Source organism: Erpetoichthys calabaricus, chromosome 18, assembly GCF_900747795.2.
Source record: "Erpetoichthys calabaricus chromosome 18, fErpCal1.3, whole genome shotgun sequence".
Classification (NCBI taxonomy): Eukaryota; Metazoa; Chordata; class Cladistia; order Polypteriformes; family Polypteridae; genus Erpetoichthys; species Erpetoichthys calabaricus.
The window spans coordinates 24,328,213-24,443,156 of NC_041411.2; the positions used below are offsets into that span (position 1 = coordinate 24,328,213).

The window sequence follows — 114,944 nt, forward strand, 5'->3', positions numbered from 1 at the left end:
TTCCAGCTTTTGGGTAAGCTTGTTCATTTGCTGCTTTGACCTGATGTATCAAGCATGGGGGGTGTGAAGGAAGCAGTCTGACTGGATATATGAACAAAAAAAATATTTGGGCTTTCCTCAAAACTCATGAAGTTGATACATAGTGGGGGGGGGGGTGCAATTCTATGCCACATTTTACTAAACATTGTGGAGTGATGGTTGTTGTCCTAGCAGCAATGAGCCTTGGAATGCAAAAGCACAAGGAAAAATGAAATAGAATGCTAATTTACTGGCCCATTATCCCACCGTGTCAATCCCAATGCTTTTAAGTACTGTTTATCTTAAGTAAAAAAATTCTTCTATACAGAACTAAATGTGGTGGGGGTGTCATCCTAGAGTAGATAACGTGATATTTAGCCCTGAAGCATTATGATTTTATGCAAACTTGCTTCCTTCTTCCATGGTTTTTTCATTAGATTGTAAGAATAGAGCTATGGACCTAACAATGCTTGAAGAAACCTACTGCGTTAGGAGCTCCTTAAAGTTTCAATCCCATACAACTTAATGGTTGTATAAAGGGGGAGGGTGGGGGGCTATCTTCACTGAATAAGCTAATAATTTGTTTAAAACAAGCATTTATATCTCTTTATATGTTACACTTTTGGCTGAAGCTATGGGAAATTACACCTAACAGCTGTGTAGAGAACTAATCACAAATATGAAACTCACTCAGTACAATTTAGAGTCACTGGGTGGTGGTTGGAGCCTATCCTGGCAGCACAGAATGCAAGGTATGAATCGGGCCACATAGAGCCCAAAGCAAAATGTCAATTTAAAAAGGAATAAAATACAGTATATATCACGTTCTGGAATTTGAAGAGCAGGGGCCCTCCATGTATCCATTTTCTGTTTTCTAAACTTGTTTCATACATTTTTTGCATGAAATTGCATTTTAATACCACTAGCTTTTGGTTGCTTGAGATTTTTCTTTAGAGTGTAAGCTGTTTTATACAGTGCCTTTCTGTGCATTACACATCACGTTATCAGAATTCCAGAGTAGGTCAAGTAATCGAGATCTCACAGCATGAACCCTGAGGTTTCCATCTTATGACTGAGGTCACATCTTGTGTCCTTCCCTGGACCAACATCCATTTAAAGGACTGCTGCCTGCAACGTCGCTGATACCATTAGACCAGAATACACTGTCTATGAAGTGCATAAAAAAAAAAAAAAAAGTAAAATACCACTTTTCCCACTTGGTCAGCAACAAGTTCAAAGCAGGAAATTGTGGAACCAGTACATCAAGAGGGGGTACACTCACATAACAATTCATTACATTTATATAGCGCTTTTCTCAGTACTATCCACACTGGGAGGAACTGGGAAGCGAACCCACAATCTTCCAGTCTCCTTACTGCAAAGCAGCAGCACTACCACTGCACCACCTATAAGGTACGTGTAGAGGCACCAGTTAACCTAATTGCAAGTAGAGGAGAGGCCATGAAAATTAACAAAGAGGGTGTCAATTTCATACAGGAAATGTTCAGGTTAAATTTTAGCCTAGAGTCCTGTAAGGCTGCAGCACTCTTCACTATACCACCTGTTTTTATTTTATATTGAAATAGGGTGCAGTTCACACTCGATATTCCATGGACATGTAAGGCAGCAGCTCTAACCACCATGCCACTCCTTTTAATGAAATGTGCTACAGTATGTACATGCAGAATGGCAATGTAGCCTACTGCCCAAAGTGCTAGGCTGCCAAAGCCTGAGAAAATTACTTCATTTGCAAGGGAATTTGGCTTGGTATGTGGAATAAACATCCATTTTCAGAAACAGGATGGTGAGAAGCTGATGTTTAAACCAGTGGCATTGTGTACATGGAAAGACAAGAACCAACACTGATCAGAATGGCAGTGTACAAACATATTCACCAAAGCCCGGCTAATGAACTTGCTCTGAAAATTCTTAGCATGCCAGAGAAAAGAAAGACATATCTACTGCACACAGACAAGGGTCAAACTGGAACTTGAACCCACATCTACAAAGCTGTGAGGCAGTAGCAATAACCACTGTGCTTACCCCTTTCAAAGGCATTTATAGCATATGCATTTTACAGAGATAAACTGTTGAGCCAGCCTTTGTGCAACCCCGCTTTTTCACAGGTGTCCGATATGAAACTGATATCACAAAGACAGAAAGAGCAGAGGTTTAAAAATAGAGGGTTGCTGTAACATATTGAAACTGGATTAGACCGCTGACTTTTCAGGTGGTATAAAGGAATGGCACAATAAATATAGTGTGAAGTACTGATGCAGATAAGCAGGTAGAGAGAACCTCGGAGCTCATGTAATGTACCCTGGCAGCACTTTACCATTACAGTTCACAGGAACATTTGTCCATTTTCCCAGGAGCTCTAGCCAGCAGGCAGCTTTCTCAATCTGAGTACATACTTTCTCTATCATTCATGTGGAATTAGGCACCAGGTTCAAGGCTGGACTACTGAAATAGCTTTAAAAAACATACATGGCTTGAAAAGAAAGATATCTAATATCTTTAAGTTGGAAAAGCTGGAAATCAACACTTTAATTTCTAGTACAAGGATGTGATTAGTGCTATATGTACTATGGAGAAAATAAAATGACCAGTTTCAATTGTAACCATCATTTTTCTGACCCTATTAAAATCAATACTTAAAAGTACAGCCTATTCCTGGCTACAAAGCAGGAATTAACTTTGGACATGCCAGTCTATTGCAGGACACATACATAAAAGCACACTCACTTGTATGGGACAAATTTAGAACTGAAGTTTTGTAATATGGCAGGAACTCCAGAGTGCCCAAATAAAAATGGAAAGTACACACAAAAGTCACACAGAAAGCATCCAAACTGGAATTTGAACTCTGGGCCGAGGTGCTAGCAACAGTTCTACACACTGAGCCACCCAACTCTTGCTTGTTTGGATGTAATCAAAATGCATAACAAATCAATGAGAAGTCCACATGCAAACCTGACAGCAGGGAAGCACAAAACTTACTGTAATTCTGGGCATAACACACTTGAACAAATGTAACCCATTCATCTATTATTACATAGTGCTATTCATATCTCTCTAATATAGTGACTTTCATATTTATCTATTATATAGTGCCCTTCATTTCAATCTGTAATAAATTTAAGTGTTCCTACTGTAAAACACAAGGAACTTAATACTTAAAGTGAAATGCAAATAGGCTTCTATTTAAAGAAAACTATTATTTAAATCACCTTCTTTATGTGCATGCTACACCTTGATATACGATATCCAGCGAGCTCTAATTTTATGTAGCTTTTGCCATTTGCCTGGGTGACTGTTAATTAATTTATAATAAACTCTTGTGAAATTCAGGGTATTTTTTTTCTACCAGCTGTCATGAAATTGAGCCAATGGTGAAAAAGTGGATATGAGAATGAATCATGAAGGCCTGCTTCTAATACAACAGCATGGTGTGCCAGAATGCTGCTCTGATCCTAGAAGATGTTTTGATAGTTGAAGGCTGCAGCTGCGATGAGAACTACCGAAGAGAAAGTAACTCATTAGACCAACTACAGTTACAAAGTGAACACACAAAAAAACACTGACTGCCTGCTTATTTGTATGAAAGATTTATTCTTGTAATGAACATGCCTGCTCCATTACAAGGCTGTGGTGGTCCAAAGCCTGTCCTGGAGCATAAGGGACCATTCCTGGATGGGATGGGACACCAGTGGCTCAATTTAGAGTCACCAGTCAGTCTAATATGCACAATTTAAGATGTGTGAAGACATTGGAGTTTCTGTCCGTCTTTCATATACCTTTCCCATCTATTAATACTGTTGTGATTTACAGATCTTATATAGCACCTTTAACATCTATCTACCTTGAAATACTGTTACTGCATTGATTACAAGTTTCTTTGTATTCATAGATCCATTGGGACCGAAGGTCCTTCCGCCCTTTGTGAACCAACTTATTTTCATTTGTACCTTACTGCTACTTTCCCCTGTTCAGTGCTCCTAAGTGCATAATGCCCATCGACACAAACATCTGGTTTTTTCATTATAGGATTCTGGTAGCACTGGTTTCAGGACCTGAACTGTAAAGGTTCCATTTCAGTAAGGCAATCCTTTAGCCCTGATGCAATTTCCTTTTTAATTTATTAAAGAAAAGATAACAGTTGTTCTGAGTAAGACAAGGGGAGTTCCTCTCACTTCATGGACAGTTTTACCTTATTGTATGGGGAAGTACAGCCCTGAGGCTTAAAAAAAAAAAAAAAAAAAAAAAAAAAAAAAAAAGCACATCCAGAACGGCTTACCAGCGGGCACTTGAGCAACTCTTGCTTGTTCATCTGAAACCCAATTAAATGCACAGACATTTTGAAGGGCAGTTGTTCAGTGTTCACTTTTATTTCTTTGTTTTCAATTTCACTGGAAATTTGTGTGCAACTTCAGGGCCATTATTATATTCACAAAACTTACAAAAAATGTTTGTAGGCAATTGCTGATGTTATCAGCAAAAGACATTACATCCTCCTCTACTGCACAAGGATTTTTCCCCCAGTATTCCTCATCTCAAGATGAATGGGCAAATAAAATAATTCTCATTAGTTACATGGACCTTAAAATGCGAGAGTTAATATCATATTACATCAAAAGAAAGATCCCCCTCCTCCCCCCAAAAAGTGTCAAATTTGCATTAAATATTTAGAAAGCCACTAGAAATGATCCTCTGGTACCATATATAACAAAGTCTCACACACACAAAAATAAAGTTCAATCTAGAAGCCTGTATCACAATATAAAATGATTTATATACAGTACAGTCTATGCATTAAAACCTCTTTAGTACCAAATAACACTCTTTCATACTATACATGTTGTCTGCTTTTGGGATTTAAAGCAAAAACTATTTTTAGTTCTGCCTCCTTGTACTACAGTGTTCCAAGAGTCATGTGAGGAATTGTAGAAGTTGAGAGTGCTCCTTGGAAGAAGACATCTACCATCTCAGACGATATCGCACAAACAAGCACAGGACAAGAATATAAATCGAGAATGACACTAATCCAACGCAGATTGTAGTTGTAATCCACCAGTGAGTGAGGCATAGAAACAAATATACACAGATGACAGCGATTCCTTCTGCATTTTTTTGGCTCCTTTTTCCCCAGCATCCCCTGCACACTCTGAATCTGCTCAATGGTGTAATACTGCCGGGACTGCTGAGAGTTGTATGTGTTTTAAACAATAAAATATAAACATCTAGTGCCAATGCCAGACATTCAGGTCATTGCATAAACCACTTACATGTGCAGCCTGTAAAGGCCAGTGCTGTTTGTAACAAGCTAAATTAAAACATAATTCAGTGTTAACACTTTATTGTTTGCCTATGACAACAACCTTGAACATACAACTGACGAAAAGCACAAAAAATTACTTGCAAGAACAATATAAACAAGTGAAACATATAATCATCTAGTAATAATATATACTCACATTCATAAAATATATACATCACATTATTACTACTCATTACCCATTTCAATTCAATAGAATACAGTTCTAGGTAAAACTGTGTTTGCTAATGACCATCAACAAAAGCCAAGTCATTAGGATAAGCAGAAAATAATCAAATGAAGAAATGTTTTACTCAAGTGCAATTGTGTTCAAGAGTAAGCTGCCCCAATGGCCCAATAATATTTTTAGTTATTATTTGACTGAAACTTTTATCCAAGGTGACTTAAAACCTTTGACATACACTTGGTTATATTTCATTGGTTTAGAGAGAAGTACTTAATCACACAGTAACTCTGATACATCCGATTGTCTTATGAAATTTCCTAAGTAAAGCTGGGTAACACCGCTAGAATAAAAGCAATGACAACATGTACATTAGGGGTTCTTTTTGATAGAGTGAACAAAATGATTAAAACTGTTCAAAAGCGCATCCTTCAAATTGTAGCCACTCTTGAATTCATTATATAAACATGCTGACACAGCTTTGTATATTTACATTTATTTGCTTAGCAGATGTTTTCCTCCAAAGCAACTTACAAGAGAATGAATGAATGAATGAATGTAATGGAGTACATATCAGTCTGGGGGGGACTGTTTGCAGGAACAAGTGTTGCAGGACAAGGTTCCAAAATTATTCATCACAAGTGAAGAGCTCAGAATCACAATGTAACTTGGTTACACAGAAACTCACCAAACAAGAGAGTCTTCAACTGCTTCTTAAACAAACTGAAGGAATCAGACTTCGGAATTAGGCCAGCAGATCGCTCCATCATCAACTACACATGAAGTGTCTTGACTGACATTTGATGCTGTTCACCGGCAGACCTGCGTGAGAGAGAAGGATATTACGTACGGTATATTATGGCTATTGAAAACAGACCTCTAGCTAAATATGAATACTTAGCTAGAGTTCCATGTCACCTGCAGACTTTTGGATGTATTTGCTCATTATAATGTACGAAATAACTTTGTTGCCTCATGCGGTTTACACTGTAAAAAAACTGCTAGCATTTCACAGAAATTAACTGATTTTTCACAATAAAATGCTATACTGAAAAAAGTATTATGTAATCACAGTACGTTAAGCCATTGTTTTTTTACAACAGCAAACTACTGTAAAACTGTATTTGGACTGGTCCATGATGCATTGTGGGACATTTTCAGACCATTTCACTTCCTGCACATGTGTGGTAAGATGACATTTAAAAGTGAAATACTGGCTACAGGGACACTGATGGCAAACGTCTTTGATAATTGTACAAGACAGATAGAGAACCACAGATGCAAGGAATAAATGACCATATACTGAGGTGGAGAGGAGAAGGACTTTAGGGGCCTTCAAAACTCAACTTGACGTGGAGAAAATAGACTGAAAAAGAATCCTGTGAAAATACATGACATAATTACTTTCACAATCAAAAACCTGTAATGCGATAAATGATTAAAACCATGATTTTAAATAAATAAAAAAGTAACTTACATTTTAGCACTGTATTAGCTTTCAATATCAATTAATTGTTTCAGTGTGTAAAACTATTTTATGAATAACTGTTGTATTGCTGTAAAGTCACAATAGCACTGGAAACTGTAAAATTACAATAGCGCAGAAAACTACATTTCCATAAAGTTAGAGCGTTCCTTATATAAATATACTCTTTGTAGCAACACTCTAAATTGTTCCTCAAGACTCCCTCTCACCTTTGCACTGAGAGAAACAAAACCTTAAAGATGGCTAGGGCTAGTAAACTCATTTTTCTGTGTGCGCTGAAGATATTTTTGTGGACATGGAAGCTGATTTATAGTGCTTTTTTTTAATCTAAAATCAGTGAACCTACTAGATACTGAATCACAGCTCTATTACAGTTACTACGTAAAAAGTCCGGACATAACTGTAATTCATCAGCTGCACACTGCTACAACACATTAATTTTGTATCCCAGTTTATTGGGAAGTCACTGTATAATATTTTTGTTGTAATATATAGTAACGTGATACAGTAAACTACTGTGAAAGTAATGCAATTAGTAGCTAGCCATTTACTATGAATTAATTAGTCCTTTTTTCAGGGTACATTACTGTTAATTCAATACAATTGCTACACTTATTTGAAAATACTTCCACGATTCCCAGTAGGAAGTCTTTTGTTAAAAAATGAACCTAATTACTGTATTCAGTCTCTTCACTAGAGCTTGCCAGATGCCAGTCCATCAGATGGCACTATCACTCACACATTAATAAGGTTCAATTTTGTTTGACTAATCTGGTGAAAGTACAAAGTGCCACAATGTATCAGTTTAATATTGTTTCTTCATCATGTTTACAACATTTCCAATAACGAACTGAAGAAAACAAAAAATGATACGCGATGATGCACGAGAGAATCGTCGGTGATTGGGTTGTCGTCATTCACTACTAATTATTTAGTTCGAACTCGAAAGAATCAGAAGGAAAGGGAACGATAATCCGGAGACGGACGAGCGCGCTTGTGAAACGAAACACGCTGACAACAGCACGCATGTGCAACAGAGCCAAGAATCATTCAAAAAGAACGTGTCGTTCGAGAATCGCTCACCGCTACCTCAAAGATGAACTTGCTGGCGGCTACTACGAACTGTCCTGTCAAATGAAGTTCGCTTAGCGCTACATGCAACAGATCGGTGCTGAAATGATCACCGGTGACCTATTGAGTACAGATGATGAAATTCAAGACGCCAGTGGTTCAACTACATAGAACGTGTTATAAAATACACAAATCGCGTCATAAACGTACTCTAGAACGAGGACATTTTCATTTAGCTCATTTCACTGTCTGGACTTGAGGCAGGCACGGCCACTTTAGGGCTAATTTCCGCGCTGTGGTGGAGGTACGTGCAGGCACTCCTGCACAATAACGATAACAAAGAACGCTTCAAAAACGTTAATATAGCAGGAAAATACAATTATAACTAATATTATATTTATTTCAAATAAAAACATCACGTAGCCATATGTTTACAGCAAGCCTTCTTTTTTTTAGGCTCCCCTAACTCTCTGTTATGTTACGGACAATTTTATGTTCTATTTCTGGTGTCTGAGTAAAAACAAACAATACTCTCTGACCTTTATAAATTGTGACATATTGCCATTACCGTGTATTTTAAACTGTGACTACTATCTTTCAATACTCACATCAAAATGGCGTCACGCCAAAAAACACTTCACAATGCTGGTTAAACCCTTACCCAATTTAAAAACAGCTACATACCTCCTTAGTCTTGTTTCCCAGGTTTCTGTCGAATGACAGGGAGGTGTTTTTCATGTTTTAAAGCTCCGTTGCACCTGTTTATTTATTTTTCTTTCTTCTCTTTTAGCTCCTTAGTACGCTAAAGCAGTTCAATTTTCAACGTCAAAAAAGCGCGAAACGCGCCTTTCACAGTCTCGCGAGACCTCGAGCCGAGGCATTTTACACAGAGTGGGAAACCGCGTGTGTCCTTTAGAACGCACAACCACTGCACTGTCAGTTGTGACAGGTGGCAATCACAGTATGCACTAAGATGGTCACGAGGCTTGCATTCATCCATCTTCCAACCCGCTGAATCCGAACAATGCGCTTCAATAATCCTGTTATTGACAGAAACCTGATTTCTAAAATGACACTTATTCAGATTAGAGAAATCAGGTTATTGACCTCTGAAAAAACTTGATTAGCACAGTTGGATTTCTTCGGGAATAACCCGACTATGCAGCCATGTAAGCCCTTACGGGATATGTTAAGGATTTTGGAGTCTGCGTATGTATTTGTTTTGTAAACGCTTTAGGCAGCCGAAGCGTCCACAAAATCAATTCAGGCGATCGCATTATTCCTTCTACTGTCTGAAGTTATCTATCTCAATATATATATATATATATTTATATATATATATATATATATATATATATATATTTATATATATATATATATATATATATATTTATATATATATATTAATATATATATATATATATATTTATATACAGTGGTGTGAAAAACTATTTGCCCCCTTCCTGATTTCTTATTCTTTTGCATGTTTGTCACACAAAATGTTTCTGATCATCAAACACATTTAACCATTAGTCAAATATAACACAAGTAAACACAAAATGCAGTTTGTAAATGGTGGTTTTTATTATTTAGGGAGAAAAAAAAAATCCAAACCTACATGGCCCTGTGTGAAAAAGTAATTGCCCCCTGAACCTAATAACTGGTTGGGCCACCCTTAGCAGCAATAACTGCAATCAAGCGTTTGCGATAACTTGCAATGAGTCTTTTACAGCGCTCTGGAGGAATTTTGGCCCACTCATCTTTGCAAAATTGTTGTAATTCAGCTTTATTTGAGGGTTTTCTAGCATGAACCGCCTTTTTAAGGTCATGCCATAGCATCTCAATTGGATTCAGGTCAGGACTTTGACTAGGCCACTCCAAAGTCTTCATTTTGTTTTTCTTCAGCCATTCAGAGGTGGATTTGCTGGTGTGTTTTGGGTCATTGTCCTGTTGCAGCACCCAAGATCGCTTCAGCTTGAGTTGACGAACAGATGGCCGGACATTCTCCTTCAGGATTTTTTGGTAGACAGTAGAATTCATGGTTCCATCTATCACAGCAAGCCTTCCAGGTCCTGAAGCAGCAAAACAACCCCAGACCATCACACTACCACCACCATATTTTACTGTTGGTATGATGTTCTTTTTCTGAAATGCTGTGTTCCTTTTACGCCAGATGTAACGGGACATTTGCCTTCCAAAAAGTTCAACTTTTGTCTCATCAGTCCACAAGGTATTTTCCCAAAAGTCTTGGCAATCATTGAGATGTTTCTTAGCAAAATTGAGACGAGCCCTAATGTTCTTTTTGCTTAACAGTGGTTTGCGTCTTGGAAATCTGCCATGCAGGCCGTTTTTGCCCAGTCTCTTTCTTATGGTGGAGTCGTGAACACTGACCTTAATTGAGGCAAGTGAGGCCTGCAGTTCTTTAGACGTTGTCCTGGGGTCTTTTGTGACCTCTCGGGTGAGTCGTCTCTGCGCTCTTGGGGTAATTTTGGTCGGCCGGCCACTCCTGGGAAGGTTCACCACTGTTCCATGTTTTTGCAATTTGTGGATAATGGCTCTCACTGTGGTTCGCTGGAGTCCCAAAGCTTTAGAAATGGCTTTATAACCTTTACCAGACTGATAGATCTCAATTACTTCTGTTCTCATTTGTTCCTGAATTTCTTTGGATCTTGGCATGATGTCTAGCTTTTGAGGTGCTTTTGGTCTACTTCTCTGTGTCAGGCAGCTCCTATTTAAGTGATTTCTTGATTGAAACAGGTGTGGCAGTAATCAGGCCTGGGGGTGGCTACGGAAATTGAACTCAGGTGTGATACACCACAGTTAGGTTATTTTTTAACAAAGGGGCAATTACTTTTTCACACAGGGCCATGTAGGTTTGGATTTTTTTTCTCCCTAAATAATAAACACCATCATTTAAAAACTGCATTTTGTGTTTACTTGTGTTATATTTGACTAATGGTTAAATGTGTTTGATGATCAGAAACATTTTGTGTGACAAACATGCAAAAGAATAAGAAATCAGGAAGGGGGCAAATAGTTTTTCACACCACTGTATATATATTATTGAAATAGTTTTACTGTCAAATAATGCAAAGAGTACGCGACACATGTTTCGATAAATACATCTTGCCTGAAGAAGGGGCCTGAGTTGCCTCGAAAGCTTGCATATTGTAATCTTTCTAGTTAGCCAATAAAAGGTGTCATTTTGCTTGGCTTTTCGATAAATACCAAATAAAGCTTGATTTTTGGCAGTACATTTTTAAGTATAAACATTTCAAAAGTAATGAAGCAGAGTTGCTAATCAGTCTTCAAACAAAATCATTAATCAATCAATTCCTTATAGCTGGACTGGCACCCCATCCATGGATTGTTACTGCTTTGCACCTTATGCTTCCTGGGAGAGGCTCCAGTTTCCCCAGGACCCTGCTGTGGATCAGTAGGCTTGTTGCTTCCATAATCTGTTATGAGTCCTCCACTGCGGCGCCTAACCCTTTTAATATATACTGAGGATCAGCAGTGCAGGGGTACCAGGTAAGATGTGGGGTGAACAACCTTGAGAGTTCTCCAGGCTAGTGCTTAGCCTGGAAATGGTTCAGGGCTTTAGCCCAGAAGTGATCCTAGATGGGATGGAGTGTAATGTTGGCCATAATAATAATTGATTAAGTTTATATTATCCTTTTCCAAGTGCTTTATATAGACACTTCAACCACCGCCAATGTGTGGAGTCCACCTGAATGATGCAAAAGGCAGCCATTCTTGTGCCAGTTTGCTCACCATACATTAGCTCTTAGGTAGTGAAAGAGAGAGCCAAATAGGGAGCAAGAATGATGAGGCTGTGTTGGAGGGGCTAATTTAGCCAGGACATCGGGAAACACTTCACTCTTTTCAAAAGATGCCCAGGGATTCCTTATGATGGCAGAGAGTCAGGACCTTGGTATTACATCTCATCCGAAGGGCGTTACCAATGTTTACATCACAGTGTCCCAATCACTGCACTGGGACATTGTGATTCATACACAGACCACACGGTAAGCGCCCCTTGCTGGTGTCACCAACACCACTTCCAGCAGCAACCCAAGCTTTTCCTAGATTGTCTAACACTCAAGTACTGGCCATGGCCTAACATGTTTAGCCTTGGGTGGGTTACCTGTTCTGTTCTGTGCAGGTGGTGTGGCTGCTGGAGGAGGAGGAGGTGAGAAAGAGAAAGGATGTGAGGTTATTTGAAGAAGTGTATCAAGGTACGCATGTTAGACACCCCGCATTGATCGAAAGGGCTGAATACTGTTGAGGGCGGTCTGCCTTTGCTTCATTTCATTTCTGTATCGTGTGATGATGCATGCTATTAATGGAGCTAAGTGTGGACTCAGAGGTAAGGAGAACATCAGGTGATCTGATTTGTGTTTTTTATTGAATAACATGGAGCTCTGAATTTTAACACACTCCTGTTGGCCATGGTGCTGGAGAGCAGCTAGGGCATGATGCAAACATTTCCTCATACTCTATATATATGACAATTCTACTAGCAGACCACTGTGTTTTACTTAACATCCTTAAACCTCTGTTGCATGTTTCTTCTGTAATAAAACCACACTTTTTGGACATTCTTGGGTTCACAGGCGACTGGAAAGCAACCCCCTTATGCCTTACATAGCAAGGATGCTTGTGTGTATTTGTATGTCTATATTATATACTTCATATGCTGATGGAGAAAGAAAGTACAATGCTTGCTGTTTTACCAAAGCTCCAACCTGCATTACCAAAATAACAATACACAATTGCAAACAACAGGAAAGAAAACAGTAAAGAGAATAACAGTACAACAATTCCAGATGTGAACATTCACAACTGTCGTCTTACTGTCCTTCATTATCTCGTATGACCGTCTCTCCCAGGTACCCTCCGAGTCTGCACTTGTAGGATGCTTGCTGTTTAAGAACCTGATGGAGTTGCTGGTCACTGGCAGACGGTCACATCTGTGGAATTTATAATCCAAAACATCCCAATGGTGTTCCATGGTGTTAAGGTTAGGAGAGAAGGCAGGTCAAGGCAACACCAGTATTCATAACTTAGGACAGTTGCGACTACAGGAGCAGTGTGAAGCCTGTAGGGTCACGTCATGTAGGAGGAGTGAGCAGAGGGGTCCTTGCCAGGTCACTTTGCACTGTGATCAACAGCATGGGCCCTGTTTGTCACGGTCTTAGTCAGTCAGCTGTTTCAACAATAGTTATGTATGGCAGATCTGAAATGATACCTTAGACTGACTTGTCCCAAGTGTCGGTCTTGTCCTGTTGAAGACCACCAGATTTTTGACAGTCATGTGTCTTGCCAGTCTGCTAAATGCTTACCTGTATGTGGGACACAGGTTAGTGGCCTGGCAATGCTGGTACATGGCACAACTGCCAACAGCATGTCAATGGCCCTCTCCCTTCCTCCTAGGGATATTTGAGACATTTTGGAATTCACAGAAAACTCACTAAGTGAGGCCTTTATGCTGTTGTGATGTAAAACCTTTTTTTAAAGAACTGATCAGCGTCATTCCATATGGACATTGTTGCGTGCAAGGGTGCTGAATAGGCTTTGGTGAGTTTGGCAAACCACGATGCCTGACTGCACAAGTAATTAATTAATTAGATTTATATAGCACCAGTACGCTTGCCACACATTAGCTATTAGGTGGTGAAGGGGTCAGCGAGAGAGAGAGCCAATTAGAGACAGGGAATGGTTAGGGGGCCAGAATGGATGAAACCATGATGGACAATTTAGCTAAGACACTGGGATAAACCGTACTCTCTTTGACCACCACATAGATTCAGGACCTCCGTTTTACATCTCCTCCAAAGGATGGCACCATATTTACACCACAGTATCCCTGCACTGGAGCATTGGGATCCACACGCAGACTACAGAGTAAACGCCCCCTGCTGGCCTCACCAACACCTCTTCTAGCACCAGCCCAAGCTTTTCTTAGATGGTCCACCATTCAAGTACTGGCAGGGCCTGACCACGCTTAGCTTCAGGTGGATGAGTTGTTGGGTGGATGAAATCCCAGAACATCATTCTGGTAAAGCCATTAATGCAGCACACACTACCACCCAGCAATCTGATCTGCAAGAACTTTTCTCAGTTGCCAGGAGGGGTCTTTGGCTGAACCCACCCATTTTGACATTAAAATATTGAGAGGGACGCACTCCCTTTCCCCACCACAATCTGAATCCCTAATTATACCAATAACTTACATGGAACACATGCTTTTTGATATTGTGCCTTTCTTTAATCAACACCCACATAAACTACATTGTTTACATATATTTGGCATATATTCTGGTTACAACCACTTAAGCCTGAAATGAACCTGCCACCTTGTGCTATAAAGTCTAGGCCACTAGAGGGTAATGCTTGCAACCGAGAGTGGCACATTTACTGAGTGGTGTAGTGGTTAGGGGTCCCTTATCCTGCTTGGTGACTAGGCATGAGGACTTTTGTTTTGCATATGAAAGGCATTAATTGCCCTTCTTGTCTGGAGTAGCATGTTAAAGCTGAGTGCTGAATATGCAGGCCTTGTAGACAGTCACCTTGATGTGGAGAGCCATGTTGTTCTTGACACTCTGAGTCAACCTGGCAAAGACTGAGGCAGCACGGCTAATCGTCTAGTTGATCTCTGCATCCACAGAGAAGGCATTAGTAACTGTGAGGCCAAGGTAGGTGAACTGACGCACTACTTCCAGTATGGGTGGCCTCTCAACAACGTAGCCCATCATGTTGGTCTTCTTAAGACTGATAATGAGGCCAAAGTCCTGAGATGCTCTAGAGAACTCATCCATCAGTCTATGCAATTGCTGTTGTGAATGAGTGGTCAGTGCAGGATCATCAGCATACAGCATGAGAACCTGCCAGACTTTGGTCTCTGCTCTTAGGTGTGAAAGGTTGAACAGCTTGCCATCAGACCTTGTGCAAAGATGTACCCTCTCAGTCGATTCCTCAAAGATGCCAAAAAGAATGGGGGCAAAGACAAAGCCTTGTTTCAAACCACTGCAAATGCTGAAGGTGTTAGATGATGTGCCACTGATCCAGAAAACACCCTTCATACTGTATCTGTGTGGAAGGACTGGATCAGACTGAGGAGCTTTAATGCACATTGTATCTTGCCTGAGGATCCTGACCAGACTATAAGCCTTGGTCGGATAGATCAAGGTGACCTGGAGAGGCATTTATACTAAACAGTTAATACTGAGACTGGCTAAATGGTAGGAAAATCAACACATTTCAAGAACTGCCTTCTACAAAGCCAGACTGAAGTACAGGACAGCCTAAGTTAGCACAGCATGCTAGGATCCTGACGTGTCTGCCTCAGGGTCTCTACACAAGACTTCCACACATCTCCTCCCTGGCCCTCTAGGAGAGCCTGGTAGTAAAATTGCCACTGCTTATTAGAATGACTGTAATCTTCGTCCTCAGCGCCTCTCATCCACCCTAACATTTACTACTTCGGTGCTCTCAAGACACTCCTTAATCATAGCTGCGCTGAATTACAGACTGCCAATGTCTCCGTCTATACCCCTAATGGTGTCTGAGGCTTTTGCCGGGTGATGCCTGCATGTTTGCACTTGTCCTCAAATCCAGGATCTGCACATTAGTCTGCACAAATGCAGCAGCCTTTCCATTCTTTTTCTTTGCATTTTACTTTTAATCTTTCCTTTGACTCCTATTGTGATACTTTTGAGACAATCCTGACCACATCTGGAAACAGACAGCCTCAGTACAGCAAAGCAGATGTGCCCTCCCCCACTAAGTCACCCTGCTGGCTTCTGATGCAATCCAGTTGTAAATTTGAGTAAATGAGATTAGTTAGCTCAGTCTGTCCATGACCACTGGTCCCCAAAGAAACACTTCCTAGGTAGGCCACAGCATGACCTGTAGATTCAAAGAATTAAAAAAAAAAATAAAAAAATAAAAATGAATTGCACCATGCCAACAAGTGTCACTGTCATTAAGTTCAATTTGACTTAAGTGGTTAATGTAGATTTTATATAGAGTGTTCGTAGTCTGCCACATCAGCAGAAATATGATTGCTAAGACTACTTGTATCAAACTCTGTTTAATTAATTAACCTGATTTTTATAGTGCCATTCACACAAAACACTTTCTAAAGTAAATAGGAATGCAATACAAAGCAACAAACGATCCCTACATAGCGTTTCCAGTATGAGAGAATTCGACAGGACACATCAGTGTGTAATGGGCCCCTGCCATATTTTAAGTTCCTTGCTGCCTTGTACCTAATGCTGATTATACCCATGGATATGGAGAAATGGATGGATGAATGAATGATCTGGCACCGCATCCAAAATTGACTCTAAAAGCCCTAAAAATGGACTGCAGATTTTTGAAAAGTGAATGAAAGAAAGAATGGCCATCCTGCCCCAAGTTTACCAGTCCCTCCATTCTTTTTTGCCCTTAACATTGGATTACATGGGTAACTAAAATGAATGGATGATATCTGCATCATGGATCCCACTCACAGCTTCTGATCTTAACATTTAGCTGGGGGCATTTGAAAAGGGAATAAATGACTGGACTGGAGTTCAATTCAGGTGCTGGACTCAATGTTGCCACCAATAATTCCATTCCCACTCAACCCTAATATTGGTTCAAAAATGAATAAGTGAACTGGCACCCTTCACAGGGTTAGAGCCAGTCTTGCACCCCACTGCTGCTGATTTAAGGCCTGGCACCTCCATGATTCTTCATTGGAGTAAGTGGGATCTGAAATTGAATGAATGTGCTACGTGGATCCACCTTGAAGAACACTGTGATAACGCCAATTCATCTCAAAGACTTACAAACAGATGGAATCTGAAGTGGGTACCTCTTGGGTGTTAAAAGGCTTCTCAGAGGACTGGGGGGGCACAAACAGATGAGGTGTCCATGGGATGCATCCATTTGTCTTGAGGACTGAAGAGGTTTGCCTTAGAGACTTGGACAGGGTTATTAGGTAGCCTGGAATACAATATGATCACCCACTGCACAGCAGCCATATCACATACAGACTGAGTGAACTGTTATGTTACTATTGCAGGGAACACTCCACTGTCCCAACTTATACTTACATTTTAGCTGAATTAGTGAATGATGGTTTGGTAAAATTCATAGATGATACCATATCAGATGCAATGGCTGCCTTCTAGAAGGTTCACAGTGATGTTAGCAAGAAAAACCACAAACTATTTCGTCAGAGATCTGTTTTTTTTTCTTTTCAGCCATTGATTTCCTCTGACCACACTGCAGTCCTTCAGATGGTTTACTCTGCTCTTACTTTGCTCACTGCTGGTATCCACATTAAAGCTAGCAAGGATTCAAAAATACAAGCAATGATTCCCAGGCACATCATTCTCTTCATCCTGTGTAAAGCCCCCTGCTGTGCACCAGGTGTGGTCATTGACTTGAGACTGGCAAAACCCTGGACATACTGGGCAGGATCTAAAGTGGGCCCTGATCTTGAAACACACTTGTTGGGTATGTGGCCCGGAGTTCTCACAGCCATCATCACATACAGTACATGACAAAAGGAAATGTCTGCTGGTTGATCAGCTCTAAAAAAATGCTTTTTAGACTCAACATGCATTTTAGATGGTCAAAACCTGTGGAACAGTAAAGTTTCCTCTCTCTTCTAATGGACGTTTGTACTGATAACACCAATCCCCCCATATCACAAAGGTCAAATGCATTAACTTGGAATAAGAGCTCCTTCCTTGGGTTTGTCTCATTTTTCCTGTTTCTTTCTTTCTCGATTATTTCTACTTTTGTGCTTTGGTATTTTAAACTTGTTGATTATTTTTTCATTGGTGTTTGTTTATTGTGCCGATTTAATTAATTCTCTCCTGTTTCATTGTAATAAGGATACAGGTGCTGCAGTTGTCTGAGGACTATTTAAGACACAGCCTTTTCAGCTCCATTTTGTGCTCAACTCTTTGTAGTTTTGGTAGTTTTCTGATCATTTTGGTTTGTGAATTCTTTCAGCTTTGACGTTTGGCTCTTAATATGGTCCATCACGGTATCATCCCTGGCTCAAACATTTTCTCTTTATATATTACTCTTCTGTTGTTTTTTTGTAAACTTTGTTATTAATTATGTTTTTATTTGCTTATTTTTGTAATGAATAGTTAGTTCAGTTTAAACTATTGTTTTATGTTATTATTTATTCTTCTGGTAATGTGCCCTTTATACTGTGTGTGGTGAGCCCAGGGTGGTGGAGCCCCGATGTTGCAGCATAAGACCACCCCCAGAGCTATTTAAGAGCTTAGCAGACTTAAGATGGATTTAAACTGAAATGACACCATTTTAAAGATCACATAACTACAATGATGTAACAAAAGTTATACTATAAATACATTGGTGATCACATAATGTATTATCTCCTAGTGTATAAACTTTTTCTCAATGTTGGTTTGTTGTAGCACTACATGAAAATGACTTCAATTCCCAGCTGCCTCAGTGTCGAGAACTAAGAGTCCCAAAAGCACTTCCAAAAATGCCCACTAGATGTGGGAAAATGATCAAAAACCCCAACTAGATACAAAAAGGGTCCTTGTGGAATCTTCATAAAATAAAAGATTTATTCTTCACAAAAAATTTTCTCCAATAATAATGAAGCTCTATGGAGCACAAAGGCAAAACGGAATGGCCTGTAACAAGAAGGCAAGCCAAATCAAACAAGTCACAATACAGATTCAAATAGCAAGGTCAAAACATAGAGCAGAAGGTCAAAAACAGCTAGAAAATCACAAAACACATCGAATTTACAAAAAGCACAAGAACTCACCACTCCTAAGTGCATTAAAAATGAACCACCAGGGACTGTGAGAGACCCTCTGGATATATAGGGTAGAGGGCAGTTCCTGACAGCGATTGGCAGGTGTCCCCACCTCTTTGGGGGACCTCCCACATATCACAGACAAAGAAAATATAGCAGATAATTAAAAAAAGTAACATTAACATAAATAAACGGCACAACAAAGAACAAAAGGTGCATAAAAGAAGGCTATTAACTCCAGTCAGGGGAGGAAATCTGGCTGAGACATAACACTCAGGAACAGCATATTTAAACTGTCAGAATCTGAGTGCCCTGCCACTACTATAAGTTTGCTTACTTTTATAGTAGGACCTAACGGTAGGATTGTGTGTTTTGGTTTGTTGGCTACACTTTGTCCCGACTTTCCTTTTTCCGTTGTGTTCCTGGTTTCCTGGTCTAGCTTTATCTTATGGTTTCCACCATTTTTCTTTCTCTTACTCTTAGATTCTGTTTCCCCACAATGCTATACTTGTTGTTCTTCTCTTATTCTATCCCTTTGATTTGTCCTCAAGGTTTAAGTGGGAGTAGAGTTCCACAGGTGCAAGAAGAGGAATGTTGCTAACATGAGATAGGTGATTACTCAACATGGCCAGGTTAGTAACCAACTAAACAAGAATAAAAGGTGAGACTGTAGTCAAGGACTGACAAAAACATGTAAATATGGAAGGAAGAATTAACAAATTGTGAGCAAAAGAAAAAGGAAAGTTACAAAAACCTATAGGGTTTGACTACTTGAATGAGTATGGGCCAAAAGCAAGGAACCTGTTTCTAGTTAATAACATCTGTTCATTATTGAAACAGATGCTGCAGGCTAATGCTTACCAAAGAAATAAGAGCTATAAAAGCAACTGTTGCTGCCAGACAACAGCAATTGTGTAGTGTGACGAAGGCATTGTCAGATGGGAGACATGAAACCTGGTGCTGGCTGACCCTCTAGAATCTTGCGTACTACACCTCTGTGAGCAAGTACAGGCTAAGTGCAAGATGTCTTTTATATAAGTGATTACTAATAGACTAGATGAAAGGCCATGGCAGGAGATCAGTAATTATTGTGGAAGGTCTGACTAAGACACTGTCAAATGTGAGACATGAAACCTGGTGGGTAACCAGGGCATCTTACAACAATAAAATTCCTGTTTATATTTTGGGCTTGCAGATTCATTTTGAAAGGTTTGGGTGTATTTGGTATTCATTTTAGTGTTTTGTCCATTTTTATATTGATGTCATTGCAAAGCCATTTTGTATTTTGCTTTTCCTGCAGTTGTTCGCAGCATGTTGCTATTATGAATGACATCTTGTTGCAGCCAAGTGATCAGCAGTAGCATCACGCTGTTGATATTTAAGATGGTGTCTGAAAAAAACATTTGACTGCTTGGTGCAGTTAGGGAAAAGCTAGTAGGATCAATGTAAGGGGGACTATTTGCTTGTTCTTTCAACTTTGACTACTGGCTGTCTGTTGATAGTTCTTAATAATCAGTACCTTGATCTCTGCATTAATTAGTCAGCTAATGCCACTCCAAGGAACGATAGCAATCAGATGGTTTGCATAGAGCGCTTCAGATCAAACTCTATGGGTTTTGAAACAAATCATAACGGGTTCCTTGTATTTTCCAGTTTTTTTTTTACGTTATCACTGTATTTTCAATGACTGCTATTTTTTGCCTCGCTTTGCCTAGACTCGTACTACTAACTTTGGTCTATATTTTGAAAGTGACTTCATTTGTTCCCTGTTTTATATCTTTAGTACAGTTTATTTCCATGTTCTCCTTTTGCCTGATTAATGTTTCTTATCTGCCCTTAGGTAACTCTGCGATAGTTCCCATTTGTTCATGCAGACTTAAATCTAAGTAAAGTTAAAAAGTGAGTGACTGGGAGGTGTGGTGACCGGGCAGAGCAGGCTGGGCTGAACGATATACTTTGTTACAGGTTCCCTAACTATGGTAGATCTTGGATGACCCCTTGTTACAATCAACCTTAAGCGAGGTCCTCCACAGTAACTGAATGAGCATGTCCATATGATTGTAGTTGATTGGTTGTTTATAAGCTAGTTTGGAATGGTGATTATTGCTATTCCTGTGTTGAACGTTTGTGTCAATATTGTATATGTATCAAATTCTCTGCAGATTTCATTGTTGAGGCAATAAAGGAAATTATACTGTCATATCATTTGTTCTTTGCTGAGTTAATGGAGAAGTCCCCAAGTTTGCACGTTGCAATGAAGCTCTGATGTTGCTACTTTATTTTCTGCATATCCATTGTGATATAGTGGTTAGTGCTAAAGTCTCTTGGCTCCATAGCCTGGGTTCAAATCCCAAAATGGTCAATGTCTTTGTGGAGTTTGTATGTTCTCGCCCCATCTGTGTTGGTTTTCCCTCGACACTTCATTCTCTCTCTCCCTCCCCAAAGGTAATTAGTGACTCAATGATGGCCTTGGCATGAGTGAGTGAAGGTGTGTGGCACCAAATGTACGGATGGATTCTGCCTTGTGCCTGTGACTCCTGAGTAGTTTGGAATAAATGGGTTGGGATAGTGGACAGAAGGACAGATAATGGGTTATGTAAGCAGGCGTTTGCATACACAGTGACACCAAGGTGGTTTTGCTCTTAAATATTTGCTGCCATTGACTTTATTAATTTAGACGCAAACACTTTGGGAATGAGAAAAAAGTAAAGAGACTGCTGTAAATAAAAAAGCACAAATCTTCCAAAATTTGTTATAAAGTAATTCTCACACCTCGGTGTACATCCGACTATAGAAAGAAACCAGAAGGCAGCCAACTGGAATTTATGTGAAGGTAGGACTGGGCCACTTATTTTCATCCATCCATCCATCCATTTTCCAACCCGCTGAATCCGAACACAGGGTCACGGGGGTCTGCTGAAGCCAATCCCAGCCAACACAGGGCGGGAACCAATCCTGGGCAGGGTGCCAAGCCACCCGCAGGACACACACAAACACACCCACACACCAAGCACACACTAGGGCCAATTTAGAATCGCCAATCCACCTAACCTGCATGTCTTTGGACTGTGGGAGGAAACCGGAGCGCCCGGAGGAAACCCACGCAGACACGGGGAGAACATGCAAACTCCACACAGGGAGGACCCGGGAAGCGAACCCAGGTCCCCAGGTCTCCCAACTGCGAGGCAGCAGCGCTACCCACTGCGCCACCGTGCCGCCACTTATTTTCATAATGGAGTAAAAACCAAGTGACCTAGAAATGACTAAGGGAGTGTACAGGTAAAGAGACAGATGTGCACCAGAACCTTAATTTCTGAGGGAATCTAATAACCAGAACTCTGTCTCAAACTCTACCTGGGGCTGTCTACCAGTACCGGTATCCTCTCCCTTAAGTGTATGTATGCTTCACATGCTTAAGGAAATCCACCAACAAGAACTAAGGAATAAATGCTGTCATCCAGGATCAGGATTCATGCTGCCGGTCGAAATTAAAGGTCCGCAGGTATCTGAAAGAGAGAAAGACAAAGAGAAAAGAAAAAAATGCATTCTGTAACTGAGGGTGTACTATATATTGGAAAATGCCTTAGCTAAGTGTCCTCTATTAAAGGGGCAGGTGGATGAGTGATCTTGTCTCCGTTGGGTGGTAGTGATTGCAATGCCCCAAATTCAGTAGCAGACCTGAGCAAAGATGGATTGTACCCCATAAATAATGGGCATCTCCTAAGTTGGCATTCATTTTCAGAGCCCAAAAACATTGCAGAGGCCATTATTCACTCATTCATTCTTTATTGTATTTGGCACCTTTCACAGTGATAATTTACAAACCATACAAGATGAAAATAGTCCAAGCTACCAAGGCAGACTACAGGAGAATTAAAAACAAGCTAAATCCCAGGGGGATGCAACAACACTGGCAAAAGCCTACAAAGCATCTTATCATAATCAAAGTCATTAAATGAACAAAGTGGACAGTAAAAGTGTGGAGTCGCTTGTGCACTGCAGTTACAACACAATCGGCCATCAAAGCACTAAATCCAGGCAAAAGGGAAGAGGTGGCACAACAGGCCCAATTTGAATGCTATGAATCCATGGAGAAGGAGCTCCCTAAAGAGGCAACCACAAGGAGAGAAAACTGAAGATATACTTTTACCACTTTGTGAAGGCAAACCTGTGAAATGCAATACAAGGAAATTTTCTTTAACAAACAACACTTATGCAGCTTGTTAGGGATGGTTACAGGCATCTAGGGTTAAACAATTGCAAGTAGGTTTGGACTCATCTCATTCCCAAATTCAAATACCTGCAAAGCTAATTGGTTTCATTCATATTTATATAGCACCCTTCCCTGAGAACAGACTCAGAGCACTTGTCCAGTTTTCCTGCCGTAATGTAGTGACAGAAATAACTAAACCATATGTCATTTACATGAATGAACACACAGCAAATGGAGCAAACTTCAACTTAATTATATGGTGGCCTGGATAATGGACTACCTATTGGGCAAACCAGAGTTTGTGAGGCTCAAGGAGTGTGTGGCCAACAGAGGAGCACCACAAGGCACAGTCCTGTCTCCTTTTATTCCAATAGCATTATTTCTGCATAAAGCTTCAATGTGACTATGGATGCCAAGTTTTTTTTCTTTTCAGTCATTCCGGCATATATGTGAGAAGGGTTTGTTGTTTGTCAATTAGATATATATATAAACAAAAGACCTGTGTAAGTGTGTATGGAGGAGTCTTGTCTGCTCACACTCAACCACTAGATAGTGTATGAATGCACTTTTAAATGTTTTCGGCGCTTGCATGCACCACACTTCTCACCATGAAAGACGTGTGTGCGTGTATGGAGCAGTCCGCTCTGTTCACACTCAACCACAGCCATGGGAATTGGTGTGAATTCTATGGAAGATGTAGAAGTTTATACAGCTCCTCATTCAACCCAAGCAGAAAACTCAGCTTTGTGGTACATGCACGTTGTATTTTCACACAACAAACTAGCCTACACTTGTCTAAGAAAGGTTCCAGACCATCCCGCTCAATTTGTGCCACAGCTGCACTCAACTACATGTCCATCTCGGACAAGATACATCTTGTCCTGGCCCACTTAGCTGATGTCTCTGGAAGTTCACCAATATCGTAAAACTGCTAAGGAAACTTTGGGCTGTTTTTTGTCCTGAAGACCAAACACAGCTAGTATATAATAATGCTATTCATTGTTTTGTTAATAGAATTTCTCTACAAGCCAAATTTCTCCCTGGGAACAAATAAAGTAAGCAGGTATGTACGTATGTTAGTTAGAACAAAATATCTATCTATCTATCTATCTATCTATCTATCTATCTATCTATCTATCTATCTATCTATCTATCTATCTATCTATCTATCTATCTATCTATCTATCTATCTATCTATCTATCTATCTATCTATCATGACAATATCAACAATATAATTGTGACAGGGCCAGATGAGAATTTATTAGAGAAAAATAATAAAGGTTTGGGGTTTCTTTTTACAGAAAAAGTCACTGTCAAAGTCAAACATTTCAATTAAACTTTTGTCTATTTTTCTACAGATAACCTCGTTGAATATGGAGAGTCTTGTATTGGAAAGAGACCTGCTGATTTGAAGGTAAAAACTGCCTTTCTATTTGGAGATAAGGTGCCCTCCTCGTTCAGGAAACTCTGCTAAGCTATCAGATGTAGATAAGTGGCAAGGTCACTGTTAGCTCTCAGAATCATTGTGTGCTGTGAGTGTCAGGCCAGCTGGGCTTCGAAGGGACCAATGGTGACATGACCTTGGCCTTTACCAATGGAACCTAATCAAGCAAGGAGAGTGGTCAGATATTTTAATGGTTGAATTATTCCTGATAAATACAAGCCAACACTCATGGCACAAAGATATGGGACATTTGGTATATAGCTTAACCACTGACGTGCATTATTATTATTATTAATTCCAATCCGCCCCAACATACATTGCATAACAGAAAATGAAAGCAAACAATAAATCTTTTGGCACTAGAAAAGGTTTAGTTAAAGATGACATTCACTGAAGTCAGCTTTTTTGGATTCATCATCTTTTCCCCAGAATGGGAATACATTCATGCCATATACAGAAAAGAGCCAATCAATTTAATTTAATACCCACTACATTACATGTCAAAAACAGGTAACAGAATACATTGAAATGTGTACCCTCAGCATTCCTCCTGTGCCATTCCTTTGTATCCCTGTGTCTCTCGACCTCCCTTGCCTGGCACTTCCTCTCTCGACTGTGCTCAACATAAAGCCTGCTTCTCTAACTGAGCGTATTGCTCACCACCTGTCTGCTTTTTGACTACAGCCAATGGTAGATGGGCCTCATTATCTGCTGTGAAAAAATAATTTGTATTCTTGCAAATACTTCCTGTCTTTGATGATGACTTGAGTTACGCTTCATTAGTATTTAGAGACCCAGCATCGCTTGGTACATAATTTGCGTTGTCATTAAAATGCTCCATTTAAGTCCATTTTTGTAAAATTAAAAAAAAAAAGTTCTCATCATCAGGAACTGAATATTGCTCCCCAAACATATCATGTCATCATCTCTACTACTGATCCACCAAAGCTAAAATGACTAATCAGACCAAACCCAAGCTGGGCAATCAGATTGCTTAGACGGATGTGACAAATACACATACACAGATAGTAGCATTTTATTATATAGAAGAAGATAGCACCTTTCATGTGTGCATACAAGCACATCTTCATGCACAATCACACACTACTAGAGATATTTATATCCATATACACATGTGGTGGGCAGACACATGATGAAACACACTGTACACTGACACACATGAAAACATGTCAAGGCGTGTAGTAATATAAGAACAAGTACTGGCGAACACACACTGGCAGGCACAGGAATGCTCCTGTAGTAACCCAGGTTGATAGAGACACACATCTGCAAACATATACACATGTGTTTATCTACAGACACATACCAAAACTTCCCTTTGATGTTAGCATGAAACCCACTGAAACATACACATGTCCACCTGTGCAGGCACACAGACCTTCACGCGAGTGCTGAGGCACCTTTATGTGCATGTCATATATGTACATTTAAAGTCACACAAATTTAATAATGCGCGTAAACACATGTGCACTCACCTGTATGCTTGTTTTTACTGATTTTTTATGAATAATCAGGGGGCACAGGACATAGTAAGTCCTAATACAACTGTGAGGCTGTATTAATAATATCATAAACAATAAGAATGAACTGAAACAAGACCCTCCTCACCCACTCATATAAAAAGAATAAGAATAAGACCTGAAAATGATGATGGATGCCAGAGTGGAAGTGAGAAGAGGGGTGCGCCCTGCACAGCCAGTGCCACACGCCCAGTGAGTACAAATCAAAGGAGTGGCGCTGACTGCTTGCCACTAGTCAGACCAGCTGCACCTATTTTGCTTTCTGGCAATACCACAGAACTCAAAGAATGGTTAGTTTTAACCACTGACGGTTTAAGAAGATTTCCAAACATTAACTGACAAAGAATTTGGAAAATTTCCAGCAGAGTCTGCTGGGAGTCACTGAAAGAAAGAAAACAATGAGGTGGAAGAGCATTTACAGAAAGTACACAAGACAGAAACGTGGAACCAGCAGGCACTGGTGTACTTATATCGACATATGAAGCAACACACATGAGTGAAAATAGCCAAACAGGCATGATAAATAAAGAAATCTACACTCACACACACAATAATACACAAATGCATATGGATACATGCAGAACACACACACTTATGTATAGATATGTACTGGTACACATGTATACACTCCTGTACATATGCACAAATGTAATCTTTGAAATATGTATATAACGCTTCATGTACATGTACTGACCCACACACACACACACACACACACACACACACACACACACACACACACAAAATGCCTACATAGAGGCACAGGCTCACTCACAGAGATATACAAAGACACACGCAGCTACACAAATTCTTATGGAGAAGTGCACGCTCACACGCATGTATATTTTCTGATGTACTGGCACATCTGTACACACCCCTGCACACCTGTATAGAAAATTAAAGTGACACACATGATTGAACTATAGGTATGTACTCACACACACACACACAAATACAAATGACACCCAAACACGCACCCAGTTACTCTATGAAAATATATGTACTGGCACATACTTTATGTACATACTATATGCCTGCACACTTAGAATACACATAGAAAACACACACAAACATTTTTAGCACTTTCATAGTGCACAGAAACACACACATGCCCACTTATTTAAACATACACTGACACATGCACACAAATATACTCTGTGCTTCACTTGACAGTGATGAACGCACCGGTGCCACAGTCAGACCTCACAGTGCCCACTCTAAATTGCTGCTCTTGGAAAAAACAGTTTGGCTGCCAAGTGAAAGTAAATATTTGACTTTGCTGGGAACAGGAGGGCTTTGCTATCAAAACAGAAAGCCGGACATAAGCCCAGCACTTTCCACTTGGCTCACATTGTTTGTTATCTTGGTCTCAGTCTCATTCTCAGGCTGTTCAACTATTAAAGGCCTCACTCTTTGCCTAGCTTTCCTGATGTTTTCCATGGCTGTTCCTCCTCTCGAAGACGGTTTAACCAAGGCTGTTGGTAGTTTATTTGTTCTAAATTGCCTCTGAAAGCATCACTTCTGATGCTATGTCACTCTCCGGCATGCTGCAGGGCTATCACATTCTGTACTGGCATGGCAGAGCACTCAAGGCTTTCCTGGAAAGGCAAACACAAGCTGGCAGGCTCTATGCGCTTTCATCAGGAGGTCATATTGTTCCATTTGGTCCGTTCACTGATAGCCACTGTTTACTAAGGGAAAAAACAAATGGAACAGTAGGCGTGAGCCTTAAGGAACGTATCAGGACACAATAGCATGCACTATAGTGCCCTCGCCCCGGCTTCACAATGTTAGTCCTCACACCACAGCACTGTGCCTCCTCTTCATGGAGCTTCCCCATTGTAACACTGTGTGGTTTCCCTCTCAGTGGTACTGCCAATGAATTTCCTTACATCCCAACCTGCCTCAACTTCACTCACACTTAGGGAGTATCACACGGCCCTGCATCCCACATAACCTCCATATCAGAATGGTGCTCCACTCCTCAGTGTGCTTCTCCCCACACCCAGAAATGGCACTTGAGGCAGTTACCACATCATATGAGCCTGGGGCCCTTTTGACAGGGTCTGTGGAGTGGCACTTCAAGGTGTAGGCTGTAAGGGACTCTGTTCTGAAGTGGAAGATACAGAGTGCTATTCACTGCATCCTGTAACACTACCCTTTTATCAGCCTAACCTTTCAATGTTCTTTAACACAAGTACAAAGCATTCAGGCTGCAATACACGATTTGTTACAGTTGAGCATAGCACCCCCGTCTGGCCACCCCACAGCATGAAGCTCTCATGACGCACTGCCCTTTCACAAATAATAGACAGCAGATTCTGGTCACATCTGGGTGTTGAGTCAATTCAGTTCACTTTCAGAATCATTTTCATTTGTCAGAAATACACATGATTAGAATCTGAAACCATACATCTGGTGTTTTATATGAAAATGGAGTTCAGTACACCTAAAGGCTTAGTAGGGGCTCAACTCTCTGTTTTTACAGTGAGTAACAGTTGGAGAAACACAACAATACCATGAAATGCTGCAAAGTATCTCACAAGCTCATGACATGGCTATGCTCTTCTCCACAGAAGATCCAATAAATGGTGAATGCATAATCCCACCTGCTCTTGGCATTCATTCATTTAGCCAGCCTTTACTGGGCAGCTCAATCCAATTCAGGGTTCTGGAAAACTGAAGCCTATCCTGGCTGCACTGGGTGCAAGGTAAGAGCAAACTCACTGGTGTGTTGCGGGGTTTTACTTCTTTCTCTATCTAGGAATTTGCTCGGGGAAACACCACTTTCTCTGTTGCTCTTCTTTCCTAAGACGGCAGTAGTGGAGCTAAAATTTGGGCCACTGGATTATACAGCGAGAAATCAATTGGCCCAACTGCGAATTGGGCTACTAATGTCAAGGACACCTGGGCCTCCACTGCACATCCGTCCTACTACATTTGTCCTTTCTTAAGTGGGAACCACAATAACAATTTTCTCTTCTCAGGAATTCATTCAGTGTGACATCTCCCCCTCACTTAATTGGCTACCCTCAGGCAGCAGCAGCAGAATGTGAACTCAAGCCTTTTTTTGATTACAGAGCAGAAGAATCCACCAGGGACATAGGATTTGATTAAGCAAATTTTGGACTGTCATCCTATGCTATTGGCTGGGCACCACAGCTCTGAAAAATGAATGGATACATAGAATGTTAGGGCTTGGCATGTGTCTGTCTCTGTGGCACCACATACTACAATACAGTTCACTCACCTTACTGGGGGGCACTCTGTGGCCTTGTGGGCAAAGCCCCTCTTGACTTCAGCCAGGTCTCATAATCTTCTTTAGGCATCTGCACTACGTGCTCCCGGACTATCTGAAAGGAATTTAAATTTTATTTCATCAAACAGACATAAAATATGTAGATCACCTATGAATGTCCCTGACGTCTACCTAATAAGTCACAGCTGGGACGCTTCACTGCAAGAGGCACAGGAGAAAAGTTATTCTGTGGGAGTCTGGAAAATGTACAAGTAATAAAGAAAGTCAAAAGAGACAAACTACATAGAGCCAGTTCACGCACTGGAATGACAGACAGACAGACAGATAGACAGATAGATACTTTATATATCTCAAGGTGAAATTCACATACTCCAGCAGCAGCATACTGATAAAAAACAATATTAAATTAAAGAGACAGTAAATTTGTATAATGTTTACCCCCCCCCCCCGGTTGTATAGTGTGGGGGAGGAACGATCTCCTCAGTCTGTCAGTGGAGCAGGACAGTGACAGCAGTCTGTTGCTGAAGCTGCTCCTCTGTCTGGAGATGATCCTGTTCAGTGGATGCAGTGGATTCTCCATGATTGACAGGAGCCTGTTCAGTGCCCGTCGCTCTGCCACAGATGTCAAACTGTCCAGCTCTGTGCCTTCAATAGAGCCTGCCTTCCTCACCAGTTTGTCCAGGTGTGAGGCGTCCCTCTTGTTTATGCTGCCTCCCCAGCACACCACCGCATAGAAGAGGGCGCTGGCCATAACCGTCTGATAGAACATCTACAGCATCTTATTGCAGATGTTGAAGGACGCCAGCCTTCTAAGGAAGTAGAGTCGGCTCTGTTCTCTCTTGCATAGAGCATCAGTATTGGCAGTCCAGTCCAGTTTATCACTGCACTACCAGGTATTTATAGGTCTGCACCCTCTGCACACAGTCACCTCTGATAATTACGGGGTCCATGAGGTGCCGGGGCCTGGTCCTCCTAAAATCCACCACCAGCTCTTTGGTTTTGCTGGTGTTCAGTTGTAGGTGGTTTGAGTCACACCATTTAACAAAGTCCTTGATTAGGTTCCTATACTCCACCTGCCCACTCCTGATGCAGAGTTAAAGCAGCTGTGTGTTGCTACCTAGTGTTGGGCATGTCAGTCTGACAGCCTCTTACAGCAGCTCTGGACACACAGACCAGGATGGGGTGCCAGGTCATTGCAGGGTCCACACCTACATGTGTCCAAATTAAAACAGATAATCAATCCAACCTGTAGATCACTGGGATCTGAGAGGAAAATCGCAAAAGTGGCATAAATGTTGTAGTAGGAATGATGAGCGGAACAAAGGCTGAAACAGAACATTTTTGTTGCAAATTTGTTTTGTTCTTTAATTTTGAATGATCTTATATATGGATGTTTTGCCTTTTTGACTGTGATTTTGGAGGTTTTGTTACTCCAGGATACTTGTTCAATAGTTATTTTTTTTAAATTTAACGGTACTAAATTCATGTTTACTGTTTGTTCTCACACCAGTTTGTGTTCTTGTCATCATCATGACGCTAGTCGAGTCATCAGAGGTTTTCAAGTCAAAGTCAAAGCGAACTTTATTTTCATCTCAACCATATACAAGTGTACAGACAGACAAAATTGTGAAGCTCAGGGTCCACAGTGTAACAACATGAAGTGCAAATAATAAATTAAAAATAGAATTAAAATTTAAATTTAAAATTAAAACACAAACAAGACAAGACATTGTGCAAAGACAAGACAAAGAAGTAGCAGCAATATTGACGTGTAGTAAGCAACATGGACATTGAAGCAATGTATGGTATTTGCAATCTAGATACATAAATATAGTCAATAGATATATAATAAATAAATAAATAATAGATATAGATAATACAGAAATTATCACTGTATGATAATAGTTGTTTAAGATGTGTAAACAATGACAGGTCAGAATGTTTCACAGCAGAAGGATATCAAGAATGTCAAAATACTTAAAGGTCAGTATGAGATTTTCAGTTCTTCTCTACATGCACACCCATCTTTGCAGAAAAGTGCCTCACATGTATAAAAGTTCTGTTTTTAGAGGTGGTTGAGGCCGTGTGGAAGATCCCAGGGGGCAGCCTGGTGTTAAGGAGTCTGACAGCTTAGGGGTAAAAACTATCCTGCAGCCTGGCAGATCTGCCTCTGATGCTGCAGTATCTTCTCTTGGATGGAAGAAGTGTGAAAAGTCCATGTGAGGGGTGTAAGGTGTCCTGTACAATGCTGCAGGCCTTGCGGACACTGCGTTTGTAAAATATGTCCTGCAGTGAAGGGAGAGACACCCTAATAATGTTCTCTGCTGTCTTCACTATCCTTTGCAGGCGCTTGCGGTCGGATATGTTGCAGTTGCCATACCAGACAGTGATGCAGCTGGTCAGAACACTCTCCATGGTGCCACTGTAGAACATGGTGAGGATGGAAGGGGGAAGACTTGCTCGCTTCAGTCGCCTCAGGAAGTGTAGTCTCTGCTGGGCTTTCTTGATTAGTGATGAGGTGTTATGCATCCATGTAAGTTCCTTGGTTATGTGCACACCGAGGAACTTGGTACTCCTAACAGTCTCCACATCTAAACCATTGATGCTGAGTGGGATGTGGGCAGGATGTCCACGATTATCTCTTTTGTCTTGTCGACATTGAGAGATAGATTCTTCACACCATGCAGACAGCTGTTCCAGCTCATCTCTGTATGCTGTTTCATCATCCCTGCTTATCAGTCCCAGCACCGTCAACCTCCTGCAAACTTGATGATGTAGTTGGGGTTGTGCGTGGCTGTGCAGTCGTGAGTGCTCCAGTGCTCAGTGTGATGATGCTGGAAGTGTTGCAGCCCACCTGAACTGACTAGGGCCTCTCTGTCAAGAAGTCCAGGATCCAATTGCAGAGGGTGGTGTTCAGGCCCAACCTACTCATTTTGACAACCAGCTTTTGAGGTTGTCACATGGGCGTCATCCTCAAAATCAATTACTAAAAAAGGTTAAAAAGGTCATCTTGGCAGCCATTTTTTATCCAAGTTTGATTATATATTACCTAAAGATTCTGTCACATTTACTTTGCTTTTCTAAAATATTTTTGATAATGACTTTCTGGCTAGGGCTTCTGGCTGAAATTTGTGCTTTCTGCATTAGACCATTTTGATTTTCTGGTTACAGTCTTCGTGTGTCAAGCTACATCATGTTTTCTGGTTGTTTCTGATAAAAAGTCTTCAGTAAATAAATGTCTATTAAAATATTGTTCCTTCAAAGAGTAGCAATCGTTAAAAGTGTTCTTTTTGTACTCAGTGTGTAAACAGAGCCCCGTTGCATCCCTTGCCACTACACCAATGAGGAAGCCTAGTAACTACATGCTCGCTCCATATACATATTCATTCCACCTGTCCACAGTTCCCCTTGGACAAGCACTGTATCAATTCTGCGTCCACTCTGCAGTATCAATTCTGCGTCCACTCTGCAGTTATGCCCTTCGCCCTGGACTCAGACACTTAAGCTCTTCATCTGCCACCTTATTTCAGTATCTGCAGAAAGATTCCAAGCCCATGGTATCTCCCATACTTCTTACTGCAGTGAGGCAGGGTTGGCCCCACTCTCCTTGAAGGTATACTTTTACTCCAAACAGACGTCCTTACTCATAGTTTGGCCAGTTCTCTTGTTCTCCTTCTGTCCCATTTCTATAACAATTTTCAAAATCATTTTCAGGTTAATTAAGGCTTCTGAGCCAAAGCACCTTAGTAAATTCACAGTTAACAGGAGATAGCCTGGTGGGTGTGGAACGTTTTAACAAATACATTTGTTTGATCTTACTTTGCACAATAATCACCGCCCTTCTTACTTTGAATGGTGTGAAGGTAAATGATCAATTATGGCGAGGGTCACCACCCAAAAGTCATATTAAATATACAAACTAAGAAGTTAGGTGCTTGTGTGCCCAGGGGCACTACTTAAAAAAGGATGAGCGGTGTTAACACACTGGTTATTGCTGCTGTCACATAGCTAGAGTCCTGATATGCATGCAAACACCACAAATGGTAACAAAAAGTCACACTATGTCGCTTATGTCCCTATGTGATTACTGGCCATAAAGCAAATTATTTTTGTACCATAAGTCTATAATACTATTTTAACTTTACTTTTCCTTTACAAAAATATTTTAATTTTGAAAAGCTATAAACTGTGCACTCATATAATTAAGTTGATAATGAGCTGCTGTTCATCCCGTACTTTGGACTGAAGAAATTCACTTCATTAGGCCGATCAGAGCAGAGATCTACCACACACCTGGAGATTTGCATATGGAAACCTGTTCAGATGGAGCTCTTTGGCTATTAGGAGTTGGAACTGATAGTTTGTCATGCATTAAGGATACGGAGATGACATGATATCTTCCATGGCACCCTGGATGACTGGTTTGTAATTTTTATTTTATGGCAACATGCTTGTACAACTGTATCCAAACTGCAGTTTTATTCGCACAACAGCAAACTTTTCCATATGTTCACAGCTGGATCCTGCATGGCAGAACACCATTTGTGAGCATCTGCCACAGTTGTGGAGCATTTCATACCATGGAAAGAACTGTACCACTGGACAGGTATCAGTATACTAATATCAATTGATTGGTATGCTTTATAGTGCTTTTGGATAATAAGTATAGTCACAAAACCCTGATATTCACTCACCTGTGAACTATTTGCTATTAAAAGCAAGTAGTATCATACGGTAAACGGAGAGCAGCTGACACAACACAACACGTTCATGGTGGCTTATAGGTAGTCTGAATAGGCACATTGCAGTAATATAACAAATGCATAACGACATTACTTATAATACAAAATGCAATATTTTATACCAGACTCGTTGTTACCGAGTGTGTCTAAGTGACACCCATACTGGCATCTTTTATTCAAATGGTATGAATCTACTCCTTTAAACTTTGTGCAAACCCCTTATAATTCCCACACAATTAAAAACATTTTAAAAAGTGGCAAAAATTACCTCAATGGCAACACAAAGGTCTGGAGAGCACAGCTCCCATGTGCGGATTGCGCTCAGAACGTTCACAAAATGCTGTGGCTCAATTCTTAGGCTCTGCCTGTCGCCAAAGCGGGATAACTTGTCCAAAATTTTGTGGATATTGTGATTGTCCAGTGCTTGGCGAGGAATCAAGGATAGCAGATGAGAAAGCCTGAGACAAAGAAAAGCCGACAGAAGATGTGAGACTCGGGCTGACTTTGTTCTTGCTCTTTTGTCAGCCACTCATAGATCCCTCCAGAGTTTATTATGTTGTTAGAGGCTCAATGCACATGTCAAAGTGAAATCACCCTAAGCGTTCTTTGAAATGGGTCACAAATAAATGACAGCAAGTTTTCACCCCTTCAGCTCTAGATCTGTATTTGGTAGGGGCAGAAATTTCACTCTGTTAAGGTCAATCTCTTCCAGCTTTGACATCCATTCTTGGAAAATCAATCAATCCTGCCCCCACCAAAGTAGGACTGGTGAGATTTGACCCCAGCAATCTTCCACTCCTGAACCCCAAGCCCACTCAATCTCCCATATTCTGAAATTTGTGCATCTGCCCAGTTCTCACCAGCTTGTCTCCATTAGCTGATTCTGCTCGTCCCTGCAACCTGCCACCTTGCTGCATGCCCTAATGCTCTCCATACCCTGGTGGACATCTTTCAGCTTATCCAGTGACTGAAATATGTGGACACATTTCTCCCGGCGCTTCCTGCAACAGAAAAATAAAAAAGAGATGGGATTTGGATGTAATCCTGAATTTCAGGAATCTTGAAGTAGAAAAAAGGTCAGTATTGTTCATTATCCGTTTGGTTTGAAAGCAGAATTTGCACAAATTGGCTTATCATCCTATGGCACTGATGCCATAGTGGGAAGAACAGCACCAACAGAGTTCTTACTGGTTGATAAAATTCATTTATGACTTAAATGATTTGCTGTTATTGTAATGTCATCAGATCTGACGAGAGCAAGCGGTTATGATTTCAAGTCCCAAAGGTGCAACAGAAAGTACACAAAATGCATAAAATGTTGAAACTTTTGTATTTATAAAACATGTAAAGCTATCCTGTTGCCAAATGTGTCAAGGCATGGAAGGAATAAATACCAATGTGGGCCAGCAGAGAGCAGTATACCCTGTTTCTTTGTAGGTGACTATTAGAGAGAAACCACGGCAACCGTTCTGACCTCATATTGTTATTACTATTATTTTTGATTCCGTCTTAGTTTAAATTGAAGCTGCCCTGTGCAATCAGTACAGCAACCATAAACAATATGGTCACACACATGCAGAGCTAGTCTCAAAGCAAAGAATGAACCAGCCAAATGAACATCAAAACAATAAAAATGATAAACTATACTAAAAGTACTTTTAAAATTTTGCTAAATACACAGATAGGATCCCAACATGGTAAATCATTAATTCATCACATTGTACTTACTTGGAAATCATGTCCAAGGTTGAGTTGAGATCTGACGATGCTTCCCTCATTGACTGTAAGAATCTTTGCCTCATCTCTGACGACAGCTCCTGTTTACTTTCTATGAATTTGCTAGTAACTGTTGATTGATTTACTGGGCAGCTGGAGAAGAAACATGTAAAAAACATTTTAGTTTTATGTTGAGGACATTTCCAGGGTGAACACCATTCCCAAGCTCTTTGCAGCTCCTATACACCTGATGGTGAATTAATTGTGGTCATCAGACAAGCAGCCCAATACTTCAGCCACCAGCCTGCCTGGTTTCTACCTTGTGTCTGTTGCTGCCAGGCCTTGTGTACTCCTCAATGGTGATGGACCAGAGCATGTCTCGCTAAGTACTCCTATCTTAAGAACAAGCACTAAAAAGGCTGTCATGAGGGGGTGTTGTTCATACAGCTCCTCCAACCTGCCAACAAAATCCCATTTAAGTTTGACATATTCCCAGCCGCAGCTTGGGGATGTTCTTTTGGAGTCCTCAAACATTTTGTCAGAACCTCTTTGAAGGAATCTGATAATTTAGCTATAACTCCCGAGATTTATTGGCCCACTAGTTCTAATCAGTTACATCAAAAGACCCTCTGGCAATATTGTATGCAAAGTGTCTCCTTTATTGAAGGTAACAACTTGCCTTCCTGCTGCCATGACAAACACCAAAACACTTTCTTTCTAAGGCTAACTGCAGCTCTTCTAAGCTGACTGTATGTTCTTGTTCTCTCCTGAGATGTGTTAGTGAGCTACAAAGCATTCCAAGGACTCACTTCCTACTTGGCCTCCTGAACCTGCCCACCACCACATACTGATGAACTCTTCATTCTTCTCAAACTACTGGAGCAAAAGACTTCAAACCAGATTACATAATTACAAACTCGAAGACTGGCCTTTGACCTAGAAACCCTTGTACCGGGTGGGTGGTAGACCTACTCTCTTAAGTTGATGGACAAGCTTTAAGAAATGCTGCTGGCCTGTGGACTAGAGATGGGACAAGGGAGCCCCAAAAAGAAATAATAAGTTCCTTCATGTGTACTGTAGTTTCATCTCTCTATTTGGTTGAGGTTTATACAGTCTACCATTACATTTATGAGAAGAACCCTAGGAACACTTCTGAGAGCCTTGGTCTTCAATTTAGAAACCCAAAAGTAAGCATGAAAGCAAGTCAGGGGTATGTTGGATATGCTGGGTCCAGGGGTGCCTGTAAGTAAATGCTACAAAAGAGCAAACTAATGGTGGAAAGTGTGTGAGCTCAGAACAGAAGATCTATCTATCTATCTATCTATCTATCTATCTATCTATCTATCTATCTATCTATCTATCTATCTATCTATCTATCTATCTATCTATCTATCTATCTATCTATCTATCTATCTATCAGCAAAATAATCAAAATCTTGTAGGCATTTGGTTCTGGTGTATTTGTGGTAATGCCGGCTAATAGATATTTTTGAAATTGACAGGTAATTTCCGTGTATAGCTTCAGCCTTAGTGCAAATACTCAAGCTCTGTCCAGTTAGACTATTACATGCTGTTTGCAATGAAACCGACTGTCCCAAAGCACCTGTGGCTTTTACAAATTTCAGTTTGTTTTTCCTTTGCAGATCCCAGTATTTAACAATGGTGTCCCTGTAGAAACTGCTCATGTATTTAGATTTGTTTTTAACCTAAAGTGAAAGCTCCACTGTACCTCTGAGGCCTCTGTTGAGGGGTATCCTCTTCTTTTCTGTCTCTATTTTTTTCACAAGCAGGATCATTTGTTAAATAGCTTTAAATAAAATAAGAATGAATTATCACATACATGTTAGAATTGATAACTTCTCTTTAATTTGAAAATACAATCTTTGCTTAAATTGGCACAGCTTAGCTCATGTTGAAAATCTACTCTATGGAAATCCACAATCCAACTGCTGACCAACATCTATTAACCAATTTGGCACCATCATGAAAAGTTAAAGGGGTGGAAGGTGCAGATCTTCTCATTAGCTAGCATGATAACACTGAGTTTTTCATAGGGCACCGGTTTCCAGAGTGAGATCAAGGAATGCTGCTGGTTTGATTTTTTTTTGTGTCCTGACAAGTATAAACTTTAAAGTGGTACTAAGAGTAGGATATAACATTTTAGCAATTTAATACAAATATGAGGTGAAATGAATTTGAAAGTTTGAACTAATCACAATACTTTTCCAAGATATACATATATATGTACGTACATACTCTATACTGTTGATATGTACTGTGCCTATTCTTATTTTGTCATTATCTCTAGGCTTCAAGCATTTAACAATATTAACAAATATGTCAAACTTCATATATATATATATATATATGTATGTATAGATATGTGTACATACATGGACTGGCATCCCCACTGGAATGGAGAATGCCCTTTTTTCTAGCCTAGCCAGGACACCATTATGGAAGGGGAGTGTGGATGGGTGCACATCTTGGCAAAGATGGTTCCTATTTCCTTTCCCATTCACTATGAAGAAATAATAGATGGACTTGGGGAGAATTCTTGCCAAGAACAGTTGTTCCACCTGTATAACAGGTGGCAGTACTCATCTGTCATGGCTACAGTTTGGACACCCACTGGGCAGCATGGGATGTGTTGCTCTGAAGTACAGCCCTGTCGGGTTCCCCAAGTTTGATCTGGATAAAAACCTGTAAAGGTATTGTTTTGAATCCGGGGCTGGTGTTTGTGTAGTTGTGTCTGAAGTTCATATATATATGTGTATAAATATATATATGCAACCTCCTTATAAAGACTGTGGAGACCATAAGTCCAAAAGTGATTATTAAGAGTCTCGCTGGTCTCACTACAATATTTGCATGCTTAATTTAAACAAAATGAACAGACCCGTCCAACTTGATTTTTCCAGTCTCCATGTTGCACTGCAGCTCTTTTTCAGCACTCTGGTGTGCATATTCTAGAAGCTTCTGGAGATCTAAAGCAAAACATAAAAAGTACAGACTCACTTATCCTCGGATTTGTTTGTCCTTTTGTGTCTCTAATGTTTTGCAGAATAACACAAACACAGCCAATAGTGTCATAGAGTGGAAACCAACTGTGGAACATCCATCCATCCATCCATTTACCAACCCGTTGAATCCGAACACTGGGTCACGGGGGTCTGCTGGAGCCAATCCCAGCCAACACAGTGCACAAGACAGGAACCAATCCCGGGCAGGGTGCCAACCCACCGCAGACTGTGGAACATTTTTTCCTGAATTTGTTTTTTTCTTGCAAGGTTGGTTCTTTTGTGTTTTCAATAAAACAACACAACACTGAACTAAGATGTGGGCAACAGCCAAGAGACACTATAGCAGATAAAACATTTAGCCACCTACAAAATTAAATACTCATTTGGCAAGTTTGGCTACTTCAAATGCCACATGAGTGTGTCAGAGCAAAATAATTGAATTTTAGCAGTTGCAGACAGTTTTCTTCATTTATACATGTTCTTTCCATAACTTTGTGACATGTCCCGTATTATTTTTGCTGACACTAGATTCACTCTTAATAAAAAATGACACTACCATACCTTAAATTTAACATATCTAAGACACTACTGAGAAAACAGGAAAAGGAGAAGGTGGGTTCAGACCCAGCAATAGGCCTCAGAGGTCAGGCTTCACGGTCTGACTGGTAGGCCATTGTACTCACAAGGAGAGAGCGGCACCTCCTGCTTGTCCTGTCGGTTGGGGATCCCGGATCCATTGGCCAGTGACTCGCTATCTTCTGCTTCGCACACCTCCTCCAGCAAGTGGTTGGACAGGTCTTCAGAACCCAGGACCAGAGACGACATACTGCCAATGTTGGCAGTAAGGGTTGACGACATGCTCATTCGTGAAGAACTGGGAAAGTATGACCTCCTGGGCTTCAAAGACTGCCGCCTCAGTGCCCTGTAGTTTTTTTTTACCTGAAAATAACGCACAGTTATAGTGCCATTGGTAAAACAACAAGGCATCAATTGAACATGCAGCTCAGAAGCAGGTGTTTTAAGATTCAATCCTCTAGGTTTGCATTTAATAAATGAATTTTGGGCAATCTGAAAATGGAGTAGGTGACTCTCACAGTGCAGTGTAATGATGGCAGACGGCAAGTAGCTGGCACTCTATTTCCTGTTTTACATTGAACGGCTAAGCCATCTTAACCCAAATCAAAGAAATGGGGAGCAAAGGCCTATATCGATAGCATTAGGTCAAGGCAAGAATCAACTCTAGACGGAATGTGAGACCATCAGAGAATAAGCAACAATGAAAATCTTTGGGAGTAGAACCCACAATGACACATGAAGAGTGTAAAAACTCCATACAGGCCGTGGCCAGGACAGGTATGAATCTGGTATTCATAAAAAAATAATCATTAAGAGTCTGGATGTCCTGCTGCAGGAGGGCAGTAGAAGTACTGCACTATAGCAACAAATTCTCATTGGCGAACTGGGGTCTATCACAGTGATACTGGGATTTAAGTTGTTAAAGGGCAGTACTTACCAAAAATAATATTTATATATTTATTTGTATTATTAGAAATGTCAAAGAAATTTACTAACATGACAAGCCCTTCTTCATAGTAGCAGTGTGACAATGCTATACAGTAAGCTGTAATGACACCAGGCAGTCAGTAGATGGTGCCACTTATACATATAATTTCTAAGCTCTAAAATAGTTTTAATATGGTTGGTGGCAGATCTGAACAGGAGGGCTCCTGTGTAACAGGTTATTGGTTGCCAACAATGCTTTTACATGAATGGAGGTGGGCAACTAAATGATTGTAGGGAATTCCACCCTAGTAAATATCCTAGACTGTACAGGGTAGCAAAGTGAATTTTCTACTTTTTTAATGCCCTTCAGTGCAAAATGCATTCACAGTTTCATATGACAAGAGGTTCAAACAGAATGCCTGATTGTAAGATTCAATGCAAATACTAAATTGGTTGATCCTGATCAACAAGTGAATGAGATTTGCATATTATCAATCTTTAATTTAATATTGTTTTTTGTATCAGTAAGGTGCTGCTGGAGTATATGAATTTCCCCTTGGGATTAATAAAGTATCTATCTATCTATCTATCTATCTATCTATCTATCTATCTATCTATCTATCTATCCTATCTATCTATCTATCTATCTATCTATCTATCTATCTATCAAAGACAATTGCAAAAAAAAAACAAAACATGGGGAAGTGATACTGATGGGAATGCTTCCTGTTTGCTTTCAGAGAACTGGCTCTGGTTTACTGTCACCTTCCAAAGTATAAAATTTTGAAGACCACATTTCACTATTGAATGGCCTGAAAACAGCGCATTCCTTTAGTAACGAGGGTCCTGTTGTCAAAGAGCTTGAAGGCTGGATCAGGATTGGCCTTACTTTGGGCGGGGATAGAAAGTGGTCCCATCTGAGTTCGATGTTCTTCTCTTTAAACGTTCGTCTCGTCATCAATCTGCTTCCTCCTGGGTCTCTAAAAAGTAAAGAACACATAAAAACAGAATCGGGTTTTAACATCTATCCATTTTTAAATTTACTTGGCTTCAGTAAATTTAAAATTTTGATCTCAGGAAATAAATATCACTTGTATCCTGTCTCCTGAAAGTGGAGATAGCTGATATGGGGGTATATGATTATGAATTAATATTATGATAAAATGGAGTGTTGGTTTGCTGTTTCATATGTCCAGGGAGCCAAGTTTCTCTCTTGCTTAACTTAAAATTTCATACTGTCTTTCACAAAGAATTATGGAAAATAAAAGATGTGTATCATGGCAATAGGTGATTTTGAACTGAGGCTGGCGTGAGTGATGGTAGATGTGTGTGTGTGAGTCTGCTCTCAGATGGATTAGCGTCTCTTCCAAAGTTGGTTCTTGGACCTGACACTGCCAGGATGAGCTCTCAATGATCATGAAATGAATAAAATACTGATAGACAGATGAATGTGAAAGAGTCTATATAAAACTTGTGCTCATAGTAAAAGGAGATATATACTGTATTGTCACACAAGCCTGCATTGTGGAAATACTTAAGAGTACATTTCATGAAATCCACAGCTTACAAAACTCTTGAGCAATATACTGTATATACACTGGAGCAGGGATCCATCAAAATTGATTGTGACAATATTTACTCTTCTTTTATTTAGGGAACTCTAACGAAAAGCTAACCCATTCTGATTTCCTGACCACAGATTTGTTGTAAAGATATTGAAGAACTAAATGTTTTGCAATTTTTGATTTAAAAGCAACACAACAGCAAGCAACTTGCAGAGGCATGATTGCCTTGCAGTCACACTCGGTTCACCTGCAGCAAAAGCCACATCAGTTCCTTTGTATTTATGTATTAATCACATCTCTCCTTTGACTTTTGGTTGTTTTCAAGTGACTTCATAAAGTGTAGCTGTGCCAGTCTCCTTTTGTTGTTGGTGTCTCTAGGGCTATACCCAGTGGTCAATTAGGTAATTGCACTTCAGTACCTGAACAAAGCTCTTAGTGTCCAGACTGACATTGCTTTAGCTTGATTGCCGAATGCAGAGAAGCTGCAGGAGGAGCACAGCTGAATAATTTCCAGATGAAGAACTCTGATTTTGTGCCGAGGATCTGACACTTGCTGTTAACCGATGAAGGACAATTGTAGTCCACCAAGCGGTAAACCAACGTTCCAAGAAGAAGATATCATGCCCCACTCCTCCAAATGGTAATGGACCATTGAGATAAGTTACTGCAGATTCTGGTCACAGATCTTTGAGCTTTACTCAATTTGTGTGGCTAACTTTATAAAGCAGAGCTGTGCTGATGTCCATTCATTGTAAGTGTCTCTAGGGCTACATCTAGTGGCCATTTAAGGAATTACACTGCAGTACATAAATTGAGACAGGATGCGTTTCTTAAAGGGTAACAAGGTTGTGCAGTGATTAGTGCTGCAGCTTTACAGATCTAATGTTTTGGGATTGAATCCTGTTGTATCTGTGGAGTACTCGACGCCTCCAAAGATATGCAGGTTCAGTTAAATGATGTCCTAGTGGACATTTAAGTGATTGTAGTACCACATTTGAGACAGAATGTTTCTCCTAATGGGTAGCAGTGGCTAGTGCTGCTGTTTCACATATCTAGTGTCCAGGCTTTGAACCCCATGGCTGTATTTTTTTTCCTCCTGCTTTTGTTAATTAGTAATAAATAAATTAGTTAAGTTCATTGTGATTCTAAAATGGCCCATTTTGGAAGGAAGTGGACTATTGGATTTGAGAACATTTGGATTTCACAATGGACAGAATGAGATGAGATGAGTGTTCCAAGTGTCAAAAGATTTATAAAGAACAACTGCTGAGCTGTACCTGGTGAAAAAACACAGGAGCATTATGGTGGCACACTGCTCGGTTGATTCAAAGATTCAGCGTCCTGAGTTTGAATCCTGCACCTGATTGATGTCTGTGTGATATTTGCCTGTTCTTTCAATGTTTGTGTAGATTTTTCTCAGGGTATGACATGCATGTCAGTGTGTATTCATCAGTGGTCCCCACTGTTCGGCACACATTTGATTCCCACCTGCACCCACTGCTCTCCAAGCCTCCCGTGACCCTAAGCTGGACTAAGCAGGTTTGAGAATATGTATGTATGAATGAACAGGTGGGATCATGCCATCCTGACTGACACTGCTCAACCATGAAAGCCGAATGCATTGCATGGGTGCCACAAGAATTACTCATCAAGAATTCTGATCTTGTACCACTGGTAACAAGCAAGGCCAATCACAATCCACCAAGGAATCAACCTGAATTACAACAACAGATGGAATATGGTGGGTGGTCCAGTAAGGGATGGACTGGTGAGATAAGTGGCTTCAGGTTCAAGTCTTAGGCATCACTGTCAGGAGTTGGGAGCTTTCTCCTAAGCACTCTTTTATTTATTTTTAACCCGTTATTTAAAAAAAATACCTTATATCCCAGCAGGAAGACACTGGGCCAATACCCCCGGTGGATTCTGTGGTCAGAACATCTAAGAGCCAGTATAAAGAACACAGCTGACGGAAGATCACCTCACTGGAAGAGAAGAGAATACGATAAAGGGAAATGAGATGATGGTCACAGACAGGACATCATAGCACCCCCACAACACTTGAAATATACATTTAGAAATGCTGCAGTCTTAAGCAGACCTTAGTGTCACAACTGTGTTTACTGCCTTCTTAACTGGGTCCTCCATTGACCATCTATTAAATTCTACTGCCCCTCTGGATTGCCTTGTACTAGCAGATCAGCTTTGCTTCTACTTACAAAATAGACCCACAAAGGTGTGTCTTCTTGCCATTTGAGTGCATTCATCCTCTTTCCCAGCCCTTTTCCGTTTTAATCCCTTGATGACTGTTCCAGCATGGTCCTGAGGTGTCATCTGCTGCACTCAGGTCCCCATTTATAGAGCTTCAGGTTCAATTTTCAGGTCTGTGTGTGTGTATGTGTGTGTGTGTGGAGGTGTTTGCAAGTGGATCAGAATGACTGCTGGCTCTAAATTGTGTGTGTGAGAGTGCCACCCCATCTGCAATTTTAAAATTGGAAGTTTGTTCCAACAGCACAAATATATATGAGATCTAAATTAAACATATGTGGGTGCAGTGCCCTTCAGTGGACTGATATCCCATCCAGGGTGGATTCCTGCTTTAATGTCAAAGCCAGCATATTAAATTCCAGCTCTCTGGATCCATAGGATGGTAATGGATTTGTGACATTTAAAAATAAGACATACTGCTCAGTCTTATACACGATATTTGTGCGGCTATACAGCGTGAATTTCCCCTTGGGATTAAAAAAGTATCTATCTATCTATCTATCTATCTATCTATCTATCTATCTATCTATCTATCTATCTATCTATCTATCTATCTATCTATCTATCTATCTATCTATCTATCTATCTATCTATCTATCTATCTATCTATCTATCTATCTATACTACCAGTGCACGCTTCCAACCTCTGTTTAAACTACATTAGCACTGCTGCCCTCTAGTGGCTGTAAACTGCACTATACAAATAATTCCATGTGGTTAAAGCGTCTTGGAATATTGGAAAAAAATGTTCCCTTTTTCTTCTTTTCCTCTGCCTTCTTTCAAAATGAGCAATGAAAGTAAAAAAGCAGGCACGCTGGTTGAACAAGTGTACTCCTTAGCCACAAATCTAACACAACATAACACTCGCACATTCAGCCGTTGAGCAAAGACGCAACTAGAAAGCAGACTGCATCTACAGGAAGCACTGAATGACCGATGAGCTGACCTGCAAGGCCTGGGTAATTCTTCTCTGGCGCTGAAAGACTAATTAAATAGAACATCTTATGCGATTAAAAGAATGATTGTAATGGTGTTGGGTCAAGGCGACAACTAGAAGAAGGCTAACAGACCTTGACGAAAATGGGCTGCTTTAAACAAACCCAATTACACTTTGGCTTGATTGATGCTGGCTTTTTTGGCCATCAGTCTTTAAAGCGAAGTTAGAGAAAGGCACCCAGTGGCAGATCAGAAAATAAATGTCGGATCAATCAGTTTGTTTCTGCATGGAGTTCATTCAGATGTCTTTTCTTGTAAAATACCTTTTAAAAGTTCACTGTTCAGACTTCACATACACCTCATTTGTTATTGGGCCCCTCACACTCAATCCCTTCAGTTTTGTTTCTGTACAGTTTGTCATAAATCTTTTTTCTTTTTTAGCATTTTCTGTTGTATTATGTGGTGGCACACTGATTACTGTTACTCCCTCACAGCTCCAGCATCCTAGGACTGAACCTGAACCCACCTGTCATCTGTGTGTCCTTATGTAGTGTGTTAAGATAATTAGCAAATGCAGACTGGCCTGAGAATGGAGGGGCCCCGCAATAAACTAGCCTCCTGGCCAGGGTTGGTTCCTGCACTGAGTCCAATGATGCCTGGGGGTAAGCAGGTTTCATAGGGTTGCCTCTTGTGACCAATTAGCACATTTGTTTTTTAATGGCTGTGCCCAATATTTGACAGAAAGGAATCATAACGCTGGGCAGATTCTGGAGCAAAGGGAAACTGACAGAAAGAGGGTGAATGGCAAGGGGAAGCGATGAGGTTGGAGATAGAAGGAAGAAAACCTGGGAAAGGGGTGGAGATGAAACAGAAAAGGGGTAGACACAAAGGTTACTGGGTCAAATGGGTGGAGGTATAGTATAACTGGAAGGAGCTGGGGAAGGGCAAAGGGTGGAGACAGAGGGCAGCTGACAGGAGCTGGGGAAGAGAAAAATGGCGGCCACCAAGGACAGTGGCAGGAAAGTGGGAACAGAGATATGGACTGAGATAGGAGAAAGCTGGGAGAAGCTGCAAAAAGGGCAAGGGGCAGAGAAACTAGGAGGTGGGTTGTGATTAAAAGGAAAAGGGGCATAGAAAGAGTGAAGCTAGGAGTTGTGGAAGGGAAAAGGGGTGGAGACAAATGGCAGCTGGGAAGAGCTGGAGAAGGATAATAGGTGGAGACAGAGGGAAGCTGGAACAAGTTGGGGAGGGAGAAGGGGGGAGGTACACAGCAGCTGGGAGGAGATGGTGAAGGAACAAGGGGGAAAGAAAGATGGCAACTGGGAGTAGCTGGGGTAAGGGGCAAATAAAGAAGGCAATTGGGAAGAGATGTGGAAGGGGCATAGGCTGAATATAGAGGCACAGAGAAGGGTCAAGACAGTGGTAGAATAGGAGCCAGACACAGGGTGAAATAGAAGGGATCGGTTTGGGGGAAGGAACAGAGAGTGGTAGGAAGCAAATGGGTCAGGCAACAATGAGACTATGGCCTACGGCATCTTGAAAACCAATCAGGGAGCTAAAGTATAGATTACAGAAGTGGCAGTGTACTCTTTATCTCACTGGGGGCAAGTGCTTGATGAAGAGAATCCCTATGGATGTGCTGTGATAATTCTCCTCTCCTTTCCTTTTCAAGATTACAAGGGAAACTAGGTTTACAGTGACGCCATAGAAAAAGTGTCTTGTCTTGTGCAGACTATAATGCTGTGGCAGGCCTTAATAGATGAACTCTATGCTGCTAGCCCAAAGAGTGGTTAGCACCAGTGTGATGAACAGAAGGTTCTACACCAGTCCTGCTTCACCTGTGTGGGTGTAGTATGCACATGTTCATGCTCAGCAGATATCCCATAATCGTTCTCCTTATGTGTGAGACAGTGGGTCCAACAAGGACCACAGTTGGAGACTACATTGGACTTTAGCTGGGCTGTATGATGTGCTCTGCTCTGGCAGAGGTGCACCGTTGCTAGTAGCAGAAGGCCATCAACAGAGGGTGCCACGCCTCAAAGTAATGCTTGGTGGTTATGGTGAACTGATTTCTAGCATACAGCATATAAGATGATAAATATTTGTAAGTCTTTATCTGTACAGTAGACAAAGCAAATGTAATATTAGACAAGTGTTTCAGGAGACATGTTTTACTTCATTGAATAGAACAGCGGTGCTTTGTTGCTGACCATGCCCATGGGCCTTTAGGACTGACTCAGGATGAGGAATGTATGGTGAAGGGGATGGAGTATCAGACCAGCTAGGCAATGGTGACTGTGTGTGGTCCTTAGAGTCTATAAGCCATCACCTGCAGGAGGACAACTAGGGGATGAGGTGTACCTGAATTCTACTGGTCTAAAGTATGGCTTTGAAACACGATGCACCACTGGTTTGTGATTTGTTGTAAGACTGGTATAAAGTTGGTCACCCCGCATTTACCTCTCTCTCTCTCTCTCTCACCATATGGCCAAGAGAAGACCATGATGAAGACAACTCTGTCTTGGCAGCCATATTGAAACAGATGTATGGCCTGTTTCAATACTCCATTTAAAAGCCATGTGGTAGCAAAGCAGGCTGGACTGAAGATAAGCTGAGAGCCGCCTATGGATGCATGATGCACTGCTGCTTCCTTAACATTTTTGGCCATTTTTATTAATAATATATAATTAATGTGAAGCTTAACTCCTGCCTGTTTCTTTACTTGCTCTAACTGCCTGGGGTTACAGATGTAGAAGAAAAGGGTGGAGGTAAGTGTTAAAGTACCTGATCACAAAGTTAAGTGTATCGAGCTTTAGACATTTTATGAACGTCTATAGAATAAAGAGTATAAAGGGAAAAAGAGGGTCACCATAGGACATTACATAATAAAATAGTGGTCCTTCAACAGAATGGATAGAGGACAGTGGGGGGCCACAGAAGAGAGTTCAGGAGCTCTCAGAGCCTACAGGTGGCTCCCTAATACCCACAGAGGCCAAGTCTTCTAGAAAAGGTTTAGCCTTTAAAGTGGAATGCCGGGGAACTTGGAGCCTCTGGGGTAATTCTGAAAGACAAGCCACAGGAGTTCCTATGGCCATTCTTGCTTCAGTAAGTATGTGGTAGGGCTAACTAGCTGGGACGTCAAAGCCACTTCTGGTCACCAGTCAGCATGGACTTGGGAGAATATATTTTGGCAAAGGTTCAGTCAGCATAAGGAAGGAGAAAAGGCATAGCAAATAATCAGGAGGTGCTACCTAAAGGTATCAGGCTTGTGGGACAACACTTGTGGTGATCTACACAGATACAAAGATCAGAAAATAAGGTCTTTGTCAATGTACAGGATATCACAATACAAATGGGAGCAAACAATAAAAGGACAAAAACGTCAGAAAATACTAACTAACATATGGGCAAAGATGCTGGACATTAGTGTCATCTGGGAAACAAGTCAATTCCAGCAGTAAGTGCAATACCAATGCCTTAACTTACACCGGGGTGTCTGACAGCTGCGGGGAAGTCAGGGATGAGTGGACTGGAGTGAAAGGTCTCATGGCTGCATTCTTGTTCACAGTTGCAGATGTCTTTGGTGAGCGGCCTGCAGGGACTTCAGTCTTGAAAAATCTGAGGGAGATAAGAATAAGGCATAAAGATAAAATCTATAATACCATCTTTCACTCATAACATAACAGCATCAATGTAAAACTTTACACTGATCTGAGACACAAGTCAATACAATGGTACCGGGCCAACAAGCTTCTGGGACAGCACTGTTCTAGATCTTGACTCTTCCACTCCTTATTATTTAATACTTCCATCTATCTAGCCATCCATTTACTAAACTCGCTTCATTCTGAGCAGGGTCACGGGGAAAATGGAACCTATCTCTGCAAGGTTTGGACACAAGACAGGGTAACAGTCCAGCCCAGGGTGAGCATACTCACACAAGGGCCAATTTAGCATTGCCAGTGCCCCTAAAACTTCAGTTAAAATGCCTGAGGAATTCTCAAAGTTAGGGGTCTGTTTTTTTGAGAGTTTTCCAGGGTTTGCTTTGGTTGTTTTGTAATAAAGCTTCATTTTTCTGTATGGGAAGTACAGGAATAGAGTTTGTGTTTTACATATGATTGCCCTAAAAGGCTGCTTTAAGAGTGCAGCATCTATCTAGTTTCTATGAGTCACCAGTGTTAAATAAACGAGTGTGAAAAATGCATTGTTGTTCTCAAATACTTTCATAAATAATCATGTGATGATGCTGTTTGGGAGAGGCACTGTATAAAACCAACTTGGCATACAAAGTGGGTAGACAGCTCTGTTGAAAGTGATGTTCCTTGTGATGGCTGGCACTCTCAAATTTAAATGAGAGCATTGTATTTTTTACTGCTCTTAGTAGAATTGGCATATTTACAAAATGATCTATAATAATATAAATTACAGTAACAGTGATTTTAACTTTATAAAATATAGAGGAGTTTAAGTGGAGTGAGACAAAACAAAAGCCCTATTTGTCGTTTGAGCCCATGGGGTTTGGCTCGAATGCTAAGATTCTTGTTATCCACGTGGTTGACCGGTGTTTGCATCCCAGCTGCCTCATAGAACGGTGCTCGACTGTACTGAAGAGAACTAGATACACAAGTATAATTGACCTGAGACTTTCTCCCTACTTAAAAAACCTTAAATTAATTTATGCTACGCCATTCATATTTTATTGTTACCCATAGACTTGAAATCATTACCTAGGTAGTGGAATGAATGAATGAAGTTGTTGTAAAATGCAGCAAACAAAGCTGCTGAGATCCTGAGTATGTTAATCATTCATTAAATCTCTGCAATAAATGAACCTGTAGTAGTAGAAGTAGTTGTAGTGATGTTGTCATGTGTACAGAGTACATTAAATTCTCCCTTGTGTGTCTGACCAACATGCAACACATCGCCACTCTACAGCACCATGATAACCAAGAATGTGGTGCGGGCATCAACTCACCAATTTGTATGGATCTGAAAAGAAACGATAATGTATATTCTATTCATCTAATTGCATATACACAGTCAATTGTTATTTTATATACTCCATTCAATAGCAATCACCATCACAAGAAAATGTGAATGCAATCAAAAATAGATATAATTATAGCACAGGTACAAAAAAATCAATAATCAATAATGGGAGTGGTCCATTTCTATGGACAATAGCCTAAATGTGCACCAGAACCATAGATAGGTTATGCAACTGCCATACTGGGCATGTGCCCTCGGGGACCTAAAAGTTTTCAGAGTTCTTCATTCATGTTTATTACATTTTTAACAAATCATCAATTCAATTACAATATGGACAGACCAGAACCCGACAGAACTCATGGTCCAAGTCTGAATGATTATGAGAACCCTACCTATGCACTCCACTAGCCTCTGTCTTTGAGGATCAGTTGGCCATGTAGTAAATTAGTGCTTGAGATTTTTGCTGCGAGTAAATACAGAAATAATTGAAAGCTACTGGAAAAAATAAAAGCTTCTGGTAACAGCTGGTGTTGATTGGTAGGGGTCATGGAATGATCAGGCTCAAGAACTCTCAGAGGTCAAGATCAGACTATGACCAGGGCTGAAAACTGAATTGACAGAATGTTGATTTATCCAGCCATTGTCTTACTTGTGCACCAGTTCAGTGATGTGGGTAGTCAGTACGTATCCAAGCAGGATTCAACACAAGGCAGCAACCAGCCCACAGAGGAATGCCAGTCCAATAAAATGAATGTGCCCTTTGTTTAATTTTATGATATATATAAGAATAGTTGTTTGATGATGAAGATATTTGCTCCAGATAGTAGAAAAGTTAACTGAACAGACAAAAACTGGCAAAAAAGATCATTAAATAACTGAAAAGGAGAAACATGATTTGTCCATTGAAATATCAATTCAGTTCAGTGGGAGTCATATGGTTGCGAAGTACAAGTCTGAATGCAACTTCTATCAGGGTCAAGAAACACTTCTGAACTGTCATGTCTGACCTGCATCATCCAAACAGATGTCAAAAATGACTGACTGGTGTCCTACCCCTCTACTCTACCTACGGTGCTCTGATCTGCAGTATTACCCTCTTTCCCATTATTTGATCGGGATCACACTAAAGTTCACACTAAAGTGGGAGGAGGGGGTCAGACCGTCCTTTGTGGGGGTCTACAGCAGCCTGTTCTGATGCTACACTCTGTGACCTCCCTACAGTGTGTTATCAGAAAGCTCCAAGAAGTCCCTTGTTTAACCATATCATGAGGAATAAAGCTTTATAGTCACTACTGGTAAATGTTTTACAACACCCCCATATTTTCAGTTTTTATTGAAATTTAAGCAGTCCAGTAAATGTCCAACACTGTATACTGTGATAGCCAGCCCGACCACAGACAGACAGACACCTTCTTAACTTCACTACACATTTATTAAACTATTTACAAATGTCCATAAACAGTCCCGCATCGCATACAGTGTTCCAGCACCAATCAACCTTCTCGCTGAGCCTCACAATGCTCCTCTTTGGGCCGCCTTCTCCCACTCTCCAAAGCCTTGTCTTCTGCCACCCGACACCAGTTCCCAACTGTTGGAAGGAGGCCCCTTTTATGCTGCCCTGGATATGCTCCAGGTGCCCCATGACAAACTTCAGCCGGCACTTCCTGGTGTGGCAGAAGTGCTGGCTTCCAGGGCTTCAGGATCCAATACCCGCCCCCTGGCGGTTGTCTCGGGCCCCTATAGGGTTGAGCTTCCCAGCTCGGTTCCCGTGACCCCCATAGCAACCAGGTTGGCTGTCCTCTCATGGCGGTGGCGCTATATAGGCATCCCAGCTGGGTATGGCACCCAGCCGCCCATGACAATATGTAGGGGTCAGGTCACCGGGGGTCACAAGCTCAACTTATCCACCCAGAGCCAAAAGTCTAAAAGAGCCCACAGTGTGACTCTGCCCAGGACAAGCTGAGAAAGTTCTTGCTGTTCTGTTTCCAACCTTGTATTGTGGACTGAAGGGCAGCTGCTGTTGTTGATCTGCTGAAGGAATTCAATCTCTGCATTTTACAACACCCTGATGGAACTCAGAATTTAATTAAATAAAAAATGTCATGCCTGGATGAATTTCACAATGACTCGGAAGATTTTTTTTTGCACAATTAAATTCCTTTTGTATTTTTTTGTGTAGTCAGCTGCAATAACAGTGAGAGCTGACCACATAGAGTGCCTTGCAAAAGTATAAAGCCCTTGACCAGTTTTCATGCTTCATTGGTTAGCAAATCTTGTACTAAAACTTAGTGGGACTAAACACTTTTGCAAACAGCAAAATATATATCTCCTTTTTAACATTTTTTTCCAGGCATAAAACAGTGTTGCAATAACAACCTGATTTTCAATTGGAAGAGATTTGAAATAAATTATCACAGAGAACAATATTTCAGTAAGAATGAGAGAATGGGTATAATGGTCTGAATACTTTTGTAAAGCACTTTTAAAGCCCTGGTCATTGATCCAATAAGTGCACACTCCATGATACACACCAAATCTTCACATATTTGATAAATGGTAAATTTCTGTACTGTATATGGTGTTACACATCAGCGCTTAGGGAACATCTTCAGGGCTGTTGCGAGGTAAGCAGTACCACTAGGAACTGGGAGGCGGCGCTGCCAATGACAACCTCTCTTTTCACACTCACAGCTCAGGCGGATGTCAAGTGGAGGACAAGTGACATCACTTCCACCTTGCCCATCGAAGCCCTGCCCTGAAGCACACTGGATGTAAGCGTTCCCCGAGGACCTGTAACTGAGGAAGACAGAACAGTTGAACTTCTGGTTGAATGAACGCTGGTAGGACTGGTCGCTGGTAAACTTTTAACTTTTTTTTTTTATGATTAGTTTACGACCTAATGGACTGAGCAACTGTTTTCATTTGGGAACTCTTATTCTTCGAGTATTATTTTTCTGTTATTTGTAGCTAGACTGATGATTTCTAGCTCGACTGGTGATTTCGTTGACACTTCAGTGAGGCTGTGTATGGACTATTTTCAGCCTAACCCTGTTTTGAGGCTTGCCTGTTTCAGTTTTCCGGATGTCAGAGTTGCCTGTGTCACCTACAATGTGGATTGATAGGATATTCATTTAGTTTGTGTTTGTTTGGTCCCTCCTGTTGCTCGCTATCCAACCTGCAACAGGACTGCATCAGTACTCGGCTGCGCTTCTACCTGTCCGAGCCTCCACTGACTGCATTTTATCTCTACCCGGACATCATATTCCTCCCCCATCGGAAATACACCTTGCAAATAATAAACTCCATCTGGCTCAACTCTCAACGTCCTCCACATAACATAGCAGGGTTTCTGACCACAGTGTGTTAGCCAGCCTCGCCCAGTCGGCTAACACTGTTGCCAAATGTGATGAAGCCATTGTCAACTTTGGTTTGTTGAACATCCGCTCACTTACGAGCAATACTGTTTTTTGTATCAGTATGCTGCGCCAGGAGTATGTGAATTTCCCCTTGGGATTAATAAAGTATCTATCTATCTATCTATCTATCTATCTATCTATCTATCTATCTACCTACCTACCTACCTACCTACCTACCTACCTACCTACCTACCTACCTACCTACCTACCTACCTACCTACCTACCTACCTACCTACCTACCTACCTATCTATCTATCTATCTATCTATCTATCTATCTATCTATGGAAAATACCAATGTCCCTCTTACTAGAGACTTTACATCCTGCCTTGAGAATTTTGGATTTCAGCAGCACACCGATGTTCCCACTCATTCTAAAGGACATATCTTGGATTTGATCTGCTGCTCTGCAGTTACCCCCCTTGATTGTACTGCAGATGAACTCCCCATAACTGATCATTTTCTTTTATCATTCAATGTTAGACTTGCTCTTTCCATTACTAAGCTTCCCCGTCTCATGTCTTTCCATAATATTAAGAATATTAACTTGGATTTTCTCTCCTCTGGTATTGATTCCCTTATGGACATTTATAATTTATCCACTTCTGAAGAACTGGTCTCACACTATAACACTGGACTCTATGGTATTCTTAACTCTCTCACTCTATTAAAAACTAGATCTGTTTCTTTCTCTTTTCTGCTCCCTGGTCCACACCTGAACTTTGGCTTTTGAAAGCTGAAGGCTGGCAACTTGAACAATTATATAAAAAACTGGACTCTTTGTTCACAAAGAGATGTGTAAAAACCATATATTATATTACAAGGACTGTATTGCTCAAACCAAATCTAACTATTATACTCACATAATTTCTTCCAATAAAGGTAATACCAAGTCATTGCTTTCACCGCTTAAAAAATATCACACAACCCCCGTGTTCTCTACCTTTTCACCTTTATTCAACTGATTTTTCCAATTCCCTTATGTCCTTTTTTAATGAAAAAATCCAGAGGATACACCAGGCTCAGATCTCGTCTGTAAGTCTAAGCCGTCCACCTGTCTACTGGATCCCCTTTCCACCATTTTGGTTAAAGCCTGCCTCCCTTCTTTAATTCTCTTATTTCTGCTATAATTCACTCCTCTCTCACCACTGGAACTGTTCCTTCATCTTTTAAAACTGCTACAATAACCCCAATACTGAAAATACCTGGTGCAGATCCAAGTAATTTCAATAATTTTCGTCCTATTTCTAATCTACCCTTTACTTCCAAAATTCTTGAAAAAAATAGCGGCTATTCAACTTCATTCTCATTTATCTCAAAATAATCTGTATGAACAGTTCCAGTCTGGTTTTCGCCCCCTCCATAGTACAGAAACGGTACTTATCAAAACTACTAACAACCTCCTTATGGCATCTGATTCTGGTTTAATCACTACTCTCATCCTCCTTGACCTGAGTGCAGCCTTTGACACTATTTGTCACAATACTCTTCTCAGTAGATTATCTTCTATTGACATTACCCACACTCCACTAGATTGGTTAAGATCCTACCTCTGAGGCCACACTCAGCTTGTTCATCTTAAAACTATCACATCCCAACCCACCGCTGTTATTTCAGGTGTGCCCCAGGGCTCTGTCCTGGGGCCCCTCCTCTTCATTATATACCTCCTTCCCCTCTGCAATATCTTTTTTAAAGATAACATTAGCTTCCACTGTTACGCTGATGACACCCAGATTTACCTGACTTTTTCCTTTCCACCCTCCTCGCTTATTAACTGCATAGCAGAAATTAAATCTTGGTTTTCTTTAAATCTCTCTACTATAAAAAGAATTCCTGTCCTGGAAAGCAAATGCAAGGCTACGATACGTGATCATCTCGGAAGACATTTTAAAGACCAGTGAGACCAAGGAGACTTGCCACGGTGCGTCTCGTGGGGACCGTAAACATGAGACTTGGTGCCAAGAGATTGTCCCAGGGTCGTAGCAAAATGGATAGTGGCTGTACAAGCTTTAAAAAGATTGAAGGGCAGCGCGACAGCAGCTATCCCCAAACTCCCGAACGCGAGCAGCGTTATACATCCTGCAAGAAAGAATTGAACCACGCGCGGGGCCAGAAATAAAAGACAGGTTTTGCTTTTACAATGTCACACGAGACCAGGCAGTGAGCCATCATTTAAAACAAGTCAACAGACCTCTAAGCTAGCAGTTGTTGGATTGCTTTTGGCAGGCAAGCATCATGTGCTCAGAGCTCTTAAAACAACGACATGCGACAGGCAGAAGAGGCAGCTAGCAAGCAGCAAAAAGACAGCAAATGATCCAAAGGCATATCCTTAGCGTACGTTCAGCCGCAACACCCTTCACAACACAAGCAGTATTATACGTCTGGGAAGAAAAAGATGGAACCTTGCGTGGGGCAGGAAATAAACAAGTATTGTTTTTACAAAAGTTTTTAAAGTAAAAGTGAAAATAATGCATATGTAACAATTCCCAAGAAAATAACAATCTATTTAAATTGTAGATTGCCTGCCTAAGGTAAAGTCATCCCTGATGAATGGGGACGTGGGAATGAGGGGTTCTTTCATCGGATTAGCGCTATTTCAGATGTGGAATGGCAAAATGGGGGAGGCAGCTTGATGAATGAGGTCTCCAGGACTTAAAACAAATCCAAATCATATTATGTGATATCATCTAATGTGAAATTCTACTCCGTACTTCTAGAATTTTAATTTTTATACTGTATTGAGGATTTATTCTGTTCTATGTATTGTACTGCATTATATTGACCCCCTTCTTTTTGACACCCACTGCACGCCCAGCCTACCTGGAAAGGGGTCTCTCTTTGAACTGCCTTTCCCTAGGTTTCTTCCATTTTTTCCCTACAAGGGTTTTTTTGGGGAGTTTTTTCTGGTCTTCTTAGAGGGTCAAGGCTGGGGGCTGTCAAGAGGCAGGGGCTGTTAAAGCCCATTGCGGCACTTCTTGTGTGATTTGGGCTATACAAAAAATAAATTGTATTGTATTGTATATCCGGTAAACCAAACATGGGGGTTGGTGAGCGAAGTGAGCAGGGGGCGGAGCCCCCTAATTTTTAAAAATTAAATAGTGACAAAACTGAGGTTCTCCTCAATGGTATAAAATCAACATTATCCAAAACTGATAATTTCTCATTTGTTATTGATAATTCCAGTTTCCCCTTCCTCACAAGTTAAAAGTCTGGGTGTCATTCTTGACAGTACTCTGTCTTTTAAGTCCCACATCAATAATATCTCCTAGTCTGCATATTTCCATCTGCGTAACATTAATTGCATTCACCCCTCCCTCACTCCCCACACCACTGCTATCCTTGTTCATAGGCTTGTCACCTCTCGTTTGGATTATTTCAGTTCCCTTTTCTTTGGTTTTTCTCGCAAATCTTTTTATAAGCTTCAACTGGTCCAGAATTCAGCTGCCGGCATCATTAATAGAACCCCCTCTATTCACCATATCACTCTCGTCTTGCGGCAGCTTCACTGGCTTCTGGTTAAGTTCCGTATTGACTTCAAAATTCTCACTCTTAACATTTAAGGCTCTCCACAACCTTGCCCCTCCATAGCTGTCTGACCTCCTCCATGTTGCTATTCACCCCCTGTACCCTTAGATCATCTTCTTCCATCCACTTGACTGTCCCCTTCGTCCATCTTTCCACCATAGGGAGCAGAACTTTCAGTTGCTCTGTTCCCCAGCTTTGGAACTCATTACCATTCGAGCTTAGAAATATTGATTCATTCTCAATTTTCAAATCTAAACTTAAAACTCATCTGTTTTTCTCTTTTATTATAATTGCTCTGATTTTAATTTTTGTATTTTTAGGTGTGTTTATAATGTGTGCCTTATTTATTGTTTGGTGTCCTTGAGTATTTAGAAAGGCACCTACGAATAAATAAAATGTATTATTAACGGCAACTCAAAAGCGACATTCAATCATTTTTGTTTATTCATGACAGAAGCTCCTATTTTACGGTCACGACTGCATTTTTCTATTCCTTTTTGCCAACAACTATCATTAAATGGGGTTACCAAGGTGGTACCCAAACTATTTGTTTTCACTTCTCTTCCTATTTATCATAATGGAAACACTCTTTCCATGCACTTTATTCACTTTTAGGGTTATCGTAAAACAATAAGAGTTCATTATACACTGATGATTTTGCTGTGTATCTGCTGCTTGGTGTGTGTCTGCTTATTTCTAATTACATCGTAAGGTATGTATTTTCTGAACCTACTTATGCTGTATTAATTCAGGATTGTGGGGAACGGAGTTTGTAAATCAGGAGCAAACAACCTTGAGTGAGTGAGAGCACACTAAGTCTCCAATCAACCGGACATGCAGGTATATGAGGTGTGGAGGGGAAGCTGCACATTTTATGTTACATACCATATAATTACTATATACTGTACATCCACAGATGCTGAATGATTTTAAAATGATCTCTAGCAACCCAATACTTTACAAGCAGCATGACCAAAACAGCAAAGAGAGAAACACTGCTTTCATTCTGTAAAAGCAACTGGAAATTTTTAAGAAGCTGGGGTACCTCTCAGGACTATCTGGCGAATCTGAGTCATCATCCGACAGTCGCGAAGGAGGACGCATCTCATTTCTCTTCTCTTCAGCAAGTTGCTGCATCTTTAAGATCTGAGCGCTTGCCATCCTGTGCTCTTCGTTCTGCAGGAGCTGTAAGTATCCTCTGCCTTGTTTCACTGCTGACATCATCTTCCTGTGTGGTAAACACATAAGTTAGTTGTGTTGACCTCCCCGAAGCACTAACAATGTCTTGCATTTTAAAAAGGTCTGATGATTAAAGCTTGTATGGATATGAGTGAAGAATGAAGAAAAAGAATAACCTTTGATATCCATTCTGCTTTCTACGTGTTTGACATAATGTATGTGTTTATGTATACACTATATGGCCAAAAGTATATGGACATCCTGCCACATTGCTGAGTTTAGGTGTTTCAGCCACAGCCATTGCTGACAGATGCATAACATCAAACACATACTGTAGCCATTCCCAGGAAAAATGTACTAGATACTTAATACATTTTTAAAGTTTCTAACTGGTAACACTGGGAAGCCATCCATAGGCCAACAACAATGAAGAGTTTATAGTCAACATTTTTAGGTATCTGCAATGGCAGGGATGTTGTCATAAACCCTGGCCCAGGGGATGAGGATCGTCTTTCCTTTATACTGAATTCTTTTATGGCTCTACTATGTTGGGGCTGAGGTCTGCCGAGGTGGCTGAAAGAGATTGTATTGATTTATTTGTATTCTTTGTGATGGCTTAACATTGATGTGTTTAAAGATGTATTATGGTTCCATCTATTCACTGTTGGTGATCAGGGCTGTGGAGACCCTGGAATAAAGAGACCTTGGTGACGTCCATAGTCTATTATGCCAGCCCCATTCTGTAAGACTAGGACTGTTACAAATTGAGCATTGCTTACAAGCACTGCTCTGAATTCTTCAAGGTGACCTTCATAATTTGCTTGGTGCCCTGCTTTGACTTACTTCAAACAAAATGTTCATTATTAGGTAACCTGCGGTGACAGTGAAATCTAAAATAATGAGTTTAAAATAGCGATTTAGCGCTACTGGGAGATAATGGGGGAAAACGCTGACAGTTGGAACTGCCTGTTTAGGTTCAGTATGCAAATTGTTTGTGCCAACATCAATAAGAGAATGAAAACACTTGGCACCAGAAGCTTTCAGACAAGTATGTGCTTGACTTGAAGGAAAAAAAAAAGAGAAAGAAAATCACGGCTGCTTCAGAACCTTAATGGATTGTGTATATGTTAAAAATATTTCTACTAAGAAAAAATTAGCTAGAAATCACATAAACAGCTTTTTTATAGTACAGCACGTCCCACAATCTGAAATAGCAAAGTGATAAGCACTACTGTGAGCTCTTTTTCATTTTTATGTGCGAGTAGCTGAGTCCTCTTGCATCATGATGTTGTAACATTAAGGATCTGTCCATATCTTACTGTCTGAGAAGGAAAGATTAAAGCACATTAAATGTTACATGCAAACAGCTGCTGCCTCAAAGCTCCATAGACTTGTGTTCAAACCGTGGCACAGGCATGACATGTCTTGAGTTTACCTGTTCTCCCTGTGTCAATAAGCCACAGGCGCGTGTTAAGTGAATTGGTTAATCTTAAATGGTCCACTTACTCATCCAGACTTGGATTAACAATTAAAGAAAATAATCACGTGTTTAAGGCACAAAGGGAAGGGGGGCACCACTGAGTTTTTTCCACCTAACTATAATGCACTTAACTCTTTCACTGTTACACTCAACTTTGGTCAGTTTTGTGTAATTGTCCTTATCTGAAATGTTTAAAAAAAATTCTTTGGCATGGTGAGTGACTGAAATACTAGAGTTTAAAAGTTTGGTTTGAAGGTGTTGTCATATATCACATTTGTTTCAGTTTCATGATGCAAGAGTTTCATTATTGCTGAGTGTGAACACAGCTGGCTTGGTCACGCCAGCATTCAAATCCTCAACTGATGTGTATAGCAGACAGTTAAATTCTTCATTTTATTATTTTTACTGATTTTTAACTTAAACAAGGTGAGCATATTTTACTTTCCATACTAATGTCTGAATGTGTTGTCAGTTAAGCTAAGTGCCAATGAGCACCATTATTGAGCTGTACTTAGGGCATCAGTTGACAATTAAGACCAATGCTGCACATCCTCTCTCAGACACACTAACACTGAGCACTTTTAGCTGATGATTTTCAACAGAAGTGTTTCAAGAAACTCTAATGGGACTCCTTTATACTTACAGCAACACATCTGTATGATGCCTCACTGCAACATGTCCCGGAATGTAAAACAGTCATATTCTGAATTCATAGACTGCTTATATTAAGGTTTTATTTTTGCTCAAACCAACTAGGATGAACTGAATGTATAGGACTTTTAAAGCAATTTAAATACAGGGGCAATTAATATTGAAAGCATCCTTTCTTGTACATTCTTACACATTGAACCAGTTTTAGGCGCTTTATAACTTAATGGTAGAGAAATTAAAACACAAGTTGGGGCTCCACAGGGTTAGAAGCTGTATCAATTAGTTTACAGCTTGGGAAAGAAAAGCCGTATACAGGTGAGTGGAAAGATCAAAGACTTTGAGCAGAGTCTTCTGTCACAAGGACAACCAGCCTATCAAATGTGTGCAATGTCACATGTCTCAAAGTCCCTTGTGAAATTTAAAACATAAATATGGCTTGTTCAATGGACCATAGGAGGTGACAAAAAGTGGAACGTCATAAGAAGAGACATCAGAGATCGAGACACAAGATCATCTGATCAGGACGTCAAAAAAAAAGTATAATGCTGATTATTAAATCAAAAAGCTGTCAAGGACAACATTTACCTTTGACAATGCTGATTTTTAGTAAGCTTTTCTAAGAGTATATCTTGAGTTTTGCTCTCGATTTTATTTTCTATTACACTTTTCTTCTATTGGTATAACTATAAAATAATTCATTATATTTATATAGTGCTTTTCTCAGATGTTAACAAATGCCACCTTGCTTTTACATTGGTATACTTTTACAGACTTGGTATAAATGACACATAAAGGAATGGTCCTGAGCCTTTGTGTTTCACGAGGACATCCATATGTTTGTTAGCGCTGGTGATAATGAGTCCCTAGGTAGAGTACTAAGAGTGACAGGCATCAAATCCCAAGATAATACAGAAGTGCCAGTATTTATTTATTTATTTTATATGAGCCCCTGAAGGGCGGCATGGTGGCGCAGTGGGTAGCGCTGCTGCCTCGCAGTTAGGAGACCCGGTTTGCTTCCCGGGTCCTCCCTGTGTGGAGTTTGCTTGTTCTCCCCATGTCTGCGTTGGTTTCCTCCCACAGTCTAGAGACATGCAGGTTAGGTGCATTGGCGATCCTAAATTGTCCCTAGTGTGTGCTTGGTGTGTGTGTGTGTGTGCCCTGTGGTGGACTGGCGCCCTGCCCGGGGTTTGTTTCCTGCCTTGTGCCCTGTGTTGGCTGGGATTGGCTCCGGCAGACCCCCGTGACCCTGTAGTTAGGATATAGCGGGTTGGATAATGGATGGATGGATGTGCCCCTGATAAAGTGCTATCAAACAATCAGTGTCTTTCATATCTATCTATCTGTTTATTACATATACTAAATTATGCCTTACATCTGATCCTACTAGGATAGGCTCACTCTGCCCATAAACCTGTATTATGTGTGTTACATTCGCAATTGCTGTTAAATATACAACAAAATGCAAAGTGAGAAATATTCAACTGTAGTCACTAGAGGGCAGCAAACCTCCAGCCAAGTTTCTCAGGCTATTTACACCTTTCAAAGGCGTATCAGGTTCTGGAATAAATAAATGGTCACTCTATGACCCAGCTCTCTAAATGATGGCCAGCATACCTAATAATATTGATGTGACTTGTACTGAGTACTACACATTTGGAGGCAGCTGGGTAAAGCTTCTACCTAAAAGACCATGTTTTTTAGTTTAACCTATACTAGCAGAAATATACCTGCTATCAGCACAGCACTGCATTGATTTAAAATTTGTGGTTCTGTTATTTAAAGCCATTAAATATGTTGGTCTTTTGTATCAGGGCTATGCTGTTAAGAAGTCCCTCTGGGAACCCTCTGAATTTCTGCTTTAGTTACATTGGCTGCTCCAAGGTTAAAGTCTTTTTTCATAAAAAGGCCTTTCACAAATTATTATAACCAGGTGGAAAAGTCCAGTACAAGTACTGTTATTAGAATAGGACAAGAAAACAATGCCTTTCTTTTTGGACATAACAGATGGGATTGGTAATAAGTAGAAAGTTGTTGAGTAAAAACTCAAAAAGCATTAAAAACTCAAGCCAAAAACGAATACCACTTAGTCAAAACCCCTTACTTCTGAAAACACATTATTTTAACATGGCCTTCTCATAACTTCACTGTAATTTAATCCTGATACTCTGTATATCCAATTCATTATAATAACTATTCATTCAAAATCTGTACTAACCCCTACTCTCTCTTCTGTTTCCTTTTCTGGTGTCCTGTTGGTGGTGGCATGCGCCACCACCATCTACCCAAAGCACCATGATGATCCAACAATGATGGATGGATTAAAAGCCAGAAGTCTGTATGACCATCAGCAGCAAGTGACTCTGTGAAAACCCGAACTACAAAGAGGACTATTTCATTTATGTTAGGTAGAATGCCCAGAGGGGACTGGGCGGTCTCGTGGCCTGGAACCCCTGCAGATTTTATTTTTTTCTCCAGCCTTCTGGAGTTTTTTTTTGTTTTTTCTGTCCGCCCTGGCCATCGGACCTTACTCCTTTCTATGTTAACTAATGTTGTCTTATTTTAATTTCTTATTTGTCTTTTATTTTTCTTTTCTTCATTATGTAAAGCACTTTGAGCTACTTTTTGTATGAAAATGTTTTATATAAATAAATGTTGTTATTGTTAGCCCTCACAACACTCTGGAGTCACTGGCTGCTGTTATTGTATGACTGTTACATTTTGTTAATTTTTTGTGCCTTTCTCTTGGTAGTTTTTGGTGATCTTTTAGCTAAACTGGGGGTTTTATGCCTAAGGATCCGGTATTTTGTCAAAAGATGACAATATCAGAGGGTACCACAATGATGTAATGCTAACTGAGACAGACCTGGCACCCAAATCTCGTTATTTTATCTTTTCTGACACAGACGGTGCGTGAACTTGCATGCAAGTCATTATTATTAGATGTTTAAGTTAATATTAATGTTGGGGAAATCTGCACACATTAGTAAATCAATGGTATGGCTCCCACCACAATTTTCATTCCAAAAAACTCCACTGCTCATCATTCCCCAATGCCACTAAAGCAAATAATTTAATAACAACACAATTGACAGAGTTATCAGACTTTAACAGGAGGCTATTTAGATCAGAATGCTCTTTTTATTTATTATAATTATCTTTCTGAATTTTGTAAGCAGCCTGTAACATTTGGTCATGAAGGCCACCAATGGGGGTACATGGGGAGAACACATCCTTTCCCCACAGAAATTGTTCTATCATGCAGTCTAACAGTCAGTGGGTATGGTCTCTTAGCTAGTGACCACTCAAGGGCCAATTTTCCCTCTGATTCCAGAGCTTAAGCTTGTAAATAATACGGGGGATTGGGTTGTAATTATTCTGATTGGCAGCAAGCAGGTCTTTGAAAAATTTCCCTTTGCTGCAGACCAAGAAAGAGCATTGCTAATTGGCTGTGCTTGTCAGAATGATAAAACTAAATTTAGAACTTGCCATCTCTAACGTGCCGCTGATCCACCGAGCCAAACCCCTCATTATAAAAGAAGCAGCAGGACACATCTTATAAATGTCCAGGAATGGGAAAATAGCCGAGGGCTGCCAGTTACTATTGAAGAGACCCGGACGAACTGCTTCACTGCTGCCAGAAGATGTACTCAAGCAAATATCAAGGAAATTTTGGACACTTGAGTGTTACGCAAATTGCTAAGAAAAATGGATGTTTTATCTGTCTAATGTGTAGGTGCCACTTGGGACGCTGACTGTCAGCACTGTCATGCAGGGTCACAGAGAGAATTGCAGATAGTCACAATACAATAAAAAATAAAATAAAGCTTTTGTGTGGGCTCAGGTTTGTTCATCACATTTGAGAATTTCTGACAGACTTAGTCAGTAAGTTGACTTAAGGTAGACTCGCACACACATAGCCACTGCCAGCATCTTGCTAATAAATAAAACTGTCAATCACACTGTGCTATAGCCATGCACATCATAAAAATCAATTTTGCTTTAAAAGATAAGCACAAGTAAATATGATATGCTGCCCGTGTTTCTGACAGGGCTAACAGATTCGACCCTTTCTCAAGGACCCACTGTGGCCATCCAGCCTTCTAAAAACAGAGACTAACAGTTTGAGTGCAGTCCTCCATCCCATTTTAAAAAGCAGGGCCAGGAATGTCAGGCCAAGCATGAGTCCAACAGTTGATTGTTCTGCCACAGATGAGAGAATCTGCAGACAAAAACAGACAGACTACAGCAGAACAGGAGATGAGAAACTAGTCAACACAAACCGGCTTGGTCAAAGCCGGGAAATTGTTATAAATCAAACCCTCGTAGCTCGAAAATCCAAGATGTGTACCAAAAATATTGGTCAAAATAAAATTAGAATCATGGGCAGTGATCTATCCTTGAACCACCAAACTATCATGACATCATTAACAAGCAGCACTCAGCAACGAGACCCCACATCATGGAAACTGACACCACAAAACTGTGGCACCCAATGAAAACAAAATGGCGTCTCAGAAACTGCAAAAAATGACATTAACAATGAATTAACTTTCACAGAAAAATATACAACAAAGGTAACTATAATACATGAATTGCTGATATTTAAATCTTTAGAGAATCACATTTTAAAACATTTATAAAAAGAGTAAAAACATTTTTAAAGTTTCCAAAATTTTAACACTGACTATCTTCTTTTGGGAAATTTCACCCAGAAGCCAACAGTATGGTGATCCTGAAATGCAGGTGGTAGAAAATTGACAGATGTGATGCGCACAATCAAATGAGGTAATGCAACAGGTGAATGTGGTGGAGTGTACCATCAAATGAGATGATGCACACAAGTCAACGCTCCATCTCTGAATTCTCTACCGCCTGCACTTCAGGACCACCAAACATCAGACTTCCAATGGTTTATTTTGTTACAATTCAAATTAAGCATATAGCAATGAATGAAAATGAAAAATGTAAGTTAACTAACAGGGAAAAAAAATGAAAGCAAATAATTTTAAAACAGAAAATAAAAAGGAAGAAATAACTGAAAACAAGAAAAAAGAATAACGGTATGATCCAAAATCAAAAAGAGTAATTAGAAAAGTGAAGTCAGAGATTCCTGTTCAAAAAGAAAACCTAAAATCCTAACCAATAATTAACAAAAGGAAATTAAAATGACTATTAACATGAAAATATTAAAAACTGGAAAAAACCCAGCAGCTAAGTTTCATGGCAGGCAGGGGGAGGTCTTAAATAGACCTCTCAGGTGACGGGCTGCAGAACCTGAGTCTTAATTTATAATGAAGCCCATAATGAAACTGTTATGGATGTTTTGTACAAAAGAAATTGATGGCCAGTCAAAAGGTAATTAAAGGAGAGGGAAAGTAACTGTCGGGAACCAAAGCCTGGAAAGCACAGCGAAGGTCCGAAGACTAAAGGAAGTATTTTTTTACTCTCCCTCTAATGTTAGCAAAAGAAATAGTATGATTTTTGTTGTTGTCAGTTTTTCAGTCTGAGCAGTTCTTAGGATAATAAGGACTACATGACAGTGTTAAGTGTTACAATGCTGCATACACGTGATCAGCAACTATAGATAGATAAATAGATAGATAGATAGATAGATAGATAGATAGATAGATAGATAGATAGATAGATAGATAGATAGATAGATAGATAGATACTTTATTAATCCCAAGGGGAAATTCACATACTCCAGCAGCAGCATACTGATAAAGAAAATATTAAAGAGTGATAACAATGCAGGTATACAGACAGACAATAACTTTGAATAATGTTAACGTTTAGCCCCCCGGGTGGAATTGAAGGTGGTATCGCATAGTGTAGGGGAGGAACGATCTCCTCAGTCTGTCAGTGGAGCAGGAAAGTGACAGCAGTCTGTCGCTGAAGCTGCTCCTCTGTCTGGAGATGATACCGTTTAGTGGATGCAGTGGATTCTCCATGATTGACAGGAGCCTGCTCAATACTATATAAAAATGCCCATGGTCATCAGAAGTTAATATAAAATAGTCCTACCCATAGAAAATGACAATCCAAGATAGGGCCATGGAAATGTTACAAATTAACCACCAGAAGCAGATGTCAAAACTGCACAGAAATGAAACAAACAGTATCCAAAGATGCCAAAATCTGAATGCAAATCATAATCCCAGAGCGTAATTTAGGGTAACAGCATACATAAGGACATAAGACATCTGGCAAACAAAAGACCACCAATCAGTCCATCAAAGCTTGTTTCTTTAGCTAACAAACAAAATAAAATATAAATATGATAAGGAGTCTGGTAAAAATAAAAAATAAGAGAGCAAGACTCTACTGTAATCCTAACAAGCATAGCGTCATGAGTTTAGTGTTCTGAACATGCCTGATTTTCATGTCATGTTTTTTTTTATTTTGCTTTATAAGTATGTGATGTTTCCATCTAGCCATTGTGTGCTTTGTTTTTGCTACCTTCAGTGTTGCTACCAAATGACTGCAGGTAGTGATGACGCATGACATCAGGGCCAGTATGGCATTTAAGATAGCAACACACTGATCCAAGGTTTTGGATATTCAGAGCTTCGAGAATGAATAGTTATTTAGGGAAAGGATTAAGAGGCAGTTAGCAATCTTTTGACCATGTTTTTTGACCTTTGTCTCTTGTCTTGTGCATTGCACATTACATTATCACACAAAATAATTTAACATCACTTTCTCATATCTGATCAATCCAACTCTAGGCCACGGATGGCCAGAGCCTATCCCAGAAGCAATGAGTGCATAGCCATGTTCTCTTTTATGGGAAAAATTGGAATTGCCAATCAACCCAATATAATATTCAGCACCCCTGCAATTCTGCTCAGGATTAAAAAGGCTTAGAAAATGGTATATTATAAGACACATTCAAGATAAGGTAAGGTAAGATAAGATAAGTCTTCTATGTCTGTCTAATGTCAAGCACACTATATTAGAACGAATTACAGTATATCTGAATTGAATTGAATCGTGGGAGCACTATTGGAGTGTTAAAGTCTTGTCTGTGTAAAGTCTGCAAGTTCTTCCTGCACCTATAAAGCTTTTCTCCCACACTTAACTTGCAGATTACGATGTGCACATGAGTATGTCCTATGATGAACTGGCATCTTTTGAAACCTTTATGTAACCTGCAGCAAATCTGGCTGTTAGATTCTATAGAGGAACAGCAGACTTGGAAAATGAATAAGTAAATTAAATAAAAGATCGAGCCCTTTGGATGTATACAGTTGACTTAATAAAATTATGATGTTCCAAAACACCAAAACAGGTACTGTTATCCATCTATATTAAATGCTAAGAGTTGTGTTCATCTGCACATGATTACTTGTGAAACACTTGATCTTGGTCTTATGACATGTACATGCTGGTGAAGCAAAAAAAATTAAGTAGAGGTAACCTCTGTGAAGTTATTGGGATTCATGTCTTTGTTATGGCAAACTGTTTGAGAGGGTGATGTGGCAGAAGGTAAAGAAACAGCGAAGACATCTATTGAGAATGAAGCGTATTCATGAACCCGCTCATCCAGCAGCACCATGCTGAGAGTCAGGTACTGTATGTAGAATGCACATGTGACAAAAACAGCCTTTAGTCTTGTCCTTATGCCAAAAATCACAAAATATATAGCTACACACCATGATGGTGTGAAAAAGAACTCCAGTGGCAACAACTCTTGAGCGTCAAGCCAACACAGAAGAGACATGTATGCCTGAATACAACGCCATTGAGCAACTGGTTAATACGATGGCTCATCAACATGTCAGACATACTCCACGAAAGAGAAGGCAAGATCAACAACAACAGAGGAATGTATGCCAACTAATAAGGACATCGTCAGATAGAAAAGTTCAACATGCTCTGTATGAACTGCCAGACCTAGTAAAAGACATTATAACATTGACAGGAACTGAAAGAAGAAGCTATTTAGAGCACGTAAGAGGTACCAATGGCTCCTTATTTCTGGCATCTAAGGGGGCCTCTGTTGCTAATCCCCCATGACACGGTGCACACCTTTTCACTTTCCTTTTACTCTAGAACCGGAGGTCTGCATATTCCATTAATGCACATAAAAATTGATATTGGCTATGGCCTGCAGTAAAGCCCAGACCTAGATAAGGCTCAGATTGAGGCCAGAATATGCAGTTTGATGAAGATAAGAATTAGGAGGGTCTAGTATAATATATGTGTAACACTGGGACGAAGGAAGTACACGCCACAAATTTGATGATGTTAAGACAGCTGAATGACTGAACAAACTTTTATAGTCAAGTGCACTTCTACATATTAACTAGAAATGACATAGGAAGACATAGTTGCAGGTTATAAAATTATAGAAGAAACAAAAATGAAAAGAGCACATGAAAGACAGTGTTAGCTTTTTACTGGAAACCATTTAGCTAAAGGCGTTTACTATGCAGTAAAAAGGGGGTCTGTTAGATGTCGCTTTAACAGCCTCAGGTAGGCTTTGGCGTTCCCCATGATTCCACTTGTCTATTTAATTGGAAACAATTCCCACATTCACATGACACTGAAAGCTTAACCCTAAGCACCAGCCACGTTAAAGATAGTTTTAAATTATTAACTCCACTGGATGAGGAGAGTATATTAGATAGATCCATCGTATCCAATAATTAGGACAGTTATTAAATTGGAATAACACAGCAGCCCTCAAGCAATGGAATTGAGTGCCTCTGATGTAAATGCTGGCTGATGTGAGATGCAGCTCAAGACTCTCTGTGACATTTTCCTTCCGCTGGCCACCTATATGAATTCTAGTGGAAGTTTAGAGCAGAGAAAAATGTACGTTTATTCAGTAAAGCAGCCAGGCACCCTGCCTTCACCATGCGGACCCAAAACAGACGTCTATTGTAGCGTACTGCTGCTGGCCTTGCAGACGTTCTTTTCATCCGCTCCCTCCTAGGCTGGACAGACGGTACTGTTGGGGCTCACTAATTAGGACAGTGTACGCTAACCTGTCAGCCGTACATGACAATTTACAAAGCTAATGAGGATACTAGCAAAGATGTCTGTCTGATAAAGAATAGACAGATTCCTGTGGCAGTCTCTTACGAGAATAAAAATCAGTCTAAAAAAAACAAAACAAGACAAAACTGAAAATAGATTTTAAATGCTACTGATTTTCTGTTTGCACTGAGCTTCAAAGGGTAGGTGCCTCAAAAGTGGGGTTACAAGGTGGAACCGCTGTGATTAAATTGAGCTCTACAGAGTTTGGAGGCCAGGGTAATTCTGTGAACTCTTCATCATGTTTCTCAAACCATTCTTGAACAATTTACACAGTGTCACAAGGTGTATTATCTTGCTCAATACTGTTGGTATGAAGGGGTGTACATGGAATGCATCGATGTTTAGGTAGGCGGTATGTGACAAAATAATGTCCATATGAATGACTGGGCCCAAGGTTCTTGCAACAGAATATTTCCCAAAGCATCTTATCCACTCCACTGCACTGCCTTGTGTTCTTCCCACAGTGCCTCCTAGTGCCATCTCTTCCCCAGGCAACTCATGCACAGCCCTTCATATAATAAAAATGGGATTCATAAGACAAGTAGACCTTCTTGCACTGATCCAAGCTGCAGTTGTGATGCTTGATTGCCCATTGTAAGAGCTTTTGATGGTGGACAGGGGTTAGCATGGGAATTCTGACTGGCCAACGTGCACACAGCCCAGTACACAGCAGGGTTTGATGCACTGTGCGTCAGGACACATTACTACTGTAAAAAGGCTCATGGGGCTAACAGACTTAAGTGAAATATTCCTGGTGTTCAAAATCTAACTGAAAAATGTTGTATCTCGGTTTAAATGTTTGTTTTGTGTTGTACATTTTTGCTTTTTTTTGGATGTTTTACTATTTCTTTTGATAGATAGATAGATAGATAGATAGATAGATAGATAGATAGATAGATAGATAGATAGATAGATAGATAGATAGATAGATAGATACTTTATTAATCCCAAGGGGAAATTCACATACTCCAGCAGCAGCATACTGATACAAAAAAAACAATATTAAAGAGTAATAAAAATGTAGGTAAAAACAGACAATAACTTTGTATAATTTTAACGTTTACCCCCCAAGGTGGAACTGAAGAGTCACATAGTGTGGGGGAGGAACGATCTCCTCAGTCTGTCAGTGGAGCAGGACAGTGACAGCAGTCTGTCGCTGAAGCTGCTCCTCTGTCTGGAGATGATCCTGTTCAGTGGATGCAGTGGATTCTCCATGATTAATAGATGCCTGCTTAGCGCCCGTCGCTCTGCCACAGATGTCAAACTGTCCAGCTCCATGCCTACAATAGAGCCTGCCTTCCTCACCAGTTTGTCCAGACGTGAGGCGTCCCTCTTCTTAATGCTGCCTCCCCAGCACACCACCACGTAGAAGGAGGCACTCGCCACAACCGTCTGATAGAACATCTGCAGTATCTTACTGCAGATGTTGAAGGATGCCAGCCTTCTAAGGAAGTATAGTCGGCTCTGTCCTATCTTGCAGAGAATCAGTATTGGCAGTCCAGTCCAATTTATCATCCAGCTGCACTCCCAGGTATTTACAGGTCTGTACCCTCTGCACACAGTCACCTCTTATCTATCTGTATATCTAAGCCTGCGTTATATTCCATGTGTTTTGTGTATAAATCCAGAGGGCCTTCCATAATTCCTGGTGGTTCATTTTGAATGTGCATAGGAGTGGTAAGCTCAAGCTCTTCTGCTTTTTGGATGCTTAGTGGTTTACTGGATTCCTGACTTATTTCTCTGTATTTTGAACATACTTGGGATTTCATTTTGGGACTCTTGTTTGCCTTGCTGGAAACCCCTTTATGTCTTTTTGTGCTTCATGGAGTTTCACAATATTACAGAGCATTTTTCTTGTAAAGAATAAAAATTTTTACACAGTGCCAATCTAAGCCCATTTGGCGCTCTAGGTGAGATGGATGGACTTTGACAACTGGGTGGTGCCACTTCAGTAGCACAAACACTGCCCCTTTAATGAGCTGTGGAATTTAAGGAGCGCAAGCCGCTTGGTAAACAGAACGCGCTTTTTTGTATTTTCATAAACAGCGTCCTCTAAGTAACATCAGAGACTGACACATCAAGGTTAGAGCACCACCCTTGGTATCTGAAGTGCAACCCCCCACAATATCGCCTAATGGATTGACTGGCACTGTTTCTATATATAAAGATTTGGTGTTTTCCCTATTTACTACCCAAGCTTGACCTTTTTTGGGACTGCATGCATTTGCCATCTTTAAATGGCTGCTCACTGCCAGAGCACCCACAGATAAGATTTTTAAGGTAAACAGGGAGGTGGCAAAGACAGAGTGCTGGAGGTAAGACAGACTTTACTATTAACATTTATGCCCTGATGTCTCTTCATGTAGGTATATGTTTGTAGTATTCCGTCCTGTGTGTGTGTGCCTACATGCATTACATATAAAATAAAAGAACAGATATCCATGAGTCTAATGAAAGTATTTAGGATGGTGCCTACAGGGGGTGCTATAACAGTATGCAGTATACTGTATAATACTGTAAGGTTAATGAACAGCTCATTTTTAAATCATCATCATGTGCTTCCTTTTTTCCATCTAAGTGTAAGGACACACTAGAACAATAATGGGGGATGAGGGAGTGAAGGCTATAGGCAAGGACATTCAAAGGGCTACTGATCAGCTTGGGCAAACTGCTTTTTTAGGGTCACAGCAAAAGCTAGTTAGCGTTGGTTGTCCCCCACCTTGTTGCTATATGTCTTCACACTAAATGCAATGGATTTGTGACCCTGGTACAAATCTGATTATGACAATATGCTATCCCGTTTAAAGCAGATGCTGTCACAATGGTAATGCTAATAAGTAATTCCCTTGTTCTTGCTACAGGGGATTAGACGGCAGACATGGTCTTGAGTCTTCCAAATTAAATCCTACAAGTTTTCTAATCCCCAGTATTACTGAATACCTTTTAAGGGGCCGCTGTTAAGGTTTCATTAAAGCACTTGTCAGTTTAGCTCCACTGCTTAGGATGCATGTTAATATTACTTAGGATAGCGTCTCTGCTGGATCAAATTAAAATGTATTCTACCATATTTAACCTGTAGAAAAACTCAGGAACTCGGCGTAGTGAATGATGTACACCCTTGGGCTGAGATGCTATCAGGACTGGAAACTGTGAGCTGGTGGGATGCCAAGTTCTGTTCCTTTGGTCGAGACTATGCTTCAGTCCGATTTTCCCAATTATTTTTCTCTGGATACTTGAGTTTCCCCCATAATATAAAATACATGCATGTTAGGTGAATCGGTAATTCTGAATTGGCCCTGCGGGTGTGCGTGAGTGGACATTGTAATTAAATGGTGGTGTATCCAATTAAATAATTGGACAGGCAGCAGAAATATTTCTTTATGCCAACAGAATAATCGTCCCAGTCATGATTTGGGTTTGATACACAGAATTCTTTTTTTCGTCTTTTTAGAAGTCAAAACAAAACATAAAACAAGAATGTTTTCCCCATATGAAGTTGATTTAGCTGTTTAGTCTCTCACGATGGTCTTTCCTTTTCATTGAGATGAGAACTGCCATTTTTACTATCATGGCGGCCATGATGTCAGGGTAATGAAACTAGCAGCTGCATAACATCAGAACCAAAAATTCTGAAATGTCAGCACTTTTGGAATCAAACACACAAAATACCGCCACCTGAAAATATGTTCACGCTGTACAGTATCTCAGCCAGGGGATCCCTGCCAGATCGGGTTCAAAAGTCTCTTTTTTGTTTGTTATGTTGATTTTTTTATTTTAACTTTGTTGTTCATTTAGTTTCTTATTGCCAAAGCATCTTCTGCTATGTTCCTTGTGTTTTCTGGGTGATCACCCAAGAGACAGGATCACCTGCCCATCACTGCAAAGGACTTCCCATGAGTCCTCTTAAATTGTACAAAGCCAGTGCGTTTATTGTGCAAAAGTGCATTAAATTACATGAATAAACTATCTTCTCAAAGAACACACTATTCTACAATATAAATAAATAAAGAAGTGGTTAAAAATAGACCCATACTCATACATCAATGCCCATTCCCCACAGAACTTGCAGAGCGTCTCCTAATACTTCCTCTCTCAGTTTTCCTTTTGTTTTATCACAGCTTGTGTTTTCTCATTCCCCACACCCAGCGGGCACCATAATTCACATAATTAAAGGTTGAACTACAGTCTATGAACAACATCCTGACATATGTATTTTTTTTATCCAAATGTGTTAGCAAGAGGTGGAGAGCAGAAGTTATACCATCCTCAATGGGCCTGTTGGCTTGATATACAAACAGCTAGGAAGACATGGACTTTAAGTGCGGCATGACTAGCCTTTCAAAGCACTTCATGGTAATAAAAGTAAGTGCTGCGGGGTGGAAGTTATTCAGGAACGTCACTGATGTCTTTTTAGGTATCAGGATGATAATATTGGAACTGAAGCACACTGAGATGGTCTACTGGTTTTAAAAATGTATTAAATATGTTTGTCAGAACATCAGCCAGTTCATCAGTGAGCACATAACCGCATGAGCTTGAAATTGGAATAAGTGGGTCCAGTAAATGGATTTACAGATCCACTTTATTACAGGACTCTAATGCTTGATTACATATGGTAACATCATGTTTTGGCGCATGATGAGGCAAGCTGCTGTTCTAAGACAGGCTGATATTTATCACGCCGTTACTTCTGAGCATGTGTGTGCTGGAACTTGGGAACTTTTCTAAATTTGAATATAGCGTGTGTGTGGTACCCCTTCCAGGGTTGGTTCCTGACTTACGCCCAGTGCTGCTGGGATAGGCTTTGGCCTCTCTGAGACACTAACTAGGTTTAAACGGATTTGTAAATGTTTTGTTTATTGCAGAGACACCCAATTAGCCGTCTCCATACACAAGGGTGACACATGAAGGCGCCGCTGTGCATCGTAAAGCAGACAACTGTTTTTGTAAAAGATGGGAGAGGTGGTAAACATTTTAATTGGAAGGAGTCTTCTAAATGACAGAATGCACAGCAAAATAACTAAAAGCACAAACTAACTGTGACCCCCAAATTGCAGCTTTCACACTGAATATCTTTGCAGGCATTCATCCTGTGCTATTTGTGAAGACTAACTCCTTTGCATTTTCAAAATAGCTCTGTCATATTTTGCTTAGTGGGTCAGGCTGATGCCTCACAGCGCCAGAGGCCTGGGTTCAAATCCCTGAATTAGTTTTTACCTGCTGCACACATTCATAAACAATTTTAGCACAGAGATTTAGATTCTGAAACAAAGACAGAAAGATTAAAACGGCCACCCTAACATTCTAGTTGTTGAAAATGGCCTGCAGGCACAGACATTTTGGCATTGTGCATTGCAGAAAGCTCATTCGATTACACTATTTATATTTTATATAGCACCTTTCACACCAAATATCATTTAGAAAGCAAACATACAGAATGTAAGATTGAAGGAAAAAGTTGAAAATGTTCGAAACCAAGCCCTGAAAACCCTATTGGTTTCCTCCTTGCTCAACAGTTTTCTGTCTGCCATTAACAAGTTACTCCTGAACTGAACAGTGTGACAGTGGGCATACAGGCATGCTTTTGTGGCCACATGATACTCTTATAAATTTCATTGGTAGGTTAAACTCCTGATCCTTGAACCCCAACCCAAGTGAAAGACTTACAAATAGTGCAGGACTGAATCTAGCATGTGGTGTCCATGGATCTACTCTGTGAGGATCTCTCTGTTTAGTTTGAAAAGAAACTATATAGTTCAACCACCCTCATTAAGTTTGGCGATGATACAATAGTGGTGGGTCTCATCAGCAATGTAGATAAGTCAGTTTACAGAGTGGAGATATGACGATTGACAGACTGATGCAATGGTGACAATCTCAAGATGAAAGTAATGATGTTAACTTCAGGAACAAACACACATACACACTGCACATCAAGGGGTCAGTGGTGGAATTGGCCAAGAGCACCAAATTATTTGGTGTGCACCTGGCAGCTGAACAATTGACAGAAATTCCCTATCCAGGAAGGCACAGCAGAATCTTCACTTCCTTTAGCGGCTAAAGAAGGCACAAACACCTGCTCACATTCTCGCCACATTCTACAGAGGCACCATCGAGAACGTTCTGGTCAGCTGCGTCACTGTCTGGTTTGGGAAGTACTGTGTCTCTGACTGCAAAGTCCCACAGCGGATAATGAACACAGTAGAAAAGATCAGTGGGACCTCGCTGGCCTCCATTAAAGACATTTTTATAAAGCCATTGAAGCTGCCCCCATCTCCCTCCCAATTGGTATCTTTGCCCCACTTTCGTCTGGTAGTAAGTTCTGTAGTATTCAGACCAATTTTGCCAGGTGCTGCAACATCTTCTACCCCTTGGATGTCTGGACTCAACTTTGGGTTAACCTCAAATTGGCCCCTAGTAGCTTATTCATATGCAGTATATTTATTACACTTGTTACTACTGTTTTTTTATCAGTTCTTATTTATTGATATTTCAAATTATTACTATTTACTTTGCATATTATTTTTTAACTTATTTATCTATTTATAGTGTAGTTCTCTACATGTCTTGCACTTAACCTGTTTATGTATATATTTCACTGCAGTCCTGGGGAACATTATTTCAGGAAGCTGTATGCTGGAATACGGTGCATGGGTGGGATGTCAATAAAGTCATTTTACTTGACTTTGATTATCTGTCTAGTTTGGTGGATGAATTTTAAGGCAATTTTGACTATTTGGCCCCTTTCACTAGTCTGTGCGGGAAGATCACAAATAATATTGAAAGACCCCATTATCTTTGATGGGGCTAAATAAGCTATTGTGTAAATGTTCCTTCGTACACTTGGATTTAAAAAGACATGCAGGACTGGAGAGACACACTCAGTGCAAATGATTATGTTGTGTTCACCATTACAGTCCATTTTTTGTGTCCCCAAACAGCATAAGCAACAACTAGTTAACATGGCTCTGTTTAACAGAGGTTTGAAAGCATCCAGCAATTAATTTCAGGGTGGGATGGGAAGGTGCATAAATCAGTTGGAACTGTCATAATATAAACTTCAGAAGGGGGCCAAACCGAAAATTTTCAATGAAACTCTATTCGTTCCTTGGGTTTCCAGGTTCATTACAGTTTTACCAGAAATCGAATGTGAACTCAAGTAAATTCCATTGTTTCAAGCTTACAGCTGGTGTCACATGAGCAAGAGCTTGGAATGGGAATGTGGTGAGTGATGTTTGCAGGCATGACGTGAGTGGACTGTGGTTGCACTCTATCTGTTTCTATCAGAATTAATCAAACATAATAAGGAATAACCAATGGCTTACTAAGAATGGATGCTACAATGTTCTTGGCCGACACACTGCTGCAGGTCTTCCAGGTTTCTGTCAAAAAATGCCATTTTGGGAACGTCAGTTTTTGTATTTTTTAAATTTTTCACTATTATTAATATTGAAGCAATTATCATTATGTTGCAAAGCTATCTTATTTCTTGTTTAGGTATGGCAATATGTTGCATCTGTGTGGCCAGTTTGCTGTTGGCAATGTTCATTGTCAAAATAGTGACCCTTCATTGCGATATTAGTGTGTGGAGACTATTTAAGATGATGACAACCATCAAGTGATGTCCACATTTTTGGACAGACACAAAAAAAAAATATCAAACATGCACTAGCTTAGGGATGTAATAATACTAGTAACGGTTAGGACCTTTTACTCCATAAATTTTCATCTTGTTTTGATTCTGACGCACTCTATCATTGACTTTCTGGCTTTTAAATTGAGCTTTATTTCACAGTGGCTCTTTTCGTTCATCCCTTTTGTACTATCTTCATTTCTTTTGACCCACTCTATTGTTCATGTTACTGTATAACATTTTCAGTTTGGATTTATTTTGTGGCTAGTATTCAAAAAGTAGGGGAACGTGACAGGCTGTATTTCAGGGTGTATCATGCTAGGGAGGGAAAAACTTCCTTTTAACACCAGTGTGGGTAACTGAAAGTATAGTAAACCTGCATTATTTGAAAAAGTGTCAAAGAAATTGGAAAGAGTCCTGGTCAGTGTACCTTTTAGGATACGGCTGATGACACATCAACACCTTTTTATGGCCTTTTAAATTTATATTTTATGTAGACAAGCATTTCAGCAAGGGTCTGCATTCTAGAAAGTGAGTGTTGTTATGAAAGTAATCATGTTCATTTTCAATATGCCATACTCATAACGTAATAAAAAGGGCCTATATATCTTAGTTTTTTCAAGATTTAATTAGCTGAAGCCATCAGTCACACTTATCCTTTTTAGCTATTTGAAACATTTATTTATTTTTGGAATGTTTACATTTTGGCACTCGCGAAGTTGCGACTTGTTGATTTGCCAAGTGCACTGTAGCTACACACATGGTGTGAAGTCATTCCACACACAAACACTTGGCAAGAAGAGCTTCCTCATCAGAACTCTGCCCACCTAAGGTAATACGGTCTGTCATGACCGCTTCTAGAAAAATTAAACCATCTCCCCAGCATTTTGGATTGCGAGAGGCAGAGACTTCTTTTATGTCATAGTACACATATGTTTCTATAGGTTTTAATGTTTGAAACCCATTTGGGAATTATTTGTAATTATTTTATTTTTCCCCATTTATTATTTATATTATTTATTGCCGCATCTGTAATGTCACTGAAACCAATGACATAAAGATGGCTGTGGTCAAGTCAACAGCAAACAACAATCTCTAGTGTTATTTTATTTCAGTTCTAAGCAGGCCCAGTTCTAGCTTTGTTTCAGCTTCAAACTTTTCTTTATCTTTGACTTTAAGCTGTGGTTTGCGCCAGTGCTCTGGTTCCTCACTCAATACATTTTTGATCTAGCGGTTTTGTCTGTAGCACAGGCTACACTATTATCTCATGACCATTTAGTCACTCATAATAAATCCAGGGACTCTGTCTCACATTTTAAGGGTGAATGTCAGTGTAACGACTGTACCAAAAGAAATTAAGAAACGTAAGATGGAAACTTTACCAAAAACAAGCCAAGGATGTGAACCTGAGATTGAAGTAAGTAAAGACAGAGTGGCAGAGGGTTGAAAGACAGTAACTGTTTAACACAACCAAATCCAAATTGAAAAACATAACCTCTAGATAAGAACATTGTAAATCATAATCAGCAATCTTGAATGAAATGACATACTGATCACTAAGACTTTTGTCACTATCCTCAAATTTAGATCACTGGAAATGTGCGATGCTAACCTTTAAACCCTTGTGGTGATAAGATTACATGTTGCACACTCCCCGTAATCCTGCCAAACAACTGCCCAGCAACCAGACACAACAAAATTATAAAAAATGCAGTACATTATGAAAGAAGATGGTCCTACAGGAGAACAAATTCAGAATTCAACATAAAAACACTTCCGAATAAAGCATAAATAAGACCATTGAATTCATTGGCCTCAAAAACCCCCAAAACAATAGCTTAATGATTTTTTTTTTTTTTAGGAAATGAGAGAATTTTTTTTAAGTCAAATCATGACAGACAGAAGCAGGGTCAGATGAGGGTATGTTTTGTTTCACTGGAAAATCGAAATCACTAAAGTATTATAATTAGTCCCTAGACAAGATGGCTGTCATGATCTTGCAATTTAAATTTTTTCTGTCTGCTCCTGGTGTGCTAAATCTTTAGACATTTTTGTCAGCGTTTTAGAAATCAAGGAATTCACTGGTCATATTTATTTTGTGTTTCAACACATTTTTAAAAAATGAACTGCATTTTCCTTTGAACCAGTTTTTATTTTTTCTATGGGCGCTGTCATTTTCTGGTCCCATTGCCATGAAACAACAGCCAGTTGTTTGGGAGCGTGTCCCATGAGTCGCATTGTATGATGTCATCAGCACAACCATATTTAAACATAATCAGTTCTGGGACACTTCATCCAAGACTGCAGATTCTCCCCAAACCCTTAGTATTTGTTCTGTTGTGTGTTTGGACTTGTATGGTTATTAAATTTACCCATGATTACATTAGCATGTAAAACTGCTACCATTTGTTATATTTCAGCCAGGAGTCCTGCCCTTTGCAGAGGTTCAATGCATTGTTTTATGTCCTTTTTGTTAGTGTTGTGTTTCCACTGTGCGTTTGTGATTTGTGATGTCAATACATTTCTGGATTCTGTATTGGGACTTTGTTTGCCCTTTTCAGGCAATTCACTTTGCCTTTTGTGCTTCACAGAGCTTTCTTTTGTGCATCAGGGCATTTTGGTAAAAGCAAATCTTTTATTGTAAAAAGATCTTGTGTTTGCCTTCTATCTAGCAAGGTTTTGATGGTAACTCCCTCCCCCCAGTTGACATTATGGAGAATTTCAGGGCTCTCTTTGTGCTTTGGAACTAATAATGGCCAAAATTGAAAACTCTTCTCATAATTAAATTATAATGACTCAGGAGAGACAGTAAAAGGAAAATAAAAATGACCAGGAGACAAAAGTCCAAATCAGGAGAGACAAGGAAGTCACCAAAGTCAGAATGCGATTGGAAAATTCAGAGTAAAAAACAATAGCAGGCATTAAAAAAAGAATGACTAAACAATATTAGATGCAGTGAAACAAGGTTTTTCCATCGAGCCCTGATACCCTAGAAAGGCTCTGGGCGGTCTTTGTACCATTGCAAAACTGACGTCACAAATGAGCGCACCCCAAGGAACTCTGGGAAAGATTTCCATGGAGATAAGAGAAACAGAAACCCAACACAGTGGCTGTCAAACAGGAAACAAAACGGCCTTGCGATAAGATTATTAACCTTTTCAGAATAGAGTCTAGACTAAATGAAACCCCAAATTTGAATTTGAAATATGAATCTCAAAACTGTATAATCCATATATAAATTGATAGCATCTCCACAGGAATTTACACAAATCATTTATAAAAATAATAGCTCATAACACAAAAAGCCATCAAAATATTAAATTTAATAAATGAGTTAATTAAAGCAATAATAAAAATTAATCTATGAAAACTACAAACAATAATTAACTAAACATTGATACTTGAATTAAAATCAAGTAAATAAATTAACTGTAAGTCAATAAATTAGCAGGCTAAAGGCAGAAAACTAAAATAAACTAATAAGGAAACTCTATTAAATAAAGCGGAACGTTAAACTTCAAAACACAGGACCCAACGACTGAAGCATTTGAGGATATGGGGCTGGGGAAAAATGAAAATGCAAAAGAAAATGAAAACAAGATAAAGGTCAAGGATCGAAAGAAAATGAAAAAATAAAAAGATTAAGAGGCGTGAGACTATTAAGAAAATTAGACATACAAAGTAGTAACCAGGGCTTTAAATATGAAAGGGTGAGGTAATACTAAGGCCTGAAAACAGGTCAGGCAAAAAAACAAAAAACAAAAAAAACACTAAAGGCTTTCTTAAACACAAAACAAAAAATCAAAATGATAATCAGTAGAAAGAAGTTTAAAATCAGAAAATCCTAAACCTAACTTGAGTTTCTTTAGCCCTAAGTAACACATACTTGGATGGCAGAAGGTGTATGCAGCTATCTAACAGCTGGTTTTGACTTAGTTGTGAGGGCTGCAGAAATGATGCTAGATGTGGAGACACACACCCTTGCATGGTTCACACATGCTGTGCACGTAACTTGATCCTGACTACGTGGCAATGCAGATATGGTGGTATGTATAAAAAATGATGAATTTCAAGGAGAAGATGGTGGCAAAACTGATCCTACCAAGCTTAAGTTGGTGCCATGATGATGAATGAAGGGCAAATATGAAGGAACAGGTCATTCACGCGTAAGGAACACATGCAAAAATACGTGATTTTCATTCATCATGTACAGCACCTACTCACGAGAATATTATACTTTCCTCCCTTTGCTGCTTTTGGCTAATGGGTGCATGCTTGCCCTTCTCATTTTTTCTCTCAATACCAGGAATAATGGGCAATGTCAGTAGTACCAGTCTAAGCTACCTGCCTGCTACCATCGACATCTTTCACTGAACAATTATCTAAACAATTTACTCTTTCTGTTGTGAAATTGTTAGGTATGCAACACCGACTGAACACTGTCAGCTATACACTAGGAGAATATCGATGTGGAGACCAAATGGGCCGCCACAACTATAAATACATTTTGGTTGCTGATTGCGCATGCACTTTGTGTAGGAGGTAAGTATAAACAGGGCTTTATGTAGGTAGGGAGTGATGATTTAGTAAGTCACATGCCAGGAAGCAGTTGTGGAAAAGATGATAATCACCCAAATAAAACAGAACACAAAATGGTGTTGTCAGAGTAATGATAAAAATATTAAGTCAAAAATAAATAATATGTACAAAAAAGGCACAAAAAAAGATTGACAATACAGATCCCACAGCAACCTTAAAATGAAGCCAAACCCTGAAATCCTGTTAAAATAAGCTGCTTTTCTTGCATTGGGCAATTTTATTTTTAAATACAGATCAGACAATCTATCTGACACGCAGCACGATCTAGTAGCACCCCATACACAGTGTCGTACTAAACACTCGCCTGAAAAAGACAGCATCATAGCAAGAACAACATAGATGGGAGAAACCAGTAATGTCATTGGCAATACCACTCAATAAGAGATTTTACATGTAACAGCAATACAAATAAACATTTAAATAGGTGACAAGATAACATTAATTCTACTCAGACTCTGACAAGGGCTAAAAAAGCAAATACCCAGAATTTAGGAGGTTAATCCATAAAAAAATACACTGATCTAGAAATCTACTGTTTAGAAAATTTTTTTTTAATGTTCTGTTAAGTATACATGGAAAAAGGCCGTCTGCAGGCAAAATGATCAGGAAATAAATGGGCATTTGTTAAAATCCAGTTAGACAAAGTATAACAATACCCCCAAAAAGGTCAACCAAAAATTGAGAAGTCAATGCTGAAAGCAGTTTTTTGCCATCTTAAATACCATCTATGTGGTGACAATACAACTTGGAAATTCTGGGTGTTGTGTGACAGCAACAGAAAGTGAACAACAGTATGCCACCATAAAGCAACAGCACCTGCAAGAAACAAAATGGTGGCTAAAATATAAGTAAAAATAACAGTAAAAAAAAAAAGTGTGGTGGAGCATTGCCATGATGAAAGAGGATATCCAGGGACAAGTTTTTGAGATGGTTTTCAGCAATGGCATCCTTCAGCTTGAAAAGCTGGCATGAATTTCAAACAGTCTGGTCTATTTAAGAAAAGAAAATCACATACCTGACATTACTCCTTCATAGTCAGGCTCACTTCTCATCAGACACCCCATGTGTGATCAATGAAACCAAATTCATTACATTTTTAAAAGAAATAAGACTTGTGCATCAGGAACACAAAGTCCCTTGGTGAATGACATTAGGATCTCCTTTTGATTTAGATGGTTACCCCAGAAACATTTTTACTCAACCTTGTGCTTTTCTACCATTTTGGAAGCAAAGTTACTCAAGAAATGAATACCAATAACCATGTAGCAACCATGCAGTTTTTTTTTATTATTCTGCTGACTAGATCATTAGAGCTGATACTTTCATTATAATTATCACTATCTTATTATCAGATCATTTTTAACAGACCCCTAAAGCCAAGCTACACATAGCAGTCGACTGAGAAAAAACAAACACTCTGGATAATCAAACTTTCACACAAAACAACAGTACACAACAGCAGGTTACGCCATTGGTCAATGTCGCATAATGCGTTAATAGTGATTAGAGGGCCGTGCCTTCATTAGCTTATTAACTAACAGTTCATTAGTGGAGAGGGACAGGGGGCTCTAACTATATTCGTATTAAATGGTGGTATAATAAATAACTCAGCAGATGGGGCTTCTTACTGTATATTCTTGAAGAAAGAGCTGAGGTTCCATATGTCTTTTTAGATCATTTTATCTCTTCTTAATTACATGACTGAATGACAATTACCAGTTAGCGGGTTCGTTGGAGAATTATTTCAGAAAAAGGGCTACTTCCTGTCAAACGCTTGACCCAGGCTGACAAAAGAAGCCATCCATATGATATGACTTGGTTTCTGTTTTTTTTTTTTCTTACAGCCTTGTTAATGATGCTGAATAAGTAGTGCTCTGCAGTTTGTGGCAGTCTGGTCTGTCTCTCGGAGTGCCGTCTGTCACAGCAGTGTAATTGTTCTGTGAATATTCAACACAAGTGGATGACTGGTTCCATATTCATTGCATATCAAGTTTGCATAAATTTAAATATAACCAGAAATGATTTAAGTGTTTCAGAGTATGCAAATTGAGGTTAAAATCATTCCATGCCCTGGCAGCATTTTAGGCACTAAAGATATGGGAGATATTGAGGTGTAGTTCACTATATGACATTAATCAATACAAAGCAGTGCATGGGTGAAGGCTGTGTTGGCTCTCTGCCCCAGCAGTTGTATACTATTGTATGACATGTTCTTCCTGCTCTTTATAAAGCCTCCATGGAGCATTCTCAGGATATACTCCGACTATGTACTGATAATGAGATCCTATCATACTCTGTGGATGTAGCAAACAGCAACTAAGCTAAAGGTGAGCCACCTTATGAGTCACTGTGACCTTCATTATCCGTTAAAGCAGATATGGCAAAAACCTGCAAATCCTAAAGGAGGGCTTCAGTGTACTGCCTTTATATATAAAATAGCCACATAGATAGATGTGAAAAGCTTGGTGACATAAGGTGAACTTTCTGTGTTTTACCTTTGAGAACCCTTGTTAAGTTCTTGTGACATCATATGGTTGTGTTTCAGGAAACTTCACCAGTCATTTTACTTAACAGAATATTTCATGAGGATCAGTTGTTTTACAAATAAGGAGCACTTATTAAGTCTAGATTTTGTATTTCTGTATAGGGGAATTTGCATCAGGTGCCTTCTTGTGAGCAATCTTTATTAAATAATCCACATATGAGGAAACTTCATGGAGTCTGAGGATTTCTACAAGTGTGGTTATCCTATTATGAGCCATCAGCAGTTGTAGGTACTGTAGTCTCCAAATGATGAATCTTTAAGAGGTGTAGGCGGTCTTATTATGATTAGTCTTTATGAGGAAATAGTGCTTTCTGCATAAAGAGTCTTTATCGGGTGTAGGTGGCCTTCATATGGATGAGCCTTTATGAAATGTTGATGGCCTCTGTATTGTAAGATTTAATCAGTTTTATGTAGTTTCCATAAGATGAGCCTTTACAAGTTATATATGGTCTCCTAACCTCTGTTTACTTAAACTGAAATCAATCTCTACTCATATCTCATACCTCTTAGTCCAAATCAGTCACTCTTATCTGGACTTTCTCTGGCTCAAATCTTTAAGTCCATAAATCAGCCTAGTCTTTCTCCTCTGGACTTTTTCTAGCACTGCTATGTCTGTTTGTAATATGAAGACCAAAACTGTAGGTAGTACTCCAAGTGAGGCCTCACCAGCGCGTTATAAAGTTTAAGGATAACTGCCTTTGACTTGTACACCACATATCATGGGCACAATATAGCCCAAAATTCTGTTAACCTTTTTAATGGCTTCTGTCCACTGTATGGATTTAGATAGTCCTCTATGACTCCTATGTTCTTCTCATAAGGCATACTTTCCAATTTGAGACCAGTTTCTCATTGTGTATTCAAATCTAATATTTTTACTTAACAGCATATATGCTCACTGATATTTCAAAAGCCTTTAATAAGCTAATAAGCATGTAAGAGAAATACGTATTGTGACGAGTGGCCGGGTCCCATGGCCAGCCAGGATGGCTCCTGCTGCTTATGTTCCAGGGGAGCAACCATGGGCAGCTCAATACCTCCCCCAGGACGCTTGGTGGCAGCCTTCCTGGTGGTCGATGATTCCCCAACCTCCTGCCGGGCTCCATGGGAGATGGAGTCCTCCACAGCCTGGTTGGGACCCGGGGTGGCCGCTAGGGGGTGCTGGCTGGATTCAACAGCCGGGCTGGATGAGTCTTCAGCCCCACCCGGAAGTGCAATTGGGACTAGGTGGTCAAACACCTGGAACACTTCCGGGTGGGCTATAAAAGGGGCCAGCCACCAACACTCGAGAGCCAGAGTCGGGAGGAGGAGGACTAAGCTTGAGGAGGAGTGGTGGTAAAGGAGAAAAAGTTGTGTTGTGGTTCTTGTTGTGCTTTGGGACTGTGTATTGCCTGTGGGTCACGGGGAAGACGTGTGCCCACGGGTGAAGAAAAAATAAAGTAATTTGTTGTTTCATACGTGCCTCTGTGTCTATCTGTGTCGGGTCAAAGTGCCTTTGTTATGTATGTATGAAAAAACATGGAGGACAAATGAGACTTAGACACCCAGAGATATCCAAACTTCTTACTAGGACTGCTCAGGGAATCAAAAATAAAGGACCCGGTCAAAATGTGCCATAATTTAAAAATATAAGCAGACAGACGGACATATTATGAGTAATAACAGACAAACAGACAAGGGGTTACTGACAGACAGACATGAAGTGACAAATTGGCAGATGAACATGTATTTAAAGGTGACAGACACACAGACACAAAATAACAGATGTACAAACATGGAGTTACTAAGGATAGACAGACAGATGGGGAGCAATGAACAGGTAGTGAAACATAAAGTTACAAATAACAGGGACAGGCTGGCAGACATGGGATAACTGATGACAGACAAATATGGTTGGGCACTAAATGGCTTGCTTTGGTTTTTGAAGCCTTGTTGCTCCCAAGGGTCAATAGACTAGTCAGAGAATGGTGTCTGCTTCTTTATGAGCCACATTTCAAGACCCAAGTCAGGACCTCCATTGAAACAGAGATGATAAATAACATTACAAGTCTGTCTCAGCTGGGAGACTTTTAAAAATTCATGAAATCTCCCCTTTTGGCGCATTCCTGTTCACTTTGCCACTTGAATGCCTAAATTATCCTCAGAGAATCGCATGATAAATTATATGTTCTAGCTACTGAAAAAATTCCAGTATTTTTGATTTAATAAATAATTAGGGCTTCGTGGTGTGTGAAGGATTTTTTTTTACTCAAAACGTGCAAATAAAAAAGCTGCCGAGATGAATATGCAAGATTGAGGTGTGTGGAACAAAGATGAAGTGTGATATTCTGAATAACGGCAGACAGGAAAGAAGGGCTTCACACTGATGAGCTGACAGTGAAAGCAGATTGCTGTTTATTTAATTTAAACAACAAAGAAGAAAACAGACACAAGTAAATTTGGGCTGCTAATCCACCTAAGATCAATCATGGCATGGACTGCTGCCCTCTCCCCTTTAACAATTAACAATAATTTTTTGAGTTTACTCAGGTGAGCTGATTGCCCCCAAATTTTTTTCCTCCACTCACCTGACCATGCTTTGATGTGCAACCAATGATAAAATAACTAGGAAACATAAGGACCTGCAGTTCTCCCAAGACCAAGGTTCCAGCTGCAACATTTACGAGCACCACGCTGCTGCCACAATGTACTGAATGTGCTTCACGGGCAGTGGACACTGAGCTCCCATTTTAATTTTTCCTATCACATAATTGGCTTCTGCAATTTGCCTCATGCTCAGCAGATTATGAGGATCTTGTTTTTCTTTCTGCCATGCCACCTACTCAATCACTTTAACTATGCAGTTTGCCAAAAACAAGACATGAGCCCTGATAACTTTACAAAGGTTGCCGCTACCCAAATTTATTGATTCACCAATGTGCATTATGTTGTAAGCTTATGGTTAAGACCAAGATCAAGGTTCTAGCCCCAGTAATTCACAAGTAATTGTGTGACAGACAGACACAAGCCTTAGCATAATATAATATAATCTGTATATATAAAAGCGAAATACCACTGACTCACTCATCATGAAATCTCCTGAACCATGAGGATTTGGGACTTCATATTTCGAATGTAGGTTACCCTTAGCCCATAGGTACTCACTAAGAAACGGTTTTAAAAATTTCGTGGTCCAAGTGCGTTCTGTCTGTATGTCTGTCCGCTTTTCACAAGAGAATTACTTAACGGATTTAGATCTGGTTCCTTTCTAGAATTTGCTTGAACAGTCCGGTTGATTTTGCAACTTCTCTCATTGCTCTAAGTACCATAGTTCGCATGCGGTACTGATGTATTTATGCAAATCCAACAGAGTGGCTGTGGGCCGAGAGCAGGGGGGCGGGGCCTTCCTCATTCACTCGCCAGCCTCTATTCGAGTTAGTCTACGTCTCGCCATGTGTTGCAGTGCACCTTGCCTCCACTTATCTAGCGATACGTCTTTGTTCAACAGACATATTCATCTACAGATTGTTAAGGAGTAACATTTGATGTTTTTGAGAGAGACATCAGAGCTCCATGTGTTTTAGAGGGTAGCTGCTGATTGCCATAGATATCACAACCATGTGCTTTTCTCCCCACGCGGGGAACGCTTTCCCGTCAGAGCTGAACACGATCAGATATAGTGCCAACGTCTATTGATTTTTAAAGTGGGTGAAGCCACGGGGTACAGATAATATAATATAATAAATTTAGGTTAATATTATTTGATACTCTCTCTGCCTTGGTTACAGGTCCCTGCACCACAGACCTGGGAGAAGCAGATTTATGAGATGGATGGACCTTTTAGTCCCCCAGTGGTGTCTCCTTCTGTTCTGATAGATTGGAAATATTCAAATTCCAGCCCTTACCTGTCTAGCTGGCCTTGCTTTCACAAATGCATAAAAAGAAAAATGACACAAGTCAGCTCAAAAGAATAAGCCTTCTATAAGCATCCATTTCAAATCAGTGCAGTACAGGGAAATAACATCAATGATTTCTTTTTTTCCCTGTTTCCTGCACACATCTGTTTCTTTTGCACTTTGATGCCACATTTATCCAAAAGTCTGCTGGTAGTCGTTTATTTGTTTTCACTACAGGAAATAAATCAGGGACAAGGTCATAACAACAAAAGAAGTGGAAGATCAATGAGACTAAGACAAGTACTGATAAGGTGGCCAAGCCTTTTGCTGCTGTATGCCACTGCTCTGCTCTCTCCTTTGTTCCCATGCTCGTGCCTCCTGCACTTCAATCACACATAGGGCAGGAGGTTTAATTTCTTTTCTCTCTGACTGTCCCTTGCCAGTTAAACTTCTTATCTGACTTCGTTCTCTCACAATTCCTGTGTGAAGCCCCCTGGCACTCAATTATTGAAAGACTTGAAGCTGAACCCATGGAGCTTTATGCTAGCTTAAGCTTTGCTTTTTGCATCTTCCACCTTATACTCTGGTTTAAAATGCTTACCAAAACGGACTACAACTCCCACTAGTCTGACCACTGTCCTTAAAGCAGCCCCATGCTCAGGGTAAAGAACGAGTTTTCTGAGAATTGCATTAAACACATTTAAATGTGTCATATCATGCAGACATGCTATGTTGACCACCACTGCTCTTTATAATGTTAACCATTCCCAATGCACATTTTTGTGAAACAGGACATTTAGTAGAGGGTACTCTAAACATCAATTTAATGAGCCACTGCTTTCTTCATTAAAGGGGTGGCTGAAATGGTCCATTTAGTTTTAGACACTATGAATAGGCGATCATCTAAGAACATTTAAGAGGATCCTGCCCTGCACCAACTGCACTGGGCCACCAGGCTGAGCTCCATTTCAAATGGGTTAGGGGAGTTCAGGAGTGGATGGATGGAATATAATGGTGACGTTACTAGTAACCTCAGAGACAAGAACAAACTATGGCTATCGGCAAGTGTGAAATTCAGCCATACATCTAATTCTGAACTCACTTTACTAGTTCAGAGTCATAGGGTGAGTATGAAAAGTGACATCACCTCAGATTGTCAAACATATATACTGATCAGTTACAATATTAAAATCACCTGCCTAATATTTTTGTAGGCCCCACTCATACCGTCAAAACAGCACTGACCCATCGAGGCATGGACCCCACAAGACCTCTGAAGGTATCTTGTAGTATCTGGCACCAAGATGTTAGCAGCAGGTCCTTTAAGTCCTGTAGGTTGCAAGATGGGGCCTCCATGTATTGGACTTTTTTTTCCGAGACATACCACAGATGCTGGATTGGACTGAGATCAGAGGAATCTGTAGGCCAGGCCTTGTACTCTTTGTCATGTTCCTCAGACCATTCCTCAACAATGCTGCAGAGCACATAATCCTGCTGAGGGAGGCCACTTCCATCAGGAAATACTGATGCAATGATGGGGTGTGTGTGGTCTAGAAAAACTTGTAGGGAGATGGTACATGTCAAAGTAACATCCACATGAATGCCAGGATCCATGAGTTCCCAGCAGAACATTATCCAGAGCATCACACTGCCTCCACCGGCTTGCCATCTTCCCAAAGTGCAACCTGCTGCCATTTCTTCACCAGATGAGGCACACGCACACACAGACACCAGACCTTCCACATTATCTCAAAGAAAACGTGATTCATCAGACCAGGCAAGCTTCTTCCATTGCTCCAGGGTCCAGTTCAGGTGCTCATGTGCCCATTGTAGGTGTTTTTGGCGGTGGACAGGAGTCAGCATGGACACTGACTGGTCAAGCTACAAGGAACTGCATGTTCTCACACCTTTCTCTCATGACTAACATTAAATTTTTCAGCAATTTGTGCTACAGTAGCTATTCTGTGGGATCGAAGCAAACAGGCTACCCTTCATTTCCACATGCATCAGTGAGCCATGGGTACCCATGATCCTGTCACTGGTTTCTCCTTTGAAGGATCACTTTTGGTTGGTACTAACCACGGATTACTGTGAACACCCGATAAGAACTGCCCTTTTGGAGATGCTCTGACCCAGTCATCTAGACATCCCAATTTTTTTCTTGTCAAAGTCGCTCAGATCCTTATGCTTGCCTATTTTTCCTGGTTCCGACTAACCTTTAAATACTGAATTTTCACTTACTGTCTAATATATCCCACCCCTGACAGGTACCAAGCAAAAAAATGTGTAAATGCAACCCTTTCTAAGCCACCGTTCAAGCCTGAAATTGACAGCCCTTTAAATCTGAACAGTGTATCAGAAGAAGTGAGCACAACAAAAAAAGAAACAACATCAGGGCAAAGGTCAGCAAAATCATAAAAGTAGTCATTATAGCTTGTTAATGCAACATCTGCCAAACACGTTTTATTCTCATTATGAGCAAAAAACATGAGGTGAACTACTGACCTTGTACTTGATAAGTGTTTCCTCAGAGTTTGCCTCTCATCTTCACTGCTCTTCAGATAAGAAAGGTGGGCTGATAAGCTCTGCAAGAAAGAAATTGGGAGTGCAGATTCAAAATCGAGAGTGTGATTTTACAAAGCCCTTAAAGTCTGCTTTCACTAATAAAATGGCAATTCTTATTAATAAAAAAACAACACTTTAAAGAAATGCTGCAGTACTTAAGTTCATTGGCATGGTGTGGGTGTGCCCCGTGATGGACTGGCATTCCACTTCAAGTCTATCATATGTCAGACCTGATAACTGGATTAAGGAGAGCTGAAGATGGATAGACGGATATTTCAGTATCTACACACACTCTACACACACACATACATTTGCACTTAGAATCCCATGGAGCGCAGCGGGAAGATAGGCCTGCCTAAAAGCTCTCCAGCAGTACTGGCTGCCAATCATATATAATTACTTGTGCAATCAGTGCATTTGAAGGGTTTACTTTACTGGATTTACTGACATTCACTCATCTTTACATAAACCAGATTTAATGTCATTCATTACAGTCTGATATGAGAAGCTCATTTCCAAATGGCTTTCTTTAAATGCATGTCATGATAATCTCTTCACAGAGTGACTGCTGTCAATAACTTAGCAGGCTTCTGTATATGTCAGGGGTCCAGTAGATGTACAGATGGATATACAGTCAAGACACTACAGTCTTGCTCTATTCATTTACGCTTTTTTGGAACAGCACCACAGAGGAATCAATACCATTTTATAATGCATAAGAAATTGATTTTTTATTTGTTGATTCAACCTGTGAAATTTCAGGCTGGCCAAATGGTTCCGAGTGACAGCGTTACAGTACCTGTAATTGATTTAAACCAGTAAGCACACCGGGTCATGACCGAATACATGCCAGGCTTTCATCACTGCCAACAGCATGCAAACAGTTAGTGCAGGTGCAGTTAGAAGAGAGGGCACAGTGCCAACCAGCCTTTTCTTCTGACAAAGGTAAGCTAGGGCACCATCATAGTCATACTTAAGCTTTGTAAAAAAGGGAAAAGAAGGTTAAGAAAATGTTCTTTACAAAAAAAATACACAATTTTGAAAGAGGATGTGAATAATTTTACCACTTGTGGCATGATGCAAGGTGATTGGGCTTGCCATATTCTGCAGCGTTGAGGCAGAAGTCAAGAAAATCTATTGATCTGTCTATGTAAACAGTGATTTGTATCCATCTGTCTAATACAGAGCCTTGTTCTATCTATCATACAGTGTTTAAAATCGATGTAACAGGGTCAAAAAATATAAAGGGTTCAGACACTAGATGGTGTCCTGTTTTTCAGCCACCAGAGTTAAAATAAAATTAAAAAAAGAATTTGTCTTTGAGGGTCAAAAATCGTTTTTCAGTATTTGACTTCTGCACATCTCGTAGTTGTATGCCCATAAAAGAAACTGTGGACTCTTAGTCACAGAATTCGGAAAACGACTGCATGGGGTTTACAGCTGGCTTGAACACTTTCATTTCAATTTAGAATTTGCAGTAAATTCTTTGATATATGCTGATACAAAGTCACCTACACTTATGTCTTGGACACAACAAAGAAGCGCCATCACTTAATCTAATCCACAACACTTTGAGGGTTAAAACAAGATGAGTAGAGACTCTCTTCAGTGTAAAGTTTCAGTCATTCATTTCTCCCACAAATCTGCTGATTACGGGGAAGTGCACTTAAGACTGAAGCTAGGGAGAAAATCTTTATGCAAAGAGTTGTGGGAATTTGGAGCAAACTCCCAAGTCATGGAGTTGAATCAGAAACCTGGATGAAATATTAGGACAGCTTAGCTATTTGCTAAACAAAAAACTTAATGGACTGAATGGTGTACTACTACAGTATAAGCCGATCTATGGATTACATCATTTTCACTGGGAATCTCATCAATCACCATCATACACAGTTCTTTTTGTCTTCTTCTTCTCTTTCGTTCTGCCTCCTCCATTCAACTCCTCTTAAGCGTTGTCCACCTCCTCCCGACTCAGACTCCTGAAAGGAGTGAGGCGGCCTCCTTTATACTGCACCCGGAAGTGCTCCAGGTGTTTCCCGATTGAATTCCAGCAGCACTTCTTGGTGTGGCGGACGTGCTGCAAATAAACTCAGCTCCTCCTCTGGCAGCACCTCTGTGCGTGGCGGAAGTGCTTCATGCCCAGACTCCGGAGCTGTCCAGGCGCCCCCTGGCGGTGACCACGGACCCTTGCCGGGTTGAGCTTTCAAGGCCCCGATGTAAACCAGGAGGGCTGCCTTCTTGTGTCCCGGAGGAGGTACTGCTGGTCATATGTCCCTTCCCCCAGTCTTCTCTTCAAAAGGGTGTCCCGGCCAGGCAAGATCCCCAGCCATCCATCACAATATGTAACCTAAGCATGGAAATACCAGAAACGTCCATATGATTACAGTAAGAAGGGAATGTCTAGTGTGTGTCTACTGCTCTACTGAGGCAGATTTGGTGCACGTTTGTCGTGTGACATGTTTTGAAACAGTCACCTATGCACAGCCCGATGTTGTAATCAGGACCGTAGAAGTGTGTTTCTTTGCACACATATTGCATTTTTTTTGATGCTTGAGCATAATGTCAGTGCCTGATCCACATGATGGACGTGGCCATTTTGTTATTGTAAGCTTCGTCAGCACAAGGCTTAGTGACTTTCACATTTTCTCTGAAATGAACGACAGTTGCTGCATTCTGAATTCACCAGACATATCACAGCGGTTCAGTCATGCAGTACCATATGCATCAGATTCATTATCCGTGTCAGCATTTGATGGCCTATTCAGATTGTCATCACCATCGTGTGATTCAACTAATGGTTCAGTTTCAATTTGTTCTAAACTTGGCTTAATATTTTCTTGTTCACATGCCATTATATTTTGGTTTATTCTTTGCACCACTCATGAATCCGGATGAGTTACTTTGAGGGGCAAAATGCACAGAAATATTTTTGATTTTTTGCAGAATAATGTTACTTCATCCAATGGACGGAAGCAGAATACCATCCTGTGTGAGTGTTGTTTGGGCTTAATACTTAACATTGGATCATAACACGTCACCCTGATTTTGACTCTGGCTTAACTACACTTACACAGAATTCCAAGCACAACTAACGCTCCGAGTTGATGCCACATCTATAGTCTTTATGTTAGTATGGGTCTATGGGTGGGTTTGATGGGTGGGTGTGTTTGCATTATATGATGTGGGAAGTGTGGTTTTATTAAACTAAAGTGTTTTGCAATGAGGCACCATACTGGAGAGGCTTTCCAATTTCATTGTATCTAAATACAGTGACAATAAAGGCATTCTTATTCTTACGAATGGAGTGCATAGAAAGAAGACATAAAAGTAAGATATTTTGGCCTGTGGTGTATCGTTACTTTATGCAAATCTCCCAGGCCATCATGCACAGTGGAACATTGCGGCATATGATTCATGATCTCATATGGGACAAAATGGATTCAGACTAATAGGTGACTCTCAGAAAACAGACTTCTGGAGTAGGACAGAAAAATGGCACTGATCGTTTGCCTATCGGCTTATTAATGTGAAGAAAGACCCAAAACTTTATCTGTACTGCATTCCACCTTGAAAAGAAAGATAAAATGTAATGGGGCATTACCTACTGGGATGATGCTTTATAAAGGAAATCATCATAAACTAGCTGACACTGTTTGGAAGGTTTTACTTCATGGTCCCTCACTAGATTCGTCAAGTTTACAACTTCCATTAATCTGTACTCTGTTAAGACACACAGTCAACAGCACACATTTCAAATCTGTCCCGCCTATGGCTAAAGCAGCCAGGACAATTGCCTGCTCAGCTTTCATTGCAAAAATAAAAACATTCCTGGAAGCTCCATTAGTCACAATAAAAGCTGCATTTGTCTTCTCCTGCCCTAAAGTGGATATCATCCTGCATGGACAGCATGTCTGTGTGTCGGCCTGGTTGAAAACTTCATGTGCAGTGATGCAAAAGCTTCAGGAGAAGCAACAGAAGTGTGAAATCTGTTCATTGTCTGTAATTGATTCCATAAAATAACCTTCATATTTCCTATGTGCACATGCTCAGCATCTCCACTATAATCAGAAAAGTGAGTGTTTTTAAACTTAGATGTACAAAGTCTCCTAACCATATTCCAGCTAGGAAATGATGTAAGCACCCAGCCCAGTAAAGCACCTTATAGGCATCACAACAATATTTGGGCTGAAATATTGCAACACCAGCCAAAGCCTAACTGTGCGTCATTCTGGCCATCATTCAGACAACAGCTGGACACAATTTCAACATGAGTCACTTTGTACAGTATGTCAGCTAGGCAGTGGCACAATTCAACAGTACTGGTGGGAATCTGGAATAAACTAACGAGCCATGTAGTTGAAGGAGAAACCTTAGCAAGCTTTAAGAAGTATCTGGATGGTAGATTGGGATGGCATAGCTATTGGCTAAATAAATGGGCTTGATGGACTCCTCTCATTTGTCAAATTTCTTATGTTCAGTGTTTTCTACCTTACATATAACACAGGTTGTCTAATGGGTTGACGCTGTACAAGTTATATATAATAAACTAGCTGTGTGCGGTCTTCGGGACAAAAAACAACCTTAAGACTCCCAGGTAGTTTTACTCTATTCACAAACTTGGAGAGTCGTCAGCTAACTCTTAAGAATTACCTAGTGAAGAGGACGTGGACCCACCTGTGCTTGCTGCTGCACTGGCTCTCGTAAGAAGACACTGGCGATACCATATCTTAGCCGTATCACTGGCATATGAGTCCTATTAATCTTTGTCTCAAGAAAATACCTCCAGATAGGCAATGTTTTTAGTGAAAACTTCAAGCCTTGCCCTCCATTGCTGAGGCGTTTCACTTGCACATTGTTGAGCCATGATGTTTGATTAGTTTCGACATTGTGTCTCTTAATCTGTGCCATTAGCATGATGTTATTGTTGCATGTCGGCATTTACTGCTCACAGGTTTTTTGTAGTGAGAAGTAAGGTGTAAGGTAAGTGCCGAAAAAATCTCAAAGTGCATGCATGTGTTATTTAGTGGTTGTAGTTGAGCGTAAGCAGACCAGACTTCTCCATACACACATACACAGGTCTTTCATTTATATATGTGCAATTATTTGAGCAATGGATATGTGGTCCAAATAATGAGTGGTATGAATTATTGAGATTAAGGTATATTTTTATGTTGAGTATATTGCAGGTTATCGCCAAAAGTATGTGGAGACCCCCTTCAAATGACCAAGTTCAGGTGTTTCGGCCCATCAAATCAAGGACATAACCATGCAATTTCCATTGTTAAACACTGGTAGTAGAAGGGGTCGTTGCTGAACAGATCAGTGACATTAAATGTGGCACTGTCATAGGATGCCACCCTTGCCATAAGTCAGTACATTAACATTATGCTCTGCTGGATCTGCCCTGGTCAACTGTACTGTATGTAAGTGCTTCTATGTGAATTTTCCCTTGGGATTAATAAAGTATCTATCTATCTATCTATCTATCTATCTATCTATCTATCTATCTATCTATCTATCTATCTATCTATCTATCTATCTATCTATCTATCTATCTATCTATCGTGAAGTGGAAGCATTGAGAAACAACCCATTAAGTGGTAAACCATACAAACTCATAGTGTTGAACAACACACTCATAAAAATCGCCTACCCTCTGTGGCATCACTCACAACAGAGTTCCAAACTGCAACATCAGCACAAGAACTGTGCATCAGGAGCTTCATGAATTGAGCTTCCATGGCCGAGCAGCTCCATCTAAGCCTAAGGTCACTATGAGTGATACCAAGTATTGGTTGAAGTGGTGTAAAGCATGCCACCATTGTACTCTGCAGCAGTACAATGGCAGTCTGATGGATGAATCTGCGTTTGGAGGATGCCAGGACCTTCTGGTCCACATGGTGCCCACTGTTAAGTTTGGTGGAGGAGGAAAAAAGACTTGAGCTTGGCCCCTTGGTTCTAGTGAAGGGTACACTTAATCCAACAGCATATAAAAACATTTTAGATGATTGCATGCTTCGAACTTTGTGGGAACGGTTTCAGAAGGCCCTTTTCTCTTCCAAAATGACTGTGCCCCAGATCCTCAAAGACATGTTTGACAAGTTTGTTGTGGAGGAACTCGAGTGACCTGCACAAAGTCATGACCTCAAACCTACTGAATCGGAACACCAATTGTGAGCTAGGTCTTTTCATCTGACATCAGCACCTGACCTCTCATATACTCTTTTTGATGAATGGGCACAAATTCCAACAGACATACTCAAAAATCTTGTGGAAAGAGGAATGGAGGCTTTTATAGCCACAAAATGGGAGCCAATTCAATATTAATGCCCCTAGATTTAGAATGGGATGTCCAACAATCTCATATAAGTGTAAAGATTAAGTAAGCAAAAACTTGTGGCCATACAGTGTATGAAACACTATGGATGGAATTATATACTCTATGTTTTTATATTACATGTGATACAGTGTATTATATATTAAATTGGTTAAATAAGATACACCATTTTAAATAATAATTCATAATCATATAGTAAAGAGTGGTATGAATTACTGATATGGATGTTTTGTTTTAAATTATGTAAGAAGTAAGTTAAGATATGGTTATATATCAATCATAAGAGTATAGTGTAATTATATAGGAGTGTAATATTGCTGCCTATCACACTGCAGTATTTAATGCCTCTAACAAAAAAGGGCATGCATTGCTTAGACAGCTATATATTTTATGTTATGGTTGATGAAGGTCACATATGGGTATATTATTAAAGAAGTTATACATCTTCAAGGCAATGATCCAGTTATTAAATGGTGTGCTTTGTATGGGTATATTTTTTAAATTCCATATAATTACAAAGCAGACACTAATTATACATATACATGCAACATACAGTAGATAGGATGCATGATCTTAGTAATGAATGGTACCAATGATTTAGATGGATGTATGTTTTTATATTAAAATACGGTACAGACTATTATATATTGACCCCACGGTTACACTGTGGATGACAGAGGCCTATCTATGATATATCACTCCAATAACGCTGCATGATCCTCATTCTAAATTGCCATGGATTACTGAGACAAGCGTATATTTTAATAGTGGATCTTGATATTATTTAGGATACAGGTTATTCAATTCATCCAAGAAACATCCCAGAGTCAAAACCACAGCAAAGTCCTAACACTAAGATCTTCTAAGAAGTACCCTTTAGCTTTCACAACATTGAAGATAAAAGTCTGCAATTTAAAGGATTTGAATGATTAAATCTCAGAAGCTTAAAGAGGTAGGATAAGATCACATAACACGTCAGATGACTTCTGAGTCACCACTGAGCTAGGGCTGGAATAGTCTGGTCCTCTATTTACAGTATTGTTAAAAAGTTACTATTTATATACAAACTATTTAGGTTTCTAATTCAGTACCCAGTAGGTGTATGTTTGACATCTTTCCTTCTTAAGTCAACGCTCCTAACAGAGCAATAAAGTATTCATTCTAGAAGAGTTACTTCATTTCGAGAGAATAGCATGGTTCAAATAACAAATGGCCGCTGAGCCCATATGATTCTGCTTAAACAGCACCCTGAATTGACTGCTACTTCAGCATCTGAATCTCCATGGTGTCTTTCTCGTACGGCCAGTGCTTTGCCAAACACTCCTACTTTGTATGCCAGTCTAGCTTTCTGCCTGCTTGTCTAAGACAAAACGAGGTGCCATATTATCCCCTTGTGCTCCTCAACAGCTGCATTCCTGCCTGGAACCACATCATCGGAGTATTATGACATTGTTAAAGCAGCTGCATGTAATTCAAATGCCATTGTCTCGTTCCTGAACACTGAAATAATGCAGGCTGCACCGCCTTGTTCAATCTGTATTACACCATTCGAGCAGCGTGGCCTTGGTGAGTCAGAATTACCTCATTCTTCACACTCCTCTGAGATGTTGCTGCTGCGCTCTCTTGTGCCAAAGGCTCTCTTTGAAGAGAAGGGTCTTCATTTCTCACCTGTTATCAGAAAAATGGGAAAAGCTTTTTTTATAAGACTGTCTCCCAGCCAAGATTAGTTTGAGAACAAGGGGGCTGCTGGATTGAAACCCAACCAATTTCATACCTGAAGTCTCTAGCTAGCTGTTCACACAGTTTCATTTCTTTACTCTATTAACTACTGTGATAAAATTTTTATTAATAAAATGAAAAAGGAGTAAAGGATGCCAAAATTATTTATTTACTGTACGTATATACAAACAAAAAACTCACCCATAGGTGTCCAAAGAGAGAACAAAAAAAAAACAAAAAAACAAAGCAAATATAAAGCTGATAGAAGAGTGAACTCTTTCCTGAACTCCTCCATCATTTTGTAAGTCTACTTATTCTTTTACAAGGTCATGGGGAGAAGGAGCCAGTTTACTGCAAGGTACACTCATTAAAATGCACAATCATAGGATGTTGCAAGATTACATGAATGAAACCCACACAAGCAAAACAAGAATGTGCAGACAGCTGAAACTGAACCCATGTCCCTATTGCTGTGAGGCAGCATTATGCTGAGAAAAAGTGGAGCCTTTATACAGTATTATATTATCAATCCAAATTTCAGGACCAATACTCTGGTTACAGGGCTGCAAGAAGCAAGAGGATCATTCTGACAGCACTGGATACTAGAAAAGATCTAGGATGGATCTGATGGCAATCCTACACAGGCAAACCTTAACGCACACCCAGACTCCCTCACATCTGACTGGCTTTAGAGTCAACAATCAACCTACATGTCTTGAAAAAGTTGAAACTCTTAAGCATACCTGGAGAAGGCCGACATGGGCACTTTGAGGGTTGGGAGATGTGCAGATTTTATACATGAAGCATTTCGATGTAAACCTCTACTGGATCCAAATCTCTGGAACCATGAAATGGTAGAGCACCACTATCCCCCCTAGTTCTGCAAATTCTGCAATATTCCACTATATGAATTTCTCTCTTTTTATATTAATTTAAAAGAGTGTGTGACATATGATAGAGCTGATTCCCTCTTCCAGGCCGAACCATAAACATTATTTTTCTCTCAGTATTGTAGCTGCTACTGGCAGAGCGGGATGACAGCTATAATGCTAGCTCTTCTAATGTTAGGCTAGGAGGGTTCGATGATGCTTGAGCAGCTGTAGCCAATCCGGCGGTGGGGTGGGATGGGTACTTTGACAAGCCCTACCAGGAATCAAAAGAAGAAGTGCCACAGCCATTGCCAATACACACTGCCGGGAATTAGCATGAGTGTGGCCATGCCATGATCTCAGTTTGCATTTGTTGTCTGGCAGGTATTTCCAACAATGGCAAAGTAAACTGGTCAGTTTTAATATCATTTTAAATTAGGGTGTTGCCATTAGTTTCTGTTTGCTATTGCATGAATCATTATTTAGATTGTACCTCAATCTGTTACAGCACCTTTGTAAAGGTTAGGGTTACAAAGGTCTTAACTGAGAACCTCCTAAATGACATCTACAGCTGGAATTGTCACCCAGACCTAAGTGGAAACCTCACTTGTAACATCCACCAATGGATAATAAAAAGGCAGAGACCCATCCAACTCCCTGCCCTAGAAGTCAAAATGAATTATTATTCTACCTCCTTGGAGATCAGAGTAGAGGGTCCTGTAGAGATATACACTTGGTGCATCTCAGTCCGTTAGAGCACATTGTAATGTCCAGGCCTAATTGAGAAGCACCCAAATAACATCTGCAGACAGAATTGTGACCCGGACCTGAGAGGAAACCTCACATGTAATATCTGTCGACATATAATAAAGTTGCAAAGGAATGAGAGACTTGCACAGAACGCTTTGGAGGTCTGGACTAGACAGACATGCTTAGTTTATGTGCTGCTGTCTCAGCGAGGCTGGATTCTGATTTAATGCCCAGTTTTCTGCATATATTTGCTGCTTTCCTCATTTTATATGATTTTCCTACACGGACATCAGTTTCTTTATACAATTCAAAGACACACACAACATGTGATTCCAGCAAACTCTGTGTGTGTGTGTCTGTGTGTATGTGCTTGTTAACTGGTAGTGCTGGGATAGACCACAACTACCAACAATCCTGTCGTGTAAAAAACAGATGAACCTGAAAAGTAAAGCGATAGATGCTTTATTATTAAAAGATGTAATGTCAAAACATAATTTCATAATTAATTAGACAATAACTATATATTACAAATAACTAAAAATAACATTTTTTATGTAATTGATATATATAGTATTTTGAGGTTGTTACATTCTTTTGGGTTCTTATATAGGAAATGCAAGTAAATGAACATGTAAAAGTTTAAGTTCAAATTTACTGTCACAATTGAAATTCTTATTTTTGTGTCTATGATTGTGACTTCTTTTTTTTCTTTTTCCAGGTCATTTTAGTGTGTATTTGAGAAAGGGGTTGTTGCTTGCCATAATATAATATTTCTTTATTGGGCTTTTGTAAAAAGCCAAATTTCCTACAATTAAAGTGCTTTCTGTCTTTCTAACGGATGAAATGTTCCAAATTGACAGATTAAATTAGGACAAGAAAAAAATGGTTTTAACCTCAGACTGGGCAACTACTAGAAGAAAGTATAGGAATATGGCTCCCACCGTCATCCCTACCCACAGAAACTGATTGTTGTAAGGTGTAATGTTTAGTTTCCTCTAATGCTGATCTGACACCTTACAGTAGTCACTATAGACAGTGCAGTATAAAGACTAAATGATTCATGACCTTTTTTTCACAGGCTTTTTCTATGCTTGATTTTTTTGGACATTGTAGATGTTCTGTTTACCGATCCCGTTTCACTTTGGGAGCCTACAGCTCATCCACCCAGTATGCGGAAGCAGCAATTGCCTTCTGTTTCCAGTAATTCCCTTCACACGTATTGTGCACACCTGCCATCTTCATAATACCCAGTGCTTATGCATAGGGGCTGACTGAGGGGTTTATTGTCCAGCTAGTCTGCCTTAGACACACTTTATAATTATCAGTAACAGTGGAATGTGCAAAGTAGTTGTCACTGCTTAAACAGGCAACCTCCCCCTGCACACATGACAAAAACACACATTGTGTTACCTTGACTGCAGACTTCAAATAGAAAACATAATATAACATAACACTTCATCTAATTCTAGGTTATTGGGGGCTGGTGCCTATCCCCTCAGCACTTGCTACATGGCCATTGTAGGGCCTACTACACTCTCATGGAGCCAGGGTCAGGAATCATCAATAAACTTAACTAGTGCATATTTAGGAGTGTGGGAGAAAAAAACCCACACACACAGGGAGATCATGCAAACTCATACATTCATCTTGTGTGCAGTCATTGTTGGGCTGCAGTAGGTCAAGTCAAGGTCACTTTAAGGTCATCAGTGACTGTGTACACATACACAGTGAGATGAGAAAACGTATCTCCATGAGCCCCAGTGCAACATATAGCAACATACAACAAGGTGCGACACAAACAATACCATAAATAGACAATACAACAATGTAACAGTATAGTGTGAAAGGGATTTAAACCTTCCAGAATAAGGAAATACTGCACTATAACTACTGGCAGCACTGAATCACACTGAGTGAGTGATGAGTATAAGGTTATGCCTGTTGTGACAGTAAAAAAAAGATAAAGTACAGGTGCTGATAAAAAAAAAGTCCAAAGTTATATATTATAATAAATATATAAAGCATAAAATGAGGTAGTATACTGGAATGACACTGGGTAAACAGGAAGTAGACATTTTTGTGCATTGAGATTTCTGATGGCCTATGGTATGAAAGTATTATTCAGTTTTGCAGAAACAGAGTGGAAACTTTCATAACATTTGCCAGATGATAGAAGAGACAAGAGTCAACATAATGGGTGGGGATGGTCCTAACCATTATGGTTCATGAGCTCCTACCAGTGTGAGTGTCTACACTGGAGCCCAGGTTTCACCATGTTATCATGAAGTGTCTGCAGCCTCCACCAGGATAGGGACAGTGAGGTACATGCATGGAACAGAAGAGCCTAAAGTAAGCAGCATGAGCATACTGTAGCAGCATGAGCTCATGGTAATGAGCCTAAAAATTAATATGACATGTTTTAGGACCAGTTAGCCTACAATCTAGGGCTAATTGTAGTTAAGGTGGATGGATCTATTTATTATATTGTGCCTTTCATATCCAATTGCTAGAAAAAGCCTTTCATATATATTAATCTGTATATCTATCACATAACACATTCATATCTATCCGTCTATTTGTTGTATAGTGCCTTTTATACACACACACATATATATATATATATATATACACACACACACACACACACACACACACATTCATAAATAAATCAAAACATATCCATGTAGCTGTATAACATACTGTAACAGGACCAGCAATGGCCTGTGCCCCATCCATGGTTGGCTGCAGCTTCGCACCCAGAACCACCTGAATGAACTATGCAGGTTTGAAACGGCTATGGGAGGGGCTGAAGCCTCACTCAGCAGTGGGCGCAAGGTGGAAAGTAATCCTGGACAGATTGGACAAGGCACACTTTTATCTGCACTCACTAATTCCATGGCTATTTAAAGTCTCCAGTTGACCTAATGTAGACAGTGTGGGATGTTGAAGGAATGGCCACAGGAAAACCCAGTGAGACACAAATGAAACTCCCCATAGGCAGTCCTTTTCCTATTACGCAGTGCTACTAGACCTCAAATGCATGACAAACATCTTTGCGCCATCAGTGAATGGAAAAACCACTAGGAGCTTTTGTAAATGAGTCAAACCATATCGTGTTACCAGACCCCAAAGACTTTAAAGGCACTTTGTACATTCATTTTCAGTTTCTAAAATTTGAAATTACATCAATCTATCTATGATAAAGTGCCTTTAACATCTATCTATCTATCTATCTATCTATCTATCTATCTATCTATCTATCTATCTATCTATCTATCTATCTATCTATCTATCTATCTATCTATCTATCTATCTATCTATCTATGATATTGTGCCATTCATACCTGTCTATTTCTTTCTCTCTCCCCCAACAGCCCACTAGCCTTGTGCAGATTGCGCTCTCCCCACTATAAAAGGCTGAAATGCTCCTACTGTTTATGCCTACTTGTTATCAAATTGCTCACACTCCACACATAAACTACAGTACATTGTCTTTTTGCCATCTCTACCCAACTTACGTGACAGGAATGTGGTTTTATGAAAAGAGCTACCTGAATCTCACTTCTTCCACACATATTTGATATCCTGCACGAGACATATCAGGTACTGGAAACTAACGTGTAAGCTTGCTAAGGCACATTACCGCGGGGGTCTTAAGTACAGTTGTTAGAGATGTTTGGAAGGAAACGCCCATCTACTGTTACTTTGCACAGACACAGCTAGCTTCCAGTGATCACCTTTGACTCCTAAACTCTCACCACTTCCATCACTGCAAATGCATTTCAACAGGTAGATGTCACTTTGGGCCGAGGCAGAGGAAAGTGAAAGGCCATTGGATCTGTATGGATATCAAATCTCAGTCACGAGTACTGCTTGCATCCCCTTCCTCCATATTAACTCTTCATTTCCATGAACCACACAGAATATTTGTCCCACTTTACATGCCAGTTTTAAGGCTTAGGCCAGAGTCGGCCTAAGTTTGCTGCAGGAGCAAAGAAGCAGAGAGTGCAGAAAAACTGCAGCAGACTGTGAAACTGAACAGGAGAAAAGCTACCAGCAAAAGCTGGGCATGCATTGGTGAGGCTACTGCAGAGAGTCATGCAGATCAATGGGTGTCAACTTTGTGCACACTGGTGCTGGCACCAGCCACCTGCTTGAGGCATTCATTTGGAGGAAGTGCTGCTGCCTCACAGCTTTAGAGTCCTGGGTTCAAGGACACTCATGTCTGTGTGTCGTTTTAAGCTCTCCCAATGTACATGTGGGATTTTCTTCAGGGTTACACCAGTTCCCAGAGGCGTGCTGGTTAGGTGAATTGGGTCTGGATGAGTCCAGGGTTGGTTTCTGCCTTTTAGCTGATGCTGCTGACATAGACTCTGGACCCCCACAATTTTCTTATGGAAAAAGGGGGTCTCAGAAAATGGATAGGCAATTAAAACATGAAAGAACTAGTCCAGCTGTTCCTGTGGTACACCACCCGCTGCAGCACAGAGATGTACTTTTCTATTATACCAATATTGTACAGAACAAGATATGCTATCATCGGCACCGAACGTTGACCAAAAAAAAAAAAAAACATCATCACTTCTGTTTTCATGACCGCCTCGGGGAATTGAATTGGAAGAAAATCATTCTGGCGTCGAAATGAGGTTTTCTAAGACTTCCGTGATGAGGCCAGAATGGAGCGCACTGGCAGCCATACAAGAACAATATGAAATCCGTTTGAGCGATATATCAAACTGGATGAATTTAACCTCTTCTTCACAGAGCTGACGTCTTGGCGTCTGAATACAGGGGTCCTTTCCTTTAGATGGCTGACCCCCATCACCACACTCCAATTGTGAATGTCTGCTTGTTCTGATGAAGTTGGGACTTTGTGCAGCTCACTGAGCGAGAAATGACCTTATGGAATGTTAACATTAATTAATATTAAAAAATACAAAATAAGGCTCAAAGTACCCCCCTCTAAGGCAGCTCATTGAAAGCGATGGGCACTTTACGGTACCCACCTGCTCCCCATCTTCTTGCTCTTCTGTCTGCCAGTTGTCTGGTTATCTGTCAAACTAAGAAATCAATTTTTTTATTGAAATTGATGGCAGCTGTTGATTTTGCATCTTTTCCCATGTCCACGTTGATGGAATCTTCACCTCTTGTTAAGCTCAAGCTTGAGCGTCTGCAGTTGGCTCCTACCTTGTGCCCAGTTCTGAAAATGGATGGAATTTGGAGGGAAAAAGATTGGCATGTCATTCAGGGTGGGTCCCTGCTTTATGCACAATACTGCTGGAATAGGCTTTGGGCTCCTCTGACCCAGACTAGCTGGGAACAGATAACTGATAAATGGATGGAAGGGGACCCTTTATAAAAGAAAGTGTGCTACAAGGAGCTGCCAATCCCCTCCAAGGTCGGTCCCTACCTGTGCCTAGTTCTGAGCTACTGGGATAGGTCCTGCTTCAATTCAAACCTCACTAACTGGGTTCAGAAAAGTGATCAAAGACTAAATGGATGGATGGCTGGAATTTAACCCTGGTAGAATCAGAGTATGCTGCAAACAGTTAGAATCCCATCCTGGGTTAGTTCTTGTCTTGCACCTATTGCCACTAAGACAGTCCAAAAAACTGATCTCTGAGTGAGCAACTGAGTGTTGCCAGCATTCCATCCAAGGCTTGTTAATAACCTATGCCTACTGCTTGGTTTCTAGAAAAGGCTGTGATTTCCCATTCTTGGCTGTTAAGGATGAGAACACTCATGGATGAATGCTTAGATGGACAGATGGAAGTTGAGACCTTGCACTCGGTTAGTTCCTACCCTGTACCCAAGGGTTACCCAAAAGTGAAATTTAAAAATGAATGATGTCTTCTACATGTCTATAGTACTCCAGAGATGTATACTCTAAAGAAGAGCAGCAGCCTGTATGTTCACTGAAATATATCAGATAAAGTGAAGCCATGTCAGACTCTCAATGAAAACCAGCCGTGGAGGAGAAATGTGGACCAGAATGCCAGACACGACTCTCGTGTTACTATCTATGTTGTTAAATGTTTTCTTGCTATGCTCACTATGTGAGTTCATTTCTTAAACCCAGCTGGCCATGACCAAGTTTGCAGGAGAATATTTATTGATTGATAAAATGTAATCAATAATGAACTAGGAAAAGGTGTAAAACTCGTAATCAAAGCTGTTTACTTAAACATGTGGTCACTGAAGCCTCATGGCTATTCGTTTTACAAATAAAGTCATTCATTAGCATTCAGTGAGGGAATACAATAAAAAAGATCTTTGAAGATCAGAATTCACAGCCAGCAACGCAGCAACTTACAGCATCGAAACCGTGTGCTAAGAGGGAAGTGCTAGGATCAGCCTTATTGTGGACCCAATAATGATGATAAATGCAATGGCCGCAGAAACTATCTGCACATTCAGCAGCAAATCTTCTACGAGCTGCTTGAAATGCATAAATAAATTGAAGGTACAGGCACACGCTGCAAAACAGCAATGGCTTTGATTGTGTACATGTGGTGTATGCACTTACAGATATACAGGTGTGCTTAAAATGATTATATTATAATACATGGTGGTACATGGCTAATGTAGAGTTTGTATGTTCTTCCTGTGTACACGTGGGCTTTCTTTGGGTGCTCCAGTTTCCTTCCACAGTCCAAAGACAAACATGTCAGGTGGATTGGCAATGTTAAATCAGCCTCTGCTGTATGTGAGTTCACCCTGCCATACACTGGTGCACTGTCCAGGGATTGTTCATTCCTTGTACCCAGTGCTTGCTAGGATAGGCTGCAGCTGACCCATGACCCTGCTCTAGGTAAGTGGGTTAGGAAAGTGGATGGACATATTGTCCAAGCATTCTTCCTGCCTTTAGCCTGAATCTGCCAGGATAGGTAGACTTTGATAACGAACGGATTATTATACTGAAGCATAAACATAACACTCAAGCCTGCTTAATACCAGTAAGAATCATGGGGTGCCAGAGCTTATTGCAGTAGCACAGAATGCAAAGCAGGGAACAGCCCTGAGCTGGATGCCAGTCCATAGCAGGGTACACCAACCACACTAAGAGCAGTTTAGAGTTGCCATTTAATCTAACAAGGAGGTCTTGGGGAATGGAGGAGAAAAGCCATAGTAAGTGGTGGAAAGCATACTGTGACTTGTACTCTACTAGCTATACCACCTGCCGAAAGCACATAATATACTGCAATACATTTAAAAATATTTGTTGTTTCTTGCCCTTCATGTAACCTTGAGTGCCATCTTTCGTAACCTTGTTTGTCTGAACCTCTCTTGACTGGTGCTCCCTCTGTCAAGCAAATTCTTGTAAAGCCTGCATCTCAAACTTTGCCATTTCAAGGAGCCTTGCTCTTCTCCCATCCCCTTTTATACTTCTTGATTTTGAAGGAGACTCTCAGAGTACTTCCTATGGCTTTACTTCTCCTTATGCGTCTCAGCCTTTGGCACTTCCTCCGTCGGTTGCATCACCAAAGTCAAACTGACCAATCAAATTGCATGGAGGGACTGGACACGCACACACACACACACACACACACAGAACACAGCGTTTAATTATACAGCAATTATATAGGACATGAATGTAAGAATTTGATAGTCCTCTGTACATGCAATAATACCGCTATTACTACTATATTTTATTATAACACATTCTGATAAAATATTCTGATTTTGACTAGATCAGATGCTTCTGTAGAGTGACATGTTGGTGCAGTGGTTTGCACCGCTGCTCCCTGTTCCAGTATCTTGGGTGAACATCCTGCAATTGCTCCTAAACCGTATGGGGGTCTCACACATCCCCTGTGTATAGAGGAGTTTTTCTCTATGAACTCTGGTTTTTCTACCCTAATGACATGAAGTTTAAATTAAATGTCAAGTTAAAATTAGCCCTAGGTGAGTGAAAGTGGTGGTGTATGTGTCGGTGTGCCCTGGCGTCTTAATCTAGGTTTGTTTTTCTGTATCATGCCCAGTGCTAGGCTCCAGCTTTCCATGATACTAAATTTTATCAAGCTAGTTTAGAAATAGGATTTGCAGATATCAGGGTCTTAAGCCCCTCTGAGATTATCACACACATTCTTACACAAATATAAAAATGAACAGATTAACCTTGGGGTATTGCGCACATCTTATATGTATAGAAACTATGAACTATTTAACTATTAGGGGAAAATTGTATATGAAAGACAAAAAGATCAGAGGCTTACCCTAGGTGTAGAAGATGTTTATTATAGATAAACAGATCAGGTGCAATAGATCAGGGACTTAAGCCTCTGAAAATCCCTTCCCATTGCCACTGGTTGGAAATGAGTATATGCTTGTATAAGCAGGCAGTTAAGGCTTTGGACTATTAACTCAAGGTTGCAGGTTCAAATTCTGCTACTAACACTGTGCGACCATAAGCAAGTCACTTCACTTGCCAGAGCTTCAATTAAAAAAAGAAAAAAAGAAATGCAACCAAATAAATCTGAGATGTTGTAAGTCGCCCTGAATAAAGGCGTCAATCAACTAAGTAAATAATTATCTACAATAAATACAATTGACTAAGGTAAAAAGAAAAGACAGGACTTTGTCATCCTCTAGTGGTGGTTAATGATATTTTTTTCAGTCACCCATCTGCGGCTATTTTAACAGGTACACAGAAGCCGCAGCACCGCAGTAAAATAAATTAAATTCTATAGCTCGTTTTTCACATTACACGTACTGCATTATATGTAGAAATGTGATATGAAATATGCGGACGCGCTAGAAGTAGCGCACGAAAACGCATCTGCCTTAAGGCACGATTCCGCATGCGCAGACTGGACACTAGGGCGGCCCTCTAACATTCACGCACCAATTTCAAGTCGCATATTAACACAATAACAATACTGTATGTCTTTGAAATGTCACCGCAAACCAGAGCACAGAGAAAAACCCAGACAAGCATACGGGAAATGCCCAGGCGCCGTACAGTATCTGGGCTGGGAGGTTGAGCAAGTTTAAGGCTGTGATACAGCAAAGCTAAGTGCCATGTTCCTGAAATTAAAGCATTCAGAGAGGTTGGCTTTAGAATAAAAGTCCCGAACGGATACAAAGCCTCTCACCCCACCCACTTGCAAACATAGCTCGATTTCGATAAAAGTAAGGCTGGACTTTTTCAAATGTGTATTTATCCAACCATCCATTTTCTAAAGTATTCAGAACTCTCTCCGTAGCCGTTAGTTCGTCACCGGGTACACGGACCCGCTCATCCACACCCGGACACAGCGAATCGGCTTACAGTTTCCATCTAATTCACGCCAACGTGTTTAGAATGTGAGAACAAAACAAGAGTAAACATTTAAACAAGGAGAGAACGTGTAACCATATAAAGACCGAAAAGCAGGATTGTTTATTTAATTAATATCAGAGCAGCGAATGTCTGATTCGGTGAAGTCTGTATTCTCCTGTGCCGTCTTGTCATCATCACTAATAATGAGCTGAGCTTTCAGACCGTTGTCAGCCAACGTGAATGGCAGCCTGCAGCTGCCACTTTAAATGTCGCCTCAATTTCTATCTTTCACTGCAATCAGCTCCGCCTGACTCCCGATTATTTGCTGGGTTTCCGTTTTTCATAATTAACGTCATATAGTTGGTCAACTCACTTGCTTACTGAGAGATCAGAACGATATAGCACGCGCGCGCTGAAGCTTCACAAGCCTTTAGACCTCCGACCCGACAAACAAACGGCCGCGGCACGTCAAGTCAAATTCTTACAGCGGGACGCACTCACCTGGTCGTCCTGCCCGAGTGAGCGCAGGATGAGCTGCCTGGGCTCGAGATGCAGGGGGTCCCCAAGCCCTTGGTACGGTCTCCAGTTGGGTGCCCAGTAGCCCTGGCGGCTGAGCTGATCCTGTCTGCGCTGGTAGTTGTCTTTGAAGACTTGCTCGCGGCTTGGCTCCAAGGCGCTATACACTGAAGTGCTACGTGCCTGCAGCTTCTGACCCTTTGGGGAACCGATGGGTAGCGGCTTGAGAAGCACGAAAGTGCGCGGATCCGCACTTTTACTTAGGGGCATTTTCCCCGTCGATTCGATGTATTTGCTTTTGAATTAACTAACTAACTGGCAAATGTCCATTTATAAAACATAAACTTTAGTTACGATTGTTTACTTGACATCCTAGCCAGCCGAAGTCCTAATCTGGAAAAGCATTTGTCAATAAAAGAGTAATACGCATTCCTCGTGTTCGGGGTGCTTTGATTGATAAGGAAAAAATATACACACAAAAAAATCCTGTGGGAAAGTTTCCTCTTTTTGAAGTTTACTATCTAATCATGTACACAAAAAGTCTGTCAGTGCGGCTACTTTGTTTAGCGTCTCCAAGCAACACAAACGGTGCTGCCGTGTAACGCCTCCGGGTTGAAAAGCTCTGTCAGTTTTACGGCCCCGAGCGCAAGCCTGCAGTCCTGCTATATACTGGGCTGGGGATTTAGGAGATTCGACTGACAGAAAGAAAAAATAAATTTACTCGACCATCCTAGTATAGAAATACGCTTTACAAAGCAATCCATATTATACAGAATGTAAATTCAACCTCGCATGAGTTTGCCCTTCTAGTAAATATTTTCCGCAATTGTCGTGATTAGGTCGGCAACGCATATAACGGTCGTCTGAACAAATCAGTTTAAGGGACTGGAATTCCGCGCTCACTCCACAAAATAGATTAGGACGGGAAAGTATAAGCCATCGGGTCAGAGCTGCATTCATACGACTAAAACAAACTTGCAAGCACTGAACTGTCATACAATGTCGAGAATGTGAGTGACGCAGTAGGTAGCGCTGCCGGCTCACGGTTCCAGCGCGTTAGATATGAGCCCCTTTGTACAGTGAGAAGTTTGCTTGTACTCTTCGTGCGCTATTTTTGCCACTTTCAAACATCCCCAAAGGCCCAATAATTAGGATATTTGACCAATCGGTCACTGCAGGGCCCTGCGATCCTCAATGAGTTTATGCTGGGTTGAGCTATATATGTAGTGTAGCGGGCTGCTAGACCCACTCCCACTGGGAATATACGTGCGTGGAGAATCAGCTGCACTTCTTAATAGCTCTGGATGAAGACGTCGACTGAATACACGAGCTCACCTCGTTCCATGAAGTGTGAACTTTGCACGAGGTTTGCTACTGGATTATTTAGGGCTTGCCACTCCCTAGCAGCCTTTGCTAAGATTCCGCGAGGGCCTGCGAAGCATTTGGAAGAACTGTTGCGAGTCGCGGGAGGTCCATCAGCTCGGGTCCAACGCGCCTCTGCCCCTTGGCTGGAAGAGAATCCCGTCTGACCCTTACCGTTTCTACCTGGGACTCAGGAATTTAAAAACATCTAAAATGATCGAGAAAGACACACACTTAAATAAGACATCTCTGGATTTATTTTTTATGTCGTTTTTTCCACTTAAACAATGTAAATCATACTTAAAAATAACGTTATGTTTCCGCAATACAGTACTATTTTAACGTAATGAATTTAATTAAATCCATCTGTATTTAAGTAATTTGCTTATGTCATGTTTTTTCCACCTAAATAAATTAAGGTAAGCCTACTTGTGTTTACTAAATACTCACCCTTTGGAACGTGTTGTCATCAAAAGGGGCAGAGCCTTATGCAAACAATCATACTTTATTCCAATATGGGAAGGTCACTTACATAAAATATAATTATTTTAAGTTAAATCAGTTAATTCTATTGTGTATATGGAACATAAGAATGCCATGTTTTGAGGAATGAAAAGTTACTTTTGAGTAATAGATAGATAGATAGATAGATAGATAGATACTTTATTAATCCCAAGGGGAAATTCACAATATTATTTATTGTAATATTAACAATATTACAAGTGAGTGATGACAACAGTTACTGAGATAGAAAGAAAATAACTTGATTGCTCTGTTTCAACACAAACCAACTGCATTAGTGCAACATGTAAGAAATTTAGGTCAATTTAACTAGAAATTAAGTAATGTCAGCAAACCTAACAATTTTAAGTTAAAGTAACTTAAATCAAATAAATAAAGTGAACATCCCTGTTCATTTTTTTGGAGTGCAGTTATTTCCAAGATTATTTAAGAGAGACAAACACAGTTCTGTGGCTCTATAGGCTGAGATGGTTGCTTTCCATCTTCCCAGAGAAACAAATATATTCTTAAAACATAAAAGTGCCGGAGTGTTTCTTAAAAGTAATGCCACAGTGTAGCAGTCACCAATCACTAGGCCGCAGATCATTTAGTAGTAGGCCGAACAAAAAGAATAAACATTTTATTTCCATTTTATTAACTATTGGTGTCTGCAAGGTGTTTTATTTTGAAAAATGACCAGATCATCTCCGTACAACAGTGACTGTGTTCTGTTGTTTATGTACCTTGACAGCCACTGTAGTTAAGGAAGCAGGAGGGGTGGCATTAAGTAAAGTCTGGATGTGCGTGCAGATTGATTTGTTCGTGGTGTACAATAACTTTGTTGATAACTTTCAATGATGGTGACCACTCGTTATTCAACAATCTCCCCAAACACATCAGTCTGTGCCTCCCACACTTGTCTCTGTCACAGTTTTGATGCCAGATAATTTAAGCCCACAAGCTCCCTAAAATGAATAAAAAACAAATGTCTCTGGAGTTTGTCACAAAAGCACTGTAAATCCTGCTTCCGTTTCCAACATTATGCCTTTGTGAAGGGGAGTTTTCTGCATTGACAGTTACCAAAACAAAATTACAGAGTAGACTAGACACAAGGAACACACTTCGGGTGTCATTATTTCCCATCACTACCTGAGGTGGGACCAACTTGTTGCAGGGAAATATTTATTAGACATTTCATTATGTGCGCGTGATCACCAGTCTGTAGAAAATTGTCTTACATGAAACTGGTCCATGGTGCAAAAAAAAGTTGGAAGACCATTCCCACAGAGGAACCATTTTTTGTTCCCAAAGGAAACAACTTTTATTTACTTAGATCCTTAACAGGTTCCATAAACAGCCACGAAAATATGGTAACTTATTTGTGAAATACCAATGGTTTCCTGATTTTAAAAGGATTCTTGCTGCATACAATAACAAAAACTCAGTTCAGGATTTCTTCATCTGTTGTATCCTGCTGTAGCCTACTAGACATTAAAGTCTTCTGTTTTGTCCATTTATTGGGGTTCTTTTCAAAGCTCATATATACAAAGAACCCTTCCAGAATGAAACGGGTCTTAATCAAGCAATGGTTCTATGTGGAAAACAAAGAACCAATATTTTTATGAGGCTGGTTGGACCACAGGTTACATTGTGGGCACACAAAAAGCCTTGCTGTATCCCAAATAACAGGATTAAAGTACAGAATTAAAACACTCTGTGTTCATGAAGAAGCAGCCCCTGTGCCAACACCCTCCTCCTGATCACACTGGATATTTCTAAAGGTACCCACTGCAAAACAACTTCTTGTACACTGCCCCTGCTTTCTGTGCATAGGCCACAGACACCTCCCCAAGTTGTAATGAAGTGTAGCATATCTATAGATGATTTTACAATCAATGACCAAACCGTGGGTACTCTGAGTACAGTCAAAAAAAGCTTGCAGGAGAAGCAAATCGTTGTCTTAGAGGAGAATTTGCCTAGGGACAGTAACAGAGTCGCCCTGTAAAGAGCAGTAGCCCATTTTGTTACTTGAGGTGTCAGAGTACTCCTTTGGCACAATTGCCCAAGGTTAAGTCTACACTACTATTGCTCCAGCCTCCATTGTTGTTTTCACCCACATTACCCCAGTATTTTTACCCCAGAAAACAGAGACTTTTGTAAATGCTCTCCAGAACCGTATACAGTACCTCTGAAAACACCAGCTCTATGTGAAAACAAAGACTTCTGGAAACACAGACTAATCATACTCAAATTTGTTTGTTCTTACTACATAGCCCTTCTCTGATTGGATCCTGATCATTATGTCTCATTCCCTGATTGGTCACACTTCACAGAAGAAAACCATATTCCAACAAAGTGGATATACAGGAGTTCCTTTCCATGGCACTTGTTGTGTTGCTTACCCGTATACATCTAAATTGTGTTTTTGTACAGTTTGAATTCTGTATACACATGCAAAAGTCAAATAATTTACTGTTTTGCAATAAATCCCCTGGCTGGTGGCGTTACCATCCTTTCAAGGATTTTTCAGGCCTTGGGCACATGTCCAGTGTCGTCAAATGGCTATGTTCTATACGTTTACAGTCCTTTTAGTGTGGATGGAGGTACTTTGTAAAAGAATGTGAAAATGCTAGTGTGGATTATTTAAAAATGCCATTTTTAAATGAAAACATGGTAGTGTGGACAAAGCCTAAGGTGACTGCTTTTTGCCTTCTGCACAAGGATCACCCAATTGAGATGCACTGGGTTGGCAGTGCTGCTGGAGTGAGAGCGAGTCGAGTCAGTGACTGAATGGTTCTTGGCTTTGCATCTGATGCTGCTAAGATGGAATTGAATGGAAATGAATTGAACAAACGGGCTTAGAACATGGATAGTGTCACACTCGCGCAATTAGAGGGCAACCAAAGGACCCGATGTGCCGTGTGAACCTGCAAGACAGGGGAGGCAAACAGTGTACTAACCACTCTCTTTTTTCTCTCACAGGAAAGACAAACCACAAAAGAGCCCGGTACCGTGAATTCACCTCCAGCCTTACA

At 40.3% G+C, this 114,944-nt stretch overlaps 1 protein-coding gene across 1 annotated transcript; it reads right to left on the reverse strand.

Annotated features, from left to right (window-relative positions):
• Nucleotides 1–22,288: 22,288 nt before the first annotated feature.
• On the reverse strand, nucleotides 22,289–110,577 carry LOC114668669 (coiled-coil domain-containing protein 60-like). The gene is made up of 15 exons (XM_028824543.2): nucleotides 110,032–110,577; nucleotides 98,512–98,598; nucleotides 90,534–90,613; nucleotides 58,067–58,249; nucleotides 48,578–48,709; nucleotides 43,768–43,872; nucleotides 41,215–41,305; nucleotides 39,506–39,761; nucleotides 38,699–38,786; nucleotides 37,529–37,606; nucleotides 35,812–35,952; nucleotides 34,944–35,084; nucleotides 34,352–34,541; nucleotides 29,333–29,435; nucleotides 22,289–22,389 (listed from the first exon to the last, which is right to left on the reverse strand). Exons 1-14 carry the CDS (start codon nucleotides 110,314–110,316, stop codon nucleotides 29,334–29,336), a joined length of 1,959 nt encoding a protein of 652 aa, XP_028680376.2. The 5' UTR covers nucleotides 110,317–110,577; the 3' UTR covers nucleotides 22,289–22,389; nucleotide 29,333.
• Between the last annotated feature and the right edge of the window lie 4,367 nt (nucleotides 110,578–114,944).

Excerpts from the sequence above, each read along its gene's own strand:
- LOC114668669 (XM_028824543.2), bottom strand. The coding sequence starts at position 110,316 with ATGCCCCTAAGTAAAAGTGCGGATCCGCGCACTTTCGTGCTTCTCAAG. Across the intron at positions 98,599-110,031 it reads CACTCGGGCAGGACGACCAG|GTGAGAAATGAAGACCCTTC; the intron begins GTGAGTGCGTCC and ends TTCTGATAACAG. Across the intron at positions 58,250-90,533 it reads AAACACTTATCAAGTACAAG|GAAGATGATGTCAGCAGTGA; the intron begins GTCAGTAGTTCA and ends TTTACCACACAG.